Source organism: Archocentrus centrarchus, chromosome 6 (genome assembly GCF_007364275.1).
Source record: "Archocentrus centrarchus isolate MPI-CPG fArcCen1 chromosome 6, fArcCen1, whole genome shotgun sequence".
In the NCBI taxonomy this organism is placed as follows: domain Eukaryota; kingdom Metazoa; phylum Chordata; class Actinopteri; order Cichliformes; family Cichlidae; genus Archocentrus; species Archocentrus centrarchus.
The window spans coordinates 33,198,668-33,324,396 of NC_044351.1; the positions used below are offsets into that span (position 1 = coordinate 33,198,668).

The following is a 125,729-nucleotide window of genomic DNA, read 5'->3' on the forward strand; positions in this document are numbered from 1 at the left end:
AATCAAACTGCTCTTTGGGCAAATAAAACGTGTCCTATCATATTAATAAATGCTGGGATCCGTTCTGTACAGTGAGAGCTGTAGAAACTTCCTCAAGACCAAAACCGACCTCCTGACTTTGAACGTGCTGTGTTTGTATTTTAGAAGCTGCTGATCTGCTGAGATGTTCCCACACGCCCATCTCTGAGGTTTACAGAGACTGAACTGAAAAAGCAAAAACATGCAGCGGGCCGCAGTTCTCTGGGTGAAAACACCTTGTTGAGGTCAGAGGTCGGAGGAGAGAATGGTCAGACTGTTCGGTAACAGTAACTCAAATAACCACTTGTTAGAATCAAGTTATGCAGAAGAGCACACCAAGCTACCTGTTTGAGGCTCAGATTTACACAGGCTCCCCAAAATTAGGTAACAGAGAATGGGGGGGAAAATATTGGCTGGTCTGATTAAATCAATTTGCATAACAACATGAGAGCATGGATCCATGCTGCCTCGCATCAACGCTTCAGGCTGGGGTGGTGGTTTCTCCAGGCCCCTCGGTACCATCTGAGCATTGCTTAAACGTAACGACGGGTCGACTGTACTCCAGCGGTCTCCACAGTCACCAGATATCGGAGCACCTTTGGGATGTGGTGGAATGGGAGATTCATATCATCATCAGTACCTGCGCGATGCTATCGTATCTTTTCTGAAAGCCTTTTATTCTTTCAGATGCTCGCCCCTTCAAGATGATGTCCCTGCAATAAAGAGGCTCAGCTTGAGTAACAAACACAGTTAATTACTTACTGTTGGCAGTAACATACGCACTACTCAATATGATGAACGCAGTTTATTGTGCTAACATACAGTGACTGAGGATTGAATTTAAAAGCTAAGAAACATCCTGCAGTTGGCTTCCACAGTTTCACTGCGAAGTTCAATACAGCAGCGATACTGTAACAGTGTTTCCTTTTGTTTTTGTAAGTCATATTTCCCTCCATTCATCATGCGATGAACCCCAACCCAGTGGAGGAAATTTCTGCTATTCCTGCAACAATAGATTGTGAAACCTTTAAGTGAACTGCGACAAACATTACCTCAAACCCTAAAACCAATTATGTGCTGCTTGTAGCAAAAATCTTTATATGCATTCTTGCAGGAAATGTACAAAATAAAATCATGACCGAGCAGAAAGAAATGCAACCTGGCATTCATTTTAAGTGGGATGTGTGTGGGACAGCTATTCTAAGAGAGAGAGAGAGAGAGTGTGTGTGTGTGTGTGTGTGAGTGAGGGAAAAGGAGCTGCAAATGTTTGTGAGTCCATGTGTCCAAGGTGTGTGTAAGCTGTAGCTCCAATGATCCATCTATCCATTTCCTCCTGCTTTTCAGAGTCACAGCCTATCCCAGCTGCCATAGGGTTCATCCTGGACCGGCTGCCAGCCCGTCACAGGGCAACACAACCATTCAAAGACTGACAACCATTCACACTCACACCTATGGGCAATTATAATCACCAGTTAATCTGACCCCACTAACTGCATGTCTGTGGACTGTGGGAGGAAGCTGGAGTACCCGGAGAGAATCCACACAGGTCCCAGCCAGATGATGGATTCAAACCCTGGACCTTCTTGTTGTGAGGCAATAGTGCTAACCACTGTTCCACCGTGTTTCCCAGCTCAGCACGGTGAGATCTGTTTTTGTTTTTTTTCAGGACCAAGAAAATGGTGTCATGAACTTTTCAATTCATTATTTCACACGACAGACGGATCAAAAAATATCCTGGACAAATACAGTCTGAAAAAATCATTATGGTCATGAGCTGCCGCAGCCACTCAAAAGGATTTTCTTTTTTCTTCTTTGTCTGAACTTTTGTTTGGGGTTAGTTTTGAAATAGATCGATTTAAATGGATCTCTTTTTTCTTTCTATTCATCTACATTTATTTGGAGCTACAGTTAGGAGGTTTCTGAAGATGAAAAGTACAGTCTGAACTTCTTTGGAGGCTTAGTTGTCAGCAGAGACATTTCCTACCATCCACCAAACCTCCATGGATGCTGCTTTCTGGGCTAAATCTGATTGGCTGGTTATGGCCTTATTTTAGCCTTAAAATAGTTGAGCATAGTTTCAGTGAATGGTTTTGCAAACACATCAGATCAATTCAATTTTATGTATATAGCACCAAATCACAACAAACAGTCGCCTTAAGGTGCTTTATATTGTAAATTAAAGACCCTACAATAATTAGAATATTGCATTGAATATTTATAACTCAAAACTTCTCAAGGCTGCAGTTCAGTCTTTTCAGGAAGAATCTCACATTCAAGTCCTCTCAAGATCAGGTCACAGGTGAACTGATCTACTCAGCTTCCAGGTGAGTATCTCCACAGCTCCACAAATCCAATCGTGTGATTAGTTCAACTCACAGGTAAGTTTTCAGAGTTCTCCACATTCGGGTTAGCTGTGCTCTCAGGTGAGTCTCTTCAGAAGAGCATGAAATAGGCGGGTTTCCAGAAGTGGTTGGCTGACCCACTGGGAATAGATCCGTGACAAGAAAGAGAGGCCGGGTGAGTCATTTTAGAAACCCTGAGCAATTCCACCAACTGGGTGGTTCAACGATCTGCCGATGAACATCGAGGAGAGCCAGGGTTAAATGCAGCAGGTAAGTTTAAGGATACACCTGTGCACCAGCTGGAGTTTAGGAGAGACAGAGAAGGGCAGGACGACAGGAGGGTCCCTGACACCCGTTACCACTAGGACCACTCTGGACTTCACCTTCCACATCTGTTCCAGTTGTTCCTTAAGAACCTTCACTGGCTGCTTCCTGGTGTTCCTGGCAGCTGGGATTGAGAGATCACCTTGAACGTGCCTTGCAGCACTTTCCCCAGATCAATTAGCAAAATGTCTCTTCACAGTGATTTGTCTGTTGAACTCATTATATGATGTTGTATATGTTGTATTCTGTGATACATTTTTTAAAAATTCATATTTACTAGTTTTATATCATAATGTGATTATTTTAAATAAAATGTTACCATTGTGAAATGATTCAGTAATTCAGCTCAACTTGAAAAAGACCGTTTCATGGCCTTCTTTGTATTTTCGACTTATAGCAGGTTGATTAACTGCATACAAAAAAGCCAAAGGATGAAATAGTTTACAAGAGATCATTAGTCCAGCTGAACTAGTTAAAGATGATCTTTAAAAACTTTGTCTTTAAAGAAGAGAAAGATTAAGAACAAGATGGAAGAGAGGCCATCAAATGGAGGAGGATGAAAAAGGAAAGTGGAAAATGATGAAGAAAAAAGGGAGCATAAGAACACTTTCGTGGCCTGTGAGTCAGCTGTCTGACTTTTTGTTATGATGTAAAAGCTCAACAGAACCAGTAAATGAAAAAGTCAAAGCAATATTCCAGACGTGGCTGTGCTGTATTCAGAGTCCCGAAGAAAGTGACACAGCACAGAAAGAAATGACAGATGAGATTTGGCAATGAGGTGATCCGGTTTTTGCAGAAACACGGCACCGGTGCCGCTCAGCCAGGAGAACAACATCACGGGGCTTTAGTCAGGACCTGCCACAGCCAAAAGGCAGGGCACACACACACACACAGAACAGGTTACCAGGCTGTCGCAGGGCGACACAGAGAGACACACAGCCACTCATACCTGCAGCCGATCTAGAACCTGCAAACTCTACACAGAATCAATGGCTCGTGGATTCAAACCCACGCCCTCATTGCTGTTAGGTGATGAGTGAGGCGCCAGACCAGACTTCGACTCAGCCACTCCAAAACTTTCATTTTGTTTTTTTGAACCATTCACTGATGGACTTGTTTCAGATCACTGTCCTGCTACATGACCCAAGAGCTCTTGAACTTCAGGGCACGAACTGATGGCCGGACATTCTCCTTCAGGATTTTCTGGTATAGAGCAAAATTCACAGTTCCATCAATTATGTCATGTCATCCAAGTTCTGAAGCAGAAAAGCAGCCCCAGACCATCACATGACACATTTGGTAATTTAATGTCTTTTTTATGAAACCTCTGAGGCCCTGGATGTTTGAACAAGTTGTTAGTTTATTTCATAAAAACAAAGCAAGCCGATCAATCCACGCATCAATTTTAAGATGCACGTACCGTAGAACAGACTTGTGAGGTAGAAACAGAAGCACATATAGTTAAATACCGCCAGCATTCATTTGATAGACAAATTAATTAGCTGGAGGTAAAGGTACTGCAGACAGAACTGAAAGCTGATCACTGGCTCCGTCTCCAAATGTCACCTCAATTATTCCGTCTCGCAGCAGTAATGCAGATTTCATATTATTCTAGATGTGATGAGGTCAATCTACATTTGAAAGAGATTTTTCTTCTTATTAGAACTGTGAACTAAGTGATTATTTTTCATGCCCACTCTCAACATTTATCCCAACACAATTAAATGGCTTAACTGTGTTGCATTTTTTCTCCCAGCAGTCACTAATTGGTCATCAGCAGGTCTGAACAACCTGAAGTTAAGCCTGTGGCTCTATAAACACACATCACACGTTTCTTTAACCTCCGGTTACATTAACTCACTGCTTTGAATCTGTACCCCTTTACTTTTAGTCTTCTTCTCGTTTTGAGGGCAGTCACCAACACCCCCCTCCCAGCACCTCCCCCATCTACAGCTTGTTAAATTTGATTGACAGAACCAGATATTTGTGGTGAGTGTCAGGGCAGCGAGGGTTTGGAAATGGAACAGAGATGTCCACGCATGGGGACCGCATGAAAGTCATATCCATATATGTTCTTTCACGCTGTTATATCTTCACCAATTTGTCACGAATGATTTAGCTCCAGGAGGCATGAGTACATGCAAATTACTTTTCATACATTAAAATAATTTTGAATAAGTGCGGCTGATTGGCACCTTATAATAGATGTTCAGCCCCTATAATTTGTTGGCAGACACACTGTTGCGACGGCCGTCAGGCATTTCAGAGCAGTGATTTCCGCTGGACCCAAACTGCTGCAATCCAGCGAGAAGTGAGAGAAAGGAAGCTGACTCTAATATGAGACTGTGTGTGTGTGTGTGTGTGTGTGTGTGTGTGTGTGTGTGTGTGTGTGTGTGTGTGTGCTTTTTGTTAGAACAGACTGGTGTGCCATTGGCATATCATCATCTTCCACGATTCCACATGAATCTCATGAATTCAAACTTGCTTGCTTTTGGACAGGCAGTCATCTCCAAACAATTTCCATTTTATTTTCTTTCAATCCTGTTTATGAAACCAATCAGTCAGAACCCTGCACCGCAGTTTGCTTTATGCATGTAACTAATTGCAACTGTGCACATTGCTTGAAATATTTGTCAAATTAATCTAGATGCAAATGATCATTTGCTTATGTCTGTAGACTGTAGATATGGTCGTAAATGTACCTGCATTTTGGACAACTGATGAATGATTTGATTGATTCTTAAAAAGGACTGCACAGGCAATGTTTGCAACCCCCCAAAGGCCTGGAAGACCATGAAGGACCGCTCAAGCAGATTATCACAGAAGTCTATCCAGTCGAGTCAAAAACACATTGGAGGATGTGTCATAGTCAGAATCTACCATCAAAATCCAGCTTGGTGGATGTAAATACAAAGAATTCACCTCAGCTTGGTCTGTTTAGCTTGATCAGTGGTTACCAATGGTGTGCTATAATGGAAGTCAAGTTGTATGACAACAGCTAGCCTTCACATGGCTTCAGCTGGAACAGGGATGTCACCAGTCTCCAGGTTGAATGGGTCACCTGTTAGTAGAATTTGGCTAATGCTAACATGGCGCTAAGGAAGCTAAAGCAAACATCCCTTCTGAGAGGAACTTGGGTTTGAACCAGAGGCGTGTGTGATGAGGCAGTGATGCGTGCTGGTGGAAGTGATACTCTGCAGGTGTCACGCCAGGTCCAGATTCAGCGTACAGACTGTCCAACAAAACTATCTAAAGAAAAATTAACTACATTTCAAGTAACATAGAAGCAATTCTGCACAGATAAAAATGCAGATATGCTTTGGACACAAAATTTTGAAAACCGCATACTGTAGCTTGGTCATGTTTGTTATCTGAATCTGTGTAAGATACAAACCTGAGGCATGCGCTCCAAAGCATGCTCCATGCAGCTGTCGTTAGCAGACTCATTTGATTCTTCCTCCCGGCAAAATGGACCAATCGAGCGCCGCCTGCTGCAAGAAGATGTGATGATGAGATGAGAAACGTATTTATCCTATATTTATTTATCTTATATTTATTTACATCAGCACAGATGATGGATGGATACAGTAAAAAGCAAGAATGCTGTACACAATCTGTAAGCTAGTAATGTTTGTACACTTCAAAACTGATGCATCTGTAACACGATAATCAGAGCGTTTAGGTCTGACACCGTCCCCTGATGAAGGACGTGCAGAAATCACTTTAGTTTTAGGCACGGTCATTAATTTGACTTTTTAATTTGATATTTTCTTTAATACAAAAGATTCACCGTGTCAGTGTTTTCATCTGTTTCATTAGCTGCAGGAGCAGCACTGTAAAACAACCTTAATATACATGCAGTGCTGTATATTTCTGTTGTACATGTGCAGCTCCATACGCACTGTACAACACACACACATGCTGCACTCTCACACAATCTGTCGTAATTATGTTTGATGATCGCGACTGATCGTACCTGCTAGATCTTCATTTATCTGTGCAGCGATACAATCAGTGATCACTTGTCTGTGTGTGTGTGTGTGTGTGTGTGTGTGTGTGTGTGTGTGTGTGTGTGTGTGTGTGTGTGTGTGTGTGTGTGTGTGTGTGTGTGTGTGCGCACTCTCCAGTGTTCTGTCCTTAATAAAGACATCGTGACACAATGATGAATGCCTCTCCAGGCGAGCTGAGATAACAGATTCTGCTGCTCGGCCTTGAGGCCAAAAGGTTACAAATGACATTTCAACTAACTTCATACAAGAGGAGCCCAAATTCCTCCACTTTCAAGTTTTTTTTCCCCAATTAATTCAGCTTTGCTCAGTTTGCTTTCAATACCAGAAACACTGGATTTCATCAACTGTTAATTTGAGAAATAGATCTGATCTGAGCCTGTGGCCTATATCAGTTTTTAGAGAGCTTTTCCAATGTACAATATTGAAAAGTTTGTTTTATCTTTTACATATAGATACATGGTTTTCACTGATTAGAGGTGAGTGATGTGGCATGTCACAGAGTTTGGCCCGTGAGAACTCATCATACCAAGTTTCTTGATTAAACAGCTGCCAGCATCTTGTTATTGTCTGGTTCTCTGTGCCATGCTCAGGTACATTTCAGCACTTTGTTAGTGTGAGTGCTGCCACACCACACGTGCCTGATCTGCTCCGAGATCGAGACCCCACCCGCTGTATCCTGCCAAAATCAGAAAGTTTACTAATGAAGATGTTACTGTATGATGACAACTTTACTTCTTTCACTCTTTCAAAAACAGCTGCAGCTAAAACTTTCAATATTAGATATCTGTCCAGACAAAAGCATCAAAATGTAATAAGACGGACATAAAAACAGTTTGAATTGATGTCAGCTGTGCTTAACCCCCCCCGACCCTTTTCTGGAGGAAAGATAATCATACTTTGGAAAAAAAACAAACAAACATGAGTTAGTGTGAATACTTTCTTCTTCCCCTGATTACCAAGATTTTTGGAGAAGATTAAAAAACCAAGAACACAGATTCTGTTACTGTAATCACAGGTGATGACTTCGATCTTACAGGGTTAAATATTGTAGATTATGGAAATTCTTACTGAGGTTAAAAAACTTTTTTAAATTCTTGTGTAAATTTATCAAGAACCATAATTGAATGCATACTGCCATTGTTATATACTCGTGTTTGACAGGTCACAATGTTAGATAATGTTTATATTTCTATGTTTCTTTCTGAAGCCATTATCAAGTCTGGCAGGCAGGTTTATGACCATTTTTCTAATGCAGTCAGTTAGCGCTCATCCCGAGATGTCTCTAATTATTAATAGGCAGCTCTATTTGTCAAGCTGCAAAATATTTAGCCAAGAGTAATGTGATGAAAGAGTAATAGTGGTGATTTTGGCACGTCTATATATAATTTTCAATAAAAGGATGTTGCAAAATATGCTTTTTTTGAATTTTTGAAACTTATATAATTACTTTAAAACTGTTTTTCACACCAAAAGATGCTTCCTGAGACATTCACCTTGTTACTTACTGAAAGGGTGGGCATTTTTCTTCAATCAAAAATAAAAGTTAGCTAAATCTTTTCTGTTTCTCATCCAGCTTCTAAGCTGCCAACTCCAAAACACGTCGCATTTTCTGTCATTTACACAAAGAAATTTTAGGCAAGGCTTTTTTTTTTTTAGTTAATAATTCACTATGTGGGAAAAGTAGTGGGGTACCTCCACATTACACCAACTGGAGCTGGCTGGTCATGGAAAGCCATGCCATAAAGCTCCCAGAACACAGTTTTGTCAATCCCAGAGAAAGGTTGGAAAACTGCACTGTTGCAGTACAGTTGATGGTGGAATATTTATGAAGGAAGGAATTTCATGAGCTGACTTATTGCAACTTATGGCATCCTAATACAATATGATGCTTGAATCCAATGAACACTTTAGAACGACCCATTTCTTCACAAATGTGTGTAAATGCAGACCATGTGACCAGGTGCTTGATTTTATACACCTGTGGCCATGGGACTGAAAACACCTGAATTCAAAGATTGAGAGGCGTGGCCTTAAAAAAAATCAGCTAAAACATACATAAATGACAATTCAGAATTTACTGTGATGAAGCCCACACCATTCACACTCCTGTTCTGAGGTAATGTGTGTGAGACACACCTGTGCACAGACGTGGAAACAGCCCTTTGACTCCCAACAGGACAGCAAACAAGCCAAAGTTTCAGACTGTTAAGTTAATGGCGTATTACTGGGATTTTAACCATGAGTGTGTGACTCGGTGAGGAGCCAGCATGGAAACTGAACCGGACTCTTGTTACACAAGTGATTAAATTCCCTCAAAGTACTTAACTGTAGGAGGCTTCCTGTGTGACTTTATCTTTAAACCAGGCCTTTACACTTAGCTGAACCTGTGTGTAGTGGTAGCACTCACGCTCCACTGAAAAATGTCTCCTTCACCGTTTATGGAAATACTAGACAAAATGAGAAACATGTTCTCTCAACAACAAGCACTTAGCCTATATAATTCAATACATTCAATTCATCTTTATTAGAAACAAGAGCATAAATGAAGCAAATGCTTTCTGTGAGCAGAATAAAAAGGGCTTTGTAAAATGATTAGAAATTCTATTACACACTTGAGCACAATATCACGAGCTTTTTTAGAAACTTTATGGTCCATTAGAGGAAATGACTTCCACACTCTAAGATCAGTGCAATTTTCATATTTAATACACCCTTTTGGCCTATACTTCCTGCATTAGAACCTTATTACCTTCATGCAGGTCTTATTTAGGCAGGCTGACTAAAGACAAGTGCAGTGGCTGCAGGACTTTTTTTTTTTACACAATAGAAATATTTTAGACTTTTCTATTAACATGCAGTCAGAGTAACTCATTTAAAACCATGACTCAGTGGTAAATATTGTATAACCACAGCTAATGTAAATGCTTCTACGTATTCTACAGTGTGTGCTGAAGGACCAGACTAGAGCATTTCACACTGAGACTCTTGCCTAAAAAAGTTTGCGTGTTTCAGTGCAGGAATGTTTCTGGCTGGCCTACGAGCAGGCTGTTCTCATTCCGAACGGGTGATGAGCTGTTCGGACTCCACATCTTGGTCAAAGGTTTGCTGCAGACGTCAGACATCTGTCAGAGAGCTTATAAAAGAGCAGTACCTCCAGATGGGATCCATCACGGGCCAATACTGTTTAGTTTAACCCTCCCCAGCACTATTTTGGGTTAGATACATATAAACACGCATTTGGCAGGCAGATACAAAGCTGCAAACATAAGAGATGCAAGTTTGGTGTAAGTTTATTTTGTCCAGCTCAATTCTGCATGAATTAATTTTTTATTATTTATACACACACACACACACACGCGTACATTCCCCCAATAGTTGGCACTGATCATTATTTTAAATAGAAACGGAAAGTTACTCAGAGTTGCTTTTTCTTTCAGACAGAATAAAATGAGGACTGTAAAATGCCATAAAGGAACAAGATACATAAAAAAAAGGAAATGGATCAAAATATCATCTAACTTCAACTTATTGCTTCAGCTGAGTCCAAACTACACATTTAATATGAGAGCTTAAACCCCCCACATTTCCATAATCCTTCATACTTTTCTCTACACTATAATAAAACTTGACGAGATGGAAGAGTACAAGAGTGCAGTGATGAGGAGAGTGACAGTTTTACCAAGTAGCTTAAGGCGTAAAGACACTCTGGCGCCACCTGCTGGACGAAACGCGCTGCCTCCAAGTTCAAGCAGTCCGGCTTGCAGACTGTAGATGTTCAGAGGTTTTAGTCGGTGTGTTTGCAGAGATGAGGGGAGATGAACGGCTGTTTTACACGCACTGGATCCGTGCAGGGAAATGATCGAATAAAAACAATAAAACAATGAATTATTATGAGACTGAAGCAAGTCAAACGATCAGTTCATTGTTGTCTGAGGGTCTATACTGTGCTGTGTCAGTGTGCTACATCTTCATTTATCCTAAAATAGACACATACACACCGGGAAATACATAAATACGCGAAGTGCGTGAAAGAAAAATGAATATTGCTCACTTAGGGCATTAAATCCAGCCGGTGTGCGTAACTGTGGAGTCAGATGCGCAAAGCAGATGGAGAAAAAGACACACCGTTCTATTCCTGCTTCACTTTTAAATTAACTTTTCGGTTTGTAATAACTTTCTGTGTTGAAGAGTGTTTAAATATATATTGTCATATTAGAACAGCAGCTAAAGCATTTGTACCCCCCCACCCCCCCCCCCCGTGAGATCCACACAGAGTCTAAGTGTTGACTTTAGGTGCGACTGTTCGCGTTTTAGACGAATGGAGGAAAAAGAGGGGGGGTGGGGGGGTAAACGGATCTTATTAAGCTCCACTTTGGACTTTCCCTCAAGTCTCTCAGATCCGCTTCCAGGCTCTCTATCAGCACCACTGACTGATCCAGGAACAGCAGCAGCAGCTCTTCTCCCCTCTCAGGACCGTTTTACCGTGGTGCGCCCCAGACGCGCGCTCTCCTCACTCCAGGATGGACTCGTCTCCGTCTCCTTCTCTTCACCTTTCCCACTGACTGTGACGCCGCCGTAGTTTAGTGGGAGTTCCCGGGGGAGGGGGCAGGAACTGTTCCTCTGTCCGCTGTTTCGCCTTTCCCCTGCTGGGTTTTCTATTTTTTGATTGAACTGCCAGTGTACGCGCCATCTCCGGGCTGCAGTTCCGAGATGGGAATGTGTTTGCATCTGCTGCTTTTGCAGTACTATTTCGTCTCGAGTTTTGTGTGCAACGCCGTCGCTTTCGTGGAGGAGCCCTCCGGAGGCAGGTCGGACGGGTACTGCGGGCGGATCCTCCGGGCTCAGACCCAGGGGACCCGGAGGGATGGGCACCATGAGTTCAGGCTCAGAGTGGAGGGGGACCCGGAGACTTACCGGCCTGGCAGCAGTTACAGAGGTAGAGTTGGTTTGTTTTTGCCAGTTTGCGCAGTTAGCGCACAAACCTGCGGAAAAATTAGCAACTGGATTGTTTATCAAGTTGAAAAACAGGCACGTGTACTTTTACTTTCAAAAACATAACTATGTCTAACCACATGTTCTTACTGCCTTTAAGGTAATAACCACAATAATCACATTTTATTAGAACTTGCAGCCCGAAGGACGCAATTTTCCAAACCTAGTCTGCTTCCCCTGGCTCCTGCTGGGAGAGTACTGGTTTGATAAGGCTACTTAGAGTTATAATGTCTGACCTATATTCACTTCCTCTCCTCCTTGCCCCTTGCCAGGAAATGGACGCACACATACTAACATGCAAGTGCACACACCGAGACTCACGCGGATCTGGCTCCAATTAAGCTGACCCCTACAAATGTAAACTGCTGCTGCCGCGGTGGATTTGAGCACATTAAAAAAAAGGCTTCTTTGGCCTGCGGCGCAGAGATTGTTGATGAGTTTAGGAAACAAAAAGAGGCACTAATCAACTGTAAACACAACTGTTTCACACTCTTCTTTCACATCTAAAGCATAACTGAAAATGAGTCCAGTGGAAGGATGTTAGATGTGACATGGTGTGCTCTAATTTCACTGCAGGCAATGAAAACATGGATTTTAAATTTTTTTTCAAAAGGGTCACCTTGTTTTAAAATCTCCCTGCTGTGATTGTACCCCAGACTATGCAATGTTTTTGGCCGTGACATCGTATTTCAGCAGTCCATGGCTACATTTTAATCAGCTATCAGGGTCCTGTGAAGGACACCACCTAAGAAGATACATCCCACGGCCTTCATGGTCTTTAAGTAGGAAATAAGTTGACTAAAACAAACAAACAAAAATGGATAAAACTGATAATATTGACTTTCCTTCTCAGTGCCAGGAGCAAATTTAAGACAAATAGCATGAAAGTCAAGGTAAAGCTGAGCCAAATAAAATTTCACCCAGATCTCATTACCTGGCTCCTGTTCCCCACACAAAACTCCCGGCAGATTTATTGTCTTTTTTATTCTGCTGTGAGATGCTAAACTGCTATTTATAGCCCTCACTCTTCCACACCACACCGGTGCTCAGAGGAGTTCTGCTTTCATATGTTTCCCTGGGTGACCCTGCATAACAGCAAGACCCTGATGTGACAGTGAAAAAGCCTCCTTTGTGTCTCTGTTGGGTCTTAATACGCACATCTTTTACAGTGGTCCTCCTGGCAACCAGCCCTGCCTATTTCAGAGGCTTCACTCTCATCGCACTGAAAGAGGGCAGAGAGGGCACCGCAGATGACGACTACACCGGCCAGTTCCAGGTAAGGCTAAGCAGGTGTGGGGAGAAGAAGGAAGAGGTGGGATCTGTGCATACTGAATGTGCTCTTTGCTCTCTGGGAAAGTTCCCAAAAGATGAACTCATTTGCATGCTTTAGTGCACATGGGAGTCGACTTAGCTGCACCCTGCTGTCTTCTGATATGGAGGTTAAAGGAGGCATTGCTGACAGATGCAACACAGCTCCCCTGGATGAAGCTAGAAAGCTGTTGTGGTGGAAAAAGAGATTCTCACTGCCTCTTTGGTGCAGCTCTTTCAGGGTGAGGCAGACATGGCATCATTCCCCGCTCATTCAGCGGAAGACAGAGAGGGAGAAGGCAGAGGAGGATGGAACGAGGCATGTAAGGACAGAGAGAAAAGAGATAAATAGGGAGAGTTAAGAGAGTGAGATGTGAAATGTTTGGTTCAGTAGTAATACAACTCCCGCTGAGCAGCTCCTGAAGAGAGAGCCAGACTTCCTCAATTACCTCCTGCTCAGTGTAAACAGGAACACACATCTGTAGCTGTGCCTCCACACGCTGATCCTAACCAGACTCTTACCAAACACGAGTGAGAGGCTGCTTTCCCGTCCCCACTGCTTTACAGAGAGGACTGGGAAGATTTAACCACTTTTAACAAACGGTCATATTTGAGGTTTTGTTTTAGCCGGTGAGTGTCGGGTATCTTTACATCAAATGCAGCGCTGTGATGCTCGTTCCCGCTGCTGGTTTTACACCACAGAGTCGAACCATTAGAATATCGCGTCACACCACCCGACCACCATCGCGTCCATCTGCCCGTCAGACTAAATCATCGGGGAGTTTTGTGTTTTTTAAGGTGTTTTTCAGGCACAGGCTGACAGACTAGATCGCATACCTAATTAGACCACTGCAATCGTTAGCTATTATTTATGCAGCCTAACAGGGTGAAAGAGCCTCCAAAGTTAGTAGAACGAAAGACCTTCGAAAATAAGATAAACATAAAAGTTTCAGGCAAATGTTCTGAGTTTTACCTTCACTTGTATCACTGACATCCGTCCACTGCATGTTCCCCAGGTGTGGAATGCTAAATCATTCAGGGCTCTCTGCATGTCTTCACTCTGGCACCAAATCACCTGTGTCTACGACCAGTGGCTGTTCTGGCTTTGACACACGATCAGTATGCAGTGTTGTGAGTTATTGGTTGTTAAACACCCCCCCCCCCCCCCCCCCCCGCTTCTCATTCTGGGCCACCCAGAAGACAGAGAACTGTTGGTTGATTAAATTTCACATTCAAATGTATTTTTTTTTTAATATGTGATTCTATAATTGAATTTATAATGTCTGTCATGATCCTGGGTCCTTGGTTTTTGAATTGTGTTTACCTTTTGTGGGTTTCTTTTGTTTTGTCATTGGTCATGTTTCCCAGCGTCTAGCCTGTGTCTTTGCTTCTTTGTCTGACTTCCTGTTTTATTTTGATAGTCTTCTGGTCCCTGTGTGTTGTTCTGTTTTGCTTCCCCTTAGTCATTAGTGTTACTTGGTTCACCTGTGTTCCCAGCTGTCCCCTCATCAGCCCTCTTGTGTATTTAAGTCCTGTGTTTCCTCTGTTTGTTGTTGCGTCCTCATCGTTCCTGTTTTGGTCGATGCTGCCTTCCGTCCTGCTGTGTGCTCCCTGCTCCGGATTTATGTTTTTGCCTTTATTTTTGGAAATCAAGCGAAGTTTATTTTGTTTTTCTGAAGTTGCTGCCGCTGGTCCTGTCCTGTCCTGCCTCCTGTTTTACACTCGAGCAAATAAAGCTGAGTTTAAGTTTTACTCCCCCCCCTTGGGTGTCCTGCGGCCTATATCACACCAACATTCAGCAGTGGCAGTGTGCAAAGAAATAAAGCAAATCAGCAACAAAAGCAGGTGAATAAAAGTGCTAATAAACATGGATGTAGAAAAGGCGGTCTTGTTAAACAAGACGAAGGGCTTCGTAGGATCCTTATAGTAATATTCACACTCTCTGGTTCCAAGGTGAACTTTGCTTGAATAATAGTTGAAAGTATCATTTTCCAAGAAAAAAAAGCTGTCCATGCCCCGCCTACAGCGTCTCCACCCCCCACCACTGGGGCTGGCCCCAGAGCATTAGAACCACTGCTCTAAGCCAACTTTCTTTCTGTTGGCTGCTCCGTGTGAACAGAAGGTTTCAACAGCAGATGGGTGGGGCTTCTGTACTCACAGCCATATTAGTAAGATATTTACCTTCTATGACATCATCAGGATCCAACAGTAGCATTTAGACTGAGCATTTAGAGCCATCTGAAGTCTGAGCTTTCGCCTCACAGAGATTACTCATACACACACTGACCTCACTGTAGGAACCTTTGACCATGTTTAATATGAGCTTCCATTATTGTAGCAGTGTAGATATGACAAAAATAAGGGAAAGCACAATAGGTCCTCTTTGTGTGCGCTGCAGAGAGCTGCTGACCTCTGGAGTTAAAAAACTGTGGACACAGCTACAGCTTTATACCTTTGTCATGTAAGGGTGTCGGCATCGTGCAGCACACGCTCCGGCTTCTGCTTGCATTTGCGTTCTTATAAATATGTTTGTTTTCTGATTGATGTTGTGTTTTGAAAGGAGGTGGAGAATGAAATGATTGTGTCAGGACTGCCACAGACAAATGAACCAGTTAACTGCAGATGTTAACGTGATGCTTGAGACTTGAGGAGGCCCAGCAGGGCCCGGCATGGCATGCAAAGGGCCGATCTGATTGAGAAACCAGAGGACTCTTCATAACCACAAGACGGCCAAGCTCCAAATCATAACCTGCTTTCTTGTTTATTTTACTCTAATTTGATATTTTTCAAAATGATCAGCATCAGTAGAACTTGAAACTATGCCGTCGATAGAAAGGAAAGTGTAGAGCAGGGCTCTTCAACTCCAGGCCTCGAGAGCCCCTGTGCTGCAGGTTTTAGATGCGTCTCTGCTTCAACACACCTGAGTCAAATATAGAAGTCATTAGCAGGACTCTGGAGAACTTGACTGCATACTGAGAAGGTAATTCAGCCATTTGATTCAGGTGTGTTGGATAAGGGACACATCTAAAACCTGCAGGACACCGGCCCTCGAAGCCTGGAGTTGGAGAGCCCTGGTGTAGAGGTAAACAGGAAACGAGGGGTGAGATATGGGGATGCACCCATATATTGGCCAAAATCAGCTGCACTTACAAATGTCAGTGTACGCTTTTAATCTGCTGTCACATATCATCAGAGTGAACATTACTGTGTTTGTATTACACAGGACAGCTTTAAAATAAATCCATGTTGGGGCATCTTTATGAACAACCGTATAAAAATGTTCAGTCTTGGTTTTTTGAGCACTCTCCAGATGAATTATTGAGTCACAGTTGTTTGTCATGCCCCATAGTGACTATAAGAAGAGACAGAGAGTGTGAATTTATGTGTATTAATATATTTATTTATTGGTTCGTTGGTTTACTGGCCTCCTTCTTTTGCTGTGCTAGTTTCATCTCTTTACATAGCGTAAAGTCTCACATGCCCATCTTGGCCTCCTGCAGCAGAGTTGCCTCTCGGTCTCTCGGTTCTCCAACTTTTCTAACCACAAAATTTTTAATGAACCTTGTTTGCATTTCTGCAGAATTCTTTGCAAATGATAAATGACACACAGCAGCCACAGGATAAACAACAACAAAAAAAGTGTCGTCCATTAAAAACGTGGGACACGAAAGAAAAAACACAAACTGTTGAGAGTAGCTGTGTACTGATCTGAGAAATTGTGTTTTTGAGGATGAAAGTTTTGGGAAAACCTCCTCAGGCAGAAAAAATGAAATCTGTAAATGTTTTTTTTTTTTTTACTTTGACTTCAACAAACCAGCTTGTACAATGATAGAACCCCCCCACCCGCCCACATTATTAGGAAGCTCCCACTAGGACCTTAGTTTTGTCTGAATTCAGATGAAGGACACTCTGTGACATCCAATTCACTGACAGCCAGCTGGGAAGCCATGCAGTTCAGCTAACCAGCTTTTTTGGTTTAAACAGCTCAAACTCAAGCACCTCCGCTCACGTCGCTCTGTGTGATTTCTGCTCCTTGAGCAATAATAAAAAAAAACAAAAACACCTCCCAGCCTCAACCTCAGAGTCCCAGCAGAGTCTGGAGTGAGGCTGAGACCAGGGAGTAGGCAGAGAGCAGAAACTGGAACGATGTGGGCTGAGCTCGAGCTGAATTAAAGTTGACAATCTGCCTTTGCAATCTGTTTGATACATATTGGTAAATCCATCAGACTCTTTTCCTTCTTTAACCGACAGCTGTAATTTCCACTTTCCTCACTAATGTGGGAAATGATTAAAGCTCCTGTCAAAGCACTGTGGCGGGGGGAGGGGGGGTTAAAGAATACTTGGTTTGGAAAAGTTGAGGTGGGGCAAAAAAGATGTTTAGTATAATGTTTGCTTTTAAGCACATTTCATTATCCAAATGCAAACTTTACTTTGGAGTCACTCGGTAACAGAGATCAGTTTGTAGAACGACTTCATTCATTAAATACGCCGTACTCTGTGTCCCGTTTTCATATTAGCAGATCGATAAGAGAAGATGCAGCACGACAGTGAGTCTGGCTTTTTATCTAAATGACCTAAATCCATCAACCCAGGCTTCTCTTTATCGTAGAGGTTTATGTAATAATACTTCCAATGAGGTATGCACAGCAGTGCCTGAAAGTTTGTTTTCCTCGTGTTAATTATGCAGCTAGTTCTGCAATGTCATGATTGTTATTGTGCATGGAAAGAGAAGCCAAATGAACACAGTTGTGGTTCCCTGTTCGGCTGTTCTCCCTCCTCGCTCTCCGGTGCTTGCTTGTCTCTGGCAGCTGTACAGGAATGTGCCCGCCTGCTGCTTCACTGAAACACCACAACTCTGAGCTGTTGCTCGTTGGGTTTTTTTTTTTTTTTTGTTGCTTAAGCAGTAATCTGCTCTTTTTCCCCATTACTCCCATTAAAGGACTTCTGCCTTAATGTATGTGTCAGACCTTGGAGAGTATGTGCCAGCGTGCATCTGTGAGGAAGACTCAGTGTCGCACTCAGCCGGCACTCATTGTCTGCTCTGAAATGTGTGCCTTTGTGCTTACACATGCGCTGAATGGGCATGCGGGTATATGAGTGGGGACTGCGTGTGTGTTTTTCCCAGCCCTCCTTGTGTTACTGTGGGACGTGGGTCATATTTATCTAGGCCAGCAATGTGTTATTGCTCAGGGAGACAAACTGAGTTTGTTTGGATAAGCGAAGCGCTGAGCAGACGTGAGATATTATCTTCTTCTTTTTTTCTTGCACAGATTATCCAGGGTTCTGAGTTTAGCCGGGATAAACAAACTCAATCCATTTAAAGTCACAGGCTTCAGATAGAAGCAATTACACAAGCCAAGTAGAACTTGGAGAGCTATAAAGAAAAGTGTGTGAAGGATGTGCGCAGGGTTGGGATGATGGTGACCTGATATGTAGTGTAATCGCCCTCTAAAGTAATCCTGCAGTAATTATTGCATCTGTTAGCACCCAAAGCCCGAGTACCCCCCCCCCCCCCAACAGCCCGTCTCTGGTGTGTGATGAGCAGAAGATTACAAGGACAACTGTGTGCTCACTGACTTCAAGGAACTTCAACAGTTTACACAACTTTTATTTATTATGCTTGACAAGCTGGTTGCTTCAGATGCTTGAGGTTTGCATAAATAATGTGTGCTGCACTGATTAGGACTTATTAAATACATTATGCATCAAGACAATGAGTGCCAGGCCTGTCTGATTCTCTGGGGATTCAGTTCCAGCTCTTTAAGTGTCTGACAAAATGATTTCTCACAAGGAGGTGACGGATCATTTTAGGGCGCTTCTGAATCGACATAAGAAATGTGAGCAAAGTGGATTTTTATAGCCGTCCAAAACATTCTCATAAATAAATAAATAAATGATCATTATGCAGATCTGTATTGCAGTTAATCTAACATTATGTTTACTCAAGCTATATGCCATGCAGACACCAGACACCACAGTACTGAGCAGCAACATTTGCTGTGGCTGGTAACTTTATTCTGCTGCAAGGAATTTGAATTTTAAATATCCAGCTGCAGGAAGTGGTTATTTGGCATAACAGGATAGTTTGTTAGCATAAGCAATTACAGCTCCCGCCACTGATTAAAGTTAAACGGTGCAAAATTGGTTCCCAGTAGTCCCATAGGTTCATCTCTTACTGGGTTCCTATTCACAACCATCTTTTTTTTTGAATATAAGCACAACTATATTGTAAAAAGATATTGCTGCCAAGAGTTGGACTTCATGGGCCAGATTTACTGTGCTGAGCAACTTATTGAAAATTTTGAAGATGGAGGCAGTTCAGGCAGTATTGTCTACCAAGAGAAATGCACAAATTTGACAGGTTGCAAACAAGCAGCCGTGATGAGGGGGCAATTAATCTGCTTTTAATTTTACCAGCATAGTAAAGTATAAGGTTGTAAGCACAAAGAAGAAGCAGGACACGGGCAAAATCCATCCCATCAATTCATTTTCTTCTGGGGGGGCTGTTGCCCATCCCTGCTCTGAGGGTACACCCTGGACGGGCCACCAGTCTGTCACAGGGCTATCACGTAGAGACAGACAACCATTTAGATCCAACCCCCATGCAACCCCACTAACTGCATGTCTTTGGACTGTGGGAGGAAGCTGGAGTACTTGGACAGAACATGCAGACTCCACACAGAGCCCCATCCTGGATTCTGACCCAGAAGCTTCTTGCTGAGAGGCAACAGTGCTAACTGCTGTACCACTGTCCCACCCAGATACTGAGGGGACTGTGTGGGGCCCTGCAGCTGTTCTCAGGATGGATTCAACCAGAGTACAGCTGCTTTATTATTGCAAACATTCCCACCGAACAAATCCAGAATCTGTGTTTAACAGCTGACCTGTTCAAAATGTAGAGAACACAACAAGTGTGCACACAGTGCAACACAACACAACAACATGCACACACTGCTGTGTTTCTGCAGGTTTGTGTTAAAGTCAGAGGAAAGAATCTGATTCACAGCCGGCTTTGGGCAGCAAACAAGACATCAACAGATCTAAATGATGTTTCACAGTATTCCCAAATTACACTTAGTGACACATTGTTATTCAAAGTGATTCAAACATTAAAAACACTTCATATTAATAGCTTCATGACAGACATTTTAGTGTTTATGTAAGAAAGTGTTTGTGTAAGAAATCAAGCCTTAAAGAGGAAAAATACATAACTGTAAAAAGTAATGTGTTCAGTCTGTGGCCTGCATGCACAAAGCATTGTTTTTGCATCCTCTAAAACAACAAAAGATTGTGTGCTGTTTGTGTCATAAGCCAGTACAGAGCTGGCAATATTTCCCAACATTGGTTGTTCTCAACTTTTTATTCGCTGACTTTTTTATTCGCCTCACCGCAAAAACATGGACCGCACGGCTGAAAGCACCACTGCAGGAACGAGGGCTTGACCTTTCACTGGTTTAAGAATTTGCTTGGTGGGACACAACATGCAGGTACCAGGTCATGGAATGAAATGGTTTTCAGACATTATACTAATTACACTGTTTAACTGACAGCTGACCTCTGAGAGGTTGTGTGCAAAAATAGCACAACGAAGACAATTTAGCTCCAAAAATGAAGAACAAATGTGGATCCTAATGACACAGTATTGTGTGAAACTGTGGTATAATCTACATTACTGGAAAAATAGCTCAGGCAGACTCGCAGAAGGAAAAACTAATTACCACTGATTGGTGTCACGGAAAATGTCGCCGCTTCATTTTTTTTTTGGTGTTTGGAAGCAAAAAGTGATCAAGGGTGAGCGCAGCGGTCTGAACACGCTGTGACTGTTTGGGTCGGGGGCGGAGCCTGCGTAGTTTATCTGTGCTGTTTCTCATTGGCAGCAGCCTAAACAAACTGAGGTGGCCAAAGCAGGCTGGAAGACAGGCACATAGATACACAAAGGGCTCCAGTTCATGTGCATGTGCATACATTCATATGCATATGCATAGGCTACACATTATCCATGTTTATCTGTTCAAAAACAAAAGCCTGCTTAAGGTATTATTCAAGTTAAACTGCCACCGTGGGCTCTGGGTGAGGCTTCCTGTCACTGGGAACAATGTTATTCACCTTATGTTCTGTTTGTACATATGACTAAAGTTCATAACACCAGATGACTGAAGATGTAACCATGGAGGTGAAGCCAGCTAGCTGGTAACCCGCTGGTTATCGTCTGATGACTCTGGGGGACGACGGCCAGTGTTTTGGGGCTTCCTCAGATATTCAGATAAATCCAGGTCAAGACTTCCTGTTCCATTGTTTGCAGTCGGACTGTGAATGCAGATGCATTCTTTAAAGTCTAATTTAAAGCTAAATATTCAGACGATAACCGATGGTTTTGTGATTGTTATCAGGGCCTGTGATTTCAGATTTAGCTCCCTGCACAAACTTTACCTGCATTCAGCCAAAACCTGATGTTTGGTCGATACTAGCTGCACTACAGAGAGTACCCAGAAAGCTTTCAGTACTAGCACTGCGTCTGCTGCCTACAGATTCTGCATGCTCATATATAAATGTCTATTTATAGAGATCAGTGACTAGATTATTAAGGTTCATAAAGAGGCTAAAAATAGTCTTCTGTCATTGACTTTGTGTCCGTCAGTAAGTGTGTTCCCTAAATATGCTGTTTTGTCGAGGTGACAGACATGTGTGACGTTTTCAGAGCTTTTCTCCCTTCGATAGCGTGAGAAACGAGAACACAACAAACTGGAAGAAAGGCAGGAACCAAGACACAAACACTCTGTGGTCTGAACACTGTGACAGTCAAATGTTTTAAAGAATTTCTCTGAACTGACCCCACAAACCATTAATGCACTATAAATGTGGATCTCACTGTAAAAGGAGGAGGTTTTAAAAAGAGCTTTGGGGGCTCTTTTTATATAAAACGGACCCAATGAGCAATACACTCACTCTTTTTTTCACTGTTGTTTTGTGTAATTGAATGCCAAAAGCCACAGAATTGGCCCCGTTTGCTAGGAAATAAAGCTACACACACACACACACACACACACACACACACACACACACACACGCGCTTTATTTATTTATATTTTTACAGAGTAGCGGTTTGGATATGTGACACTGCTGCCTTGGTTGGGTGGCTCAGACAAAAAATGTAATATGATGCAATATTGGTGATAGCCCCAAGATCTCGGCGGTGTTCTGCAGTAATAGTACGGCTTTGATTGATGGAAAGCTCAAGGCAAAATGTCGGTGCCTCCGAGGTCTTCATCAAGACAAGAGAACTTTGTTACTTTCTGAAATAAGCTCGTCTTCAAGTGTCGACGTGACATTTCAATCTATCTTTCTGTCTGCTTGTGTTTTTCCTCTGAAAAGTTTTATCTTTGCACTCAAGTCCCAGAGGTTTTAACTGTATTCACTCCTTTGTAACTGCTTTGCATTTAATTACTAACTTGCAAAGTCTGTGCACATACCCCCCCTCCCAAAAAAAAAAAAAAAAAAAAGAAAAGAAAAGAAAAAAAAACCACACAGACACGCACACTAATATCACTCTTATTGTCAGATTTCTCTAGGGATCGTGGGTTTGCATTGTCTGTCTTAAGCTCTCTGTGTCTTTGTTTTGCGTGTGCGTGTGTGTGTGTGTGTGTGTGTGTTTAAGCAGAGCTCTGCGTTTGCTTTTGCAGGGACTCTGAAGCATCTGTGTTTACTGTCTCAACAGAGAGGGAGAGACTGAGAGGGAGAGACTGAGATAGACAAAGCGTGGCGCGGACACTCGCAGACTTCGGGCTGTGCAGTGAAAACAAACGCTGCTCCGGAAGTCTTCTCACGCTCCCTCGCTCTTCCTTTCACTCCGTTTCTTTCTGTCTTTCCATCGCTCACGCTTTCAGCGATTGAACTTCAATTTCTTTGACTTGTTAGTAGTTTTTATTGTTCAAATAAAAGCCATGATGGTAATGTCACTACTACGTATGTACTTGTACTTTTATCTACACGGCTGTCTGTAACGGGGGTAAACGGGGGTTTAATTTTCTGGACTTGAAGCCTCGCTGTGTTTCGTGTAGTTGTACATTTGCAGACTTGTGTCTCGACTTAAGATTTGTTCAGATTCTTCTTCGTGTCGTGACTTTAAAGCCAGCGTTTCAGACCGGAGTCTTTACTCGAGACCTTAATCTTCTTGGCTTGAATATCATAACTTCTAACATGATTATCTTGAACTGTCGTTTCATTTATTTCACTTAACTATGTTTACACTCAAGGTTTGGGACTTTAGCACAGGACGCTGTGCTGGAAATGCAGCTTGGAGCTGGAGACTTGTGAATAATTATGTCTTTGGTAACGGTCTCAGTGAGGATGTAGCTGTATACACTTACAAGACACTTTATTAGGTACACCCTGCTACTACCAGGTTGGACCCCCCTTTGCCTTCAGAACTGCCTCAGTTCTTCATGGTATAGATCCAACAAAGGGCTGGAAACATTCTTCAGAGATTCTGGTCAATACTGACATGATTGCATCACACATTTGCTCCAGATTTGTCGGCTACACGCACATGATGTGAATCTGCAGTTGTAACACATCCCAAAGGTGCTCTGTTGTATTGAGGTCTGGTGTCTGTTGAGGGCATTTGAGTGCAGTGACCTCAGTGTCATGTTGAAGAAACCAATTTGAGATGATCTGAACTTTGTGACGTGACACTGTGGGTACGCTGTGATCATAAAGTGATGGACTCGGGTAGGCTGTGGCATTTAAACAATGCTCAGTTGATACTAAGGGGCCCAAAGTGTATCAAGAAAATATACTAGAGCCATTAAACCACCAGCAGCCTGAACTGTTAATACAAGGCAGGTTAAATCCACATTTTCATGCTGTTTATTTCTATAATTCTGACCCTACCATCTGAATGCCACAGCAGAAATCGAGACTCATCAGACCAGACGGTGTTTTTCCCAATCTTCTGTTGACCTGTTCTGGCAGAGATGCTCTTCTGCACAACGAGTTGGTTGTAATGAGTGGTTATTTGTGTTACGGTCGAGTTCCTGTCTGCTTGAATCAGTCTGACCGTTCTCCTCTGACCTCTGACATCAACAAGCCCAGAGAGCTGCCGCTCGCTGGATGTTTTCTCTTTTCAGATCGTTCTCTGTAAGCTCAACAGATGGTTGTGTGAGAGAACCTTGGCACATCAGCAGTTTCTGAAATATTTAGACCAACCTGTCTGGCATCAGCAACATTCAGAGTCACTTTAATCACCTTTCTGATGCTTGCTTTGAACTTCAGCAGGTCCTTGACCACGTGTACATGCCTAAATGTACTGAGTTGCTGCCATGTGATTGGCTGATTAGATATTTGTGTTAATGAGCTGCTGAAAACGTACACCTAACAAAGTAGCTGGTGAGATTATGGACGTATGTATCGTAAAGCTAGGAACACTTAAATATTTAGACCTTTTTTCCTTTTTGTTAAAAATAAGGCGTTCCATTGAGGCTGAGCAAAGTGCTGGGTTAATGTGGCAGCACTACTCTGAAACTGCTCTGATGGATCTATCCTTTGTAACATGAGCTTATTATACAGTGTAAACTCTTAAGACACCAATGGAGGACCAATGGGCCAGTGTTGGATATGGTATTTATTGCTCTGAAAGTTGTTTCAGCCTGGATACAATTAGGCTAAAAGGCTACAGTTTCCAGCCTATGAAACGGTGAATGATGCCATTTCTCTGTGGCTCAACCTTTGGAGTCAACTCTAGGATTTACATTTAAAAATGAGAAAATTGTGTTTTTGTCTCTCTGAAATGGATCTTAGTTTGCACCACAGCCATCATCTGTCATCATCATCATCGTCACAGCTCTTAGGCTATGATTTTTAGCATCTTGTACAACTTAAACCACTAAAGTAGGAGACAAGCAGGAACCAGTGCCCCTCATAAATAGAGCATGTGCATTTACATGCAAATTAAGTGTCTGATGGCAGTCTTTGCTCTGCTCTGCAGACTTGGCAGGTTCACTGACACTTTAGACAGAGAGCAGACACGAACTGCCATCAGCAGTTACAGCTGACCTTGACCTGAAAATTACCTGCCTTGACATGGAAATTAACTTTCTTGACTGGGGGATTAAGGTGGGATTTGACTGCCCTAAATTTAGACTTGACATTCTTGAACTGGCCGTCTTCAGTTGGCTCTGAAGGAAGAGCTATCCTGACTTGTATTTTTAATGTGTTGATTTAGGATTTATCCAGTCCAGACTTAAGACGGTTATGATTTAACTCAGAGTGTAACTTAGGACTGAACTTCTGTTTCTCGGGTCTTGATCTAAGACTTGATTATCTTAATTGTGCTTCTATTGTAAACAGACCGCAGTGCTGTCCGGTAGATGAAACAGGCTGGTAGGACGCAGAGAGGATCATACACTCTGTCACTGCTGTGCTCTTTCTCTAAATATTAAACGTGCACACCGCCGGCAGAAATTAAGCAAAGTTTTCCTCACGTCTAGACTGCAGCTTTCTTTTCCTTGTGCATGTTCTGCTTTGAAACCACCTCGTTATTCCTAATGCACGTTCAGATTCCTCTGTCACAGAAATCTTTCCCTCAAACTAATGAAGAAGAAAGAGAGAGGGAGTCTGTGACTTTCGTCTCCCTCTTTCTGTCCTCAGGACTTTGGGACGGGCTGTTAGGTCACTGTTATTGTTGAGGCGAAGCAGCTGTAGAATGTGAGCTGCGAGGTCAGAGGCCGTGTGTGAATGTCTGCTTTTGTTTTCGTGTGCGTTCAGTTTATTAAAATGTCTGACTAGGTCCAAGTACCGAAGGGAGTGCACTAGACATGTCATGAATACACAAGTCTGTTATTATCCAAAGCTCTCTGAGGGACTCTGAATTGTCTGCTTTCCCACAACTTTGCTTTCAGCCCAAACTGGTGTCATTTGTGCAGCTCAGAGTAGAAATAGCAGCAGCTGTCAGTGCCATCAAAACAGAAACACTCAGTCATATCACTGCTGTTTGTCTTAAGATTAAGCATAAAAAACAGATTAATTTTGAGAGATGAGTTTATTTAATTCCCCTACCAATATCATATTCAAACTGGATTTGTACATTATGCTTCTCTCCACTCTGCTGTTTTCACCATGACATAATGCATAAAACATTTTGTTTTTCTTGCTCTGTAATGAAGATGAGAGACCTCTCAGACACACTGTAACAACAGGAAAGCCGGCTCACTCCTCATGTTCTGTGGAAACAGCACAAAAAACATGTTTGTAGGAAACATGAATTTCTGCTGCTTTTCTTTCTTTTTTTCTGTATGTAATTGTTAGTCAGTTTAAATAAAGATGAAATGTTAAATGTAAATTATGAATATGATCAAGTCGCTGTGCATCTCCAGGCCACTTTGCAACCCACTTCCACCCCAGCTCCTTCTACCACGCCGTCTCGACTTATCACTGATGCCTCCTCTGTTCTCGCTGCTGCTCTACCAGCCTCTGGCTTTTAATGTGTGCACTTAAAAATATTATAAGTAAAATAATCTCTAATAAGCCACATTGTGTATTATGTTAGATAGTCTATGCTGCTTGGCATTTGGCAGCCCGTAGAGGTGCAGCAATGCTCTGTAAGGCGTGTTGCTTCTTGTAACATTGATTGATCTGGATTCTTTTTTCCGGGGAAATTTCAGGAGCAACGGCACCGTCTGACTCAACAAACTTCAAAGTGATATTTTTAAAAGCAATTTAATTTAACAATCAGTCCTCCATTCTTTTGTTTCCAGATCATTGATGAAGATGACACCCAGTTCATGACCAACTGCCCCCCTGCGGTGACGGAGAGCACACCTCGCAGACGCACCAGGATACAGGTCTTATGGACGGCACCGCCCAGTGGGAGTGGCTGTGTGATACTGAAGTGAGTTTTTGCTTTTACCATTATAGATTACAGAGACAATTATTATGGGGCGGTTAAGAAAACAAACAGCTGTTTGCATCAAAATAGGCTTAAAGGTTTGGATTTAAAATCAGCCCCCGGCAGCTGATAGAGGTGTTTTATGGGCTTTTTTTCTTTGATCAGACTTTTTGTATCATAAAGGTCACAGTGATGACTTTACTCGAACAAGTCTGAGCAAGTTGGTGCTCATACTAGGCTGCTGGAAATCAGCAGTTGCCTAATAGAAGGGAATAAAATGGGGAAAAATACACGGTGCACTTCAGAATGGAAAGTAGCCTAAATTGAAATGTTTATCATTCTACACCATCAGGAGCATTTTACAGTTTTGACTTTTTCTTTTCTTGCACAAAATAACCGGCACTGTTACAGATAGTCGTGATGGGTTACAGGCAGCACATTAAGTCAGCTGATGCCAGGTGTTCCTTTAGATGGTGCGCACGTTGGCTTCTGCAAAGGGACCGGCTCTACAAAGGAGCGATGGATGATGATTACTGGGGTTTGTGGTTTGAAGCAGGTGTGGCTTTAAACCTCTGGTGTTATTTCAAGAGTGTGCATGACCTTAGCTTTGTGTGCATGTGTGAAATGGCAGCAGCAACTCTGAAGAAGGTGTACTGTATCAGAACACAGGGCTGGTATTATTTCATCTGGATGAACAATAACTTTGGAAGAATATTGACTGTTCAGTGTTGTGCCTTTTATTAGTCACGTTAAAGTCTCCATAAAAGAGGAGCTCTTTTTTTTCCCGGTGATAAGTATTTCCTCAAATAAAAAAAGGCAAGAAAATGTGCTGTATATGAATACTAATGATAGGAAGGGCATGATTTAGGTATTCAAAAGTAAAGTTCAACAGTTATATTGGCCTGTAATCATGATTTAAACAGATTTCCCTTAAATTTATTATGTGTGGTTATTTATGAGTCCTTACTAAGATTATATGGCAGTGCAGCTTAAAAATAATCGTGTTATAATGTCACAATAAATCGTGGATTACTCATTTAGGGTCTGCTGGCGTCAGCTGGTCGATGTTTGCCCAAACATGTGATAGCAACACGTAATCTGCTGAGTGCCCTCTGGTGGACAAACTATGCAACATCAACATGCTCACCATGGTTGAAGGGTGTTTTTCACTTTATAAATGTCAGTACTGATGGATTGGCTAGTATTGGCTGATATAGCACCCCCACCGGTTTAATCAATTAGGCTGTAATATGCAGATGAACCACAAGCTTAAAACCACTCACTGGAGGATGGACACCTCTGGGGATTGCTTGTGGCGTCTGGCTGTTTGGGTCCTGGGGTTTTTAGGGCGGGGCCTGTTCCTCTCCAATTAGAATTTGTGTTCTTCGTTGTGTTCTTAGAGCCATTCCTGTAGCAGAGAGTACTGCCCGCTGCTGTAGACTGCTGCCTTTGGGGAGTCGTGTTGCCAAGAGCAATCAAACAATAAAATGTTGTTTGTTTGTGTTTTTTTTATGTCCATTAGTGCAAATGCATTAGCAAATTTTAAAGGTGAAACCAAAGGTTTACAAATGCATGAAAACACATTTTAGAAACACATTTGTCATTTATAGAAAGAAAAGAAACAATAAATTTCTCTCTGAGATCAAAGAGGCTGACGTGTTAATTATCATGACATTATTATTTTTTTCTGAAGCTAATGATTATTGTGGAATTTAATGAAAATTGTGAGGAAGAGAGCAGGAACATCTGAAACTGACTTCAGTGATTTTTATGCGCAGTGACTACACTTTATGCTTCTATAAATTTAACAAATGGGTCTTACCATTAATACATGATGGAGAGTGAAGAGTAATTTGGGCCATGTGCAGGGAAAAAAACAAATGATATGTGTGCTCAGACAGCTACAGTGAGTTATGGCAATATGTAGCTTTAAGCCACTTTTTGACAACTTGAGAATACAAATGATAAAGTGAGATAACTCAGAGTGAACACACCACCTGAAAGTGTCTGCCTCCCTCCCCTTTGCTTTCACTCCCTCTCTCTCTCTCTCTCGCTTGTTTCCATCTCTTCAATCCGACTTCCCGAAGGGAATAACCTCTCTGACACGCATCTCTTCCTCCACTGAGCGAGATGCTATAACTTGCCCTTACCTCCACCGTATACTCACAGCTGTTACTTTTAATTTATCTGCTTTTGCTGGATGACAGATGGCACATCGCCATCCCAGTGTCTGCTAGTTCAATAAATCCGGCCCTGTGTGGTGAAACATCTGCTATGCAAATTCAACTCGTTTTTCTGTCGCCTTTGTCTGTCAGCTGTGAGATCGAGATTTAGTATTACCTCGTTTAACATCTTCGCCTTCCTCGTCTCACTCCGTCTTCTGTCTTAACAGTCTGCTCTCTGCTGTTGTGACCTGCCCGTCACTTTATCTTTGTTTTTCCTGCGATGCTTTTCACAGCAATGAGAAGCAGATTCGTCCCAGCCTGGAAGGAGATGCTCTGTTGTAGGTCTGTGCTATAAAATATCACTTTAGTGGACAACATGGCAGCTGTCTTCATAAATCACGTACCTTAACCCTGGCCGGTGTTGAGAGGAAAATACACATCTCCACAGCAAAGAAGCACATTTTCATTCCACCGTGGGAATGCTCCTCTCCCCCCCCCCCCCCTCCCCCCCCCTTTATCTTGCGATCTGTTTCATCCTACTCAGTATTCACTGTGTTGTAGGAAAAAATATGCTGTCAGTCCACAGCGTCAAACACACGTCTCTCAGCTCAGTCCAAATGCAGCTCCCTGCAGTTGGGAGCGTTCCAGTACTTCTTCCTCCCTGTATGAGCCCACTGGTCGTTTGACTGCTTGAGATCCTATATTTTATTCCATGCCAACTTCAACACCTGCTATTTTGGAATTGTTGCAATGATCATTTTCTTTTCTTTTTTTTGTTGCGAGGGGGGAGTGATAAAGCTGTAAGTGACAGCTGTAGCACTTAAAAAAGAGGGGCTTGTTTGTTTGTTTGTTTTTTATTACAAAATTAGCTGCAGATTTATATATTTATTTATATTTTTTCTTCTTTTTAAAAAAAAAAAACAAAACAGTGGTGAAAAGCCAGATCTACCTCCAAACTTTAAAGGAATGATCGCTTGGTGAGAATCAGCATGTCTGAACACGAAGATTGAAAACTGATAAAAGTTTATTGTAGCTGACCTAAAATGAAGTATAGAAGTGAAATATGTGCTTGACAGTGGGCTGATGTATTCAGTTAAATCTGATGTTGCTCCGTGTTTCGTGTTAGCAGCAGCACACAGGCAGGAAGGAAGGAACTGCGATATTAGTCGTTGTTCAGAAGAAGAGCAAATTCTGTTTGTTTTGGTTTTAACTGCAGTGCTCAAGAATATTTAAAAGGAGGAAAAAAGCTTTTTTTTTTTCTCCGTCTGCTTCTCATTTTGGTATTTTAGTTTTAACACTTTTTGGAAAGCTTTTCTTTTTTTGTTGGTCTTGTTGCAACAAACTTAATTGCTATTACACTCACTTCCCCTGTATTTGGTGTGCTTTGCTGCTGTGTGTGAGGAAGTGCACACACAGCAGCAAAGCTGATGGGCGAGAGGAGAGACGAGTGAAAGAGCCATAAACAACAGCAAAGTGCAGCCGCCTCGCACCACGAGCTGAAATAAGAATTTTGTTATTGTGATGCATTATTTTACTAATAAATACCAATTCACTCAAATAATATTCTGTATTTGCTTTATTTTGCTTTACAAAGTTGGGAAAGCGGCGTTGAAGTCGAGCCTGATGTTGCCTCCCAGATAAAACGCTGATTCTTATTCTCTCCCTCACAGCGAGGAATACCGCTTATTAATTTACCGCTGTATCAGATTGATTCACGGTGTTAGCCGATATCGAATCCAAGGTGTCTGCATCAGTACAGAGACTGGAAAAGCTGGACTGATGCATCCCTAAAAGAAACGAGAAAAGGCCGCCAGACTGTGAGATTTATTTTAAACAAGTTCCCGACAGAATCAAACTTTGAATTATAAATCAGAGTTTAGAGGTGTGATGGGCATAAGGGATTATTTCTGAGACTGTAGGTGGGCTTACTTTAGATAATCTGATTGAACAGTGAATCGTTTCTCATCCGTCTGGCTGTTTTTTTTTTTTTACTAAAAATACTCCCAGTTAGCAGTTTCTATGGTGATTACAGACCTATAATGATAACCAACACTGATGACCCAAACCGCAGAGACTAAGACTTTAATTGTAATAAAATTAACTGGTAACAGTTTGAATAATCAATTAATAATTGCTAGAATTCAATGATTTCAGCATCTCATTGTTTCATTATAAGTGAGAGAAAATTCAATTTTTTTGCACTGATGGCTGAACAGTGCCTCAGATGTGTGTTGGGGTCAGTGGAACGGTAATATCCATCCATCCATCCATCCATCCATCCATCCATCCATCCATCCATCCATCCATCCAGAGCCGAGTCACGAGGGCAGCACCCTAAGCTGAGAAACCCAGGCCTCCCTCTCCCCAGCCACCTCCTCCAGCTTATCCAGGGGAACATTCCCAGGCCAGCCGGGTGATATCATCTCTTCAGTGTGACCTGGGTCTGCCACAGGGCCTCCTCCCAACAGGACATGCCCAGAACACCTCGCCCAGGAGGTGCCTAGGAGGCATCCTAGCCAGATGTCCGAATCACCTCAACTGGCTCCTTTCGATGTGGAGCTCTGGGTAGTGACCGAAAGAGTGAGATCAGAGGAGTGGTTGTCCTCTCACTTAGAGACGGGGTCACAGTCATTGGAGAGGGGCTCGGAGCCTCCACACACACTGACTCATGAGATGAAAACAATATTAGTCACACTGTCATGGATAGTATGTAGCAAAAGCCGTTTGGATATAATTAACATAATGGATTATATTTTTCATTCTTTTAACAATTTACATACCAAATGATAAGTGAAAACTATGCTGATTATTCAATGATGAAAATATTCAAGTTATCAAAGCTGCTATTTTCATACCTGACAGAGCTGCTTCTTTCTGAATCTTGAGTTTTTCCTAAAGTTCACACCGTGAAGCGACGCGTGAGCTGCACACCTGAAACAAGTCCGCAGCTGAGCGCGCTCTTCAGTCTCTTGGCGAGCTCTCTATCACGCGCCATCCCCGCTCGTCTCAGCTCCTGCTGGCACTGGAACTAACAATAACTTCTCTCCTTCAGGCAGGCAGCGTTCTGTCAGGCCTGCCCTCCTCCCCCTCAGCCGGTCAAGATGTTGTCATTCATTTGGCTTTTATGTCCGCCTGGAAACAATGTGTAGCCTCAGGCTGAGGGAACAAATTGTAAAAACTCTACTGTATTCTTTATTTTCTACCACATATTTAGCTTCACTATATTTATTTTTAATGCTTGAGTCCAATGTTCATGGGACTTACAGAAGTTTTGGCTCAGATAAACATAAAAGTGGAATTTGGTGTAAACTTCTTGGACACTATTTACTTATTGTTACATAAAACACAGAACTGTGTCCACTTCTCTCAGTGTCTAAATGCCTTACTGACATGTGTTTAAATATTTTGTTTGTTGAGTAAGTTTGTTTTGCCCCTGAGTAGATTTAGTTCTGGCAACATATTCTGCAAAGTGCAAACAGAGTATTTAGTGTTGGCCTAACTATTTTTCATCTGTGACGAGGACATGAGAAGAGCTGTAAAGTACTAGAAAATTACAGACAAATGTTGTGACATTGTCCAATGTTGCCCTTTCTTATATGTAGCACATAGCAGGACGTCTTCCTCATAAGATGCATTCTCACAAATGCAAAATACTCCTGCTGGTTTAGGCGAGAGTGCTGCCTGGTTAGAGAGTGCAGGAAGCTCTGCTGGGAAATGTAAGAAAAGTATAAGTGTGAAAACAGCTAAAGTTAGAAACGTATGGGTGGACAAAAAGCTCTGCATAGCAGCTTCTCCAGGCCTGCTCAGACTATGATCTGCACACTGAGTTTGTTTTGAAACATTCTCACCTCTCTTTATGGTCAGTGCCCCAAAATTAGGGCGGTTTTAAAAAATATAAACAAGCAATATTTAGAGTAAGGAATTAGTAATTGTTTTTACTGAAAATAAGTCAGTAGCATCATTTGAAGAAGAACGTTCCACTGAGGTGATCAATGTAAGAATAATTTCTGAGTGTAAGATTAGGAATAATAAAAAAATCCAGAGTCACATCCAAAAACCAGTATTGAATGGCTGTGATCTGTGTGTCCAAATTCAAGTTAAAATTCTTCTCTGCAAAGGACAAACGCTAAGAAACAGCAAATGCTGCCACCTTTTCTGGTCCCGAGCTCATGTGAGATGGACTGAGGTGAAGCGTCCTGTGGTCAGAACCAATAAGATTTTTATTTCATCTTGGAACGCCTTAATGCTGCATCTTCAGGGCTAAAGGAAAAAAGGCCCGAGCGTGCTTGTTATTAGCCCAGTTTGAAAGTCAGACTCTGTGAGAAAACAGTGGTGGGCTATGCACAGAGATGTATAAAGTACTGGAGTAGAGGAGTGGAGTAGAAGTACAAGTACTATATAAAAAAACTGACGAGTAAAAGTTGAAGTGTTCTTTCAACACCATACTCAAGTGGAAGTACAGAAGTACTCAATTTTTTTGGTACTTAAGTATTGCAAGTAGAAGTATTTCAAAAATTGCTACTCAAGTACCAAAAGTACAAGTAAAAGTACAAGTACTGTGTATATTAAAGAAAGGCAGTCAAAAGTTTGATTATCATTGTTTATATTATTTCAAACATTTGAAAGGCACAATGTATTTGGCTGAAGCTGGAGTACAATGATAAAAGGCCATACAAGTGTTTACAAAAAAACAAACACAAATAAAACATCTCAAAAGGCCAGAGGGGCAGTCCACAGAGCAGCTAAAAGACAAACCTGGACAAGGTGTTCCTGGGACGTCATCCATCTCGATATCGGACAGTAAGCTGACGCGTTCTGTCCTCAATACTTGCAAGCAACAGTGCAAAAGGCGGAGACGAAGCCTGCGTTTTTTTTATAGGCTTGATCGCTCAAATCGCCCAATGATGAGCCAGCTTCATAAACCGTGACAGCGCCATCTACCGCTCTGGCATTGATACTATGACTTGGGGATGATTAATAACGTTTTCATAATAGTAACGAGTAACGATTCAGCACGTGAAAAATGTATCGGAGTAAAAGTATTAAATTAATCAAAAATATATAGTGGAGTAAAAGTGAAAGTAGGGGAAAAAATATGTACTCCAATAAAGTTCAGTACTTAAGTAGTTCTACTTCGTTACTATACATCTCTGGCTATGCACATGACTTAGGTACATCTGTAAGACACCAGCAATGTTAAACAGAATATACACATGTATCAGAGCAACATATGCTGCAGACAATACCCTTTTCGGGAAGGTCTTGCTTATTGCGACAAACCAAACCACATGTTGTGTGTATTCCAACAGCACGGCTCCTCTGGGTGTTTTTTTATTTTGCTTACAAAACCAGCACTAAGTCTCTGTTTTAATATTTGATATCTTGGTATCTGATCTATTTTCAATTAAATATTTGGCCTAAATGCTTAGCCCACCATCACAGTCTATTTTATCACAACTTTTTGAGAAAGTTTGGAAAGTCATCTTTCCACACTAGTTATGGATCGGCCCAATCTAGAGAGTTAAAAGAATTAATGTTGTGTAACGTTAGGAAATTAGTTACAGCTGATAGAATTTGACACCAGTGATACATTGCCATTTGGTATAAAAAATGAGCAGCAGTTTTGGGGTAAAAGCACCTCAGTGAATCAGGTATATTGTTGACTGCAAACAAAGTATGTAGGCAGCTGTAAGAAGAAATTTACTATAACTATGTTATAGTGTCATGATATAACTTTAATGGAAAGTATGCATAAAATGTTAGTGGATATCCTGTCAGCTATAGATGTCATTTGTAATTTGATGTAAACCCTCAACCACCTGTTGTCCAAACCTCCTGTTTATGAAGGGCAGGAAATTTGGCTTGAGGGGAGAAGGAAACTAAAAATCCTTTTTTTCAGGCCAAATATAAATTGAAGGGCTGCACTGAGGTTCAGCATAAGAAAATCAAATTATTTGTTGAGATTAATTTATTTTTAACTGTTATTAATGTGGAGTTCAAGAATAAAAATATGGAGCTGGAAAGGGGGACAATAGATACTCTTTAAAAATAATCAGGGTCAATCAATACCTTCTATTTTCAGCTGCTTCTTTTAGGGGCCGCCACATCGGATCATCTTCCTCCATCTCACCCGATCCCTCCTCTGTCACACCAACATTGCATTTCCTCCTTCACTACATCCACAAATCTTCTCTGTGGTCTTCCTCTTCTCGTCCTGCCTGACAGCTTCATATTCAGCATCCTTTGTCCAGTACATCCACTGTGCCTCCTCTGCACATGTCCAAACCATCTCAGCCTTGCCTCTCTGACTTTGTCTCCGTGCAGGTTGAGAAAAGCTCTGACTTGGCTCCTCTGATTTGTGCATATATTCACATCATATATAATTGTGCAAAATTTTAACGTTTAATTTCATACCATGAAAATTGTTTTAGGACCTTAAGGTGCATAGGAGTGCCTTATAGTGTGGCACTTATTGATTCACCTTATTTTTTCCAGCATTGTTGCTCATAATTTTTTAAGAACAGGAGCAACCTGCATGAAATTATCAGGGCTAAAAACTGCAGCCGAATCAATATAATTAATTTAATACCAACTTGAAGTGTTACAATCTAAAGTTTTTGTCAGAACAAGTTTGTAATGTAACCAACTTTTAGCTTCAGTATAATAGAATATCTCATAGTTTGAGTTTAGTTAGTTAAGTGTAAGAAGACTACCTATTGCCAAAGCCAGTTTTTAACAAACAGTCATCACATCCTGTCACCACAGCAACTCTTAAAACGGTCTAATTCACACATCTCTGGAATTCTGGCATTTCAGAAAATACAACCATTGTCCAGACTGGCAACATTGCCGCGACACCACCAGCAGTGTTTCAGGTTAACACAGGTCAGTATCTGACCACCATCTACGACACAGTCTCCCTGGTACCCTAGAAAAAACCTGTTGGATACCAAGGCTACAGATCACCTGTACAAACTGACAGAGCGACCACTGTTATTACTTAGACTAGACTCTATGTATCTATTTATATATATTTAAGAATTATTTCTTCTTTTTAGGGCTGAAAGTAAAGATTATTTTGGTAGTTGACTAATCCGTCAGTCTTTCTTTTGATTAGTTAATAATTTCAATCTTACCTCACCTGTTCAAGCCCGCTCACCTGTGACTATCACCTTGTTGTCTCTTCTCACAATTAAAATAATGACCCATAAAGATACGAGTTTGAAACTAATCCAATGTATTTTAACATTAATGTGATCATCACCATAAATATCAAATAAGCAATTCATATTAAAGTGAATGCAATTTTTATTTTTAAATTCAAATATAATGTGCACATGTCTCTCTCGCCCTATGACAGCTGAGATAGGCTGGTTTTCTTCTTATTTATCTGATAGGACTAGGGCTGCATAAAACGATTATTTTAGTAATCGAGTATTCTATCGATTATTCCAGCGATTAATCGAGTAATCGGATAAGAAATACTTTTTTTTATTAACAGTTTATCTGCATATTTTAACTTCCGTAATGCAGTTTCTCGCCATGTGAACAAACAGCGGTGAATGGAGCAGCTACGAAGTTCTCTTTTCTTCACCTTAACACTTGCTGATCAGGTGCTTGATGAAGGACCTCCAGCTGTTTCACAGATTTAATGGTGGTTACTAAAAGAAAAAGCTGCTGTTTTGGACGCTGGAAAAACGTTTCCTTTTTCACTACTTGAGCTCACCATCACAGCTTCGCCTCTTTGCGCTTGCGCAGTTAAAACCGCTGCCTGCTATGAGTGTTTTTGAAAAACTAGTGGCTGCGGGAGCCATGGCGCATGTGTGAGTAATGGTGTAATGCTTTGTATTCACAAGCATTCTCGAAAATACGTTTCTACTGCAGGTCTATATTTAGTCACTAATAAGGGATTAAAGTATAAAAAATATTTTGAAGGAGCCCCTCGGTCCTGGGGGGCGGGCCTTCCGGTACCGAACCATCGCTAGTGCTAATGGCCCGCGCTCGCTAGCAAACCAGTTCTGGTAGCTACAGCTGAAGTAAAGACAAAAATAGCAGCTGAAATTCTCAGCGAGCACAACACACACAGACACACAGAGAGCAGTGGAGGCGTGGAAATGCATATCAGCGACAGTTGCCACCCGTCCCGTAAAGTACGGAACACGGCATGTTACGGAGCCGTATTCCACGGAGTCCCGTAACATACGGGGTTCTGTATTTTACGAGACAGGTGGCAACTCTAGTGATGATCCACTCTGTGTTAAATGAAATCCATCGCAGCGACGGAGAGCTTTTTAGAATGTGTGCTTGTGTATACGTGAGTGATTCACACTCCAGTCCAGTAGGTGGCGGTAATGCAGTTCTATGTTGGTTTGCCAGCCCCCAATAAACCCACAAAAAAACGTCAGCACTAATGCTGCTAATGCTAGTGAGGAGCGCCGCTTACACCGAGAGAGCTGAGCGCTGCAGAGTTTAAACGAAGCATCGACACAGTAAATTTGTGTCGATAAATTTTTAGAATCGATTTAATCGAGTTAATCGATGAATCGTTGCAGCCCTAGATAGGACTTCTCTATTAGGACCAGCAAGTTCAGCTCTAACACTGCCTCCTCAAATTGTGGGATTCCACAAGGTTCAGTCCTGGGTCCATTATTATTTTCTTTCTACATGCTTCCTTTACTGGCATCATTCAGTCTTTAAATGTCATTTCTTATCAATTCTATGCTGATGACATTCAGCTGTATATGTCTTTTAAGCCCCACCAGATGGATAGGCTGTCCACTGTAGTCCAGTGTTTAACCTGCATTAGTGATTGGCTCTCTAATTACCTTGTTTTAAACGCCAACAAGACTGAGACCATGATTATAGCTCCTTCTGAACTATGTTCTAAAACCAATCAGGCTCTTGCCTCTTTTTGTCCAGCTGCGAAGTTTAGCATTTGTAATCTTGGTGTAATGTTTGATTCCTTTCTGGGCTTCGACTCGCATGTAAGATCTTTGCCTCGTTCCTGTTTCTTTTATTTAAGGAACATTTCTAAATTGTGACATATGTTCTCTTCAACTGAACTGGAAAAAAATTATCCATGCATTTATAATGCTCTGTTTACTGGCTTGGACAAATAATCTCTTTCACGTCTCCACGCAATACAAAATGGTGCGCCAGATTATTAACACATTCCAGCAAGCGAGCTCACAATACTCCTATTTCCAATTCTTTACATTGGCTTGCAATCGATTTTAGGATTTAAAATTCCTGTATTTACATACAGAGCACTGAACGACCAGGCTCCAGATTACATTTCTCAGCTTCTTGCTGTCTTCGTTCACAGGTTCTGTTAATTGTTCCCCGTGCACGACTAAAGACTGGGGGGGGGGCAAGGCCTTTCAGTCTGTGGAACCAAGCCTGTGGAACAGTCTACCACTACAACTACTTTTAGTTGAGCCTCCCACATTTTCCCTCCTTTCTCCATCATCCAGTTTCAACTGTTATGTGATATGAAGAGAATTCTCAGCAGAAAGGTTTTTATATTTCTGGCATGTTAGGACTTTTATCTTTCAAGAGTGTGAGGTGCCTGTATACACCAACAACTCTGGATGCGACAAGGTTTGTGAGTGTGTGTGTGTGTGTGTGTACGAATGTTATTTGTGCTTGTCTGCTTTCCACACCAGGTCACCAAGGTCCTTCTTGTAGGTCTGATGAGCTCAGCCCAAATCTGTGCTTTAATCTCTACAAACTCCTGAAAAATCTTTTAGTGTGTTAGTGGAAACGTTTCCCTCGAGAGCTAAAATAGACAGAGGGATAGAGATGAGAGAAAAGTGAGTGCGCATGGAGGGGGGGGTGAGGCAGCCTGTTTTTCAGTCTTACGTTTTGCTGTCTGTTGATCACTTCTCATCTTATCAGGTTTACACTAAAATTCCTCCCCATCTCTCTCTACTATGTTGCCCTTCAGCCATCTGTTCATCACATTTTCACCTTACATTGACCTCCTGCCCGATCAGTATTCCAGCACCGTTAGCGGGAGGACTCCAGGAGGAGGAGGAGGAGGAGGAAGAGGCCACAATTCGTCTGCTTGTTCAGTGACAGCACGAGTGTAACTGCAAGTCTCTGTGGCTGCTTGACAGCAGAGTTCAAACTCTTCTGTCCTGATGCGCTCAGAAACCAGAGACGAGCCTTTTTCATTGATTATGAGACGAGACTGTTTAATGCATGCTCGGCTGTTAAAAACACTGCTTTTTGCTGCCAATTCCTGTTAACGTGGGAGTTCCCAGAATACTAAACAAATTCATACAAATATGAATTGATTATTTCTGTTTCGATTCTCAGCCTAATTTCTAAAGCATTTTATAAATCAACGCCGCTGGCCAAAGTGCTGTACACAAGTAAAAAACAACACATTTTAAAATGCATAGAAGACAGCGGTTAAAACAGTAAGCACCAAACTAACTAAAACCGCAGTCAATTCTTGCTTTAGCTGCTGTGAGGCATCAGGATGTCGGGGAGTTTAACTTTCACACTCATTCCTGATTCCTTGGAGATCATTGGCCTGATTTACCTCTTTTTGGGTTTTAGATAGCAACCCTGTAGCCCCCCACAACACACCAGAATTTTGGTTATAGTCTGAATCATCAAAACAGCAATTAGCTGAACTGCAGTTAATTGTATAATTCAGTGGTTCTCAAACCTTTTCTCTTATGCCCCACTTCACCAGATGAAATCTTTTCAGATCCCACATGAAGCACAGTCTGGGAAGGGGGGGCACGATGGCTCTGTGTACACAGCAGACTGCACTGTGGAGAGTTTTGCCAGTCATGGTGCTAACGTGTCTGCTAACGTTTCCTTGTTGCACCGTGAAAATGAATCCGATGTTCCATATTTGTTCTGCGTGACTTTTCTCCCAGGTCATTCGCGCCGTACCGGTAGGGTGCGCCCCACAGTTTGAGAAACACTGGTATGATGTATAACAGAGGATGAACAGTCACTTTGGTCATTCCTCAAATTCATTAGAACCGCTATGATGTCGAGGATTGCCGTGTCATCAATTCAGGCTACAATGTTTCGACTCTTGTGCTTCATACACGCAGCCCAGAAACAACACTTAATTTATCATGAACACACTGAGCATTAAAATGGGCCAGAGGTCTCTGTGTTCGCATTGTGATGGAGGAACTATAACACCCCCTTCCCCCCAAAAACAAACCATAATGGCATTAGAGTTGTAGAGTTAAATTGTGAAATTAACTTATTCACTATGACATGCCCTTGAGTGTTTTCTCGCCCTTTAAATCACTAAGTTGAACTCAATTTACATATTTTTGCTTCCACTTTGAATAACCAGCCAATGCAGCCTTATGAGTAAAAATTGGTTCCTGCTTCCAGGACAATTCATAATTCTTTATCTGCAAATTGTAACATAATTGCGCTTCTACAAAATGATGTTGATGGTTTAGCGAAACATTTAATGAAATACAAAACAAATACTGAATGTGTAATTAATATTTTTATATAAGCAATTATTCTCATCCTTGTCGATCAGTTTTCAGTACATCTGTCCACATTTTCACTTCTGTACTGTCCAATCCTAATCCTGATAACTTATACATTATATTGTTTCCTCTCCAGACCTCGTTTTTCTTATAGGTAAAAATAGAAGATAGAACTTAAGATAATTGATTCAATTTTTCGTGTAAGTTGAGTTTGCTCACTTCTGTGTTTGTTTTTGCTTTACTGGCCACTTGTCATGCAGTGAATTCATTATTTTTGTGTGAACAGTTGTTTGTATTGGTTTTGCCCTCTGGGGCTCTCCTCACATGAATCAAAATGGCAAAGCAAAGATTCAGCAGGAAGCGCCGCTCAAGCCTCCTGGGTACCCAGAAGAAGAGTCAGCAGACGTGTCCCTGAGGTGTGGATTATATGTATATACACATATGACATGCATGAGCCACAAGATACCATTAGAAGCTTGATTAAGAATCCCAAGCAGAAGAAAGGTGAAGGAAAAGGGAAACGGCAAACAGCAGTGTAGAAGGTTGGAAACAGGAGTACAAATGCAGGTCATATGCTTCGATGGGCCGGCTGATGTGTTACCCGTCTTTGTCGTTGGCCAACACAGATGTTTACTTCTGCTGTAGCCACAAGTGCCAGTGTGGTTTTAGAGCCGTCTTAGAGTGGAGAGAGACTAAAGGTGAGCTCTACTGCCACGGTTCAGGATAAACTCTTGGGTGAACTCAGTAGCCGACACCGCGGGACTGCAGGCTGCTCATAATTTCAAAAGTTGCTTTAGTTAAACAGAAAGTGCTGCACTGAGGTGGCAAACAAAACAAAATCCACAGAAAAACCAGAGGAATGAAAACTAGAAATCCTGAACTAAACTCAGTGGGGAAGTCAAAAATGAGAGGTAGTTAAGTAGACGAGCTACTGTATCAAAGACGGGAGGGAATGGACAAAATACACAGCAGTTAGGGAAGCGTAATAAAGAACAGGCAGACTCGGACATTAATGGGGGTGACAAAAGAACAAAATGAGGGAAATGCTAAAAACACATGAACCCGCATGGGGCCCTAACCCTTAAAATAAAACAGGAAACAACCTGAAACAGGGACGAGAATCAACTTGCACAGAAGAAACAATGTGTCAAAGACACAAGGAACACAGCAGGCAAGAAAACAGGAAAAAGCTCCAGAAAAGGAAGAAACAAAGAAAGAAACCACAGATCATTAAAAAGGTCATGACATACCCGCTGCCAGAGTCCAGATTTAAAAGGTCACTCTCCTTAAAAAAAATGTTTTATTCAAGTAAAACATGTCAGCAGGCATGTTACTGACAAGAGCAGAGTTTTTGCTAATTTATGTAATGCTATTCCCCCTCAGATAAGGCTAAGTGATAATCGTGGTACGCAAGGAGCAGCAGAGCTGCTTACGCTAACTGAAGTGGGAAAAAATGTTTCCAGTTTTCATGTTCCATCAGCCAACCGTGGTTGCAGAAGTTGCATATAGTTGTACAGCAGATACTTTGCAGCATTTCTGACTCTATGGGCCTTATTTATACAGTACTGGAGTGTTACATTTATTGATCTTTGACTTCTTTAGGACCAGCGGGAAAAGCAGCAACAGTGTTACAACTTGTTTCCACCCACACATCTCGAACACTCTGAGCCTTTTCTAAGTCTGCGCTGATGAAACTGACAACATTTCAACACTAAGTTGAATAAACTTGCAAACTTGGTTACATTGAACATATATTTCTAGTAGAGAGAGGATATTTGTGCAACCGGTAAGTAAAAATGATTGAAGTCTTTCCAAATGACCAAATATAATGTTGATGATAAATGAACTTCTAAAATAAACCAAGTGATAATTAATATCATTCAAACTATTAGCACATTTACTTTAAATCTATCAAGGGCACCTAAATAATAGTCAGCATATTTCACTTTTGTTTTTCAATTTCATGCCCAGGCAGTCAACCCGTGTTGCAGGGTATATTGCACCATTCAGCCTGTGCAAGATTTATAGGAGCAATATAACCGATAACTCCTACTTAATGTCGCCCGTCCCTCCTCTGTCTCCACCGTCACTGCTGTTCAGCTCACTTTCTTTCGGTTTATGTCTCTTTACAATAGGAGGTGGAGTCACTGTGAAGTTCTTGCTACTGTGAGACAAAGACTCTATTTCGGATAATAATGGGTGTATGCTGTGTAATTGCATAATATCTGACAAATTTTAGGCTTTGTGACTGCAGCTTGATTACCTCCATGTGTGGAGGAGAAAAAAAAAAACTACTATAATTTTAGCCCAATAATGCACAATCAAGTTGTTTCTTTTTTCAGGACAATCTGTGCAATCAGAAATTTCTTTTTTCCTTTGCTTTTATGTCTTGAGGTGCGTGATTTTTGGACTTTGAAAATCATTTTTGAGGGTGGAAAAGGATACACACACACACACACACACACACACACACACACACACGCAATTGGTTGGGGATAATTTCAGAAATCATCTGAAATCGAATTTTGAAAGACAGTCTATTGAGTAATTTGCTCAAGTGAGTTCATTGGAATGGCATGCAGGGTCAAGGTCAAATCAGTACTGGTGACCATTCAGTTCAGTCACTAATTCAGTTATTACTTCACATTTTTAAAGTGTTTATAGTTGTTTAGGAAGTTTGAATTTGCAAGATAAATCTGCTCGATTTTCTCCTCTCATTCCATAATTTCCAGCCGGTTCATAAACATGTGCCGAGCAGCACTGTAGACGCACACACTCGATGGCTACATAGTAAAATGCAACTCATCGGGCATCAAACCCAGCCGTCAAACTTTGACAAATATGTTGAGTTTACAATTTATGTGAATTCAATGTGATCTTAAATCGTCCGTTTAACTTCTCCACACAAATTCAAAGCTTCTAAACTTTTCCATCAGTTCAAAGGAATTTGTTGAGGCTTAGTTGCCTGAACCGGCCTCTCTGTCTCACGCGAGCATGTTTACCACGTTTCAACCGGTCTGGACATCTACCTCGATCCTAGCGGCATTGGAATCAATGCATCTTGCACAGTTTGTGCACGCCAGCATTGGTGACCAAGGGACTGCTGGGGAGAGGTTACTGAAACTTGGTGAGACTGGGCTTAACTTCACGTTTTGCAGATCATGCCAACAGCGCAATGGTGCCTCCCCCTTTTCCCAGGTTGGCGTGTTTGTTCACAGAGAAAAATGTATCAAAATAAATACGTGACTTTTTATCACTGAATAATGTGAGCACAATGTATTTTGGGGGGAATTTGATATTTCTTACGTCTACTTTTTACGTTAATGGGAGTCCTGAAGATTTTCTAACATGCTATCCTTTTAAAACTAAGTTGTAAATTATTCCATTTAATGATCACCTTGGACAGAGCCGTTTTCTTTAAATTGTCACTTGTGGCTTGTATGAGAGCTACTTTAACCATAAGCATGCGCTGCTCTGTTCCTACCTACAAAGATGTCCTTTTATGCTGCACTGGACCATTTCAGAGATCAATAGTTTTTGCTGTGTGAAAACACACCCAGAGTGTGATAGCGAGGTGAGGAATAAAGCAACAAACCTTTGACAGAGACCAAGAAACTGGAAAACAAAGTTCAGTGAGTTTTATTGAGAAAAGAGAGCCTGTATTTCATTCTCAGTTCACGTTTTGGTTCCTGTATTTAGCAGGTTTACAGATTCTTGATGTAGAGCAAAACAGCACCTGAATTATTCTCAGCTGCAATGTTATAAATTGCTTTGGGATTTTTTTTTTGCATATTTTGACAATGCATTTAAAAGGATAAACAATGTCTTATCTTCTAGTTGGCAAGTTTCATGACAGCTAGTTACCACCGTGGTAGTGACAGAAACGTCTGTGAAAAGTGTCGACGCAACCCTGAAAACTAAAAGTTATGAAAGTGTAGGAAACATTTAGAAACATTTAGTGTATCTACTGCAAGTCTGTTGTAAGGCCATCAGACCTTAGTGTTCCTCCAGTTTTTCTACCCTCTCCTCAGAATTTCAGTAGCAGTGGCACAACACAGAGTTTTCTCTGTGCGGTCTGAGTAATGCATTTCATTTTTCCTGAAGAAGAATCTAAATAGTGTTGGTAAAACAACCTATTTTCACTGAGGGGAGTTTCATTTTCAGCTAGTGTTAACTCATAAGTTAGAATTGGGTTCATCCATCCATATAAAGATCTATATTCCTTCTTCTGACTCTAATCCCCACTCTCTCTTCATGTCCATGGATATGATTGCTTTGTTACATTTCATATTGCAGCGGGATGATTGTATCGTGGGGTTTGGAGAATAGGACGTTGTTCCCATGAATACATGTGCACTCCCTGTCCAACCTCAGGGAACCCATCACCCCCCCCCCCTCCCACTGAGGATTAAATGGATCAGATAGTGGAAAAAATACTACAGTCACCTATTAACCATCTAATACTCGTGTTGCAGCCCTCTTACTTTCATCAACCTTTCTCTCCATCCAGGGCCAGTATCGTCCAGAAGAGAATCATCTATTTCCAGGATGAAGGTTCTCTCACCATCCGACTGTGCGAGAAAGGTCAGAACAGTCAAGTCCTCTTTCTTTCATCCTTGATTGCATATCATGTTGTTAGTATTCCTTATTTAAAGTGTAGTTTTTCCCCCCATCTTTGCAGCAGATTCTTTCATACCATGTTTAAAGCCAGTGGGGGGAAACTGTGAGGACAGCAAATCATGGATGTCATGGGAATTTAAATGCTGCTTTGTATTTCACTGCGGAGCCCAGCCAATGCTTTCATGCTACCTGTGATTTCATTGCAGAGAAAAATGGCACACTAGTTTTCTAAAGCTCTCAGCCAGCCAGATAAACACTACACTCTTGTGAGACAATAAGGCGACAGGACTCTCTAAGCTCTGATGCACACATTTATTGTACAATAAAAAAACTGAGCCTGGGTGAGTGGTTTCTCAAACTTAATCTCGGGGGAATTTTACTTTCATAAAATCCTCCTCACCTCTCCGAAATCTAATTTTCCAGGCTATTATGCAAGCCAATCAAGCCACCCTGTTTCAATTTGCTGACGTAAGTTAGGTGCCTTCAGTGTTTGAGTCATCCTGCTATAACTTAGATGTCAAGTGAGGTTTTCTTTTTAATAATTTGGTGATTCATAAATATTCAAGAAATCCCCTTGACCTATCTTTGCAAAACATTGGTCCCGGGCACAGTCTGAATATTTATGAGTGCGAGTTAAGGTTAATGTGTCATTTTAATACCAGTTTATTCCAGGGATGTAATTTTGTGCCATTCTCAGTGATTCCAAATTGTCAGTCACCAGGTAATTTATGCAGGTGTGCATTTATATCAAACCTCGCACAGCAGTGTGTCTGTTTGTTTACTCCAAAACTGTGGTTTCTGCGATTAATCAGGGCCATGCATCCTGATTAACCTTAAATTTTTATACCTGTGTCAGTTTGTTTGTGCTGTCACGGTCGCATCCTGTCTCCCCCGTAGAGGGCGAAGGTACGGAAGCTCCTGCCATCGAGTGCTGTGCCTGTGGAACTGCCAAGTACAGACTCACCTTCTATGGGAACTGGTCAGAGAAAGTACATCCTAAAGACTATCCAAGTGAGTTCAGTTTGTGAGTGTGTACTGGTGCGTGAATGTATGTTGTGCACTCACCTCGGTGCTAGAAAATGCTGTGTAGGTCTGCATGAAACATTTATAAAAGTATTGGAGGATGGCAGCATGATGATAGCTACAGTAAAAAAGACTAGCTTACTGAAAAAGTCACATTATTCAAATGAAGTTCCTTAAAAAAGCAGTTTGATAGTTTGAGAATTGTGCTTTTTTACATTTTTTGTAGAGACTGAGGTCATTACCACTCTCAAAGAATAAATAAATAAGGCCAGAAGGTCCTGGGTTTGAATCTGCCTGCTGGGGCCTTTTTCTCTCTGGAGTTTGCATGTTGTTCTTCTACGGTGAAGACGACGTTTTGACGTGCCATTGTTTGAAAAGAATCTCTGTTAGCACAGCAGGTAGAATTACAGCTGTCTTCATCCTGATGGTCCCTCCCCTTCACCTCTGTAGCCATAGCAGCAGCCACTGAGGATAAGAAGTGTATTCACCTTTAGGATGTGCTTATCTAATAGACCCGGGACCTTCTTGCTGTGAGGCAACAGTGCTAACCACCACGCCACCGTGCTGCTCCTATGCTATATGTTTATCTATTTACATATTGCCATAGGCTTCAGTGTATTATTGATTTGTTCCTGACTTCCTGCCTGCTTCCCTTTGCTGCCTTCCAGGACGTGCCAACCACTGGTCAGCTCTGATTGGTGCATCCCACTCCAGAAGTTACGTGTTGTGGGAGTATGGAGGCTACGCCAGTGAGGGGGTCCGTCAGGTGGCTGAGTTTGGCTCCCCCATCAAGATGGAAGAAGAGATTCGACAGAAGGTAGGATTACCATCAGATGTATCCTCCGTGGGTTCCCCATCACTCCAGCTTTAATGTGTCAGTGTTATTTCCATGTCTTTCCATATGAGCTCTTCCAATCGTGTTGGATTAAAAGTACTAGTGGCCCGAGGCATCAAAGGTATAAATAAAATCCTTTAATTTTAGACCGTAACTTTCATCCTTCGATAATCATCGTTTGACCCATTTATGCTGCCCTGCCATTTTTCAAGGGCCATTACAACATGCTGTGAGATTAATGACAGGTTGAAATATTGCTCATGCATGGGCACACACAGACACACACGCGCCAAACAAACACAGTTTTTCAAAGCTGCGGCTGATGGACGTGCAGTACCGTCTCCACATCAGCTCTCTGCATCCTCATTGTCTTTACCTCTGATTATCTTTCTTATTAAACCAGATGCATATTGACAGTCTTTGTTGCTAGACTCTGCATGAAATCAGACTCTTTTGGAAAACATCAGCAAACTTCTAAAACGATGCCTTTAGGGGATCAGATATTTTTGGAAGGCATTCACTGGATAGCACACTGGGAGGACAAGCTGTTGTCTCAGCTCTTCTCCTCCTCCTTCTCTGTGTGTGTGTGTGGTGTGTGTGTGTGTGTGTGTGTGTGTGTGTGTGTGTGTGTGTGTGTGTGTGTGTGTGTGTGTGTGTGTGGAGAAACATGGCATAGCAAAGACAGAAGAGTGCATAACACACATAACTGACAGGTTTGCTTGAGTCTACTTGTGTGTAGGTAGGTCAAATGTTTGCATGTCTCTTGACATAAAATAATTTCATCTAATTTCCTGGATCTATATATTAAATAATGGAAACCGTCAGACATTTTGCCATATATTTATGTACTGCAATACTTAGAGGAACAATGGTTTTCCCATTAGTTCCAGGAAATGTGATGCAACATGGAAAGCTTCAATTGTAACTAACTTCGTCCTCAATTAGATATCACTCTTAATCTAAAATTGGTGGAGCTCCATTCATTCACTGAGAACTGCATGTCTCAGTCATATATAGTCAGCACAAAACCTTATGGTTATCCTCAATTTCTCCATTTACCATGTGCAATCTTAAATGCTAGAAGGTATGATTAAAAAGTTCTAGGAACTGGCCTATAAAAGCAAAATTCTTACCAGATTTAAATTTGGCTGATCTCCCCTTCAAGATCATCTTCTTGCCTCTAGACCATTTTCAGATTTTTGTTTTTAGATTGCTCCTATTCTGATGACTTACTCTTGTCTCTGGAGTGCACAGTGTTTCTCCTCCACTGTGTCAAAATCAATGATTCAGCTTTGACTTAGTACAGTAAGAGTTTAATTTAACTGCTTTTCTCATAAATTTGTGGCTCTGGGGCTGAAGCAAACAAGTGTGAATGAAATGTAATTATTATTTGGGAGTTAGACTCTGAGTGGAATTCTAGAGTGAAGACTGGAGATGGTGGCTGGACCGACTTTAGATACTGGTGGTGGGGGAGTAAGCAGATTGCTGATTGATCGTTTTAGAGGAGACGGCTGGAGAGAGGTAGAGTGACAGGTCACATTGAATTTAAAGAACAGGGACTTGGAGCTCCGACAGCATAAAGCACTGATCAATGAACAAGAAGAGTAATGTTCAAATTTTAAAGGCGATGAAATAACACGGGATGCCAGAAGTGAGTGAGTGAGTATCTATCTATCGATCTATCTATCTATCTATCTATCTATCTATCTATCTATCTATCTATCTATCTATCTATCTATCTATCTATCTATCTATCTATCTATCTATCTATCTATCTATCTATCTATCTATCTATCTATCTATCTATCTATCTATCTATCTATCTATCTATCTATCTATCTATCTATCTATCTATCTACCTACCTACCTACCTACCTACCTACCTACCTACCTACCTACCTACCTACCTATCTATCTATCTATTGTGGCTGTTATTGGTTACAGGCGTCCAAGGACAAGAGAAAAATAAAAGCTGACTTTCATCGAGTCACTAAAATATTGACACAAGTCAAAGCATCGTGCTGTGCCTCCTGCAGCAGTCCATGGACCATTCCTGGATGAACAGAGTGCAGCAGCAGGTTGGCTCACTGTAAGCCACTATTTTCAACATATCCCAAAGGCTCCCTTGTGGCATCCCGCAAGTGCTGCACCCCCAAGTCCAGATCCTTTCTTCTTACCATAAGATTCCCTTTGGTTGGTCTTCTGCTGCAAGTTAGCTGTTGTGTCAGCCACACAAGGGGACATGATGAAGAGATTTAAAAAGCACTATCGTTAGGGTTTCTAATAAACTATTCTGTTAGTTTTTAGCTCAGGTCGTTGCTCACATAATGCAGCGGTACAGAGTTGAGAGTTTAATTTAGAAATCATCATTGGGTTAATGCAGTGTCTGCTGTATTCTTCCTTTGATTGGTTAGGGGATATAGCATCTGTTGCAACATCAATTGCCAGTAATCATTATCCAGTAACCAAGCATGAGAAAAAATAAAGTTATAGAAGTAATCTTGGGAGAATAGCAGGAGCCCATCTTGCTCTGCCTGACACCAGTACCAGGAATTTTCTAATGTAACTGTCTCCAAGGGCTGAGTCCCAATAAAAGGACATTCCGAATTTTAAGGGAATGTCGTGCTCTGGATTTTCACCTATTTTTAGGTCTACAGCTCAGAATCAGGTGATGCACTCTGGAAAACAGGTTATAATGAACAGACATCACAACACGTAGACGGGGGAAAAAAATAAAGTGTCAGAGATCGGACATTTTGCTGCACTTTGTATATTTTTCAATTTTGCCACCACATTGATCTCCAGTATATCAGTGTGTTATAAAAGTATGATTGCTGCGACAGAAGTTTGTCTGCATATGTACCAAATTAAAATGTAACGTTTATGGTGCTCGTGTGAACTTCTGTGACCTGAAGTATACGGATGTCTCTGCACGTCTTTCCGCCACACACTCGCTGATAGGTGCGTCCCGGCCATTTGCGGGGGAACAATGGCGTGTTGCTGGTGGGCTGTCAGTGCGGTGTGTGCCTGTCAGTTTAGGTTTGGGCTGTTGTGTGGAGACATTATAGGCTGACAGACAGCCCTAACTCCTCTCTTGGCTGGCTCTGTCTGTCTCTGGGGCTAATAACCACCCTGAGACAATGAAAACTTCAGCCTGTCTCATGGCAGAATGAGATGGCTTGATTGTGTACTGTAGCCTGGAATGTTAGCTATTGAGCTGTTGGATGAAACAGCTTGATTGTACACTGGAATGTCAGCTACTGAGTTGTTGGACTTTGTACCGAGTCTGAAAAACTTTCTCTAATACGCCCGTGACTCAAAAGGTTTTTGTGTCTAGTGGTATGTCCTATTCACATGAAAATGTACTGTAGATCTACAGTGTGTCACATCTTTCAATATACTAGGCTGGCATATTTTTACCTGCCTACGGACTACGTATTTTTATATTAGCTGCCTATGTGTGCATTACACATTTTGCTCAAATCTAATACGTCATGTTTATAGCATCCTTTGCACCTATTACAAAGACAAATTCAAAGAAATTAACATGCAGTGTCAACCCAGTAGTCCAGTAAATACAAAGAAAATCAAATAAACTCATAAACATTAAGACTGAAAAGATTTCAGGTACAATACAGACATGCTAGTAATCTTGCATCATCTCCCCAGTGACCTACCTGTACGATATAAGTCTAATAACAAACTGAATGTCCCAGTCCAGAGAAATGCATGTTGGGTTAATTGATGATTATAAACTGGCTTTAACCCTTTTAACTACCCCACAAAGAAAACCGCTTCAAATGCATTTTTTTTTTGTTGCATTTCTTACTCATTTGGGTCCATAATAACTACAATCAATGATTTTTTTTTTTACTTGCATTGTTTACATATAGCCCCCAACACAAATGCCCTCTACCAAACAATAGACCAGGCAGTTAAAGGGTTAAGTGTGAATGATGGGCAGTCTCACTGGTTTCTGTACCTCTTTCACTCAGGAGTTTAATAGATCTGTAGAGCTACTTGGTGGGAGCACATACCAGATCTAAGATGTGTTTGCACACAGTGCTCGCCTACAACCAGCAAACCTGGAATTTCTACTTGGATTTAAAAGTGTTTCCAAGGATGTGTTTTGGATAAGCTGACACAGGGCAGCCAGACTAGTTCAATAAGTGGCTATAAAATGGATATTCAAGTATTGGGCGGTGTTTAAAATGCACCCAGTATGTGTTTCTGGTTTTGTCTTACTAACACTGCAAAACTAAAGTGCTCTAAAACAGCAAATCATCAGCAAATAGTCAGAAGCTGGAACAGGTCTGTGTTATGAAAAATATTGACACATCCTATACAAATATATAAAAAATAATTTTATTTATATTTATTAGAATTTTATTTTTTTGAAACTCCTTATTTTGAGGACCTTTTTTCGCTTGCTTGCTGAGTTTTAGATGACACTCATTTGTATGCGCAAACGATGCTGCTTTAAATGCAGACTGCGTTAAAATAGCAGCTTGGAAATTGTTTTGATGGCAGGCTGACTTGTAAGAGGGAGAAAGGCGCCTCTTTCATGTTATTCTTTTGTTGTCGTACTTTGCTCGAGGTTGCCGACTTGAGGTTTCTGGAGATCTTGATGAAAAGAGAGAACATCTGCTTTACTCCACTGGTAATAAAAGCTGTGATATTGTATCTACTATAAATGTTACACTGCAGTTAAGTGTGAATGACATTTTTCTTCTTCTGATTGAAAGCATGGTTTCATATCCTAAAGGTGAACAGCAGAACATAAACTAAAAAGTCATTTCTGTTTTGCATCCGACACCTCATGCTGCGAACATCAAGTTTCCTGCTGTTGTGGACAGTAAAGATCTTTTATGTTGAGAGGATTACTTTGAGTTTGTTGCATGAAGCTGTTCCAGATCCAGTATCTTTGGTAATTGTGAAATCCAGCAGAACTGAAGTGTCAAATATCCTCATTGGTCACTTTATTAGGTATACCTTGCTAGTACCTAGTTAGACCTGTTTTGCCTTCAGAGCTGCTTTTAATTTTTTCTGGCACAGATTCAATGAGAGGCTGGAAACGTTCCTCAGAGACTTTGGGCCATATTTACATGACAGCATCACACAGCTGCTGCAGATTTGTCAGTTACACACCAATGACGTGAATCACCTGTTCTGCCACATCACAGAGGTGCTGTATTAGATTGAGATCGGCTGACTGTGGAGACCATTTGAGTACAGTGAATTTGGTGCATTATCCTGCTGGAAGCAGCCATCAGAAGATGGGTACACTGTGGTCATAAAGGCATGGACATGGATCAATACTCAGGTAGGCTGTGGTGTTTAAATGATGCTCATTTGGTACTAAGGGGCCCAAAGTGTGCCAAGAAAATATCCCGCACCATTACATCACCACCAGCAGCCTGAACCATTAATATAAGGCAGGATGGATCGAACTTTCATGTTAATAATGCCAAATTCTGACCCTTCAGCAGAAACTGAGACTCATCAGACCAGCCGATGTGGTGGATGCCTCTACTAAACATGGACAGGGATTCAAATAATGATGATGATGTATGTGTAAGTAATCCCTGTGAGGTGAGCCGAACGCTCAGGCTGTAGACTGCTCTAAAACCTTTTCAGACACTTTATTTTTCTAATATTGGTTCTAGATCTGCTTATCGTGCTCATTTCAGGCACTTGGCTCTGCCTGTTTGCACAGTCCCGCCCACCTGCTGTCCAAACCTTCTGTTTGTGAGGGGCAGCAAATCAAAATAAAGTTAGATTAAAGGAAGTGGCAGCACCAGTTTAAGATAAATAAAGGATTATTCTGGACTATGAATCATGCAAAGCTATTGTGGTAGAGTATAATAATAAAAAATATGGAAATAAGCATAATAGGTCCCCTTTAAAGCATCAGAATCCTGTAATTAGCACCACCGGTGCAAGTGCTCACCAAAACTGTTGCTTTAAAATGATAAATACTATGAGGTCTTAGTTCAAGTCCGCTTGTTTGTAAAAAGTCATGCAGCCAAGGACCAACACATGTATTACCAACTGTTCACCTTGCACTGCTTCATTAAAATTAACCTTGCATCTGTTTGTGTTTGTCCTCGAAAATATGCTTAACACCAAAACACCAATTCCACACAGGGCCCCGTGTCTTGTTAGTTTAAACTGTGTGAGTGTATTTTCCTCCAAATTAATTTCAGTGTTTGTGTGTGCCCTCACGCACTCTTTACCTTCTGGATAAAAACATTTTTGATATCGATTTTAAAAAAAAACCTACTGGTTATTTTTCCAGGGTTTCAGACACAAGGAAACTAAAGCACAGACACACACATTTTTTTTTCAGTTCTCTTGGGCGTCAAAGTTCAGACTGGGTGAACATCGAAGTGGCTGCTGTAAAGGTGGGAAGCCGACATGGGTCAGTAATCCCTGTCTTAGCTGAGAATCCCAACCATCCAGAGGAGCAATCAGCTGTGGTGATGTGTGGACAAAGCCTTAAGACCTACCTCTCCAACGCAGTGCCAGCCAATGCTCCCCTAACTAACACAGGCCTAAGCCCACCATAAGACAAGCAGACTGGCAGACAGAGATGCAGATAGACAGGCAGGGGAGATGAGACCTCAGAGCTCTCGCTGTGATGATGTACCTACAAGCCAGAACATCTCTGTCAGGAAGGTGCTTCAGAGTGCTGCGGCACACTGCAAGGAGACATCGTATACCATATTAGAAAGCTGTAAGACATTTAACAATGTATTAAAAATGAAACACAGAGTTTTCTATAAGTAAGTATTTAGATTTTGACAGAGCAGCCTGTGCCACATTATAAGGTGAACTTGCCGATTATGCTGTCCAACCTCCCCCTGCTGTTTGTACAGATGTCCACCGGGCACAGCCCAACATGCACGAGCATGTGGAAAATGTTTGATTAAACTTACTTTGAAAAGCTTCAGGCACAGATCAGCTCGTACCACAGTGCACGCAGAACATGATTGCATAAAATTTGGAAAACGAGTCGAGCTAAATACTAGTACTACTTGCTTAGCAGCATTCAGCGACAGATTTAAACATGCCAGTATCCTCAAGTGCTTTTGGCAGTTTACTGAAGTTAATAAAGTGCATATCTTTTATAGTCCTGTATTCCTAGAATACAGGACTATAAAAGAGAGTTTATGAGATGTTTTTTTTAATTATCATTTCATTATTTTTTAATGAGTATCATTAGTGGTATTGGGATATATTTCATGCATAAGCTTCACCATTTAAGTGGAAGGAATTTAACTGTTAAAACATACAAATTACAAACCTCCAAAATCTCCCCCCAAAAATTTCATGTGCCACAGCACAGCGTGTGATACAGATGTGCTGATAACAGCACATTTCACCTGGTCTGCCTACCTGTGTTATGAATGTTTGTTCTGACTAATGCAGTGAATTAGAACACTTGGAGAAAACCTGCTGCGCACATTACCCATGATGCAATCCGAGAGCCCATTATCTGTCACCTGCTGACTTTGCTTCTGGGGATACTGGACAATATTTTGGGGATTTTGGTGTAGCAAGCACATATTAGTACCAAGAATGCCTATTGTGTGAACCCTCTCACTGTTAACGAATGCAGAAACCTTTTTTTTTGCACGGCCATTCCCTCTTTTGCTCTTCACATGGGCTGTTTTTGTGGATGCAACCAACGTTCAAATATGATTCACAAATACTACTCAGACTACAAACTGACTACAAATAGAAATCAGAAAGCTTGAAGGGCAAAAAATCTTGTCCTCTGTGTGTAGATTTTGCATCTTCATATGTTGGTATTTGCTTATAGAAACTCTCATAAATGGCAAAGTTTCAGCCTGAGACTCAGGAGTGTTTGCATCAGTTATAGCATCCTTCTAGCCTCAAGCACAGATGCAGTGTTTGCTTTAGAGTGATGATGGTGTGGGCATGGGATCTGGAAGCTCGATGGGTTAACAACTTGTGCTTTTTGTTGATCTTTCTGAAGCCATTCATAAGTTGACCAGCAGGTTTGCTGTGTGGTGGGGTACATTATCCTGCTGGAGGTCTGCCACTATAATGACAACAGGCTCTGCGTATGTTGGCTACAACCATTAGGTGAGAAATGTGGTCTGCAACAAAGTTTAGCTGAATGTTAATGTGAAAGTGACATCCAGATGGAAGGACTCAAGTTTTCCTAGCAGAACATGACATTGTAATGAGATAATCATCCATCCATTCATCTCCTTATCTAATTCAGGGTTGCGGGAGGGTGGGAGCTGTTGTCAGTCTATTGCAGGGATAACACAGAGAATACCTGGAAGGAACCCATGCAGGCTGAGGGAGAGCAAACTCCACACAGGCCCCGACAGGCCACTGGATTTAAACAAAGGACCTCTTTGCCACATGAGGTGATCAGTGTAATCCCATGTCAGATGGTTGTAATCTGATCAGTGTGTGCTTCTATCTTAAATATGATCAATCTGTCTTTATTATGTACCACAGGCCTTCAAGGTGGCTGTAATTAAACCTCTACTTAAAAAGCCATCACTGACCCAGCTGTCTTAGCTAATTATAGGCCAATCTCCAACCTTCCTTTTCTCTCACAGATTCTTGAAAGAGTAGTTGTAAAACAGCTAACTGATCATCTGCAGAGGAACGGTTTATTTGAAGAGTTTCAGTCAGGTTTCAGAATTCATCACAGTACAGAAACAGCATTAGTGAAGGTTACCAATGATCTTCTTACAGCCTCTGACAGTGGACTCATCTCTGTTCTTGTCCTGTTGGACCTCAGTGCAGCTTTGATACTGTTGACCATAACATTTTATTACAGAGATTAGAGCATACTATAGGTATTAAAGGTACTGCACTGCAGTGGTTTGAATCATATTTATCTCATAGACTCCAATTTGTTCATGTAAATGGGGAGTCTTCTTCACACACTAAGGTTAATTATGGAGTTCCACAGGGTTCTGTGCTAGGACCAATTCTATTTACATTATACATGCTTCCCTTAGGCAGTATTATTAGAAAGCATAGCATACAGTTTCATTGTCATGCAGATGATACTCAGCTTTACCTATCAATGAAGCCAGATGACACACATCAATTAGTTAAACTGCAGGAATGTCTTAAAGACATTAAGGCCTGGATGACCTCTAATTTCCTGCTTCTAAATTCAGATCAAACTGAAGTTCTTGTTCTCGGCCCCACAAATCTTAGAAACATGGTGTCTAACCAGATACTTACTCTGGATGGCATTACTTTGGCCTCCAGTAACACTGTGAGAAATCTTGGAGTCATTTTTGACCAGGATATGTCCTTCAATGCACATATTAAACAAATATGTAGGACCGCTTTTTTGCATTTGCGCAATATTTCTAAAATTAGAAACATCCTTTCTCAGAGTGATGCTGAAAAGCTAATTCATACATTTCTTACTTCTAGGCTGGACTATTGTAATTCATTATTATCAGGCTATCCATAAAGCTCCCTGAAAAGCCTTCAGCTGATCCAAAAAGCTGCAGCTAGAGTACTGACAGGGACTAGAAAGAGAGAGCACCTTCAGCTTTCAGGCCCCTCTTCTGTGGAACCAGCTCCCAGCTTGGATTCAGGAGACAGACACCCTCTCTATTTTTAAGATTAGGCTTAAAACTTTCCTTTATGATCAAGTTTATAGTTAGGGCTGGATCAGGTGACCCTGAATGCTATAGCAGTTATGCTGCTATAGGCCTAGGCTGCTAGGGGGGTTCCCATGATGCACTGAGTATTTCATTTCATTCACCTCTTTTTAGTCTGTTTATACTCCACCCTGCATTTAATCATTAGTTATTATTAATCTCTGTCTCTCTCCCCCGTCAGCAGATGACCCCCCCCTCCCTGAGCCTGGTTCTGATGGAGGTTTCTTCCTGTTAAAGGGAGATTTTCCTTCCCACTGTCACCAAGTGCTGCTCATAGGGGGTCGTTTTGCCTGTTGGGTTTTCTCTGTATTATTGTAGGGTCTTTACTTTACAATATAAAGCGCCTTGAGGCGACTGTTTGCTGTGATTTGGTGCTAAATAAATAAAACTGAATTGAATTGCTTTAAATTTGAATAAATTCTGCTTATGGTTGAGATATTGTTGTATAAGCAGCTTGCTACATTGGCTTGTACGAGTTCTTCATCAACTAGAAATGACTCTTAAATTAACTTTGGTACCACCTGCCAGCAGTGGTTTTTCACCATTCCTGGCAGGTGGTACCATATGAAGTTTTTTACTTTTGAATCTATATAATATGATAATTACCTGTTATGAATTTTCTGAACCAAAACTAAAGTCACCAGGTTGAGAACAGACAAATATGACAGATTTTTTCCCTGTGGGAGCTAAAAGTATGCTTTTAATGTCACTACTCTCCAACCCAAGAAACAAAATTACACGGCATATTTAATTATTGATTGGTTTGAAATGTCACATGCAGCTGAGAGTTTATAATGATCACATGAATGGAGGTTGTAAAATGTGAAGTGCTGCTGGCCAGGGATTATGTTCTCATCCTTTTTAATGCCACAGCACAGCAAAAGAGGACAAAAAAAAAAAAAAAAATCTGCAGCTACCTGATTATTACTTCCACTGAAATGCCACGTGCTCTCAGCCAGGTGTGATCACACCAAGATCCGAGAAATGTCAAGAGCTGGTGGCCAACGAGAAATCTGCATCAACTTTAAAATGAAGAAGTGTGATCACAGACCAGTCAGTTACATTTTAATGATGTTAATTTAGCTAATTTAACATAGTGATAAACCTTCTTAGTGATTTTAGCATCCTCTCAAGACCTGTTGTAAACTCCAGTTCATCTCTGAAAGGGTTTATCAATTGCGTTCCCCCTTTTTTCCCCCCACATAGCTCAGCAGGAGCTTTGGGGCACTTCCTGTCATGGCTACAGTTGTTGTGGGAAGCAATTTTTTAGCATATTTTTTTTTTGTTTGTTTGTTTTTAAATACTGGTTCAGCCTTTAGCACTGTTGGGAGCAGTCAGCTCACATTTTCCCTTTTAAAACAGGCAGACAAAGGAGGCAAGGATATAAAGACAGGTGCACACAGGTGGACACAGACACAGGTTTTCTCTTCAAATGTTGCCCTGAGCCATAGACCTGACCATTTACTGCCCTCAGCTACTACCTATCAGGCCTCTCTGGGGAAAACTGATATTTCCTCTGTAGAAAAACACACTTTTTTTCCCCAAAATCTCACTTTCACAAAAAGTTTGAAATGTGTTGCAGTGTGACCTTCTCTGTGCCACACATGTCGGTCATAGCAAGAGGTGCATTTGCAGGTTTCTGCTGCTAGTCTGAAGCTGCTCTCCTTATTTCTTCTCCTTAGATGTTATTAAAGGTAATTTCATAGTTCTGTCTGTGTTTTTAATTTCCCTAAAATGTTTCAATCTCAGCGTTACCTAGTTTATATGTTTATCTCCTGTCTTACTTGTTGTTTCCCTCTGCAGCTTCTTTCACTTTATTTACTTTCCTTATTCATCCATCCTTAAATTGTGTCAACAAAACTGATACTTTAAGAGTTCAGTTTAAATGGAATTTTATTTATTTAGCATCAGTCTAAAGCAAAAGCCGTCTCATGGTGGTTTATATTGAAAAATCAGGTGATATCAGTCAGAGAGAACCCCGGATGATCCCCTATGAACAAGTGTGACTGTGGGGAGGAAGAACTCCCTTTTAAAAGGAAGAGACCTGGTTACTTTCTTCCCTTGCTGTTTTAGCTTACCGCTTTACAATCCCAACCTCGCAGATATTACTGTTGTGTATTGAGTGAGGATCCAAAGTACCAGGTTTATGAATAGATGGTCTGGTCAATTAAAAAGCTTAAGTTAAGAAAAGCAGGAATAGCTGTGAGGCTGATGACCGTTTTTCAAGAAATTAAGTGAGCAAAAGCTTTAGTTAATGTTTCAGTGGCTTGTAGATATGGTTGAAATCATTTATTTAAATATTAGGAAATAATTTACTTTTAGCCAAACATTTTTAAGCCATTTTTATTTGTCTCTTCTCTATATGGAATTTATTCCTTTTAGCGTAATTGCAGTCATTATATTCAGATTGTTTTGCTTAGATGTGCAATTTTAATTTAAACTTGTCAGATTGTCAGTTTGTGCCAAATAAATAGATTAGCAGTCTACAGATTTTAAGGGGTGGAGATGCATTAGAGAATGACTGTAAAGTCCAAACTATTCCCAGACAACTATCCACCCACCTATACGTGTAAGGTCATAACCTGCTCTTCCTTCCATTTTCTCCAAACACCTCACTGCCTAACTAACTAACATCTTCCACAAACACCCAAAAATATTTCCCGTTTTCATATGCTCTTATGAGCATGTTTGTTTTTATGTAGAGCACATTGTATTCCCATTCCAGGTCATATCAGTTTTCCAGTTTCTTGACAGTCTCATCCTATGTCGATCGTTTCCTGTCTGGTTTCTTCCTTTCTCTTTAATCTCGTAGAGTTTTTATTATCTGTTTTTCAAAGACCTTATTTCACAGAGATTGTCAGAAGGAGGGCGGAGGATGGAGGGAGGAGGATGGAGGGTGGAGGATGGAGGGTGGAGGATGAATAGACAGAGAGGGAGAAGAGGACCAAGAACTACATCCTTCACTTTCCTGTCTCTCCTCAAAACACTTCACAGGAAATTGCTACAGACGTGCTACTAGACAGAAGGACAGATAGGCAGGCAAACACACACACACACACACACACACACACACACACACACACACACACACACACACACACACACACACACAAACCACTCCCTACATCTTTATTGCTTCCCATAGAAGTCAGCAGCACACCACTGAATAAAGAGAGACAACACAAGGCACTCAGAGAGTGCTCCAGAGCCCTCCTTCCATTCCTTTCTCATAGCTGACATCTGTCACATTTAGAGGCGAGGAAGCAGTGCTAAGTGATGTACGTTCTCTGCATGTTCACAAACCGTCGCTTCTTTCCGAAATGTTTGTCAACCCGTCACAGCATCTAAACTCTATTGAGAGAACCGTCTTTGTGGCTCTGCTCCAGAATGCCTCAACAGGGAAATGAGAACACTCACCTGCGCGGGTAACACAAAAACACTCACATGTGAGGGGAAGTACTTGTTGTGAATGCACCGCATCTGTTTCACATCGTGTGGTCCTGTCGGGGAAACGGGTGATAGGCAGCTCGTCAAGCCTTCAGGGCACAGCGAATAGCATTTCTTGATGGAGACGTTGGATAATTTGATTTTTATCACATGATTGTTATTCATTGTAGTTTGGCTCTCACCTTGATATCTGTTGATGGGAAGTGTTGTGGGTGAACTCACACTCCTGCCTTACAACATACTGATACAAGCCTTTTCTCTGCCTCCAGACAGCAGCTGTTTTAATCAAAGCCGTATCATCTTCAATAAAATACAACCAGAATATATTTGCTCTGTAGAAAACAATGCTTTGCTTGTTGGTTTCTTATAGTTTAGGCATTTTATTCCACACACTTTATCCATTACACCCCCGTGCACGTCTGTGCTGTATGCACTCTTTTCTCGGCGTTGGGGTGATTTGACAGCAGGTTACTATGAAGGGTGTTGTCAGCTGCTCTATATTTGGACTTCATTTGTCTGTGAGAGCAGGAGGAGGATGGAAAAACGAGAGACAGCCCAGTGCTGCGTGTGTGCGTGCATGCGTGTGCGTATGCTCGCACAGGACTCGTCCTCTGCATGTATCTTGATTTGTGAACATGTGGGAGTAATATTATGCATCTTGAGTTGGGTTTCTCAAGTTAGAGAGCAGCTGATGACAAAAGGATGCGCACACACAGATGCACACATCGTGCTCAGAGTCAGTCCTCGGGGATTTTTGAAAAGCTTTTGGCGGCTGACAGACAGACAACGTCTCTCAACTGGCTCTAATTGGCTGAGAGTTGCAGGAGAGAGACAACCGGACGAATGAAGTGGAGGACGGTGACAGCCAAGACACATCCTCTCCAGTAATAAAAAAATTATTTCATGTCAATCTCACTCACGCCTCAGTGTGTAATACCAATTAATGACCGCATCTGGCATCTCTGGTCTTTTGTTACCTCCTTTTACTGACTGTGAAAAAATCTTGTTACCATTAAACAGAGTAGGGAGAAATTGTGGAGCTTCTTCGATGTAGCGTGACGTGTGCAGTGAATGAGAACGAGCACGTGGATGGGAGCAGATGAGTGTTTGCTTTGGCCAGCACAATCTGAGATGCAGAGAGACAAAATTTCTTCAAATTTAGGGAAATTTGTTTTTACTTGACTTCAAATTTCGCTTAAGTTTGGAAACAGGAACATTGTTACAAGATGCCTCCTTTTTGCAGCAGGTCATTCATTTTAAATCCAATATTTTAGTTTGTCAGACAGTTGTTTTCCTTGTGCAGCACATTATTATTATTATTTATTATCATAAGCTTGCTAAAGGGATAGCACCGGTGTTGTGTGACAAATTGCAGCAAACAGTAACAAAAAATATATTTTGAAAGAAATGAAGACTGCACACAGCAAGTTTATGGGCAGTGAAATGAAGCCAAAAACAAAAGTGCCAAAAACTGCAGTTCCACTGATGTAAAAATATTCAACTTAACCCCACAGAAACACATTTATAGGGCCCGGGCCAAAAATATAACTTTGGCCACTTGAGCTAATTTCCCCGTTCATAACAGCAGTAGAGTTTGATCTCTGAGGCTGAATCTTATGGACGATTCGATTAACTGTATGCTTATCAAACCTGCCATTTCTTTTAATACATTAATACCCTCTGAATGGCCAGCCTGGTTTAACCGTTTGCTCTGCTTTGAGGAAGGTGGTCTTCATCACTTTCAAATTTGACTTGAAGGAATAATTTTAATTTTTTTATGTAGCTGCGTGCCTGCTTTGAGTTGGTGTGTGGTTTTAAAATGACAGCACAGTATACAGTACAACACAGTAGTATGAATACGTATGAATGCACAGGCCTCTCTTTGCACTTGGTATAGACGTACTCAGACCCCTGCCTGTCTTGAAATTGTCTTCATCATCAGCTTTCCTGTTTTCAGAGACCGATACGTGTTAGTTATATTTAACATGTGGGTGGGGGACTTGTTTGGGATTTTTAGGTGTTTCGGGAGGATTGGTTGGGGCTTTAGTGTAGATATGGGGTTTATGGATATTGTTGGATGATTGTTTTAATTAGAAATGGTAATATATAAATGGTTACATGTCTGAATTGCCCTTTTGGAACAGATTGTTAGCAAAGTGTGGCTCATCAGCAGCACGGTACAAAGGGCTGCTAATTACCCCATTGTGGCTGGTTTTGGTTGGACTGCTGGTACAGGTCACATTTGCCTCACAAGGCAGCTGAGTTAGGCGTTGTAAATTAAGGCCTTGATAAATAAAAATAACGAAGCTCGGACTGTATTAAAAATCCTGCCTGTGATGATTGAAGCCTTGCTGCTCAGTGGTCATTCCTCACAGACCCTTCGTATGTCGCACACAGCCAGATGAATAATGCTCTTTCCTTTGTTTTGATTCCATTGCTCCAAAACCGAATGTCTCAGCTAGGTGGACCACAGTGCAGCCCTCTGTGTTAGGCCCATTTGCACCATCCAGGTTTAAGCTTTCTTCACACTATGACTGCATAAAGTCAGGAACAGGAACACATTTATTCACTTTACTCTCCTCCACCCACAAGTGTAAATGTGTGTGTGTGATTTTACACTAGCAACTCAGTTGAAACCCGTCAGTTCACAGTAACAGTGTTCGGTGTAACAAAGGAAATCAAACCACACAGTCTTACAGATATTTAGACTTGGTGTTCTTTGTAGTAAACGAATGTGGCTACTTTCTATCAAAGTTTGAGAACTCAAAAATTCAGTTACAGCTACTGAAGCAATGTGTGTTACAGTTATATTTAACACGTGCAGCCTGTCAACAATACTATGATTTAAACTGGCCGGGTTTACCTGTGCAGTACTGCTGCACGATGTCATTATGTCCTTTTGAATATTCAAAAACACGAGCGTGTTTTAGTGTGAGCACGTTTGCATGCTGATTGTAGCATTTGGCTCAAGCCACAGCTGTGCCGAAGTGCACCCTCATAGTCACTGGTGTGGTTTTAGGCTCTTGGACTGAAACATGCTCTCTTTGCCTAAATTGAATTCTGGTGTCAGGTATAGATCCTTCTACCCCCCCAGAGGACGAGACCAATTCAAACTTGAAAAGCCAAATGCAGACTTTTGCTAACAGCACTGGGCAGCACTCCAGAGACAGCTGGACTCTCTGACATGAGATATTTCTCCCCTTCATCCCCTTTTGATATAAAGTGGCAGGTTGGTGAACATTAATGTCCAGTTTATGGACACCAGCGCCCACGATTTGCAGCATTAAAATTCACTTTCCACTTCCCGCCATATCGAGATTCCGACATGAAAGCTGTTAGTCGAGCTTTCAAATACCTTTAATGCCGAGTCCTGAGACTCCCTGAGACAAATAAGGTTTAGACAGACTATGTAATCCAAATAGGATTTTATAGCATAGTTATTGGTAGCAATCATCTAAGAAGGTTTACAGCTTGAGTGAGAGAGGATGACGACATCGCTTATGGCGCATCTCATTCCTCTTTCTGTCTTTCATCTTACGCTGAAAGGCTTTAATGCTTCACTTTGTAGCAGGACTTCATTTAAGCTCAATGCTCAGATGCACTTGGGAAGTTTTGCGTTCACAGGTCTCTGTTGTATCATATCCTCTTTACAGTGCAGATGACTGCTGGCTCTAAAGGGCCATTTATTCTGCAGTTTGCCCACATTTTAATTCCTTAATGTTTTTTTTTGTGACACTTCAACTGTCTGTTGAATTATCTCACATCAAATATGATATGTCACAATGTTCTTTTTTGATTATACACTACGTCACCCCTAGAAATGAATGATCCTTTTTAAAGGCCGCATTGAAATTCGGTCTGTAAAGATAATGTGACAGCAGAGCCAAATGCATAATCCAGTGATGTATAAATGATGAATTAGATTAACAGAATTGTGGTTGTAATAACGTGTGCCCAGTCATAAATGTTTAATAAGGTATTTCAAAATGCACGGCGCTGACAGAAACTGGTGTCCCCAATGGATTGTTTTTACTCAGGGCTAAAGATCCCCTGTCAGCAAATCAATGGAGGAGATTGAGGCTGTGGCGAGACAGTTTGTTAGGCTGGCTGCCACCGCGGGGCCTGTCTTGTCCTTGGCATGTCTTACTTTGTTTTATTTTGTTTGGTCATTTTAGTTCTCTGTCAGGGATTTTTTCCCCCTCTTTTAGAGAAACGGGAGGACGGTAAAAGGATTTAACCGAAGCCTCTCTGGAACAGAAAAGGCTGAAAATGAGAGCGAGCGAGAGGCGGATATTGAATATTCCAAAATTTGCTATTCAAATGATGATAAATCCACAAAACATGCACAACAGAAGTGCAAAGCAAAGGCAGAACTTGGCTAATGTTACATCTTTTATTGCAGTTCTAACTGTTTGGAGGGTTGGTGACACTGGTGTGGTTAATGTGGCTAACTGCAGAGCTGTTTGTAGGGTAATAAAATAGCATCAGCACAGGGAACATGTAGTGAGAGTTAAATTGGTCTCTGATCGGCAGGAAGTCTGAGGATCCATCCACAACACAAGTATGAATTCACTGAAAAACTGCCTTCACTGTTCTCTGCCTGGGCCTTCGTTTTGACATACACAAAACATGTTAATTTAACTTATCAAAATAGCGCTGGCTGCTGGTTGGTTGACTGCAGATGGCTCAACACTCTGACTACACACCACATAACACAAATCGATGATTTTGTTTGGCTATTTCTGTTTTTAATCGGCCTCGAGGACTTTAAGTTTCACTTTGAGTATTTTTTTAAACTTCTAACATTGCGAGTTACCCACATCCAAAGGGAACCGTGTCACTGGCTGCAGTGGTTTTTAATTTGCCTGCAATTTCTACTCGATTTGTTCTCTTGCGCTCCAGCTGTCATAAACCAGATGTGAAAAGGTCTGAGTCTACTTTAATTGCTACCCTGCCCTAGCAGCAATAAGTTTTACAAGCCGTGGAAGGTGAGTGACTGACTTTTTCTAGGGGTTGTGCACAGCCTCGAGGTGGTTTCGAACTTTTTTGTGAAGTGAATTTTATCCACGGTTTTATCAGACTTTCAAAAGATTGCCTCCCAGGGCGCAGGAATGGAGTCTGACTGTTGAACCAGACACAGGAAGAGCAATGCTGCGTCTCTGGAGCAGCTGTTTTCCCTCCAGGCCCTGAGTAAAGACCAGTAACCCCCACCCCACGGCGGCCCCCCAGCATCTGATTATTGGACTTCAGCTATTTTGTCTAAATAGTCTCACGACTGAAGACAGTTTAGAGCTGTGCTGCAGACAAAATGAAAACCATTATGTCCTTTGAGTGCGACCAAAGTGAGAGCTGTCTGCTCATTAATAAGCCAAGATTTTGTGCTTTACTTTAAGTATTTTTAAGATGCATAAATGTTGCCTCATTTGATGCCACCCAGAGTGAGTGAGTTCACATCCTTTCATTAATTTTGCATGCAGCTGCTCCCGGCCTGAAGTTTACTTTCAGTCAGTCCGAAAATGTCTTTAAACTAAGACCTGCAAACACGACCCAAGCTGGAAAAAAACGGTAGGACCAGCCTGCAGGAAAAACATATTTATATGCATCATCTGTAAGATTCAGCTATAAAGATACACAACAATTATAGTATAGGCACAAATGAAATATTATATGCCATGCAGCCATTAGGTCAAGTAAATTAAGTGTTAATTTGAAAATTTGAATTGTAACAATCCAGCAGCTCTTTTTATAGAAGTGAGTCAAACAATCATTTAATCATCTAGTTCATAAACAGAACATTAAGCAGGGGACAGAACATTAAGCAGTAGCATTTTTCATAATTCATTAATAGTTCAAGTGAAATTAAAAATGAACATCTACATTAACTAATGTCAGGATTTGCAGTAATAAGCAGACTCGTTTTGGTCTTCAGGAAGAAAAACAAAATGAAATTAAAGTTGTTGAAGCTGAATGTCCTTCTTGGGCTTTCTGCCTGGAAAGTTTTGTACAGGATCCTTTTGGTTATTATTAGAAATTAAAAATGGGATGGGGAAAGAGAAGGAAACAAGAACATGTGCACCACCAGGTCAAATCATACGGCTGCTTTATGCAGTCCTGCTAAGCTAACCATCCAAGCTTTTATCACATATGTAGATATGCATGAATGGCATAAACATGTTTTTTATAAAGCTAAAAATAGGCATCTGCTGATAATCGTGTGAGTGTGTGGAGTGGACGTTGTGTGACAGTTTGATCACAGCCGTTTTATAACCAAATAAGCTCTCCGTCTCTTGTTGTTGTTGTTTATATAATAAATAGAAAAACAAAGAGTTTTTTTTCTTGTCATAGCAACAATATGTTCAATATCTCCTGATTTGTAAGAGAGGGTCTGATTGGACCACCATTACATGTGGAAACATGTCCTCTGGCTGTCTGCCTCATGACAGGCTCCAGTTTTTGATGGCATGCCCGGACTATTTTTAGCCAATGTAGCATGTTTGCTGTTTATTTATTTATTTATATTGTTTATCCACATGAATGAGAACAGTAAGAACAATCCACTACCTGTGCCTGCACCTGTGACTTTCAGTAATATTCAGGGTTCGTACGGGTGCTGGAGAGCCTTGAGAATGCTTGGATTTTAATACTGTCCTTTCAAGGTTTGAAAAGTGCTTGAATTTTTTGATATAGTGCTTGAAACAGCTTGAAATTGTTTTTTAATTATTTCTTTATTAAACGCGTTAGAAAAGTGGCGACATACAGCTGGATTGGCTTGCAATAGGTTCACGTTCTCTTGGAGAAACTTCATGCGCCACAGCTGAATTCTATGCCCATGAAGAAACTGATTTTTCACCATTTGGGCGGAGCCTATGGAGCCTAATGTGATTGGTTACTTTGATGGCTATTTCAGGTTACAGTATTAGACCACGTTACACCATGGCAGCAACATAAGAGCTGTTTTAAACCGGATTTGCTCACAATCTGGAGAATAAAGTTTCCAAAATTAACTTTAAGTAGTTATTGTTTTCTGTCAAGTGACTTATGGCACAATACCATCTTTTTTAATGTGATTAAAAATGTGAAATAATTTTGAGTATTTATGTATGTATTTGTATAAAAATGTATCACAGTGTTAATGTGCTGGAAAATCTTGAAAATGGACCTTGAAGGTGATTAAAAAGTGCTTGAATTTGACCCTGGAAAAGGTGTATGAAGCCCGTATATTTTTTAGACAAATCTACGACTGTTAATGTGATTAGTTCTTCTGTTCTATTAAAAAATAAATAAATAAAAATCCCAGCTCGCCCCGGGGACGGTCTTTGTCCTCCAAGCTCGGGTCCTCTACCAGAGGCCTGGGAGCTTGAGGGTCCTGCGCAGCATCTTAGCTGTTCCCAGGACTGCGCTCTTCTGGACAGAGATCTCGGATGTTGTTCCTGGAATCTGCTGGAGCCACTCTCCCAATTTGGGGGTCACTGCCCAGATTGTTCCGATTACCACGGGGACCACTGTTACCTTCACCTTCCACATCCTCTCTAGCTCTTCTCTGAGCCCTTGGTATTTATCCAGCTCCTCGTGTTCTTTCTTCTTGGCCGTCACTTGGTATTGCAACGTCTATCTGATACACAGGTGGCAAACTCCCGACCTGTGGGCCACTTCCGGCCCCGCCCCCTATTTTCGGTCCGGTCCTACTTTTTTGACGTTTCGCTTAAGCACCCTTCCTTTCATCACAGCTTCCCAGTCTAGCAACATTTCATTCAAAAAGTAATTATTCTGATGATTATTGATTATTCTGTTAAATGTAACTGTTCTGTGGTGAAGCTTTTTTTTTTTTTTTTATTAACTACTGTGTTAAAGGTCACCTCAGGCTATGCGTTCACTTGTAGTCCACTTTTGAAGCCACATCTTCAACTTTAGGCTCTCTCTACATTTTTCATAGCCAGTGTGGATCTTTTGGGATGGTAAAGCGTGCCTTCACTCTCCTTTTGTTAATCCTGTGTTTCTGCTCCACAGGCAGCTCTGTTGCATTTCTGCAGCTTATATGTTTGCATCTGCAGCGTCTGTGTTTGTGTGTTCGTGCACGTGTGTGTGTGTCCTCTCCTAATTGGGAATTTGTATTCATTAAAAGCCGTGGATGAACACTAAGATGCAAGTCCACACCTGTTGTTTATGTCAGCAGTGTCTCTGTTGGAGGCGGGTCAAGATTAACAGTGGCCAACCGTCCCCTCTCCTCTCTCATCAATAATCACAATCACATCATGAATCCCCAATTATCTCCCAAGCTGCGAGCCCCGGGGCGACATCCAAGTCTGTCTTCCAGTCTCAAAATAATGAACAGATTTTTTAAAGCTATTAACATGCTTCCCACCGTAGATCTCTATCCTAATTATTCTTTTCCATTGTATCTCATTAGTGTGGAGAAGAAAGATTAACTTTTGATCAAAAGAGGTGTGTTTGGGGGGTGTGTGGGTTTTTGCATGCATGAGAGAGACGGAGGTGAGATCAGTTGTCTTATTGCTAGTTGGTAACAGGAATTCACAGATGACAGCAAATAGGGGGATGTACAGTAGCTTGTTAGCTTCACACGCCTACCAGGTAGCAATATGTTGGGAGTTTTATAATGAGGCTGCTTCTTTCATGTGGACCGAAGCTTTAATCCCCAACACATCAGCAGAATGGCATATGGTAAACAGTGCATTGTTTGTCACCTTCTTTCTTTGGTGCAGTTCTTCTTATTACACTTTCCACTCTTTTATTTTTGATGTTTTTCTCTTTCCCTTTCCTTTCTTCTTTCCTTATCTTTTCCTTATCTTTCTTGTAACCATTTTCTCCTTCCTCCTACTTTTATTCACCTTAAACTCATTACTTCAACTTGTTCCTCCTTATTCTTTTGGCGGGTTTGAGATAAACTCCAAATGAAGATTGTGATTGGCTTTGATTAGTGCTGGAGTGTGTGGGCTGCACAGGAGAACACTGTCTTCCAGCCGTGCTCGTTGCTCTTGTGTTCACCCTCATATATGACTGGTTTTCTTTGCATAAGGCAGAAATAAGGCTGTTGCAGTGAAATAAAAATAAATGAAAGCTGGTTAAATATATGACAGGTTCATAGAAATCAAATTAGCGATTTTTCTTCGGACATCGGCTGCTTTTTCACTCATTTGCTCTCCGGTCCTGAGGAAAAGCTATTTTTTTAATTTTATTTGTTAAGCCACTTAAAGCTGACCTATGAATTGTTCAAGAGTGAAAAAAGGCACCTAACTCAAGGATGAACCCGTGCTGTGTCTACACATAACATGCAACTTGGCAAAGAAGCAATTTTAAATTGTATCGTTGGGCACTTTGTTACTAGCAGCCCATTTAGCTGAACACTTGCATATCTCAGCATGATGTGCAAAAATTAAGTAGCAGGTCTAAAAAAAAAAACTATCTGCAGCTGCCAAAGAGCGAGAGGCCAGGTACACCCTGGACCCTTAGCAGCAGGGCTAAGATATAGAGGCAGACCACCATTCACACTCATTCACACACTTTCACACACCATCTGTCCTCATAGTACGTTCCCACTGGATCTTGAGACACTTTAAAAAAATCATAATTTCACCATCACTTAGTGGTAACGTGTGCTTAAATGCTTCTTTGTTTCCTTTCCTTCCCCTTCATCCACAAATGCATGGACACACACACACACACACACACACACACACACACACAAACATGTAATTTCTTTTCTGTGCTGTCCTCTTCTCTCTTCATTCCTTCCACAGATTTCTCTCCTCTGTGTTATTCTTGTCATTTCATCGTTGTTTAACAGTTATCAGTCGGATATGGATGATAAGGTGTAATCAGGGCCATCATCTCAACCTCGGTGCCCGTGTCACCGCTGACACGCGTGTTGGCATTTACTGCGCGACAGCAGCTTGACACCAGTTCACATCCCTCTTCATTAGTGATGCTGGAGCCATTTATATTTTGCGCCAATCAGACTTGGTGTAATCAGTTGTGTTCAACACACCAATCTAGCCCCATGACAAGATAATTACCATGGTTTCCTCAGGGGGACGGGCAGCACGGAGGACCGGGGAACTCGAGTAGAAGTTGTAGCGGCAGTTGCACCTTTAGAGAGCAGTTTAATTTCCATCAAGTTAATCAGGGATTTTCAGTGGCTGTTTTTAAGAATGCGTAGGTGGAAATGTTTTCAGTGGGGGTCAGTGCAAAGAGTGCGGCGTGCTTAGCAAGCTTCAAGAGTGTTCGTAATACAAATAAGAGCGCTCATAAATAATCAGGCTAAGAGATACTTGAGTGATTACTTTTATTTAAACTTCTAGTCCTTGTTTCAGTGGGAAAATAGAACCCTGTTATTTATGTAGGGTGACTTGGGGTCCAGGTTAACCTGCTAAGGTTTAAGGGGCTACAGGGCAGAGGAATGAACCCTGAGTGAGTTTGATTATAATTTGAGTATTTTAAAGATATGTAACCATATCAACTAAAGCTTTCTGTCATCAGAAGGTTAGCACAAAGATCTGTGACTGTGTCTGCATGCCTGCCTGTTTCCTGTGACTGCGCAGAATCGTCCACAGAGTTTGTATTACAGTGCACCAACTACGCATGCTCCACACAGGAAGGAAGACTTGGCCATCAGGTTTCCAGCAGTCTGTGTCCACCACGGAGTGTACTCTAGGCTTTAGGTCCAAAAATACGCAGTTATTCAAACTGTAACCTGCAACTTTGACCCCTCGACAGTTTGTGTAAAGTTGGCGTGTTTTTCCAGTTAGGAAAGCCTCACAATCACCTGTGTTAATAGCAGGTGTAGTTCTCCACCCAGTGTAACAGACATGCTGTTTGCCTTTTGCCAAATATAATTTTTATTTGGTTTAATTGGTATAATGTTTTTGAAGCTTATCAGCCTACCTCATTAACTTTAGCATCTGCTGAGTCGCCAGCAGCTCCCGCGCTGTGCTGTCTTGAGCACATAATAACAGGAAGGAAGAACTTGGGTAAGATGGTGCAGATGTGGTGATGACAAGTTGCCAAACAGAACATGATCCTTTGGTTGAAGTCATGAGAAACAGGTGACAGTGCTGACACCTCCCAGTTGGCTAATTTTGCAGGTTTGGTTGTAACAGGTACAGCATCAGTTAAAGGTTACCTGTGCATTCTTTAACCTGTAGTGGAGTGAGCTGTCTGAGTGAATTCCTGTAAGCAGGGGGTTTGATTCAAAGTCCTACTAATGGTAATACTTGTTAACATCTTATGGTAGCAGCAAAGAATTTGTAAATGGGGGAGAACTCCCACTCTCAGTATTTCCTGTTTGATTCATTTTGTCTTTGGTACAGTGGTTGAGACAATAAATATGATTTAATTTTTAGATTTTTTTAAGTGTTTTCATTTCTACTAAAATACCTAGCTATATTTTTACAACGATGTCGTGCACTCCAAGGTACATTGTTGCATTTTCATTCATCAAACGAGCAGCAGCGGAAAATTTCTAGCAGCATCTTTCTAAAAACACTCACATGTACGTGGTTGTTTTGGTATAACTACACTTCTAACACCTGCTGTAGTTATTGTTTGGAAGCGAAGCCATTAAGGAATGTTCTCAGTGGCCCACAGTCAGCAGAGAGTAGCATAATGCTCCTTCCCAAGGTGGCTGTTATGGGTGAATATTTGTTGGCACTCGCATATGTATTCATTTATTTATTAGCACAACATGAATTAAAATTTCTCTACAACTTTCAGCTCAGGACTTTTTACCACTAGAAATATGTGAAATCATTTATGTGCTCAGCATGAAAAAGAAGTCATATAAGAGGTCATTTTTCATACAGTGGGTTACATGAATATGACATTTTCCTGTAGCTGGCTTATGAAAGTTTAATGAGCGGGAAAAACCTGTTACTGTATTCTGTGCTGGAAAATCCCAGAGCTGCTATAACCCCGGAAAGAAGAGCATGAAGAGAAGCCGTGTGAGTGCCGCTTTCTCCAAGTCCTCCTCCAGAGTTCGGTCTGTTATTGGTCGTAAACATTCATCTGACAGGTCACACAGCCAAAATAGATCTTCCCCAAATGTGTTACAATTATTTCTGCTGTACTCCATCTTGTTTCTCTGGCCTTTAAGCAACTCCTTCAGCCCACCTTTTCCATTTACCGGCCTCCCTCGGCGGCGGTGAAAGCTGCCCAGCCAGACTCTTTCAGCTACTCTTGTGTTCTCCCTCCATACTTTTTTCCAAGTGTCCATAAACAAAAATCCCTGCGAGCGGTGGCTTTATTCCCGCGACAGGGCCGAGGGCATGGAATTCATCACTCTCTTTGACTGAGTTACACCTCGGCTCAGCTCAAGGTCAAAGCAATTACTGGACTTTCACTCCCTCTCTGACCTCCCTCTTTTCTCTGCTCTCCTCTTCACAAAACTCTGCTGTTCTTACTCCCCACCTCCACCTCACTTCCTCCTGTCTCATCACTGCGCGAAGGCTTTCTCTCCCACATCCATACACATCTTTTGTTTTCTTCTTTGCTCTTTTTTTTCCCATCTTAGCAAACTTACTCCTTCCTCACTCAGTGATGTCTTTCTGCTTAACAAACGTTACTTGGATGCTTTTTTAATTTCTTTTCTCTTTAAAGTTTTTTTTCTGTACTGTGTAACGCAAGTTCAGTTTCTTTAAACTTCTACTTCTTAGTCCTAGTTCACGTGACCTTGACTGCTAATGCCACCAGGTCAGTCAGGTCAGTAACCTTGTATCCGGAGTGAAAATCAGTCCCTGATTAGATATAACTAATAGATTTCCAAACAGACTCCATGATAGCCTTATTATTTTATTATCTTCACATCCCGCTTGTCATTATCATTACAGTTTAAACTGTTTATTCAGAGAAGGAGCTTTAGACAGGGAATTGACCATCAGACAGAGATTTCTGTGATAATAGTTTGGTAGCCTACCAGCCTGTATGGAAATCTTCCTTCTCACAGTTTTTTTTGCATTTTTTTAATGACAAGGTCCATGTGAAAGATGCTCAAAACTTCAAAGTCTGTCTAAAGCCCCCAGCTATGTAGTTTTACTATATGTAAAGGCAGTTGTATAACATATTTTGTGGCTCTCAGGGGAGCTGTGTAAATTGCCTCAAATTATGTCACTTGAGTGAGCATTCGTTTAGCTTCCAAGTAGAGATGCATCATCTGATCAGTGAGTGACTGGAAACTGTCAGTTTCTGCATAGCCTCAGGTATATCTTATTCCCTGCTGATCAAATTAGTGATGCACCTGATGAGAAATATAACTGGATGGACTGTGATGCAAACTGCATGGACTTCCATTGGTAGCAGTAAACTGTGCAAATATGCAAATCAGTATAAACTTGGCATATTGATTTGAACAAAGGTATTTTTTCCACTGCAACAAAATGTAGTGTAATTGTGTGCGTGGCTTCCTTAAATGCTAACACAGCAGCTGGTACAGCTGTCTGACATGTTCTCATGTGGACAGCTTTCACTTTTCTATGTGTTGCAGTAATTTCAGTAAAAGTAAGGAAATGTTTCATTTCTGTATTGTTTCAAGTACATTGAAGAAAAATTGTTGGAGAAAGTTGGATATACCAATTCATTTTCAGCCTGAGCTGCGCTGCTCTGGAACCTGTAGAACGTTTGCTAAGATTTGTTAGCATGAGCAGCAGGAAGAAGAAAAATGTATAAAAGTTATTTAAATGGCAAGTGCTTTATTCTGTACATGACTTAAAAATTTCCATTAACTTTGGTTTATAAAAATGTTTGGTACTATAAATCAAAGTTGTTAGAAAGAGAATCCTAATCGGCTAAAGTCAAAGTTGGTAGATCTGACTTTGATACAAAGATACAAGAGAACAAGTATTAAATACTGAATGCTTAAATAATAATAATAATACTTGTATTTATTTAAACAGGTTGTCTTAATTTTTGTATGCTTTTTATACGCACATCTGTCTTGATCTCAATATGAATAATAGCTACGTAATAACAGGACACATTATATAAACACAAATTAAGAAAAACATGTACAAGAATAGTTCCAAATAGACAAATTCAACCTTTTAAAATATATCAGTGAAATCAGCAAATGCGATTTCATAGGTTTCTGTAGCTCGTTTCATTTGTAGGCAGCAAAGTATTTGAATGTAGTTTTCCCAGTTCAGTGTAAACAAGAGGCACAGCTGACGTTCTACGACCTGATGTTGTAAGTAATTTGTTTAAATTCGATCAAGCAGCACAGTCTTGTAAATAGACATCATACGATACTGCTCTCTTTGATTTGTTAGGGAGGACCATCCCACTTTTTCATAGAAGATACAATGGTGAGTAAGAAAAGAATCACCTGTGATAAATCATAACACACTGTGATACACAGAACCAAGAGGTTTCAAAGTGGATATAAAAAGCATGCATACGAACGTGGACTGTAGACTGGATCCTTTTAGGTGACCTCGTAAATATTATCAGAATTTAAAGTAAATTTATGTGTGAGAATTTTGAAATCTATCAAAAGCAGATTGTAGATTTGCAAAATGTCCAAATCAAGTGACGAGCCAACAGCAAATATAATAGTGTCATCTGCATAAAACTGTGTACTGCAGTTTGGGGTGGCAGAGATGATAATGTTTATATACAGAATGATAATAAGAGGTCCAAGAATAGATCCCTGTGGAACACCTGTACAAATGGTGAGTGGACCTGACCTGAAACCTTTGGTAACTACTGTCTGAGTTTTATCAGAAAGGTAATCATGAAACCATTTGAGGGCGTGTTCATCCAAACCAATCAAGGATGGTTTTTTTCTGTGACATGATCTACTGAATCAAATGCTTTTGATGGATCTATGAAAAGTGCAATGCAATACTTTAAAAAAATACATGTATTCCAAAAGCAAAAAATAGGTGAAGTACATCATCTTCCTTCTTATATATAAAGAGGTTTCTTTCAGGTCAGTCAGGGCTTTCTTTCCCCCCTTCAGTCTACTATAATACAGCACAAAATGAAACTGCCAGAGGCGCTTTCAAAATAATCACCTCAGCTGCCAGAAGCAAAGAACCAGTTCTCAGTTGAGCACATAATGACCTTTGCCTTCTTCCTAAATTACAGCCAAGAAAAGGTTCAAGATTGCAGTTTTGATCAATTATCTGCTCCCCACTATGCTAAAAGCTACATTTGTAACCTTGGGAAAAATGTCAGAACCTTTCTTTTCCCAAAACGCTGAAGCAACAGAGCCAATCAGTTAAGGATTACTTGAACTGAGTGATTGCAACAATATGTCAAGAAATGCAGTTGCCACAGGCTTTGGATTTACACAAAGAGGGACAGAGAAATGGACAGAGAGAGTACAGGAGAAGAGGAGAAGCCCCCTAATGGCATGAGACTCCCATTACACAAGACAAGGTGCTAAATTACTCAGGTTAATAAGATGAAATTTTCTATCTCTGCTCCCCTACCCCTCCTCTTCTCTTCTCATCTCCAGTAGATCTTGATGATAATGATGTTTTAGATTTAAACCTGAGTGCCTAGTCTAAAAGCCTTTGAGGTGTTTTGGATGAGTGGCTGCAGCCTGCTGCGGATAGAAGTCTTTAAAACGTCATTTCCAGATCCACTTCAAATGCAAATTCAAAAGGCTTCCTGCCAGAGCACCCCCATTTCTGCTACGGCAAGAGCTCGCTTTCAAACATGCTTTCATGTCAATTGAGTTATTTTTATTGCAATGACAACATCTAATTTCTTATCTGAGCTTCAAAGTATTTTTCTCTTAATCTGTCAAACATGTTTTTATGTTTTCCTCTTTTTCCCCCGGATCAGGGATGAAAATAAATTTATTTTTTTTTTCTCATTCAGTGGAGTCATCCATTTTCCCAAACTACCTCAGAGTTAATGGCATGGTAAACACATAAACAAACAGCATGTTAGGTGTGTTAGCACTTTAAAATGGGACGATCTGTGGGTGTGCTTTTGCTCGTGTTTTACTCATGTAAATACAAATGTTGGTGCATGTGCCGTGCCACAGAGCTCTGCAAATCATGCACAGCATATGAAACTCATATCTCCGCCTCACTCTTCAGCTGCTATTAATTGTGGCTGTTTGGTTCTTTGTAACAAACAGAGAGATTTGCCAAGACGAAGCTCGACATTGATCCACACTGACTAATGTGACAGTGTTTCCTCAGGTGAATGTGTCACATATTACACCTGACACTGGTGTGATGGATTACCAGGCCCCCAGGTTACAGGAAATACACACGCGCACACACACGCACACACATAAATGAAATCATTTTTGGCACTGAAGGATGCACAGCAGAGTGCACGAAAAAGTGGTGCACACAGTGCTGTGTTTCCATTTTTGTTACAAAACACCAGTAAAGCTACACCAGTAAAAGGACCCTCATAAAACACACAAATACAACATCATGAAACATCATGAAAAGCTGCTACTTCAGATTCGTTTTTTAATCTGATTTTTCTGTGCCTCGGGTCATCTTCCAAATGGGCCACATTGGGAAGAGAAAGTTTGGATTGCTTAGTTATCAGCTAATACTAACTTAGTTAGTTAGTAAACTGCATCCATAAGCTGTAACAACTAATAAGATACTTGAGTATGATTCACCGAAACTGAAGCTTAAACCTCTTGTGGGGCTGTACCTCACAGAAAGCCAAATTATTTGTCAAATAATTCCATTCAAATGCTCCAGAAGGCACAAAGACCAACAGCTGAGTCCACCTACTGTAGATACAGGACAGAAACATAGTAACACAGGCTGCTGTCTGATCAGTAAGAACTGGTTTAGAGCGAGCGTAACAAACAAGCCATTCCCAGACTCCAGCACCAGAAATCATGTTACTTTTCATCAGTTTGGATTAAAAACATTTGACTTAGAATTTGATGGCAGCTGCGAGACATTTACTTAAGGGCAAGTTCAGACAAAAATTTTACAATTATTTGCCTGTTCCAGAAAAATGCCTCAAGATTTCAGGGAAAAAAATCCCTAAGCTGGGATGAACTCTGTGCTTGTTTAGAGTACAGTATAGAGACAAGCCATGGAAGCACAGGAGAACAAATTTTGTTTTGTTTTGTTTTTTGGTATGTAATGAGGTTGAAATATGTCCTTTTTAATGATGATGTAATGATGATGAAATTTTTTTTTTTTTTTTTTGCATGTACGTATATTTTAAATGAGGTGATATTAGTTTTATTAGGAGGACTACGGATGGAAATTAGCCTTAAGGCTATAATCTGGCATATTTTACATTGTTACATATGTTTGTTAATATGTATTGTCCTTCTTAAACAAATAAAGAAATAAATTTACAAAAAAAAAACATGCACACCCCACACAGAAAGGCCTCAGCTGCCCGGGGGATTCAAACCCAGGCCCTTCTTGCTGTGAGGCAACAGTGCTAACTGCTGTAGCACTGTGCTGGTATAGTGGTCAGACCAAGGTGTAACATTTCTCAGTAGTTATTCTATTCAAATTGCTATTGACCATCCTTTACAAAACAAAGCAATGTAGAGAGAAAATAAAGAGGCCGAAAAATAATTAGACAATAAGGGACGACCAGAGGTGGTGATGTTTTACCAGCAGCTGGCCAGCTTTTGCACGATTTCATTGATCCCATTAGTAGTGGGAATGCGAACAGAAAAAGGCTTGAAAGGTATTTAGTTTCCGGGTGACTTCCCCAGTGAGTTCGTGCCTCCAAGTTGTCCCCAGAACTGTTTGGTCTAAAAGCAGCTAGCGTGTCTGTCGAATATGGTTCTGTGAACAAGAGCAAACATCCCTGAGTCGACCCTGTAACCGTAAGTGGGAGGGAAGGGTTTTTTTTTAAATATTTTCTTGGGCTTTTTTGACAAAGCTAATTGCCTACCTGATTCAGTGCATTTGTTTGCTGCTCTCAAGCCCTCTCTAGATTGCATGTGACACTGCACTCAGCGCCGGGTCACTGGCAGGGCTTCTGACTGCGGGCCAACCCACATAAAGCATTGTTTTCACAGCTGGAACTCGGCACAATGTGTTGCGAAGTTTACAGGAACAGCCTGTTTATCGGCTCGTTTGGGCCTCCTACTGTATTTGATTACAGTGTGGGACCCACTGGATTCATGAGGTGGTAAAACGGTTATGTAAGTGTGAATCTGGGAAACAGAACCAGGAACCAAAATGGAGGGAACTGAGATAGTTGCTGTTTGTTGTGCCAACCTTATATGACACATTTTAAGTTGTTCGTGTGTCTGAGTCTTTGTGAGAGTCTGTTCTAGTTTTTGACAGGGCTGCTTGTTCCTGTGGAGTCCTAACAGGCAGTCTGTGTTTACCTCAGAGAAGGCACTGAAACAGCCCCAAAAAGGCCCTACAGGGGCTGTTCCTCAGATCCAAACATGCCCAAAGGTGATCTTATATGCTCCATGATTCTCCTTCTGTAGCACAGTGGAGACTCTATATAGGATTTCTCTACCCCTGCCAAATCTGTCTCCTATTGTTTTGTTTTTTTTTAAATCCAGGCTTTACTAATCCAGCCAGCTCGCTGTGCCAAAGCGGTAATTTGTGTGGTCAGCCACCTCCATCCCCTTCCTCCTCTTATGAATACTTAATGTTATTGAGGATTACTTAAGATTTTAAAGCTTTTGTGGCTTTAAGAACGGTGGGTGTGGCTTTTTGCTGTCACAGCAGATCTCACACCTATAAATCCTAAACCGTCGGGGAATTCTCGCTCCGTACGAACACCAGGATTTTAATTGGCTACATCAAATAAAACAGCGTCTTTTTATATGCTGACATTACAACATTTGCCAGTAGCATCATTACAATTAGACACACAGTTGTAAAACGCTCACTAATAATGCGGCTGCATTATTTTTGAACACTGGGATTCTAAGTGTGTTTTATGTGAAGTATTAAATCGGTGGAATATGAGCCACGATGGGCTGCGTGTACGCGCAAATGAACAAACTCATATTTATAGCAGTCACAGTGCAGAATGATCTAGTTAGGACTGAAATTAAAAACGTTTAAAGCACAAAGCGTTTCACTGTCACAGTCCATCAGCTGTCTTGGGGGGAAAAAACACACATTATATGATTGATTTGGAACTAGTGAGTCTTCAGGGGAAAGAAGATATTGGCTTTGTTTATTTGAAATCTGTTCTCAGTTTTGCTGTGGGGGGGTGGGGCACAGGTTGCTATATTGTCTAGTGCAATTGCAGCAGCTAGCTTGAGGGACAAGTAAATTACAATGTAATTGGACAGATGATGCAAAATGGCTCGTGGCTTTATACCCGTGTCACAGATGGTTGATAAATAACCTTCTGAGCTGATATCCTGTATGTGTGTATGCAAGATAATATCTGAGGAAAGACTGAAGGCATGCTCTGAGACGATGAGAGTTTCTTTTTCAGAAAGGGTGACATTAATTCATCGTGTGCTCACCTTTGGTTAAAACCATGCGAATGGGTGTCTGTGTGGCATGATTACGTGAGAACTGAGGGTGTGTGCGTGTGTGTGTTCCCACATTTTGACCTAAGCTGTGAATTTTATCCGACTGAGTTACAACGTAGTGGCCCAGTCATCCATCTGTTCCACAGCCCCTATGCAATTGTAATTGCATTAGTGCAGTGTTGATTTTTTTTATTAGACACCTTTTCCCAGAGTCCCCAGGCTCATTTTCCTTTATTAGACAAAGTCTGGAAAGACAATACAGAGCCTCTTGTCGTAGAGTCCCCGCAGACAAAACTTCACTCCAAAGTGAGCTGAGTGATAAGTGGGCAGGACTGAGATCACTGAGGGGATTTGGGAAGGAATGCTGCAGGCTGCCTCTGTTTGTGTCTGCCTCTGTCCCGCTCACACGAGTATGTTTCAGTCTAGCCGACACAAAGAATGTGCTCCAAAATCTGGAAATGTTACACCATAATGCTCCAATCGCGCACATTAATCGTCTCTGTTGAGTCGTGTTGCAGTGTGAAACTGAAAAATAGATACTTAAATACTACATTTGAGGACGTCCATCTTTGGGTACTGGGCAGCTCAACAGTAGGAGGGACGGTGTGTTTCACACTGAACATTGAACTGTATTTTGCAGTTTGAACATGAACGTTTTTGTGATAAAATTGGATCAGATGAATACGAGTAATGAAAGGCGATCACTCGCTGTGCTGGAACTGTTTTGTGAAAGTTCACATGAACTAACTATAAGTTCAGTCTGTGCCCTCTTCCTCCATCCATGCACCTCCCAATCATTTCTACTTAACAAACTACATAGATTACTACTGAATTATTACTAGATGTTTGTTACAGTCCCTAAATTTATATGAAATAGCACAGTGCTGCTGCCATCAACAAGCTTTTAATAACAGAAATATAGTTACTTGCAAAGGACAAACAGAAACAAAAAGAAATGGGACCCTCAGCTAAAACAAACAAAGGAGGAAGAAGAAGAAGACGAACCGACCACACAATGGGCCATTGGATCCAGGCTGCTCCCTTAAACTAGCTCTGGAAAACTAGGCTAATAGAAACCAAAAACAGTAGTGCTGGTTACCCCCAACCTATACTTAATAAACAAACCTATAAAAGCAACAGAAAGGTGAAGCCGGTGCTGATGGAGATCAGGTAGGAGGAGAGAAGGACCGAGACGCCATTTGCCAACCACCTTGCTCTGTCTGTGAGGTGAGTGGGAATGTGTTTTGGGTCATCCTTGTAGTATTGTTTGTGGTTGTAAAAGGCAGCCACATGCTGTCTCATTCCCTCTCCCACAGCGAATATTAATAAAAATCTATACTGGAGAATGAGATAAAACCTTTGGCTGTATATTCATTTGTTTCCTATACTTAAATTACATCCTGCAGGATAAATGTGGTGACTGTCATAGTAAGTGCAGAAAAAACAAGCTCTGCCCTCACGTTCAGATGGCTCCACAGTCAGTGTGTCATTCTCATGACACACTGACTGTGAAATTATGACTTTGTCAGAGAAATATATCTGCATGCAGAAATACACCAATCAGGACCACTTTACCACAGACAGGTGAAGTAAATAACACTGATTATCTCTTCTTCATGGCCCCTGTTAGTGGGTTGGAATTTATTGGGGAGCAAGTGAACCTTAGTAAGTTGATGTGTTAGAAGCAGGAAAGAAAAGGCGAGCATAAGGATTTGAGTGAGTTTGACAAAGGCCAAATTGTGATGGCTAGACGACTGGGTCGGAGCATCTCCAAAACTGCAGCTCTTGTGGGGTGCAGGGTTCTAATTAGCACCCGATCGCCCGGCGCTGTGCCTTGTTGAAGTGCTGTTGTGCTGGGCTGAGAATTTCTGCTGTTAGCTACCAGAACTGATTGCTATCCGGATTGATCAATAGCTGCAGACCAATCAGGGTGCTGACCTCTGTCCACCACTGAAAGCACCAACAATGGGCATGTAAGCATCAGAACTGGACCGCAGAGCAGTGGAAGAAGGTGGTCTTGTCTGACACATCGCATTTTCTTTTACATCACGTGGATGGCTGGGTGTGTGTGTGTGTGTGTGTGGGTTGCTTACCTGGAACACCTGGCACCAGGAGGAGCTATGGGAAGAAGGCGAGCTAACAGAGTCGGTGTGATGCTTTGGGCAATTTTCTGCTGGGAAACCTTGGATCCTGCCATCCATGTGGACACGTATCACCTGCCTAAGCAGCGTTGCCGCCCATGTACACCCTTTCATGGATACAGTATCCCCTGATGGCTGTAGATGATGCTCCCTGCCACAAAGCAAAACATGGTTCAGGAATGGTTTGAGGAGGAGTTTGAGGTGTTGGCCTGACCCCCAGATCTCAATCCAATTGTGCATCTGTGGGATGTTCCTGATGGAGGCCCCGCCATGCAACTTACAGGACTTAAAGGATTTGTTGCTAACATCTTTGCACAGATACCACAGCAAACCTTCAGGGGTCTCGTGGAGCCCATGCCTTGATGGGTCAGGGATGTTTTGGCAGCAGAAGGGGGAACAACACAATATCAGGCAGGTGGTCATAATTTTATGCTTAATCACCATGAAAAAGTTAATTTATTTATTTTTTGCATATTTGTCACACTTAAATGTTTCAGAGCATTAAACAAATGTTACTATTAGTAAAAGATATTTAACTAATATTAATGAACCATTATTGATGGGTTGGGGCTGCTTTGTTGCTTCAGGATCTGGACAACTTGCCATAATTGATTGAACCATGAATTCTGCATCAACTCTAGTCAGCAGAAAATTGCTTACTGGATAAGCATGTATTCAGGGCTGAAATTAGGCTGAATTCAAGTCTTTGTTTAAAAAAAAATAAATAAAAAATTAGACTTAAAAGGACATCTTTGCAAAGGCCAAAGCTAGCTGACCAGCCTTTCCAAAGAAAACAGTGGCCATGGACATGTGCAGCTTGCTGAGATTAAGCAGACATTACTGTAAAAACAGCCTCTAACATTTCTCACATTGTGATTGTGCTGATGGTCCATCTTTAGGTAGTTATCAAGCCACGTGGGAGGTGATGTGATTTCTTCTGAGGAGGATGATTATAGTGTGGCTATAAAAACTGCACTGAGACTCAGTATTGGCAGACAAAAAAGGGCACCTTAAAACCAAAAGTGGCCATAATCTTGCCTGGGAATAGTTTCAAGGGTCATAAACAAACATTCACGCCCAACACCGGATGAACAAACACTGAGATATCTCCCTTTGTGCAGCAGCTTGTTAGTAAGTGACCAAATCTTCACACATGACTGGCCTCAGATGCAGAAACCCATCTGGACAATCATGGGATGAGCTGATGATTATACTGCAAATACATTTCAACCACTGGTTATTTCCTGTTTTATTTATTGGTGGTTGAGCAGATTTTAAAAGGGTTTTTGCCCTAATGGGAAACATTCTTTTTCAACCTCTGCCTTTGACATTCGTTTTTTTTAATTGGGTAAAAATGCAACACAGCGGCTCTTTGGGTGCATTTCCATCTCTGCTTTTATATTTATTCATCTCCTTGGCATCGCTCAATATCTCTGTCCCTATCTCTCGCTTTTATGCTGTCGCCATTTTCCCATCCATCAGTCTGATTGTCCAGATATAGACGTTATATTTGCTGTCACAGCTGAGATGCTGCATGGACAGCAGTGAGTCACAGCACTGTTTTCCTCAAGCTTTCGCCTCAGCTCCATGTACCCGAGAGTTTGCCAGTAGTGTCACTTGTCACTCGCTAAATCTTTGTAATTTCTTTGTAATATGTGTCCTGGGCTTCGGCTCTTTCTTCACCGCTGTGACACCTGCTGCTGTCGTCTGACAGATCACCGATGACACCAAGTCTCTGACAGAGAAGCGCTCACCAAAGAGAGGGCTTGCAGAACACCAGCAACAGTGTCACTGATAATAAATGTGCTTCGATGTTGAGCACATTTCTTTTAAGAACTGTTGAGATATTAATTAGGCCAAAAGGAGGTATTTATTGCTGAAATTTACATCTGTCTTAACTTACAGGAATTTGGCTGAAAATGTAATAAATACAATCTGATAGTACACATCTGTATGGATTGCAGTGTCTAGACTGTGGTACCCTGGTATTCTAGTAAAGGAGCCCTCACTTTAAAGTGGTAAAATTAGTCACCCTGGCAACAGAGCAGCACTTTAATTCACTTCCAAAAGAGCCAGCTGCTAACTGTCTGCCTCCCAAACCCTTCTCCTCTACCTCTCATTAGCTGCATTACTGACCAGCGCCCAGTGAAAAGACTGTAGAACGGAGCAACCAAAGTGTATCAATAGTTAGCTGCTGGATAGCTTTTAACTTGAGTCTAGACCAGCCGACGAGAGCTTTCATCTGTGGCCCGGACTTAGGCACAGCCCGTACTTTCATACCAGTTCAAACTATTGCCATTGACCCTCTGAGGCCATCATAGGTAATAACCTTAACCCTTACGGTACCCTAACCCTAAATTGTTTTTAGAAATAATGAAAAATAGTTTTTGATGTGTGGCAATTTTTTTTTCACTCCCTGGTGCCAAGACTGGGTTAGAGTTTGGGGCTATCACCAACCCCTACTCTGACCTCAGAGGGTCAAAGTGTAGTGACTTCTCTTCCAGTTATGTCACGAGGTTGACAGAGTTTAGGGGACATGTCTGGTGAACTGTTAGTTGAAATGCACAAAACTCAGTTGACATTTATTTTCTTTGAATTCTGATGGCATCTCATCAATTTCCAGTATTCTAGTCGTAATGTAAAATCTATTACAACTCATTAGCCTGCACTTCACTCTGTGATTAGTGCTAGTTTGTAAGTTAGGATGCTAATGTTGAATGTGAGCAGTTTTTGTTAAAATGGAGCCTTTCTTAAATATTAAATAGATTTCTTACAGTGAGCACGTCAATATCTTTACTTTAGCATTTAACTGAGCTTCAACTCAGTGTGTTGGAATAGTTTACACCAGTTCTGTAGGTGTGCACCATTCAATCAGTACAATAAAGCCACCTGCCCAGTACAGCCTATTGCAGAGGTCCCTCTCATGCAGCCAAAGCTGCTCTGGCATGCTAACGCATGCTAACACACGGCCCTGTTCCATCATAGTTTGGTCCTTGTCAGTCCCATTTTCTCATGTTTGTCCATGACTTTTACTTGCTGCCTAATATAATTCATCCCCTGAAAGGTCCCATTGCTGGAAGATCATCAGTTTTAGTCACTTGACCTGTCAGCAGCTTAATGTTTCGGCTGATTGGTATATAGCAAGCCACCTTCCCTTTCTCTGCTCAGTTTCTCACTCATCCTAGTTCCTGTTTTAAAATAGAGCACCACACCCGCTAGCCTCTTGTGTCTGCATTGAGGTCCTCTCACCAGCTTTCCTGACACTCATTTTATTTCTCCTTCCAAAAATGAGATGAGAACTAAACAATTGTCGTATCTGTGCATTACATAGGTATGCATCTAGAAGCAGGAGGTGATTAGCCTGGCTTAACTTGGAAGCAGCTGGTGTGTTTCTGTGCAGAGTTCAACAATATGCTTTCAGCAGTTCCAAAGGATTCATTGTGTGTCAACTCCTCAATAATCCACTCCATCTTTTATAATCATGCCATGGTCAAAATGAACACAAATTTAGGCAAGTGGCAAATAAATGGACCAGCTTACGTTATTGCTTTGAAGAGGCTCAGGAAGAGTGTCAGGAAGGAGCAAACATGGATGGAGTAAAGCAGAGTAAAGCAGGTATTATGGTAGGGAGTGTGGAGTGAGTGTGATGAAGGTAAAGTCCTTCTAACTGAATTAAATGTGCACGCATTTCTTTTTACCACCGATCCTTTTTTAACCTCTCTCCTTTCTCAGATTGTCGCTCTCCTCCACCATTAAATTCAGCCGTCTCATTTCCTGCCTCCCTCTCCTTTCATCCTCCTTGTCTTAATTTATGAATGCTTGTCATTTCTCTTCTTCCTCTTCTCTTCCTCCAGTATCTTACCCCCTCTTTTCTGTCCTTACTCAACAAGCTTCTCTAAATCCACGTCCTCGTCCTTCTGTTCTCTTCTCTCTTCTCCTCGAAAACACTCGTGAAAATGTAATGTGCATTTAAACATTAGTAAATCACAGTCATTTTGTGCCATTACAATAATTGCCATAAACAAACAAGACCATTACAGGAAGATTTGCATCTTCTATGAGCCTCCACAAAGCATTTTGCATTATGTGCTGTTGGCTGAGGTCTGCCATAAAATGTGCAGGAGTGTTTCACGAGAACAGGATGCTCTTTCTTTTCGCCTAAATTGAACCAAAACATTCAGAGTGTCTGGTGACGGCAGATGGTGGAAGGAACGGAAGAACGACACAAAATTGCCTTCATCGTGTTTATCCTGAGAACATGTTTTTCTTCAAAGTAGAAATTGTGTAATTACTGACTTTCTTGTGTTTGAGCGAGAGATGAAACATGAGTAAGTGTCTAATCATGTTAAGTTTATTCATATTGAGAAAATGGCCAAATAAAGTAGGCTGTTACCAGTATTTGGACAGGGATAAAAAGAACATAATGTGCATAATGTGTTTACACCATCCCCACCTACCTACCCCTCGCTGGACAGTGTGAAAAGCTATTTAATATCTTTTATTTGAGTGATTATATTGGACTCAAATGACTGAAATAGATAAGTATTATCTGTCTTGACCTTTCCACAGAGGATTTTGTTGTCTCTTAAAGCTCAGACTGAACCGTTGCATCTGATGGGCTGTAGCAGTGATGTTGATTTGGCCTGATCCAGTGCTGAATTTTGAGAAATTGATGGGATCTCTGCAAAACTACATGAAAAAATGTTGAAATTGTTTTGCAAAATGAGCCACGTGTGCGTTTTCTTCATTGATTTGCTGGACAGCATTGACCGAGTTAATCACTGCCGTCGGAGGCAGCTGGATTCAGAGACCCCCCCCCCGCCAGGTCAGCGAGCTCTGTGTCATCTCCATTTAGTCAAAGCCATTGATGTCACAAAGATGCACGCGAGGTGCAACAGCGAGACCACTCACTCCACAATTGTCCCATTTTAACCCAAAACTCAAACGTTTCCTAAACCTAACCGACTACTTTTGGTGTGCAAACAAAGGTTTTCAGAACAGAACCGAAACACTGCACCCAAAGCTCTCCACCAAGCTGAGGCTTAATCCACCACCACCACCCTGTCAGCCTACAAATCTGGACATTATTGGGCTTTAAAAGAGAGTTATCTTTGTCTACGGCCACTGTGTCGAGGCTCCTAACACATGCATATTTGTGTATCTCTGTGTTGCCTGTTGATGATGACAGTATAGCATTATTTTACACCCTGTAATAAGCGTGCATTGGAGCAGTAGCTAAAGTTAAAGTAAAATGACACTGAAATGTGAAATGAGCCATTGTTCTGTGTCTCATTAAAGCAACAAGGAAAAAAATGGATTCAGTAACACACCAAGCTGCTGTAGCATGGATCATTTCCTATCTTATATGACTTTGGAACAAAGCTCCACACAAATGTATTAATGTGTTGATGGATGACAACATCAAATCAAAAGGTTGTTTTTTTTTAGTCTTTTTTCCGTTGCAGTCAATGTCATTTTTTTGGCGTCGTGACCTGGGGTTTGAGAGAACCACCTCTGTCCAGAAAATTTTTTAATTGAACTCTGTGGAGCTGCAGTGGATCCTTGAAAGATATGCACAAAAAGCAGTTTTGCTGCAAGTGATGATTATATTTAAAAAAAAAACACATATCTCTGTGCATGCCACCCTTCCTGTGTGGAAATCTGTCCATGGCTCGTGTGTCCTTCTATTTATGTCTGTCTTTTTTGAGTCCATCATGGCAGCTTTCGGAGATGGCACTGCATTTCTGTCCCCCAAGCTCTCTGTAGTCATAAAAATATCTGTGTGGGTTTGAGGGGGAGGAGGGTGGTGGGGTTGAGGTCTGAAGCCAAAGAAGTCACAGAGCCGTGGGCTACTCTGAAGAGGAGATGGACACTTGTTTTGTACACCAGTTTTCATCCACTCACACACGTACATACACATGCAAACACCCGCACATCCCACCACCAACAAACCCAGATACACACACACACACACACACGCATGCACGCACACGCTCATGCACACTTGTTTTCTCCTCACTGCCCCAGGGAAGAGAGGAGGCTTTCAAGGCGACTGTGGAACCTTCAGTCAACCAGAAAAAAGGATTTTTTTTTTTTTTTTTTGGCATATCCCAAACCGATTCAGTGTTGTTTGTGTGCGTGTGTGTGTGTGTGTGTGTGTGTGTGTGTGTGTGTGTGTGTGTGTGTCTTTAAAAGAGAAAGAGACAAAAGATGGAGGTGGAGAAAACACAATAAAGGCTCTTATTAAACCAAAAAGGGCACATTTCGACTTTCCAATTCAGTTCTAATCAAGTGCTGCGCCACACTAAATTCATCATTTGTCTTCCTGCTTTTGGCTGAATAATTGGATGCGATGCATTATGATAGATAATGTGCTGTGTGGTCCATAAAGTGGCTGTAATGCTACAGAGAGACTATAGAGAGTGGTGGGTGCTGTGCAGAGTGCAAAGCGTGGTGCGGCGCTAGAATGACAGACAGCTATTATAAAACAGCACCGAGTCATTTGGTCCTGATAAGAGACACGCTCTGTCCAGGCTCTTAAGCCTTAGAAAAGTGGAATACGCTCTGCTGTCCTTGGATGAGAGTACTCACCCTCACTCATGTCAATTTGTCAATTCTGTCCTTTTCTGTGTCAATGTTTCTTTTTTGTTGCGTTACAGTCATCCATTTAGTGACAAATGACTTCTTGTAACGGTCTCTGTCTTCCTCTCTGCAGGGAGATGAAGTGCTGACCGTCATTAAAACGAAGGCTCAGTGGCCTGCGTGGCAGCCGCTCAACCTGTAAGTATCTTGCTCAAGGGCAAAAGTGCTTCTTGGAAGGTTACGGTTGAAAATATAAAAAACATAAAATGAAGCTGTCAAACAACAGCCATAAAGTTAAATTCTTGTGTTAGCTGGCTCCACAAAACATAAAGCCCCAGTCAGAGATGATGGGCATCATCATTATGATTATCACCTTCTGGGCTTTCTTATAGAAAATGTAACATTTGACTTTTCTTCGGTACAAAATGGACCGATGCAGCGCTGCCTGCTGTCTTGATTAAAGTGAAATTGATTTTATTCATTTGATTTTCTTGTTGATAAGTAGCCTACAAATCCACCAATTAATTTTCTAATCTATGCTGTTGAGTTAAATATCAGCAGGTAGACTGAAAACAGCGAATTTGGACCAACCACAAAAACATAACACAGTTTTTGCACGAGCAGCTAAATGCATGCAAATCATGTCTGTGACGCCACAGACAGTATAAAAGATGGATGTAGTGTGATGTCACCCACCGGTTTGTGAAGTCTCATTTTGAAGCCTTGAGATGTGTGAGACAGTCACCATCTTGGTATTTTAAAACGGGATATGATGAGGAACGCTAGGATCTGAAACCACACAAATCCTGGATAATCATCCTTTATGAAACTACAATTTACAAAACAGACTTTATGTTTTATTCAGTGTGATCCAAAATGAGAGGCTGAGCCCATAAACCCATCAGGAAAGTGTTTAATGGAGTCACGTCTGAGGGCCATTTTCCCCACACACCTCTATAGGGCTGAAAGTCTTTTTGCAGCTAGTGCCCCCTGGCGGCCATCTTTTTGATGGCAGGTTCAAGCCACTTCTACCTCGCCCACCAATGGGTGCTTTCAGCGGCGTCTTTCCGTCTGTTAACAGGACACCTCAAAAAGATTTGAACCAAAATTGATGAAACTTTGTGGACATATTCCTTAGGGGCCCAAGGACATGTGTGATCATTTTCAACGTCAAAGGTCAAGCAACATTTTCTCAAATGTAAAAAAATATACCTCTAATTCATTCTTTTTCTGTTTTAAATTAAATAACTCACAATAATGCAACATATACTCATACAGTTCTTATCTCCTTTTCTTTTTTTATTTCATTTTATTTAGAGGATGCAATCAGGGTGCATAAACTGAATACAGTTATATCCAGATATATAAATGCCATTATTTATTCATGTGGGTCTAATTTTTGTCAATAAAAATATAAAATCATATTTTACAGTTTTTAAAAGCCAATAAAATAAATTTCTAGTCTTTGTGAGGTAGTAATTTATGATGCAGTACGGCAACATTGGGTGGTATCTGTTGCAGTGTAGTATCGGCACATAGAAAACCTGGGGGTGGACGAGGTATGCGCCCTGCTGAGTGCCCGTCTGTTTGCTAATGCGCGGCTAAGGCTCAACAGGTGGTATATGAGCACGGTATTCTTTCAGCAAGAAATCTATATTTCACTTATAGCCTCAGGAGAGGAAGCAGTGACAGGTTCTGGACCTGAGTATGTGTTTAGCATTATTTAGCATTGTGAGTTAGCCAGGCTTAAAGAGAGTCTCCTGAACACTTCAGGCTCAACAAAGCTCAACAGTGCATTAATGTCACTTCACATGCAGGATTTACTAGATTTATTGTTGAGGTCTGTTCAGACATGTGCGCGTAATAACCGAGAGGAAGAGAGTGAAGTTCTGTTGAGTGTTTATACTGAAATGGAGCCCCTCAGCGTGCACGTCATGCCTTTTGTGTGTCTGTCTGGGAATACTGGAACCATAGGAGGTCAGATGTTACATCTCCTGTTTTGCAGGACCACTTGTACATCCTGCAGCCAAGACAAGATGCCTGATTTTCTCAGTTTACAAAAAAGTTTTTTTTTAGGCCCAAGAAACAATAAATCAGTCTGTCTTGTTAAAAAGATTTTTCCTTCAAGCCAAAATAATTCTGCAGCGTCTGTTTCCTAAAGCGCAGAGTAATCCGTCTGGTTTGAAGCAAAGTGATACAGCGATCAACATTTTATTGATTTACTTCTTTGTCTTTAAAAGACAAAGAAATATGAGACTATTTTATATTTGATTCCTTTGTTACTGATTATCGGGTTGCAATTTCAGCACATTGTGACCTCTTTATGAATCACAAAGAACTAAGTAAGTTCTTAATTAGCATTAGCATACAGTAAGTATTTAAAGGTTTGCTGAACTTTACATTATAATTAAAATTCCGATACTATTGTAATTTATTGCACACGTTTTAATAAACACATTCATAATTGTTTGATGATGATTTTCTTTATACGCGTCTCAAAAACCAGGCTCACTTGTTTGAATAGTTGCACACTCTGGCATCCTGCGCTCTCTCTGGAATTAGTTCAAGAGCAATTAGAAACTTATCACAATTGTAGCCCTCAGCCACACACACACACAGACACACTCACACACACACTAATGTACTGTATCTTTCACCAAACATCTGTTTAATTACCCCTCCTAGCGTTGTCTGTCATTTGCGATATATTGTGCCACTATTATATTTACTAATGAGAACATTCACACACACGCTCGCACAGCCACACACTCACTGGCAGTTTGAAACATGAGCTCATTTTGTTGTATTTTATATGCAAACTTGTCAGGTTATTCTAAAATGTTTGTCTTTGCACATATGTCTTTGTTAATACATGATAATTAAGACACTGCTATTTTTTTTTTTAAAGAAAAAAATTAAAATTAGTTTTTAATTGTTTTTAGAATAGCGCATTGCTTTCACTAGCTTTTGGACATGCAAAGAGAATATGTAATAATGAGCAATTTTCAACCGCTAATTGGATATTTCAGAGCCTCTATTATCGAGTAATTAGCAGTGCGGCGTAGATCAGAGGTCATGACATCAAAACTGACCATTTTTCACTGAAACTGCAACAGTTTAATGTTGAATATAATGATGAGATTTTTATGCTCTACCATTACAGTAATATTTAGGATATGTTTTTAATTATTTACTTTCTCTGTTCTCGTCCTTTCTCCACCACCATTCCCAGACGAGCCGCTCCCTCCGCGGAATTTTCCGTGGATCGGACCCGTCACCTGATGTCCTTCCTCACCATGCTCGGGCCCAGCCCAGACTGGAACGTGGGGCTGTCAGGAGAGGACCTCTGCACCAAGGAGTGTGGCTGGGTGCAGAGACTGGAGACAGACCTCATCCCATGGGACGCAGGCACTGACAGCGGTGTCACATATGAGGTGGTGTATCCTGATTCTGCCAGTATAATCTTTACTTACACAAAAAGTGCGAAGCTAAATTAGTTGATGCAGAGGTGACGGAGGAACATTCGCTGACTTTCTGGATCGTTTTCTGGTGAAACATGCCTCTGAGTGCCCTCCTATAAACTTCAGATGTAGAAGACACCTGAGAGGTGCGACAGGCCGTAGAGGCGTCGCAGTTTTGAAACAATTTAACAAAACTGCCTCGGAAATCTTTAACACTACAAGTCCCCAGGATTTCGACCTCCCCCCTGAAGTCCTGAAAGAGGGTCAAAAGACCCTTAGTCCAAACTGACGACTCTGATGGCTCCAATTAGCATCCCTTCAATTGTAAATGTGGCCATTGCCTGAGGAATCAGCAGGGGGGGAGGAGAGCCGAACTCACAAAAGCACTTCTGTACCGTCAGGCCAGAAGGTAGGAGTGTGAATAGTCCATGTTGGGGGTGGGTGGGATCTTTGATGGAGGCAGCTCTACAGTAGATTCTCCTGTAGGTAATGCTCTGCAGAGAGGGTTGGGTAGTTTTGAAACATACATGAAGTGTTTTTGGAGAGATGTGACCTTTTGCAGCTGATCCATGATGTTGTGCTGCATTATCCAGGTCATTGTGCCAAATGTACATATAGTTTGCAAAACATACAATCTGTTTCAAGAAATATGCAAAGGTTTTTCTTTTAAATAAAGCTAAGTGGGTTCAAAATGACAGTTTAGAAATAAACTAACCAAATTAATTGTGTTGATCCACCTCAAAAAAAGTCATGCAAAAAGTGTAAGCAAAAGAGTGTAAGCTGCTCCTGAGTGTGGGGGGGCTGGGGCAGATCTGGGAGACTTTGCACATGCAAATTTGCATGCAGCCTTTTGTGCTGTGGAGGATAAATAGGTGACTGCTTCACCTATGTAGTTCACAAGAGACAAAATGCAGAAGAGGTTCACCACTCAGAAGGCATTGGAACTGATTCTGAGCAATGCCAGCCCTTGTGATTCAGATGGAGAAGACATAGACCTTCAACCGGATTCGGACTCTGAGCTATCTTCAGGTTAGATTTCTCAACCTACCTATTTTATTTTCCTGACTATTTTTTACTTAGAACCAAACAAAAAGTTAATTTGAAATTGTTTATCTTGCAGATGAGGAGACTCTCCCTCTACCAAAAAAGAGAGCTCGTTTGGGGAGTAAGCCGACTGAGACCGCGAAAGATGGCACAGTGTGGCGTGAAGAACAAGTGGGGACACATCTCCATTTCACTCCAATAGAACCGTACGCCACAGATGGAGAGCCAAGCGCTAAGGCCAGACGAAGTATCCGGAGTCGCCTTCAGAGCTTCCTCTGTTTTATCACTCTTGACATGCTTCGTAGCATTCAAGAATGGACTACTCAACATGCATGTCACACGGAGCAGCTGGATTGGTTCATGGATCTCCCGGAATTAATGGCATTTATTTCAGTCATTATCTTGCGGGGGGTGACCAAGGTTCCATCACTACTTGACAGCTGGTCAGCAAACCTGGCAAACCCAAGGATCATTGCAACTATGGCCCGATACTGCTTCCAAGACATCATGCGACACCTACGCTTTGATGACATGTTTACACGCAGTGAGCGAGCGGAGACCGATAAGTTTGCTGCAATCTCCGATGTTTGGGGATCGTTTGTCACTAACTGCATCGCATCCTACAACCCTGGTCGACACATCACAATTGATGAACAGCTTTTCCCATCAAAGACTCGCTGTTGTTTCCTGCAATACATTGCAACAAAACCGGACAAGTTTGGCATCAAGTTTTGGGTGGCTTGCGACTTGAAATCAAAGTACATCTGTAATGTCTTCCCATATCTTGGCAAGGACCCCAGTCGTCCCAGCGGGGAGAGACTGTCCGAGACTGTAGTGATGAGGCTGATGGAACCGTTCATGGACAAGGGCAGAACTGTAACCACGGACAATTTCTTTACATCATTGTCACTTGCACAACGACTGCGTAGCCGGAAAACCACTATCCTCAGCACAGTCAACAAGAGTCGCCGGGAAATTCCTCAATCCGCTAGACAGATGGATTGCACTGAATTCACCACTCAGGTGTTTTCAACCACTGGTGCCACGCTGACAGTGTATGCACCCAAACGGAAGAAGGCCGTTTACGTTCTCAGCAGCATGCACAGCGTGGTTGAGACTGAGGATACCACCAAAAGGAAGCCAAACACGGTCACACAATACAACAAACCAAAGTGCGGTGTGGATGTGATGGACCAAATGGTGCAGGAGTACAGCGTGCGTGCAGGAACACGGAGATGGCCAGTTGCCGTGTTCTACAACATGATTGACATGGCAGCACTGAATGCACATGTGCTTTATCAGGCATGCATTGGGGTGCAGGAGAGACGGGTGGACTTCCTGGTTGAGCTTGCAAAAGAGTTGGGTAACTCTCATGTGAGTGAGAAGAAGGCACACAAGGAGAAACTGCTTCGGCAACAACCTTCCACACCCAGCCCAGGCAAAAGGGCGAAGTGTCAGGTCAACCATCGATGCACGAACAATTGTGCAACTGTGAGATGCGTTGACTGCTACAAATACACATGTGGCAAATGTACCAGGGACATACCCTGGCAGTGCCAGGTATGTTCCGACAGTGCAGACAGACTGCTGAGTGAGTGCTGAAATGCCAGTCACACAAGGACATGCCACTCACACACACACACGCAGCCCCCCACTGTGCCTAGTGTAAATATGTATGGAATTGTTTTATTTCTTGTATTTTTTGTATCGTTTTTAATGACAAAAATAAAAAGCATTTAAACAAATAACAGTTGTTCTTTTGTATATTTCTCATGCTGGAATTTCAGTCCTCTTGACTTAGACACAAATACTTCTGGTCATTGCTCACAGCTGTACCTGGCTGTAAAATTTCTAATTCTCCATTTAAAATATTAAAAATAATTCATTGTGCTTTTTTGCTAAAATAAAACTAAGCTAAATATAATATATATAATCTTTATATTATAAAATACAATATACTGAATAGAACTAACTAGACAGTTAGTTGGGAGTTAAGCTTTCCCCCCTCCTGTGGTGCACCAGTAATGGCCTTATTTACAGAACAAAAGCGCCTGTTCACACCTGATTATAGGATGTTAGCTAAAATCCTTCAGGTCAGTCGACCCGTCTCTGGGCTCCAAAGGTAGAAATGTTAAATGACCCTTCTCTGGGACTTCTAGTGTTAAGGAATTCTGGGACATTTAGTTTGATGTTTTTATGTGGCAACAAATGTTCAACCTCAGCTCATGCTGGGGGCCAAAACCGGCAGCGCAAGCTATAACTTTTGAGGAGTGATGAATGCTGTTACTGTCAGTTTACGCACACTCATTATGGGCATGAAGATTATGGTCATTTTGGGCTTCTTTGAACTGCTCTTTTTCCAGGGTGCAATGATTGTGCAGCATAACAACTTTAATGACTTTATAGAACAAAAATTGGGTGCACAAGTTGGAGTTTATTTTGGATTTTTACCAATCCATGCACGGTCAAACATATGCATACGGGCTCAAATATGCACATACTAATATTTGGTTATCTCTTCCTCAGCAAATTCCACCTCAGTCAGATACTTTTTATAGCCATCAACAAGCTTGTGGCATAATTCTGGCTGGATATTTGACCACTCTTCTTGGCAGAATTAGTAGAGTTCATTTAAACTTTCCTGGTGTGGGCCCGGCCGTGGGAAGGCCATTCTGGAAGTTTGGTAGCTCATTTTATCCACCCCAAAATCAGTTTTGATGCATTTGGGGTCATTGTCCTGTTATAATATCATTATTTTGTTTTGGTTTGAGTGTGTGTGTGTGTGTGTGTGTGGGGGGGGGGGGGGGGGGGGGTGCAAGTTTTTAGGAAACAAAAAGTAAAAATTAAAAATTTGGGACTGTCAGATAAGTGGGTTTGAACATCTCCTTTTCAGAGATGTATAATACTCCAATCATGTCTTATAATAAGTTTGTCATTAGCAGGTTCAGTGCTGAGTGGCTGAATCCCGACTTTCACCTGCCTGTTACTCTGAGAGGTTTCTTAAGTTTTCCTCATTTTTGGGATGAAAGGTGCTCATCCATATTCACCCGCAGTTTGGAGACTAGAGGGATTTATTTATAGTTTACAAGCTCATGAATAAGCAAGGAGCTTTCCCCGCAGAGTGGAGGTGGTAAATACCTTTCAGAAACCTCACTTACATAAAACCAGCCCTCTTTCAGCTCAGCATGTGTTACTTTGTAAACATGGAAGTGTTACTTCTTAGTCTTTTATCACAGTCTCCACCGAAGCGCTCCAGCTGACACTCACACTCATATCATTGGGTTTTTGTCCTGTATGTGCACATGTATTCAAAGTTATAACATGTTCTAAAATTAGGGGCATTAATAAAGTCATCAATTTACTCACCATTTTCATGAGGAAATATACTTTAGATCGCACAAATTATATATTTTCCTCATTTTTGAGATAAATGTGACTTTGAGCTGTTTTTGTAAGCTTGTTCTTTTGTTCTGCCACACGTTTATGAGCCAGTCTTTATATAAAATATAGGCTATGACACAAGTCATAAATATAACAATGCAGTGCCTAGACAAGGCTGTTTCCTTGGTACTTAATTGCCACACTTTCCAAGCTGATAAGATGTTCTCTTACTCGGGTAAAAACAATGTGTTGTTTTAAAAGTTTTACCAGCAGATAATGCATGCTTCCTCCTGTACAGCAGACATTAAACGCCTGCCACCCACTCACAGACATATGGAAGAAAGCAGTCTTCTAGACACTCACTCATAAACTGTAGGAAAAGAAAAGCTTTGGCAGTTTGTGTTTGCAGACATTACATGGAAAGCTGCCCCTTATTTTTCTCCTGTCTCCAACAAAAAGCCAAAAAGACACTTTAAATGTATATATATATTTTTTTATCACCTTTTGTTCCTATTTAGACAATCCACTGGAGATTGACAGGAAATGTAGGCGAAAGTAAGCAGGGGAATAACACTTAGCAAAGAGCCAGCCTGGAGGAAAGCTTGTTCAGCTGTGCAGAGGCGAGGACTGCACGAGTCATTTTGCACATTGTCATTGAACAGTGTGCAAAATGACTCGCCTCTGCACGATGCGTTATATGTAAGTGGAAAACTGGTTGGCTGAGAGTTGCTTATGCATGAACGAGAACCACAGTTAAGTTTGGTCCAATACAGAATGGTGATTTCTACAGTCAGCTCCAGTATTCTTCTGTACCTTGAGGATGTCAGTAGTTACTAAATGCAACCTTAAGACTTGGAATCAACTCCAGATCTTTTATCAGCCGGATTTGTCATGAAATCGAGAGGGAGCAGGCCTCACATGGCCATGAAACTGCTGTCCAATCATTTTTGAGCCTGTGAACATGAGGAATATGTTTATTTTTAAAAGGCTGTAATTCCTAAATTGTTATCCTGATACTTGTTACACCCCTTGAATTAAAGCTGAAAGTCAAGCTTGATTTTATATCCTAATGACTGACGATCGTCTGCGGTGGTAATAAACAGTTATTACATGTAGACGTGCACCCGCAGAGATCCAACACGGCACCAAAGCATCACCGTGAGTTACGAAGAGAACTGTCAACATTGTTCCAGTGTAGATGAAGGTGTAACTTTGTATCTCCTCTAATGTCTTATTTAGAGGTGCTGAATATATTAAAATATATCAAAACAGGGCTTAAAACTTGAAATATGCAGTGGAGTTAACTTGAGAGAACAGAGAGAATAATTCATATTCGTCATATGTTTTATCCTCTCTCTGGACATGGAAATGCACGCTATGACAGACACATACCTGGAAACAGTGTATCTCTCATTAAGGCGCTGTTTGAATGGATATAAATGTTGCATAGTGAGATCAAAGAGAAAAAAGGCTGTGGACCCTTTCAGGCCTTTTTCACCTGCCCACCCCTCCTTTGTGGGACAGAATAGAAAATTAAAATCAAACAACTATTGTGTTGCTGTTCCTTTGTTTAAATTATTCTGCTATGAATATGCCACTTCTGTCTCCATCACTCAAGAAAAATTCTGTTGTTCCCCTTTTAAAAGCCTGTTTCACAGACATGCATTCACAATAGGCTGCTATTGGATTAGTATTCTTGTCCTACAAATAATTCCCATGCCCTAAATATTTGCTGTTTAACTTTAATTACTCTAACGATTCCTCAGTGGAGGACTGGGACTCTCTTCTTTCAGGCATTTTGGATACATAATATACAGGAGCAGATGTTTTCCTCTAGGACACCATCCTTTCTTACACCAAGTGCGTGATTTGTGCATTGCTAATGTGGGAGGGAGGGAATAGCTCCCCTTCAGTTCGTGACCTGATCTCCAGCCATTGCATCTTAGCTGTACACGTCCTCTTTGTCCTGATCGTTAAAGAGCCGTCAGAGCTAATTCACCTTTGGATTCACATTGAAACTCTGTGACATCTACCTAGGGAGATGAAAGTGAATAGTAAAAGGCCCTCGCGGTGCTAAAACGTTCCTGATTTGGAGTCCAGTGTAGCAAGACTGCCTTCAGCTGGGTGGTGGCATGTTTCTAGTTTTGCCATGATATAATATTTTTGCTCATTAAGTTTACTAAAAGTGTAAAATATTCATGGGGCATGCAGTCAACTATGTATGTATTAATAGATTTTTTTTTTTTTTTTGCCACTCTGGAGCAACAGTTCCAGGTGGCCTAACAGGAAGTAAGATGTAAATTCAGTTGATGATAAAATATTAAGTAGAGCTGGGGGGGGGAACTAATATCTGTGGGTTTCACACTTAACATCCTGTAAGCTCATCTAAACCCTTCCTCCTGCTTCTTTTAGTCACCAAACAAGCCCTCCGTCCCTCAAGAGAAGATCCGACCCTTGACCAGTTTGGACCACCCCCAGAGCCCGTTCTATGACCCAGAGGGTGGTGCCATAACCCCTGTAGCCAGGGTGGTGGTGGAACGTATCGCTAGAAAGGTAAGATTTTATCTGTGTGAGTGTGTTTAGGTTTGTTCAGTATGTCAAACACATACAGTCATATATTACAGCCTTTGAGTGTGCTGAGACTCTGATGCTGATGTTTAAAATAAAAATTTGGCCAATGCAGCTTTTGACTTCCACTCATCTAGTTTACTCAGCTGTTGAAACAAAGCAACAAAGGAAACATTGTACCCGTGTACTGAAATCATAATCATATTTTACTAATTCATCCTGTTGTGAGCACGCTGTTAACCATTATTGCTTCATGTTGAAACAAGATCAGTTTGATTTGTTTCTTTAAACTATGTCAGCCACAAATATAGGTAGGCAGGTTGATTCATGGGAAATCATCTCAAACTGGTTACAATAATTGGCTTTACCGTAGTCAAAGTTTGCTCAGCCTTGCTGTAACTAAAACACAGAAGTTAACATAAAAAAGCTTTTAAAAGTCTAAATAATAAAAATGTGAGTCACATCCACTGCCATTAGTGAGCTATTTAAGTTAATTGTAGCAGGTGGCATTTGCTTGAATCTGAATTCGTGCTGTTGTAATAATAGTTACCAAAGCCGGTGAAGGTCAGCAGATGGCAAACTTGGCTTGCAAATGAGATCGCCAGCACAGGTACTAGTTTGACCTCCATGTCATGTGACCCATGTCTTGTTGTTTTAAAGGTCCCCTGAGAGCCTCACACTTATCAAATCACCACATAATAACAAGTGGGAAACTTCATCCACTGCTTTTTGAAACAATTAAGAAAAGCAGTGGAAGAGGCTTTAAAAGGAGCGGTTCTGCTCATTCCCAGCTCCATATTTTTCATTTTTGGAATCCACTGAAGTATCTTTGCATGACAGTTAAAAAAAAATATCCTTATTTACCTTCCCCTCCCACCAAGCTTTTTCCTGATTGGCTGCCCCTCATAAAAGATTTGAAGAGCAGGTGGGCGGGGATTCCAGACCCATGAGTCTGAGATGACATATTTGGCATATCCCATCTCGAGGATATCATAGAGAGCCAAGTGTCAAAAAGTTGTCTGAAATGAGTTACTATTTTAAATTTCAAAAATGCCATTACTACTACTACTACTACTACTACTACTACTGCTACAACTACTTCTACTACTGTTTTTAATTTCAGAAATAAAGTCTCAGTTATGTTTTGTTGAGATGCTTTGGACCCTTTTTTGGTGTGTGTTTAAGTTTACGGTCACATCTTTCCTCGTGTGCACAGGGAGAGCAATGCAACGTGGTGCCAGACACCATAGATGACATAGTAGCAGATATTGGACAGGAGGAGAAGGAGACAGGTACAGTAAACGTTCACTCACACTCATACAAACTTAAGTATTGGAACAGTGAGGCCAATCCTTCCATTTTTGCTGTAGACTGAAAACATTTGGGTTTGACATGAAAATATTAAGTCTTATTCACTTTAATCCATTTTGAGTTTATCTGTTCCAAAACTTTTGCTCACAAGGAAAAATGGGTGCTGTCTTCTGAACTGTGTATCAGATCCAGGTGTAAATACCAGTAAATAAAAGCTGAGATGTTGATCTTGTGTCTCATATTCATCTTTTGATGTCAAACCCAAATGTTTCCAGTCTACAGCAAAAATAAAAGGATTTCTGTGGGGAGTATAATTAAAGCTGTTCAGGGAAAGACCCCCAACAAGCTATAGTAGATTACCTTAAAAAGCTTCATTGTGTAACTAATTATTAAGACCCTGTGATTATATTATATTGCATTCCTTTATGTGCTCTGAGCTTGCCTCTTTAGATCACTCTGTGTTTGCGAAACTTTCACTTTAACTGTTAAATTATTGTTGCTTACAAACTGAGCAGCCACAAGGGATTCATTGTCTTCTGGTTCTCAAGGACACACAGACACACAACTCATTACAGACACAGCTGGTATCATCTGAGACTCAGATGGAAGGTCAGGTAGTCATAACACACATCTGGCAGGGCTTTGTCTCCACCCTGCCGTGCGCAGGTGGGTGCTCCACTGCTCCAGAGCACCACGGCTGCATCTGGAGGAAGTCCTGTCCTCATCAAACATACTTGATATTCAGTGAAGCAGCAGAGATGCTTTCACGCTGGACACATGGAAGTTCTGCATGTTTGTTACTGTTTCCTGTTTGGCATAAAGTAATAAAGTTACTTGTAACCAAATAATTATTTTTTTAAATTACATCAAAGGTAAATTGTTGTTTTTTAATGCTTAAATAATTTGAACTGACATGAAAAAGTGAATTTGTCTCTTTAGTTTTATATCGGTTTATATTTTGAGCATCTTTTTACCTCCGAAACTGTATTAGAATTACCTGTAACATCATTGTATTAATTAAATTAGTAAAAACAAATACATGAACATAAGTGATAAATTGAGAGAAACTACAGAGATGCGAGTGGCACTTTCTTCAGTGGATCAGTTAATCTGTGCACGATTATCACACCTGAATCTTTGAGCAGAAAGAACATTTTTGACTTTCAACTCATTTTAACAGCACTTCTATTTTTATTTAACCATTAGACTCTGTATGAAAGACTGTGCAGTCATATGAAAAACAATGTTTTCACAGGACTCTGTGCAGTCCTGTGAAAAACTAAGTACACCCATACTGCTTCCATAAGAATTAAGAGGTTAGGTAGCAGCCAGGTGTTGTTAATCAAATCCACTTGATTAATTGATCCTCAGCAGGTGTGAGCACCTATAAAAGCAAAGGTATTGGCAGTTTGCTGGTCTGGAGCATCCAGGTGTGTGTTAACACTATGCCACGGTGTTCTCAGGAGTGGACGTCCCAGCAGTTTGACCCCATGATGTTCTTCGAGAAATTGCAAAAAGAAAACCCAAGAGCTACATCTCAGACTCTACAGGACTGTTAGCATGTTAAATAGTAAAGTTCATGAAAACACAATTAGAAAAAGACTGAACACGTGTGATTGGTTTGGAAGGGTTGCCAGGAGAAAGCTTCTTCTCTCTAAAAAGAACATGGCAGCACGGCTTAGGTTTGCACAGTTGCATCTGAACAAACCACAAAACTTCAGAACTAGAGTCAGAGTTGTAAAGAAGAGTGAGACGAAAGTCCTTCTCAGTGATATGAGAGACTGATGAAGTCATACAGGAAACGGATACTTCAAGTTATTGCTGCTAAAAGTGGTTTCTACGAGCTCTTGAATCACAGGACTGTAAATAAAAGATGGACATAACCATCATGCTATCCTGCAGTGGTTTCTGGACTACATGTTTTAACTGTCACCAAATGTTTGTTTGTTTTTTGGAGCCAGAAGTGACAACATTTAGATACTAGCTATATAGAAGCTACATTAGCAAGCCTCATCCATAAACTGTATGCTAGTGCTAATTAGCACTAAGTAACAGACTAGCAGATGTAGTAACAAACTTTTCGAGTGTGTTGTACCTCACAGTAAGCAGTCAGATAATTAGTCAGATAGTTCAGGTAATGCACCAAGACTACAAACAGTTTCAGATTATTGGAAGTGAGACCCAGCAAACAGCAGCAGACTACCACTTCCTGTTTTGAGATATCTGTCAATCAAAATGAGGTCCAGATGGATGTGTGGGTGTGGGTGGAAAAAAATCACCCACTGTTATTAGAAAGAGGCCAAAATATTTTTGTAATAAGCTCTAAACATCATTTTTAATGCTGCATAGGGCGCATTAACAGAACTGACAGAGGTTACTACTGTAACCTGTTTTTTAAAATTTTTTCCCCAAAGATCTGTGACCCTGTAGTTACTGCGTACTTTTTTTTTTTTTTTAAACCCTCTTCTTAACCCATGTACAGGTTGGTGCATGGCTTTGTTTACTGTGTGTAGATGCTTTAAGTTTATTTCTACCAGACATGGCTTTGAGAAGGGGGCAGGTTTTTGCCCACACAGCAGAGTTCTTAACAAGGATCTCCTGCCACCTAATGAATGTCTTCCTCACTCAGTCATGAGCCATTTGCTTCTTTCCCTCCTCTGTTCCTACCTGTCCTTACTTTCTCCCTCATCTCTGTATGAGATGACACTACAGAGGCAAGTATCTATTCAGGCTGATCCCCCTGGTCTGCCCGGAGCTTTGACGGTTCCACTTACACATCGACTCAATGCTCCTCTTACCTTCTGCTCAGTGTCTGCAGCTCCTTTCTTCCCTCATTCTCCTGTCATTACACTTTATCCCGAGAAATTGGACCCACTCAGGTTTGTCTCTGTGGCCTGGCAGGATATTCTCTCTCGCCTCTCGTCTCATTTTCTCTGCCTTTCTGAAGCCCTGAGGGAGCATTATTAATTGAAGCCAGTACCCCTGCTACTTCTTGTAGCTCTGCTATCACTGATAATTGGACAGGACATTCACAAATCACACTCCTCTCCAGCTTCGTCCTTCAGCTCCTTCCTCCTCCCCTCAGATGCCACTTTGAGGCCTGTTGTGGTCGACTACCTGTGGTAATCACCTTTGGATACAATTTTATACAATCAATGTCAGTGAAGTCCCAATCTTTCACCCCTCCCACTGCCTCTGACAAATGACTTTAGCAAATTCAGTGGAGTGAAAAGGAAAATTAAGTTTTGCAAAAGCAAATTTACTTGGTGAAAAATTAAATTACCCTTCTCCTAGTCATCATCTCTCCATCTTTCTCTCATAGATGACACACCTGAGACGTGCATCTACTCCGGATGGTCTCCCTGGTCAGCTTGTAGCAGCTCTACATGTGAAAAAGGTCGCCGGATGAGACAAAGGATGCTGAAGGCCCAGCTGGATCTCAGCGTGCCGTGTCCCCACACTCAAGATTTCCAGCCCTGCATGGGCCCAGGGTGCAGCAGAGAGGGTAAACACACACACACACGCACGCACACACACGCACGCACACGCACACACACACACACAACACACACACACACACACACACACACACACACTTAGCAGTAAGCAGTGGCAACACCGTGATTCTTTTCCTTTTCAGCCATTCTGTTATTGATTTGCTGCTGTGCTTGGGATCACTGCCCTGTTGTGTGACCCAGTTTGGGCCCAGCTTTAACTGTCGGATACATGGCTTCACATTAGCCCACATCATCACCCCTCCACCACTGTGCTTGACAGTTGATATGAGGTGTTTGTGTTGATGATCCATATTTGGGTTTTGCCTCCAACACCTCCAAACATTTACACTTCAGTTTTCTGTCCTAAGGTTGGTTTGTTCAGATGCAGCTTTGCAGACCTAAGTTGTGTTAACATGTTCTTTTTAGAGAGAAGAGGCTTTCTCCTGGCAATCCTTCCAAACAAGCCATACTTGTTAATTTTTTTCTAATTGTGCTGTCATGAACTCTAACATTTAACATACTAACCGAGGCCTGAAGAGTCTGACATGTAGCTCTTGGGTTTTTTGTAGTTTCTCTGGGCATCGCTTGGTCTGACCTTGGGTGAATTTGCTAGGATGCAGCATTGTGTTAACACATGCATCAAACCAGCAAACTGCCCAAATTTTTGCTTGGTGTTCACACTTGCTGATGATCAGTTAATCAATTGCATTTGATTAGCAGCAGCTGACTGATACTTATCCTTTTAATTTTTATAGAAGCAGTATGGGTGTACTTAGTTTTTACAGCACTGAAAGCCTTCTTTGCACATCCATCCATCCATCCATCCATCCATCCATCCAATCAAAACAATTTTACTTTCATTTACAAACTTGGCATGTAGTAATTTGAAAAATAAATACTCTGGACCTTGTTATTTATATAAGTATATTTTTAATTATATCAGTAGCAACTTAAAAAAAATATTCTGTGAAATACATAAATCTTTTCTTCTTCTCTCAGTACATTCACGTCCAAATATGCATATTTAGTGTCTTTAACCTCCTACGACCCTACGACCCTGCGTCCTGCGTCCACATACGGGGACGTTACATTTTGGTGTTACTGCACCTTGAACTTCATTCTGCTCAGTAGCGTTTTGGACTTTAACCCATGTTGATTCTGTTCTGCTGTAAAATAAAGCCGTTGTCCCCATCTGAGGACATGTTTGCTTTGTTTTTTCTAAAGTATGTAACAATAATGTAACAAAATACAACTTGCTGTTCAAGCTTAGTTTACATACACATCAGGTCCATCCAATCACAAATATCTAAGAGGCATTAAAAATGCATCACTAACAGGAGCTCAGGAGGGTTAAATGTTGATATGATTACTTTTACGTAAATATTTACTTATACAGAAAATAAAGCATTTTAATTAAACATCTTCCATTTATTACGGGCACGTCTGCCCACATTCCAGCTGTCGAAGCAGAAAAATTTATTTCTATATTCTTTGCCATCTAATTATTTCCAAGCATATTCAACACTTATCAGACTTCACATCTACAGTAATAGTCTTCATTAATATGCTACTGTATAAGGTATAACTTTAAAACAAACAAAAAGAGAGGGTACAGACTCACTTCATGGTATCCGTGTTATGCAGCTGTACCTACATATACTCATACATTATACAGATGAGCTCTTTCTGCCGGGTGGCCTCCTGCTTACGTCAGGATTTGATTGTGTTTATCTCTAAAAGAAAAGTTTTCATTTTTATGTTAAAGCTAATAAGAACAGTTGGAGGATTGTGTTGTATATGTAGATGTACACTATACAACTAACTCCCTCCTAAATAAAATCCTGTGTTTTTAGACTTGTAGACTGTGGTCATGTTCCAGGTCCTGAGGCTGGTATAACAGAAATAAATGATTTTGATTCACCGTCTTTCAGCTGCTTAAAAAAATACTGTGAAATATTCAAAAGACTGAAGACACAAAGCCATGCAACTCAAATTTCCTCTTTTATCACAGTAATAATAATTTAATATCAAAAACCAACTAGAAAGCAAAATCCAGAGTTACTATTAAAAGAGCATAGATCTCAATGTAATCCCAGTTTCATTGAGATCTTTAACGAAGTGCATGTAGACTTATTAAAGTAAATGTAGAGTTATTAGTTTAAGTGGTCTCACTCTGCGTAATAATTAATTTAATAATTACAACAAATTCCAAAGAAATTGGGAGAATGGGTAAAATGTACATAAAAACAGAATGCAATGATCTGCACATCTCATGTTTTACTTACAGTAGAAAACATGTCAAATGTTTAAAACTGAGACATTTTCTTAATTCATGAAAAATATTAGTGTATTTTGAATTTCATGGCAGCAAATCATCTCCAAAAAGTGGGAAAGGGCCACAAAAGGCTGTAAAATAAGCTGGAGGAACATTTTACAGCTAATTAGATTAATTGGCAGCAGATCATGATTGGCTATAAAAAGAGCATCTTAGAGAGGCAGAGTTTCTCAGAAGGAAAAGCTGGGCAGAGGCTTATTCATGTGCAAAAAAACTGCATCTATAAATTGTGGAATAATATTATAATGATGTATATTTAATAATGTTTTCTTCATATAAAATTTATATAAAAGACTTTGAATATCTCATTATCTACAGAACATAATATCATCAAAAAAAATCTGGAGAAATCTCTGTGTGCAATGGACAAAACACATTAGTGAATGTCGGTTATCTTTGGGCCATCAGGTGGCGCTGCATTAAAATCAGTCATGGGAATCACTGCATGGATTCAGGAACATTTCCAGTGTGAACACAAAGAAGAAGCCGTGTGTGCCCACAATGCACAAAACGCTGATGTTTCTCTGGACCGACGCTCATTTAAAATAGAGTCCCTGATGAAATGTAAGAAACTGAATCAATAACCAGATGGTAACATGACAACAGCCATTTTTAAGAGAAAACTGCTGCGTCTCTTCATACATTTTAAACTTAATCCGTGAAAAAAATAAAACTCATCACACCAAATAAAGTTTAGTTTCAGGAATATTTTATTTTGTATTTTTACTGCTGTACTGACCTAAAAATCACAGGTGAGATGCATTTCTCTTCCCCGATCTTCCCCTCAGATCATTGATCTTTTCACAAGTACGACATTGATTAACTTTGGCTCTCGGTCTCATCACCAGAGTGTTTAGCTTGTTGGAAATGGAAAAAGTAAAGAACTTAATAATTAAATTAAAAATAAAAAGTTTGCGTTTCTGATGTTCTAATCCTTTTATTAGAGTTCGAGGCGTTAAAATCGGATCAACACGAGGAGCGATCAGCGAACCCTCCAAATAAGCAGATTAAGTTGAGCTATTTATCTCGTCCTGACTCTTTGGTTCACTGCGGCTTAAACCAATCGAATCTTGGGTGAAACACAAAGCTGCTCCTTTGTTTAGGTTTCACAGCCTGGTGGAATTATTTCCATTGTGACAATTAAGGTTATTGTTATGAGGGATTAGTGTGTGGCACCTTTGTCATTAGGACGAGAATCTCCAGCCACTTACTATGAAAGCTCCATAAAAATTTTTTAAAAAGGCCACACATACATGTATCTGCAGATGATATCGTTTCAATCGAGGGGAATATGAGACAAAATAGAGGAAATCCCTAATCAGACAGAGTAAACAATGGTAATTGGATACCGTAATTACTTCACTGACACATAAAAGATTATGTGGCTCAGCTCTTGGTGCTGGGCGGCCTCCTGCATCCAGGATGCTTAAATCGGGATTTGAATGCGTTTATCTCTGAAAGAAATCAAAGCGCCGCGTTTTCATTTTTATGTTAAAGCTAATAAGAACAACTGGAGGACTGTGTATGTTCAGGAACCCAATTAGCAGCGTGAAAGTGAAAACCGGCAGCTCACACTAACCTAAAGTATCAGTTAGCAAATTAGTTTCCTCGGTTTTCAGTCAGAGTTGACGGTTTAATGGCATTTTTGCTTTAAAAGTCACAACCTCAGATCCAGCAGCAAACCCACAAACGAGCATAAAACCCCGGGAGTTTGCTTTTGTCCATTTGCCAGTGAAGTTGTCAGTTTGGAACAAATGCTGAGAGGCAGCAGAGTCAGCGTCAGAGTCAACCCCCCCCCCCCCCCCCCCCCCCCCCCCCCCCCCGCCACCTCCTCACTCCTCGTCTTTTGCTCCTAGGATGTCTACAAGGCCTCAGATGAGTGAGGCTCTGGCTATTCAAGGCTCTACACACACACACAGATACACGCACACTTCCACCCTTCACTACTCCTCTTATTGATTGTACGACAGCAGCATGGATAGCTTTTTGTTCCTGAGCACCTCTCCTTTGTTTTCATTTAGCGCTCCGTTAGTGGGCAGTGGGAGATTGATAATTGCAGGGTTTGTGCTGGGGCTGGATGGAGGGCCACCTCCGGGTGCGATTAATATTCCTGAGAAACATTTGGCTCTCTGGAGGCCTCATCCCAGCTGTAGATACCTGTATCTTTTATTAATGTTTCACTGCTGGTAAGCAACACTATTCTCAGTTTGGGAAAAATCTTATTCATAACATGAGTCAAAAAAAAAAAACCCATGATGCTCAAAGTTCATTCACTCACCAAACTATCTCTTTGTGGCTGACTCCCTTTTGTCACGTTTGATTCTCGGTCTGCAGCAGCTCTCAGAAGAGGTGCTGGAACAAGATGGCACTTAGGCTCATACAGTGTCTCTCTGCAAGTGAAGAATAGGAAGATCTTGAAGCACCATTCTGGCAAATAGTGATAAAATACACCAGAGTGGAACCTTGTTAAGCTCGAGAAGCTGCGGTTCACTTTGCAGCTGATGCACACCGAGGTCATGCATATTGACTTCAACTCCCTGAAGGTCCCTGCCGTGAATAGGACTGTCCCTCAGGCAACTTGCCTTATTAAAAGAGAGTTAAAGCAGTGTCCAAGGAAGGGCTTTTTGAAAGTGGCACTTTCAACTCTGAGATGACTGAACAGGCTGAAACCTAAGCAGCTGTGGAAGGATTCGGGTTTGGTGTGCAGAGTGTCCTGTAACTCAAGTGTTCCTGTATGGATTCTTTTTGATGAGGACCTCTTGACTGGGACAGTGAAGCTGAAATGACTCGCTTGGGAGAGAGCTAGGCTGAACATCTAAAGGTCCCACTCCAGTGCTGGGTTTTAAAAGCAGAGTGGCCGTTTCTATGGACGGCACAGATGTTACAATAAAATGCATTTCCTGCTGAAAATGATTATCTCTGCATTGCTGGAAATGGTGGAGACTTTTTTTATTGCTGAAAATCTTACAAGATGAAATGTGCAGGATGGATTTCAACAGCATCTTCTGAAAAAATTAAATACAGTGCTTTGCTGAAAATAAACTTGATATGAATCATAATCACTGCAGATTCAGGAGTTAAAAATAATGTTCCCATGAGTACATGAAAAGGCATGCTTACAAAAAAGTAGAATATTTTAGTATAAAAGTTATGGTTGTAATATTCTGTAACAAACTGAACAAGTTTGTTTTTAAGACGTATTCATTTGTGACAGTTCTCAAGTTATGTGCGTGTTATTTAAGATTCATGTCCTATTGATTATCCTGCTAATGCTATTGGCTGACTACTAATGCACATGCACTATCTTGCCAAAAGTATTCACTCGTCTGCCTTCACACACCCGTGAACCTGAGTAACATCCCGTTCTTAATCCATCCCCAAACTGTTCCACAAAGTTGGGAGCATGAAATTGTCCAATAGTTGTCAGACGGAGCAGTGTGATTCATCCCTCCAGAGAACACGTCTGCGCTGCGCTAGAGTCCAGTGGCGGCGTGCTTTATACCACTGCATCCGACACTTTGCATTGTGCTTGGTGATGTAAGGCTTGGATGCAGCTGCCATGGAAACCCATTCACGAAGCTCTCTACACACTGTTCTTGAGCTGATCTGAAGGTTGGAGGTCTGTAGTGACTGACTCTGCAGAAAGTTGGTGACCTCTGTGCACCATGACCCTCAGCATCCACTGACCCCACTCTGTGATTTTACGTGGCCTACCACTTCATGGCTGAGTTGCTGTCGTTCCCTATCACTTCCACTTTGTTATAATCCCACTAACAGCTGACTGTGGAATATTTAGTAGTGACTGGACTTGTTGCACAGGTATCATCCTATCACGGTACCGTTCACTGAATTCACTGAGCTCCTGAGAGCGACCCATTCTTTCACTAATGTTTGTAGAAGCAGTCTGCATGCCTGGGTGCTTGGTTTATACACCTGTAGCCATGGAAGTGACTGGAACACCTGAACTCAATGAGTTGGATGGGTGAGTGAATGCTGTTGGCAGTATGGTGTATGTGCAGGTGTTCCTTATTCAGGCTAATCTCAGCAGTCGTCTGATTGAATGTAGAGAAGACTGAGGCAGCTTTTGTGTGCTTATATATGAGAATGTGGAGATGCTGCCCATACACCTGCTGAAGGCTGAGTGTACTGGACTGAAATGTTGCAATTGAATAAATATTGCAGCAGTAAGCATTGAGCACCTGAGCAATCCTAAAGCCAATTTAGAATCATCAGTTAGCCCAGTGTTTGGTAACCTTTACTATTAAAAGAGACATTTTTTGAGCAATTTTTGCCCCCAAAACTCTGCAGTAAGCCACAAGACTCCATTCATACTGAACATACTAGCCTCAGCATTGCTAAAGCAGGCTTCCAGACTGCTGCTGCTTTTATACTGCTTATGACGAGTACCTATACCTTGTTCTTCTGCTCTCTCTCCCCCTGCTGGACAGAGCCATCGACGTGCATGATGTCAGAGTGGATCAGCTGGTCGGCCTGCAGCGTGTCCTGCGGGATGGGGATGAGGTCTCGAGAGCGATATGTCAAACAGTATCCCGAGGATGGCTCGCTCTGCCAGCTCAACACTGAGGAGACTGAGAAGTGTGTCGTCAACGATGAATGCTGTGAGTGTTTATGTATTTGACCTAACGAAGGCAGTAACAGTGTTCTGAATGACTTTTCCCATAATGAGTGAAATTAACAGCGCCTTTAATTTGAGCCAGCTGTTACATTTCTTTTCACATAGAATTTAATGTAGATTGGCTTCTTTAAATGAGAGCATCCTATTTTGGAGTTTAATATGCAGAATAGTCCAACAAAAAACTTTGTGAAAGAGGCACAAAAGAACAAAGTGAAAAAAATTACATTCATGAAGTAAATAAGGCACAATTAACTAGTGAACATACAATAATAACAATGTATACAGCGTATATTTTCATGTCTATAACATGATTTAGAACACATGTATTTTATTCCCCCCAGTAAAAACATGAAAGAAGCAGAGCAGTTACCTCAGCCTTTGTACCTGCATGTTAGTATTAACATGCACTGGTGCTGTAGGCTGATAAAGGTAAGTTCCTGTACTGGATATAAGGTTTCCAGATCATATCTGCTGATTTTTCTCTGAGGGCATTCAGCTGGTCGTTTCTGATATCCATTTGATACAGAGAGGAGGAGCTGGACTTCCCTTAATGTGATATACTTTCTGCAAACACCCATCGGTCCATCTATCCATCCATTATCTACTACATATCCAGGACTAGGTCATGGGGCAGTGGTCTGAACAGAGATACCCAGACCTCTTTCTCCCCAGCCACCACATCCAGCTCACCTGAGGGGATGTTGGTGGTCGGATTGCACTTTTCTCCAAACTCACTTAGGGTTAAAAATATATTAGTAAAAATAAAGTCACAAATTTGAAAGGAACATTGGTAATCAGGAGTACTGGAGTTCTGTCCACCTGTTTAGTTAACTCTAGCTATTTAAGTTTAAATAGGTTTTGGGGGGTTTAGAGTCCACTTAAAGGAGCCTGAGTGGATCAGATCTCTGAGATCAACATTAGACAGAGGGAGGTTTGCTTTCATAATTCCCTCAGTTCTGTGGCTGAAGAGCTTGTAACTTGAGGAACAGTAATAGAGACAGAGGTTGTGAGCTTATTGACCCACTCGGGTACCTTTTGTGTCTGGGTCTTGTTACGCTGCTTGACTAAAAGGCTGGCAGAGAGCGCACAGAAGTGTCTGCTGCTTCATTGTTTTTTGATAGTTGATATTACACCATTTGCGATCATCTTTGTTTGTGATGTAAGGTTTTTATTGAATTTATGTAAGACACGCTGAACAGATGTGGCCATGCAAGGTCATCAAACTTCTAGCAATAGTGGAAAATTGGATTTGTTCCTGCTATTCTCTAAGTGAATGATGGTGAAGGTTATCTGACTTGTATAAAACATGTGCTCTGAATTTGTAAGTTTCAAGAGAAGCCTGTTTTATCTCTTGATTACATTTGCATATTAAAGGAGAATATGTTTTACTTATGAATGGCAGTTATTAATGGTCAAATTCGGGTCAAAACTGAAGGAGAAGCAGATCTATAAACTATAAAAATTCAGGAGAGAAACTATCTTACCTGCGTCACAATGATGACTGTTTCAGTTTCTTCTGAGGTAAAAGGACAGTTTGTGGTTCAGTAATTGTTTCAAATCATCCTGTTTTCTCCTCCTTTTGTTTGCTTATGTTCTGCAGGGCTCTCTGGAGGCTTTTGGTTTCTTATTTCATAAAATAGTTTGTCTTCCTAAACTACATAATGTTGCAATAGCTTTATGTTTGGTTGTAATAACATATGAATAAAATTAAAATGCAGTCAGCCCTGTGATGGATTGGCAGTCTGTATACCCTGCCTCTTGCCCTTTGACAGCTGGGATAGGCTCCTGCCCACCCACGACCCTAGATGGGTGGATGAATGGCGGGATGGGTGGATGAGTGGATGAATGGGAAGGTAGATGGTGGATGGATGATGGATGGAGGGATGGATGGATGGATGGATGGATGGATAGATGGATGGGTGGGTGGATGGATGGATGGGTGGATGGATGGATGGATGGATGGATGGATGGATGGGTAGATGGATGGATGGATGGATGGGTGGGTAGATGGATGGATAGGTGGATGAATGAATATGGATGATGGATGGATGGATGGATGGATGGATGGATGGGTGGGTGGGTGGGTGGGTTCTGGGGTGGGTTGTGTGGCTGGCTGGCTGCTGGCTGGCTGGATGGCTGGATGCTGGCTGGATGGATGGGTGGGTGGATGGCTGGCTGGCTGGCTGGCTGGCTGGCTGGCTGGCTGGCTGGCTGCGTGGCTGGCTGGCTGGGTGGGTCGCTGGCTGGGTGGGTGGGTTGGTGGCTGGCTGGCTGGGTGGGTGGGTCCTGCGGCTGGGTGGGTTTGATTGGCTGGTGGGTGGGTGGATTGGGTGGCTGGCTGGCTGGGGCTGCTGGCTGGATGGCTGGCTTGGTGGGTGGGTCGCTGCCTGGCTGGGTGGGTCGATGCTGGCTGGCTCCCTGGCTGGCTGGATGGATGGATGCGTGGATGGTGGGTGGTGTCGACGAATGGATGGGTGGTTGGTGTGGATGGATGGATGGTGGGTGGGTGGGTGGATGGGGCTGGATGGATGGGTGGTGGGTGGCTGGATGGATGGTGGATGGATGGATGATGGTGGGTGGGTGGATGGATGGATGGATGTGGTGGGTGGGTGGTGGGGGTGGGTGATGAAATTTGCACATAAATATTTCAGTGTGTTTAAAAAACTAAAATAAATGCAATCAGCTAAAATAATCATTACAGCTGATGTGATTATGTTGAAAACAGTATAAGTCAGAATTCAAACAGTATTTTCCTGATGTGCACTAGTGTAAAATAGTGTAATAATTTTTCTATGATATGAGAAGCTTCTAACATAAGATTCAGTTTTATAGATTGATCTAAACAACAACAGCACGACTATATAACAAACTTAAACTGATCAATTTCAGCTGGTGATAACAGCAGCAAAATAATGTTTTAATCAAGATGTCATTAAAGTTGTATAAGTACGTTGCCTTTAGACACTTAAGAACACTTTGCTAATAATGGGTTGTATGTATTACTTTTTGAAAGTAGAACTACTTAGAGCTACTTATGTTTACGCTGTATTACCTTTACTTGAGTAACGAGTCTAAGGATTGTAGAGACTGTGGGGTTTGGGGATGTAGTGACGGGGAAGAGTTCTTCAGCTTTAAGAGTCGATAAAATGATAAAAATGAGGATGTACACTTTGCCTCAGTATTCAGTTTTGGGCTAAAACTGGAGTCCTTAGAGGTGAAAACCTTCATGAGGTGTTTTTTGTGTTCTGTCCTTTCCACAGCACCCAGTAGCTGCGTGGTGACTGAGTGGGGGGAGTGGGACCCCTGCAGCGTCACCTGTGGGATCGGCATGAGAAGACGGAGCGTATGGTAAAGATGCCTCTATAGATGGATCCATGTGTAAGACCGAGGTAGCTGAAGTGGAGAAGTGCATGATGCCAGAATGCCGTGAGTGAACAGCTGCTATTATGTCATATGTTGGTTTTTTTGCATGAGCATTTGTTAGTATATTAACACTTCATGTACATTTTATTCAGCTGACTGTAATGAATGAGCAAAGTCATTAGAGCGATTATGCATTTGAGTGTTATTAGGGTTAACTGCTATAATTACATGCAGTAATGTGTGTATCACTTATACCAGATACCATCCCCTGCATGCTGTCGCCCTGGTCGGAGTGGAGTGAGTGTAGCGGTTACATGTGGGCGGGGCATGCGAACACGGCAGAGGATGCTGAAGTCTGATCCTGCAGAGTGCACAGAAGAGCTGGAGCAGACGGAGAAGTGCATGCTGCCTGAGTGCCGTAAGTGCTCCTTATTTAGTTATTTATTTAGGGGAATATCAGGTAGAATCGTCCCATTACACTCTCACACTTTAAAACAGACAAATGGAAAGTTAAGAGTGAACAGTGCTTGCATGTATCGACTGAGTGGGGATAAAATTAAATACAAAAACTGAAGACTAATTATTTGAAAGTAATACAGAAAGCCAGAGTCTCATGGCATCATATATCCAATCCAATCCAATCCAGCTTTATTTATAAAGCGCTTTAAAATCACCCACAGGGTCCAAAGTGCTGTACAATAAAACAACTCAATAAATGCATTGAAATACCTAAGAAATACATAATATATACAAAGAACACAAAATGTTTAAAAAACTCAGCTCACAGACTCACTGTTTACTTAGGTTAAAGCCAAAGAAAAAGGTGATTTAAAGTGCGCGAGTGATGAGGCCTGTCTAATGTGCAGTGGCAGATCATTCCAGAGATTTGGTGCTGCCACAGCAAAAGCCCGGTCCCCTCTGAGCTTAAACCTGGTTTTAGGAGGCACCATCAGAAGCAACTGGTCTGCCGACCTGAGTGACCGGGTGGGAGTGTAAGAGTGTAGCAGCTCAGAGAGATAAGGTGGGGCAATTAAAAGAATTTTAAAATGGATCTTAAAACAAGCGGGCAGCCAGTGAAGTGAAGCTAAAACAGGTGAAATGTGCTCGTGTTTGCAGCCACCATTTAAAAGCCGCCAGCAGCATTCTGCACCAGTTGAAGGCAAATAGCAGACCTGCTAAGCCCCAAATAAAGTGCATTACAGTAATCCAGCCAAGTGGTAACAAAGGCGTGGATTATTGTTTCAAAGTCTCCGCCTTTGGAGAATTGGCTTTATTTTGGCCAGTTACCTCAGGTGAAAAAAAAAAACTTGGCTTGACTACAGCCTTAATGTGGCTGTCAAGCTTCATGTCAGGATCTATTTTGACTCCTAAGTTTGTGATTGTTGGCTTAAGATACTGTGCCAGAGGGCCCAGATCTACCAAAGGGGTCACAGAGTTGTTACCAAAAACCATCACCTCTGTTTTTTTTCTCCTTTAAACTTAGGAAATTTAGAGCCAATCATGCCTTAATGTCACCTAAGCATTTAAATAATTGTGCCACTGAGTACGAGTCCTTCCTTTTAAGAGGCACATATATCTGGCTGTCATCTGCAGAGCAGTGGAAGAAATACCATATTTTCTAAGTATTTGCCCCAGCAGTAATAGATAAAGAGAGAAAAGGAGTGGGCCTAGAACCGAGCCCTGTGGTACCCCACACACAACTGGAACAGTGGAGGACACAAATTCACCAAGACCAACACAGAAACTCCTACTTGTCAAGTACAACTGAAACCAACTCAGAGCTGTATACACTCACTAACCACTTAATTAGGTACACTTTACCACGTATACTTGTTCAACTGCTCATAAATGCTAATCTATGCTAATATCAATCAACCAATCACGTGGCACCAACTCAGTGCATTCAGGAATGCTGAGGTACTTGAGATGCTGAAATTCAAACCGAGCATCAGAACGAGGAGAAAAGGGATTTAAGTGACTTTGAATGTGACACGGGGCAGGTGGGCTGCTCCGAGTAATTCAGGAACTGCTGATCTGCTGGGATCTCCCAACACAACTATCGCACAGAGAGTGGTTACAAAAGAGAAAATATCCAGTGAGCAGCAGTACTCTGTGAGGAAAATGACAACAGTAACTCAAAATAACCATTTGTTACAACTAGGGTATGCAGAAGAGCATCTCTGACACACAACACACTGATCCTTGTAGCAGACGGGCTACAGCAGCAGGAGACCACACCAGATGCATTACTGTCATCTAGCAAGAGGAAACTGAGGCTACAGTTAGCACCGGCTCCCCGAGAGTGCAGAAATGTTGTTGCATAAGCAACATGAAAGCATGGATCCATCCTGCCTTGTACTGACAGTTGGGGTATTATTGCTGGCAGCGTCCATGCCTTCATGACCCACATGTACCAGTCTTCTGATGTCACAAAACTCAAAATGGTTTCTTGAAATGTTTGAAATGGTTCGTTGTTCCCAAATGGCCTCCACAGTCATGAGGAATGTTTCCAGCAACATTGTTGAATCTGTGCCACGAAGAGTTAAGGCAGTTCAAACCTGGAACTGGCAAAGTGTCTCCTTTGTTGAACTGTGAGCTGATGCCTGATTTCTGTATTTTCACATTTCAGCTATAAACTGATTTTTCAGCAGTGGTGCCCTCTCTACAACAATTCCTTAGAGTGCAGGAAATGAAGTTTCTGATATTCCAAATTTCCCGAGGTATGACCCTGGACTCCTAATGTGGCCGGAGGTATCAGGATCAAAAGTCCCATTTCAGTCAGGCTTTAGTGATATTGCTAAGAAAGGTGTTAAAACTGTGTTTTTCTTTTCTTTTTCTCTGTAGCAGGGCTTGTTAATCAGGGTGTCAGTGATTTTCTCCAGGACTAAAACAGTGGCACTGCCACACTTACTAGACATAAATCACACAGTGCAGAGTCATTCCCATCTTCATAGCCAAAGAGTAAGATTTATTCTCCCTGCCCACAGCGCGTTTCAGTAATTATTTAACATGCCCCCATCACTTTTTTCTCAGACTTTGGGAATATGTGGAGTCATATGTCATTACTTAAAAGCTGGAAACTTGCAGAGCAGGGGAATGAGAGAAGAGAGAGCTGACAATAGTAAACACTTACCTTTGGGCACAGCAAACGTTTTTTGTAAATTAGTCACATAAAGAGTTAGAAATGAGCTTGATTAAGAAAATGACTCTAAAAACCCTCTGTCATGTTTAACATCGTATGGAATCAGTCCCTGTCCTGAAAGTCATTTCTTTTCATTTTAAAATTCATGTTACAGTATTCAGTGCTGGCTTTTGAGTAGCTTTATCTGAGTAAACTTGGTATTTTCTCTGTCTAAACTTACAGTGTGAGCGTCCGCATTGCTCTCTGGGAGCTGAGCTGCACAGTGTGAACATACTGGTTACAGGTCCGTGCAAAAAGTCAGATTAAAAGGCTGAGTCCTGAGTTAGCACAGCGTCCAATAAAAACACTGTGTGCCTACAGTAGCTCTCCATGTTCCAAAACAACTGATAAATAATTCCACAGCATTCTGGCTGATGACTGTATGTGTGCAACCGCATCTTAAGGGTTAGTGTCATGGTTTCGTGCTGTGACAGTGAAGTCAAAAGCCAAATCCAAGTGGGACTCCCCTTGTAGTCAAAGAAAAAGGCACTTTAATTACTACTGAAAACTGTCCAAACGCTGCATAGAAAACAAAACAAATACAAAAAAAGGACCCAGCAAAAGAAGACAAAGGAGCTACAGGAACTGAAGGCACGTCCATCAATGAACTGACAAAGTGAACAAAAATGACCAAACTATACATCAGGGAGAGGATAATAAGGTCCAGGTGAGCTCAATCAAGCACTAACAAGGGTGGTTATCTCATATTTACTTTTCTGCCTTCCCTCCCATCTGCCTATCTAGCCGTCGACTGCATGGTCCTCAGAGTGGACGGAGTGGTCGACGTGCAATAAGTCCTGTGGAAAAGGACACACCATTCGGGACCCGTATGATCAAACTGGAGCCGCAGTTCGGGGGCAGCTATTGTCCTGAGACCATCCAAAGGAAGAAAATGCAAGATCAGAAGTGTCGGAAACGGCGGTTGGAGGAGGTGTCAGGTTGGGTTGTGGAATAAGTTAGCATGCTTCATGTAACATTTCAGCATTTTAACGAGACCATATTTTACACAGTTGGTGTTTTATTGCAGCAGAGCTGTTTAAGTCAGGACTCAGCTACTGAACCGAACCCTGATATTTCCATCTTGCAGCCATTTAGTTTTGGTGGTACGGTTCCTTTGTGGGACCTCGCTTCCCTGTCTTCATACATAAGTGGAATCCATAAAGTTGAAAAATAGCACCAGAAAAAAACAGCAGAGAATGGAGGTGTGATACCAATTAACTCAGGAGGAGCTGGGAAGGAAGTGGGTTGCAAAGCAGCTTGCAGTTGTGTAGTAACTGTAGGTAGGAAAGGGTAAAGGACATGGCACACCCCATCTGAGATAAACAGATTGTTGGTAGCATGTTATCGGAGCCATGAGCACGTATTGACTGGCAATGACATCACCTAAGTTTGACTTTGTGACTTGTGTGAACTAATGCTGTCCTCAGTAAATGGTCCTGATGCAGAAATGTACAAAGAAACAGAATTTTAAAAAAAATGTGAGACACGGACATCGGGCCTGCAGCTGTCCAAGCCTGCAGACGAACTTCAGAATACAAAAGCAGAGATGCAGAGTGAGTAATCTACTTTCAGCTGCTTCCATATTCACAAGAGGTTGCCACAGCAGGTAGCTCCACATCTTTGAGTTGGCAGATGAGTCTTTATCCTTCCTGATGAAACCGAAGAGATTTCTCACCTCCCAGGATCGAAACAGGGATTTTTTTTTTTGCTTGTTAGGTGAATGTGTGAACCACTACTGGAGCCACCAGAGATGAGTTGAGTGAACAAGAGAAATATGAACAAATGTTTAAGGAATGTATCTTCTTGTGTCTTCAGGCAAATAAAATGCCACATCAATTTATGTATATAATTTTCTCTCCTTGCAATTGCTTGTATTGAATAAGTTCTATATTTTGTTCCATCAGGTTGCAGGATGCAACCGTGGTCCAGCTGGACGGAGTGTACCAAACCGTGCAGGGGGGGATCCAGGAGGCGTTTCATGGCAGCAAAGAAAAGAACAAAGGCCAAGGCTGTAAGGACAGGAAGGAGATCCGTGCCTGTAACGTTCAAGAATGCTAGGGGGCGCTGCTGAGCTACAGAGAGGCGAGGAGGTGTGCAGTGGGTTAAATAGATGACGTGAAAATAAGGATTCATTTTATAAAAATGATGACCCAGATTAAATTGACTTTTTTGTGTGTAGATGGGAGGTGAGGTGAAGGGAATATTATGGGTTAGCTTTATTCTTTGAAAAAAGGAGGGAATTTTAGTTGGGGGGGTACAATAATGACATGCTGTTTTAAAGCCTTTGTGGGCATTTAGTTAACAGAGCTGACTTTTATTTTACTTTTAGACCATATTGGAAGTATTAGACAGAATATCTGTGTCCTGCAAAAAAAAAAGAAATTTGTCTGGAATTTAAGTGGGAAAAAAGTTTTTGGTCCCTGCTAGTAAAAAGTTTTTGGTCCCTGCTAGTAAAAAGTTTTTGGTCCCTGCTACTAGAGTTAAATACCTAAAATTTAAAGTATTTTCTGGGTATTTTCACCAAAATCTGCCCGTCTGCTGCAGCACCTCCAAAACTTTGGCTTGTCTACTAATAATTAGGAGCTGAACATTTTTGTTGAAAGCTGTATATTTTCATTTTTACTGTTGATGTAAGGCTTAACTAGGGAGAAGTCAAAATTAGGGCTAGCTAATTGGGTTTAAGCTTGTTATTGGAATTATGTTAACCTGCATTGTCCCTATTAAATAAATCATCTAAATCAAAGAGGCCACCTATAAACCTTTTTAACACTACCAGACAACTTTAATCTGACCATTAAATATCATTAATACTGTAATACAGTCTTTACTGCTTTGCTTTAATTTAGTGTTTTTGTCCAGTGTACATTTATATGAAGATTTCACTTTCTTGCGCATAAAGAAAAAGATGTTAATGAGGGCTACTATAGTCAAAAGTATGTGTTGTTAAGTCAGCATAAGAGGAGGAGGAGGGTGGAGGGCAAACAGTGGAGAAGCTAAAGCATTGGATGGACCGTGTAGAAGGGTATCGTGACTGTGACCGAGCGTGACTTCGTGGCCTGTCGGGACTAATGTTTGATTATTACTCTTAGTTAGTGTGGTAAAAAGGATGCAGCTGGATCGCGGTCAGCTTGGGGGAAATGAAGACTAGATAAAAGAGAAGAAGGAGAGAAAACTCACAGAGTCAAAAAAGCACAAAATTCACCTGTTACAGCCTCTAGGTCACTGACATCATATACATTATGTAAAATGGACAAAAGTACAGTGCGCAGTGTTTTGCTCTGGTCTCTGTGAGGGACTGTTCTTCAGACGTGTGCAGTCTCTATGAGGGTGACTGATAAACAGCATTTTTTTTCCCCCCTTCAGAAAAGCACCAGGAGAACTTCTCCCTTCACAAACGTTTGAGTGTTACTCAGAAGATCGATGTAAAACGAGCCAAAATGTTAAACTATACTACTCCACTGTTGTATGAAAATAAACTAATAACATCAGATAATTGAAATGGAAATGGATTTATTACCACACTGCGTTAAAATGAGCTTCATTTTTGGTGAGCAGTCCGAGGGGGGATTTTATTTTTTTTTTTTTGCAAGACATAGAAAGGCATAGATGGTAACACAAGAGGTCTCTAAAATCTGAGGATATACTGTACATTCACTATCTAACCAACACGTATAAGTGTCATTGCTTTGTAATTACTAAAACCCACTTTCCCTTACGAACAGACCATTTCAGTGGAGATGTTTTATACTGTTAAAATGAGTCTTTATATACTGTACTGCTGTTTCTCTGTCATTTCAGCATGTGTAGCAAGCCTGCGATAGCGCTCATCCTGTCAGAGGACTTTATTTCAGCATGTTCACAGACGGTTGTTTTATTTGGACGTCACGCTTTCTCAGCTGTAGCGAAACGACTGTATCTGCTTTGTTCCCACGGAGCCTTAGGAGTGTCACGTCTTACACATGTGCTGGCTGTAAAAGGCGTATGTAGAGGATATAGAAGTTTCTACAGTATTAAAACCTGTAGGATAGCTCAATGTACAGTAGACTGTTATGGGGCCTTGGTTATAACACTTTTTTTTATTGTGCTTTGGCAGGATACGAGTGAGCTGTAAAATCTTTTGTGTTTTCTTTTTTTTGTATTTTTTTTAGCATTACTTAGCAGATTATGTTGCTTTTTTTTTATAAGGATCTCATCACAAAAGGTGTGTTTTCTGTAGATTTTCTCTCCTTTTATTTACAGGCCTCTTTCTTTTCTCTTTACGTCTGTATCACGTGACTATTTTGTAAGAAACCACCTTTACAATAAAAAAAAGGTAAATGTGAGAATCATGATGTCATCGCACTGGTCTTCTAATGGCTCTCTTCATTCAGTGTGTCATTTACTGAAGGAAGGAAAGGGCCAGCAATGGCAGCGGGGTAACAGGTGAGGAACACGGCAGTATTAGAAACAGAAGAAACATGCACAGCATGCCAGGCTGACTCTTTATAACTGCTGTTAATAAATAGTTCATTGAGAGCTCACTTTAGGCCTTATATGAAGTGGCAAATGAGATTTACAGTACTTTAAAGAGTATGTAACTGGGCAAGACGATATTTGCTGCATTTAACTAAACTTTACTGGAAACACTTGTATGAAAAAAGAAAGTATACCTTCTTTCAGTTCCAACATTTTACACATCAGGACAATAAAAAATGATCTAGTCCTTACCCAGTCTTAAAATGAGGTAACTACAACCTCAGATGAAGAACAAAGCATCACATATTACATGTTGTCATCATTTATTTAACCCAAATTAAGCCAAAATGCAGAAGCAGTGCAGGAAAAATTAACTACACCATTACTGCTTGCAACGTAACAGCCAGGTGCTGCTAATCAAATGCACTTTGTTTTGTACCTTGCATTCATTGAGCTGACCGCGAACTGCTCTGCATGCCAAAATATTCGAGTCAAACGTGAGGCCACGTGTCCCACAGCTGAAGCTTGTCTGAAAATGGATAACGCAGCAGGACAATGATCCCAAACACAGCAGCAAATCTACGAAAGAATCAAAGTGCTGCAACGGCCCAGTCAGCGTCAGCTTTGCATAAATGGATGCGCACAAACCTCGATGAACTGAAGCTTAAAGAAGAGTTTACCAACATTCCTCCACAGTGATGTGAGCAGCTGATAAAATCATACAGAAAACAATAGCTTTGAGTTATTGTTGCTAAAGATGGTTCTAAAAAGCAGCAGAATCATGATTTTCACACTTTCTGCATTTTGGCTCAGTTTTTGTTAAATAACAGTAAAATAATAACAGTAATATGTCACGTGGTGTTGCTCATTTGAAGTTGTATTTGCCTAATTTTAGCACCTGTTTAGGATGAGAATTTATTAGGAGGATGTACTTGCGTTTTTAGGTAACTGTATGCATACATGGAAATATCGCAGATTGCACTGTAAACACTGGAAAAGTTTATATGTAAAGAAAATGATCCACGTGATTGAACTAGTATTTCTAACTACATTTTACAGTAGTTTGCTAGTACATGACCTGCACTCATATAGTAGTTTTGGGCATAGTCCAGCTAAGCTACCTTGATAAGCCAGACACAAAAAATGCTGTGGAAGAACTTAATGTTGTAGTGTTTCTACATTTATTTTGCAGTCAGTATTGCAGTATTCTGAATGTTCTTGTGTCTGGTGTACTTACAATTTTACTCCACTAGATGGAGATAGAGGAATGGTTGAGACTGTGTGAGTGGAATAAATTACTGACATAAAAAAAAAAAAACCCAGAGGTACAGATATCCTTGTCATTTGTTTTCAGCAAGTTCCAAAAGCAGAAGATGATATATTTCCTATAATTGCTCCTTTTGCTGCACCTGCAGTAAATCCCAGTTTCCTCAAAACTACACGCCCTCAGCTTATGATGGAGGGCCTAGATGACATCACTAAGACTTAAGCAGAGTTATTTTTCTCTGACTTGAAATAAAGCTCAGTTATACAATCCATTACTCCAACTGTGCCGACACAAGAAGTGTAAAAAAAAAAAAACTAAAAGTGGATTTCTCCTTCAACAACCTGACCCCAAAGACTACATTTAAAGCAACTTAACTTGTAAATACTACAACCTTTGAACCTTAGCTGCCTGTTTAGCAGACCTGTGCAATACAATCAGACTTTAAGTGTCATGCATCAGCCCACATATAAAGGAAGCTCATGAATAATACATGCTAGATACAGTACAATATAACTTTTTATTCACCAAAGATCAATATTGAATGATGTTTTGAAGCTGCTGGGTTGTGGACATTATCTTTCAGCTCATACAGTGAGAGCAACAATTAGACATGCTTTCAGCTCCAAACAGGGCACAAGCACTTTATGACAGTTCCCATGACAATGACTGCAGTCACTTTCCTTTAAAACCTTGGCAGCTGAAAAGTTTATCTGAGGATAAGTGTCTCGATGCAGTGCAGGACTTTTTGATAACATTGTTGGATATTTAATAATTTAACTCTCAAAACTCACGTTGCAGAAATGTTATTTTGAATTCTTAGCAACAAGCCATATACGGTGTGTTAGGCAAGGTTATTGGTAAATAACAGGAAAAATAGGCAAGCGTAAGGACTTGAGTGAGTTTGACAAGCGCCAAATTGTGATGGCTAGATGACTGGGTCAGAGCATCTCCAAAACTGCATCTCTTGTGGGGTGTTCCTAGTCTGCAGTGTCAGTATCTATCAAAAGTGGGCCAAGGAAGGAACAGTGGTGAACCAGCAACAGGGTCATGGTTGGCCAAGGCTCACTGATGCATGTGGGGGGGGCTGGCCTGTGGGGTACGATCCAACGGACAAGTTACTGTAGCTCAAATGGGAGAAAAATGTTGCTTAATCTTATCTCAAAGACCTCATAGTACCGTATCACCCCTGGCTGGTCAGATCTGTGAAATTTGGAATGAACCTCCGGCAGTAAACAGCCAATCCCAGAAACCACCTGGCCTCCTTTTCGTCTTGGAGCATGGGCAAATTGCAACGGCAGCCATATTGTCCACTTAAGAGCTTACCTGCCCGCTGCCCAAGTGGTACCCTAGAAACTCCGTCTATCCAATTGCCCACGTCTTTGGTTGTTGATGGTTGTTGCAACAGGTGTTGCTGTGGATGATGACATCATCCAGGTAGGCAGTTGCAATATGGGTGCACTACACCCTATTCATGAGGCATAGGAAGGTGGCTGAACAACCTGAAGGGAAGTGTAAACTGTGGGGAGAGAAGAAGGCCATTTTTTCCCTTGGATTCTGGAGATAAAGGAATCTGCCAGTAGCACTTGGTTAAATTCAGTGTTGTGAAAAATCAAGCAGTGCCCAGCTGGTCTAATGGTAATGTTTCAGGGAGCATGCTCAGTGGATTTCTTGCGGTGAGCAGAAGTGTAATGTTGGAGACCCTTCAAAAGTAGTGGTGGAGCATTCAAAAGAGACATTTGGATACTCAAAGGAAGGGGGAGGGCGAGGGAACACAGTGTCCGAACATTACAGTTAAACATTTGTGTAAATGTCTGATGGTTAATTCTTGGAGGCAGATTTAACCCTTTATCGCCAAGTTTATCATATTTGATTCATAAGTTTTAAAGACTAATGCATCATCAGTTTTTTTCTCCAAAGTCCTAAATAAACTACACAGATCAATAAGTATTTCTGATTCTGATTCTCATCTGATTCAATACATTTTTAAGCAATAACTTGCAAAATTTCATGGTTTCATGGCTTTACAGGGTTAAAGGGAACTTTTTCTGCCTGTATCTTATTATGTAATATTGTCTTGAACATGATTTATTGATATATATAGAATTCAATCAAGCTATTTGGTTAGTTAGACCCTGATGGCCCATCATAGCAGTGATAGGAACCAGGACAGGACCCCCTGGAGTCAAGATGCTGGTGGTGGTGAAGATAAAGACGAAGGCTTGGATGGAGCAGTGAGTGACTTGGGTGGGGTGGAGATGGAGAGGAGGTGGGTTGCATGACTGAGTCTGCAAAGGAGAATAACACGTAAGCACTGAGATTTAAAGCACGCAGTGTGGAGGCTGATTGGTTGAAGAAGGTGGGCAGAAAGATGATTGGACTAGGACAATGATGTCAGCTTTGAGTTTGACAGCATGTGAAAGTGAAAGTGATGTGAAGAATAGACTATCAGCCAAACTCTTGGGAAAACAGACTGATGAGTGATTACAGATCTTTCTGATTGAACTTCATTACTTCTTATAAGTTACGCTAACTTTCAGCTCTCAAAGTTACCAAGTTTCGTGTTGGTTCCTGTACATTAGCACCGGCATTTTCTGGGCACTGTATCATGGTATTCTTCATACTTTATTATTCATTATGTTACTAAATATTGTTTCAGGCTCCAGCTTTTGGAAGCAGGACACTTTGTCATGTGGACAGTTCAGATTCTATTCACCAGCCCTGCAACTGAGGGACAACCTAGCAAGAAACTGCAATATGTGAATGATATAAAATATGCAGAAGTTATATAATTTTTTTTCATGGACAGTTATAAAAGTAACTATATTCACAACAACATCAAATAGAACATTTTCTCCAAAAATACCCACACCATTTTGTGATTTTGCCTCCATCTCTTTGCACTCTTATCCCACTTTTGCTCCATATCTGCCCATCACCATAGTGCCACATGGACAGGCAACAGATGTA

General features: G+C 41.3%; 1 protein-coding gene across 1 annotated transcript; it reads left to right on the top strand.

Annotated features, from left to right (window-relative positions):
• The first annotated feature begins 11,095 nt into the window (after window positions 1–11,095).
• Window positions 11,096–121,368, top strand: spon1b (spondin 1b). Its single transcript, XM_030731198.1, is given in 22 exon segments — window positions 11,096–11,630; window positions 12,856–12,962; window positions 26,746–26,879; window positions 45,032–45,105; window positions 46,039–46,152; window positions 46,833–46,981; window positions 88,397–88,461; window positions 91,496–91,697; window positions 98,562–98,702; window positions 99,934–100,009; window positions 103,351–103,533; window positions 110,309–110,479; window positions 113,757–113,831; window positions 113,834–113,854; window positions 113,857–113,922; window positions 114,118–114,167; window positions 114,169–114,277; window positions 117,785–117,801; window positions 117,803–117,862; window positions 117,864–117,978; window positions 118,945–118,992; window positions 118,995–121,368. Coding segments are annotated over 22 exon segments (2,307 nt in total). The 5' UTR covers window positions 11,096–11,404; the 3' UTR covers window positions 119,099–121,368.
• Window positions 121,369–125,729: the final 4,361 nt, after the last annotated feature.